This window comes from Heterocephalus glaber, unplaced genomic scaffold (genome assembly GCF_053883595.1).
Source record: "Heterocephalus glaber isolate CG9 unplaced genomic scaffold, H.glaber_assembly_v1.0 deba00000937, whole genome shotgun sequence".
Taxonomy (NCBI): Eukaryota; Metazoa; Chordata; class Mammalia; order Rodentia; family Bathyergidae; genus Heterocephalus; species Heterocephalus glaber.
In genome coordinates, this window is record NW_028258173.1 from 9577953 (window position 1) to 9722131 (window position 144179).

General features: G+C 40.0%; 1 long non-coding RNA gene and 1 pseudogene across 2 annotated transcripts; one reads left to right on the forward strand and one right to left on the reverse strand.

The window, feature by feature from the left end:
- Positions 1-33398: 33398 nt before the first annotated feature.
- Positions 33399-34017, reverse strand: LOC101713187 (serine/arginine-rich splicing factor 12 pseudogene; annotated as a pseudogene).
- Positions 34018-49085: 15068 nt separating this feature from the next.
- LOC147828769 (uncharacterized) lies at positions 49086-115647 on the forward strand. Of its 2 annotated transcripts, none has more exons than XR_015450286.1 (3): positions 49086-49274; positions 55733-60215; positions 113871-115647. It is a non-coding gene; the product is annotated as an uncharacterized LOC147828769 (long non-coding RNA). The 2 variants fall into 2 exon arrangements; XR_015450285.1 differs by lacking the exon at positions 49086-49274 and adding an exon at positions 51973-52623.
- Positions 115648-144179: the final 28532 nt, after the last annotated feature.

The window sequence follows — 144179 nt, forward strand, 5'->3', positions numbered from 1 at the left end:
CTTAATAATTAAGTTCAGTAAAGTACCTGGATACAATGTCAACACACAAAATCAAATGGCTTTCCTCTCCATGAACAACAGACTCACTGAGAGAGAAATAGAGCAAACAATTCCTTTCACAATAACATCCAAAAAACTGAAGGAATCAACCTCAAACTGTTAGGAATCAACCTAACAAAAGAAATCAATGACCTCTTCTCTGAAAACAACAGCACTCTGAAAAGAGAGATTGAAGATGATATCAGAAAATGGAAAGACATCCCTTGCTCCTGGGTAGGAAGGATCAACATAGTGAAAATGGCCATACTTCCAAAACTGCTATATAGATTTAATGCAATCCCAATTGAAATCCCAGCAGCATACTTGAGAAAACAATCCAAAAATTCATTTGGAACAAGAAGAGACCTAGAATAGCAAAAGCAAACCTATGCAACAGAGTCAGGGCATGGAGTATCACAACTCCCAACTTGAAACTATACTGCAAATCTACTGTGACAAAAAACAGCATGGTACTGGCAAAGAAACAGACCAGAGGACCAGTGGAACAGATTAGAAGATGCAGAAACAACGCCAGACACACTCAGCCACCTCATCTTTGACAAAGGAGCCAAACACCCTCACTGGAGGAAAGATAGCCTGTTTAATAAATGGTGCTGGAAAAATTGGGTTTCAACTTGCCAAAGATTAAAACTAGACCTATATGTCTCACTATGCACTAAGCTAAAATTGAAGTGGATTAAAGATCTAAATATTAAAATAGAAATGCTGAACAGGCTGGAACAGAGGTTAGGTAGAACTCTTGAAGACATTGTTGTAGGAAAAGTTTTATGAACAAAACCTCAGTTGCCCATGAACTAGCATAAACAATCAACAAGTGGGATCTCTTCTTATTAAAATGCTTCTGCACAGCAAGAGAAACCATCAACAGTGAGAAGAGACAACCCACCATGTGGGAAAAAATTTTCACCTGCTGTTCCTCTGACAAAGGTCTACTATCGCGAATCCATAAAGAACTTTAAAAAATCAGACCTCCCAAATTTAAAGACCGAATCTGAAAATGGGCATCTGAAATGAACAGACATTTCTCAGACAAAGAAGTAGAAATAGCAAATAAACATAATGAAAAAATGTTCAACATCACTGGTCATTCGAGAGATGCAAATGAAAACAATACTGAAATTCCTCCTCACCCCAGAAAGAATGGCTGCTATCATGAAATCAATCAATAACAAATGCTGGCGGGGCTGTGGGGAAAGAGGAACCCTGCTCCACTGTTGGTGGGAGTCTTGACTGGTGCAACCACTGTGGAACTAGGACTGGAAGTCCCATTTGACCCAGCTATTCCCCCTCTGGGTATCTTTCCCAAAGAATTAAAAGAATCATACCACAGTGATATATGTGCGCCCATGTTCATACCAGCACAGTTTGTAATAGCTAACACTTGGAAGCAGCCCAATTGCCCATCAACTGGAGACTGGATAAAGAAAATGTGTTTTTTAAAAAATAAAATGGAGTACTACTTAGCCATAAAAATGAGAAATCAGAGACATTTATAGCTAAATGGATGCACACTGAGGTGATACTCTTAAGAGAAATAAATAGGACACACATGTGTAAATACTGAATAGTTTCTCTAATGTGAGAAATTAAAAGTGTAAATAAGGACTAAAAGGTATAATAGATAATATGAAATTGGAAGAAAAGGGGCAAAGGGGAAGCAGAAGTGGGAGGGGTAGGGGAAAGGAAAGAAGAGAATGGATTTACTATGAGAAAATGAAAAAATGGAAACAGTCTTTGTAAGTAGGGAGGCATGGAGGGGTTCAAGGGAAGGAAGGGGAAAGAGGAAAAACAAGAACCAAGAGAGATTATGTAAAGGTGCAAATTTCCAATGAAGAATGTCATTATATTTTATACCTAAAATGTACCAATACAATCAATTTTTTTTAAAAAGGACTAGAAGGCTATAACAACAATTTAGTTCAAATTTCTGCTTTGGTTTGATTGCAAGTGAGCTTGTGCTGAATGCAAAACTTTCTCTAATTCAGCCACTAGCTTGTATATGAAAATTAAATATTTGTGGGAAAATGTACCCCTCCATTTGCTTTGTTGAAAATTTGTAGCATAGAAGTGATTCATATTAACTTTTCTTCCTCCCTTCACTTAATCACAGTAAATTGAAGTGATGATCTGTTTTAAGATTAGGACTGAGAAGTGGGTATCCTCGGAAGTAGTAATTTAATTTTCTCACTCCAATTGTGCAGTTTTCAAACTGTTAAGTCAAGTATAGATTTACTATGCCACACAGGCATTCTGATAGGAAATTTTACAATGTAGGATTGTTAGAAGAACTAGAAAGCACAGAATGCATTCATTTGGACAAAGATAAACAGAAAACATACGTTTTTATGAAAGCAGAGATAAATGAGTTGATGGACCCAAGCCTAGACATCCACATGTGCCAGAGTGGAAAATTGTAGACTAAAATGCATCTGATACTGAAGAACATGGCTCTCTCCAAAAGCCTTCTCTTTTTATTTGAATCAAGTATTCTTTTGAACCTCAGCAACCCTTAGGATTTTCAAAAGAAAAAAATAAAATCTTCAAAACAGCATGGCTTTCATCCAACATTTGCAATTTTTCAAACGAACAAATGTAAAACTTTAATCACCTCACACCTAGGGAAGTTTTTGTTTGTTTTAGTTTGTTAGCCATGTCCACAGAAAAATGACTCATAAAAACCAGAATCAGCCTAAACTCCCTTTGGCTCTATTCCTTGATCAAATTAAGAGAGTCATTTTTGCCTTAGGATTGTAGAGTGTCCCCATATAGCCCATAAAATGATACAGTTCTCTTCCTGCAGCTATATGCCCTTATTTCTTTTGAAGCCTACTCAAGGTCTTTTTAAAGTAGATCCATCCATGGACAACTCTTTGAGACACTGGAAAATCTTTTCCTGCATCAAAGTTGTCCTCCAGGGCCTCCTTCTAAAGATACATTGACTGCTTTGGTTTACATATCTCCATTTACCTGAGCCTGTGAGTCTGTTTCATAGACCCAGTATATTGGGTGAAGTGTAGCCTTGAAGTACATTTGCAAGGTATATAGGTGCTAGGAAAATGCCCTTTGAGAGTCTCTGGTGGCTTTTGAAATTATAACCATAGAAACCCAATGTTAGGTATGAGTTCTTTGTCACATAAATGGAAAAACAATCTACAAGTTGAGCATCTCTTATCTGGAATGCTTGGGATAAAAAGCATTTCAGATTTTGGAGTTTTTCATAGTTTGAAATATGTGAATAGACTTACTAGCTGAGTGCCAGTACACACAAAAAGTTTTAGATTTTGGAGCTGTTAGGATTTTGTATTTTCAGATTGGGGTTATTCAACCGCTAAAAGAACTCCTTAGGGAATCAAACCCTAATTCTGTCAAAGTTGCTAATGCTAATGCCACTGCTCTTTTCTCCCCAAGAACAGAATCCTCTAGCTCAAAAAATAAAAGTTAATTTTAACATTTCAGATATGCCTCAAATACCTTGGAAGTATAGCAACAATACAACAGGAAAAAACAAAACAAAAAGCCCAGAGAATCAACAACTGAGAAACACATTCTATGAGAATGTTAAACACCTTGTAATAAAGGAAGGAACAGGCAATTTCCCTTATCTGCTGATGTGCTATAACTTTCTCCCACAAGAAGAGCTCTTTCTAGCTAGTGTCTTATAGTTTAAAAGCACAGGTTTAAAAATCTAAGGAAAAGGTATATGTATCTTTCAAAAATGAATTTTCAAAAATGGAAGGTCTATGTACTTTTCAAAAAAGTGTCTAGAGCTGAAACATCTTCCTAGGTCAGCTGTGTGACCCTGATTTCTCTGCTTCAGTGCTTTCATCTGCAAAATGCGATAGAATACCTATCTTGTGGATGGCGACCAGCTGTCCCAGCTTGTCCAGGACTGCAGTGACTTAGCATTCAAACCTCCATACTCAGGGTAATCCCTCTTTCCTGAGCAAACCAGCAAAGTTAGCATGAGAAAATGTGTGCCATGTTCATGACTTGATTCCTGGCACACATTAAAAGCTCAGTTTATCATAGCCATTTTTAAATGGATTGGAAGTGATCCAACTTGATATCTCTTCTGACTCCCAACACACAATTTGGATTTGCCTTTGAAAAACCAGAGGGAAATACCAGCTACCATGCCTTGCTATCACACTGGGTCACAACCTTCCTGATAATCCTGAGGGACTTGGGGCACTGTGTTAGGGATCCTCTGAGTATATTCTAGAGTAGAAGTTGGAATGGAGATGGGGTGGGAATTGAGCAGACACACTATGGAGGGCCTTTTGTGTTTCTCTTACTCTCTATGCTCTGATGATATAAATTCCATCTCAGCCCCTCTGTTCTTTTTATGAATATTTTCCAGCCTAAGGCTCACAGGTCCCAAATCTTCAAATTTACACCATTCTTTATCACAATGCCCCACAGCTGTGCAATACTTCTCCTGTTACAAAAGATCTTTCAGTACTCTGGCACTTCCACATGCATTAACTTATGAGACCTCATAGCAACTGTGATGTAACATTTGTCATTTTTGCAGTGTATAGATGCAGACACCGGAGACTCAGAATCAGAAGAAAATTGCCTGCAGTTTAAGAGTTAGTTGCCAAGAGTCCTCATGCAAATGAAGGTGGGATGATCTATTTCTGTTTTAGTTTCCTCACCTGTAAAATGGGCTAATAGCCATTGCCCACCCAGGTCCCCAGGAAAAGGAGAGAGTGATCTGATACCTGAAGTGCATTGTTAGGTTTCAAGTGTCTGGCCAATGTGCCCCTCACAGTATGATGTGCTCCCTCTTGCTGTATGGCCTGAAACTACAGACATCTGGAGAGGTAATAGAGCTGCCCTGAGTAAGTAGGTCCCCCCTGTAACAAAGGGCACAAAGCCATATTTCCTTGGAACCATCTCTTTGGGCATGAAATTTAGACCAAAGAATTGTCCCAAACTTCTCAGTTCAGCGATGGCCCTACTTTTCCTCCCTTTTCTGATGAGGTCTTAAGCATAAGCTTGGAAGCTGGGGAAATAGAAGATTAAGTTTATGCAAGGATTGAGTTACCATTATGAAGCCTCCCACTGCAAACTAATTAGAATTCAGCCCTGTTTCTAAGAAGCCAACCAAACAACAATGTCCTTAGAATATGAGATAAAAGGAGCTGAACATTCAAGCTTGGATTTGCTTTGGATTAGAAAGCTCAGCAGAGACAGTGTGTGCCCACTGTGAGAACTGGCCACTTTTCCCTTTTTAGCATGCATCCACACAGCACTCCCTGTGATTAATGAAGGTTCTATATGTACAGTGACACCCCATCAGAGCTCTAGAAGCACTAGAAACTTTGCCAGGTGTGGTTAGTTTCTTTTCAGTTGTGGACAGATGCTCATTGAAAACAGAGCCGGATCTGGTATCCTATGTAGACTCAGCACCTCCACCGCCCCGCCCCAGCAGCGCTTCCTGCCTGCTGACCTGTCTTTTCCCTCATGTAAACTTCACTTGTCAGAGCCCCAGAGTGCTTTGGAAGGCTCCGGTGTGTCAGTATCAGTAAGCTAATAGAAGTCATGTGTTCACAGAATGGGAAAAGCCTGGCCTCTTACTGCCCCGTCACATCTTGCCTTAAATGAGTCTAAAGTAAGGACTACATTTTAGAAGCCTTTTCTTTTTGGATTGGTTCCTGGCCACCCTGCTGATTAACTGTTGATAATGCTATCCCCAGTGACCCCATTTGTACACACCAAGAGCTTATTCTTCAAGGGCAAAGGAAATAGCTGAAATATACTGCATGTGTATAAATTATAAGGCAATTTGATAATGTTCTGATGGTCAACATGGCTGTACTAACCTCTGTGCATTTCGAACATACACCTACTAAGAGTCTTGTGTTAACCGGTTTGTGGAATCCTGGCCCCAAGTTGGAAGGTTGGTATTGATTTTTCCCACTGTATGAAACAAAACCCTTCCTGAAGAGCATTGAAAGATATGCCCGATGGTGAACAGCACTGGGGTGGGAGGGTGATTTTGCTCGGTATATTTTCTTTTTTCTCCATGGCACAATAACTTAGAAAGAAGAATTATGGCTCTAACTTTATAGCCTAGAAAATTAAGCTATAGAATTTGAGTACATTTTCTAAGGACACATTGTTGGTAAATGATGGCAGAAGAATATTAATAAAATATTTAAGTGAATGTAGTCGTCTGCCTTGCTTTCCTTACAGGGTGGAGTTTCTTCACCGAGAAGCGCTAGATTTCCCAATAGGCAGACGAGGTGGATGGTTAATGCATCACGAAATGGCATTAGCATAAAAGGAAGGACAGATTTTTGTTTTAAAGGATTTGGTTATTTCATGGAAATGGCAAATGATCAATGTAGTCATTAAGGAAACACTCAGAAATCTTTTGGACTTCTTTATTGTTTTATTTATTTTTTATTTTTTTATTTTTGGTACCGGGGATGGAACTCGGGACCTTGCGCTTGCGAGGCAGGCGGTGAAACCACTGAGCTAAATCCCGGCCCCCTGTTTTACGCTTTTGTATGTCCAGTAAACAACATCAGAATCTCAGTAGCTGAGAGTATTAATTATTTGCCCTGCGCATTCAGCAGGGATCAGCCAGTGGGAGAAGGTAAGCAGAGCTGTCGGGGTGGGGTGGCTCTGTACCACTCACTTTGCCTTCACAGGGGCAAACAAGATGGTAGACCTTCCACCAGCTGGAATAGCCTTGGCCTCAGTAGAATTGAAGTGGAAGCAGGGATGATCATGTATTGGCTCTTAAAGTCTGCCTGAATGCGTCTGATTTCCTGTATTCTCACATTCTATTGGCTAACGCAAATTTACTGCATCAAAAAGGCTGGCGGGGAGTGGCATTACCACGGTGCTTCAAGGAGAAAGCTGGGAATTCTGGGGAACAGCCTAGCAGTCATCATTTTGTGAATAGGAAAACAGGCTAGGGGCAAAAAGCCAGTAGTTTTTTCAGCGTTCAAGCCCCTCAAATGTCTTAATACTTTCCGGGGGGGGGGGGGGATGAGGAAGGATACGTAACCTCTTCCTAGATTTGCCTAATTGTATGGGCAGTAGGAATCCACACCTTGCTCCTCCTTTTCTGCCTCTTCCCTCAGTTCCAACCAATGAGGATCTCCTCTTTTCTCAGTGCCTGAAACTCATGGGCTTGTCCTACTGATAGACCCAATGCTGCTGTCTTAGTGAGGGATTTAAGTAACCTTGACATCGGTTTTCATTTCAGAGTAGAGCTGAGGGACTCACTGCTCTTGGTAATAAATATGGTTCCAAATAAAGAGCTCAGCCTGTCTCTGAGTGTCCCTTTTTGTCACTCAGCTGCATCCTTTTCCACATTAGCATTTGAATCCAGGAGGACAGGGTGAGGCTGGCTATCTTAGAAGACCAAGAGGTTCCAAAGGCCCCAATTAGGAGGTCAGGTGATACTTCAGAGTCATTTGTGGTTCTCATTCTTTCCCCCTATCCTGGGAACATCACCCTTTTCTTCAAGTCCAACTATAAAAACAAACCCTCTCCCCAAGGAGGATTAGCTATCAGGCTGTCACAGGTACCCACAGAGCAGGCTGGCACCGTTTTGAGGTTCCTCCCTTGCCCCATATCACTGGCTTTTACCAGCCTCATCCTTTTTGGAAATAAAAGGCAGGATATGAAAGGGCAATTTGGATGGTTTTGGTCCTTTGATGAGAGTCACCTGATTGCTCACTTCTGTATAATACTCATCTCAGATTGCTCCCTAAGGGATAATGCTGACATTTCTTCAAAAATTGCAATGCAAGTTGAAATATTATCAAAAGTAAAGTCCCATTTAAATGTTTTAAAAAGCACTTCCTTCTTTCCCTTTTGTAGTTCATTATCATCTTCTAATTTTTTTCTTTCCCTCTCTTTTCCTACTGAAGTTAGAAGTATTTCACCCTGGCTTGCCAAATGATTTTTATCTCAGTAGAAAAAGAACTTGCTATTTCCTGAAAATCTTCCAGTCCCACTCTCCCTGCCTCCTTCTTAAAATACATTCTGTGCTGAGAATCAAAGTCAGGTAACTCGATAAGGAGCTAATGAAAACAAATTAATTCTGTCTGCATTTTAAGAAGCTTCGCCTCAGAGTTATCTCATTTGCTTTTCTGGATGTGGCATTTTCTTGATGTAACACTGTTAGAAAATCTAGGTATTTGGAGGAAAAAAACAAGGGCATACAATGTTCCCACTGGAGTGAGGTGATTATGTGTGTGTGAATTATTCAGGTAATCTTGGGGGGCTGGGTAAGAGAGATTTCATTCCAACACATCTGGCTAATTGCATGTAAATTATCATTCTGACCCTCTGTCATGTGGATAATTTGCATTAAGTGCTGGGACAGGGGATGGGAATTTTAAATAGCATTTGTGTGACAGCTGCAAAAACAGTATTTTAATCATCCCTGGAGCAGGCAGTACTGCAGAAGACAAGAGGAGGTACCTCCCCTTCTTAAGGCTTTGTGTTTTCAGGGGCAGAACCTGCTCACTCCCATTATCTCTCTGGATTTGGAAGATTTCCCAGTTTGAAGGAATATGTATCCTTCAAAGCTGACAGTTCCCTAGATTCTTGTAGCACCATCGAATAATTTTGCTGTAAAAGTCACACCCGAGGTAGTAACAGGAACAAGAGGCTACGTTTTTGTGTCCAGTGGCGTCCGTTGGGTAGCTGTGTGTCTCTGAGATGGAAAGAACTGTCACAGTGCTCCAGAGATAACTTTTGTGTGGTGTATGGTGGGGAGCAAGGGTTGAAGGAGTAGGCCTGCAAATGTCATTGCTGGAAGGTTTATTCTTAGCATCAGCTTCCAAAGAATATCAAATCATGATGCAGACAAGGACTGAGACATTAATAAGAGGGTAGTCTCCCAGGAGCCTCCTATGACTTCCTGCTGCCAAAAGTAACTAAATAACTATAAAGAAACTCTCCTTTTCTAATGTATCACTAGCAGCTCTTCTAACTGATAGAAAATGGGTGACTTGATAGGAACTAGAAGATGGCGACGCAACCAATGCCATTCCACTCATCTCTTGGACTAAGGGCATTTCTCTTTCCTTTACATATACCTCGCTGAAGAAGGCTCTGTATTTTCTTTATCAGCTGTGGGATTCATGTCTCTCTTCACTGCCCTCCAAGGTTCTGTTCATTCCAGTCTGGTGTTCATGAAATTACACCTTCTCTCAAGAAAGGAGAATATCTTCTCTACTTTCCACAGTGGACATAAAAGAGCATTATTTTGTTGATGAACTAAGGTTCAAAGAGGTTAAATGATTTTCTTAGAGGAAAAATTAAAAATACTATGAGAATCAAGGCTGGGTCTTGGGTCTTGCTTGACTCCTAGTATACTTCTAGTGAAGCTAATCATGTTTTAGTGTATGGTCTTTGCATATATGCTGAGGGTGGGTTCTCAACAGGAGGCTAACCTACCAGGACTGTTTTTGTGCACTATTTAGGACTTTTGTAAACATTCACCAGAAATCAACCAAAGCAAATTTCAGCAAAAGGAGGGAATTTGTTGGCAGGGTTCCCAAGACCAGAGACTAGGTGTCTTCAGGAAGCAATGAAATAGCACACTGTTCTGGTAAATGTGCTCCCACTCCACACCCTACTGCTGTCCTCCCTGCCTCATTGCTATTAGTGCACCCCTCCACCCACTCCTGGGGACCTCACTCTGAGATAAGTATACGGTCAGTAGTCAAGATACGATGCTAACTTAGGCTCCAGGTACATGTTAATTTTTATGTTAAATATCCTATTCAAACTTCTATGGTAAAATCGAGAGAAAGTGAGATCTCATTTTATCAATATTCTTTCCAACAAAAGTGAATGTCCTATCAGATTTTCTCCAATATGACATTCTTGGTAAATCTTTCCTTCCTAAAAATTAGCAGATTACAATTACTGACTTCAATTATTTCAATTTATTTGTTGCCATCAGTGTTCGGGAAATGGATCTGTATGTGTGTGTATGTACACGTCTCATTTGTTCTTGAAAGATTTATCTTAAATCTCAGCAAAAGTATGGACAGAAAGTCAAAGTGGGCATTTTGCATCTGATGTATTTTGGCAATGCTTTCCAGATCATTTCTCTTTTTTATAGATCTCACTTAAAAAGTAGAGGGATTTTGTTTCACTTTTTTATAATCTCAGCCAAGACATCATATAAACTATTCTGCCTCCTTTTCAGGCTTCTGTCTGCATGCTGGTTAGATATTCACAAGCCATTCCAGCAGAAATTGAGTCTTCCTCTGGCTCTCGATATTCTGATGAAGTGATTTGGAATCAGAATGGATCTGCAGTCTGATCCTGAGACCTGGCAAACTCCAAGAGTTGGTTGCCTCGTGGTTCTGGGATGTGAGGTGTTTAGCTTTTGGTTGAGAATGACAGAAAGGGGAAACCCAGAAGACTGCAGGGAGGATGCTGGCAATGCTGATGGAGTTCAGATAGGTGGAGAAGAGGAAAGACTGACATCCTCCAAATAAAGTTCCGTTCATGGAACTGGGCATTTGCCTGCCTTGAGTTTCTGGATTCCATTCTCAACATGCATGCTGAGTCACCCCGTTTTCTTCCCAGGGCTTTTCAATTTGCCTTCCAGGGTTGATTTTATCTGCAAAGGCAGATACAGGCTTGTTGGTATCAAGATTCCTCATTGAAAAGTGGCCACGAGATCTTGGGAAAAATGCAGTGAGAATTACTGAAGCATCTATTTGGGTAATAAAAAGTGAACTCCTTGTCCCAAGTATCTGGCTATCTTTGGTGATTTCTTTTTCTTCCTGAATTATCAATGAGTCAGACAACCAGTATTGCCCATTGATGACATGTATAACTTGTACTATAAATGATTCTGATAAATATCTCTCTTCCTTTTACCTATACTATCACAACCTACTTTCTTGTGGTCTATTTGTTAAATGCATCATCTTTGAATTCTAGCCAGTATTTACCATATGTAGGGATTAGAGGTAACGATATGGAAAGATTAGGGTAAAGTGTTAAGGAACTCACATTTCTATTGCTGACTTCCTACTAACCAACTGGGTGACCTTCTTAACAAAGATACCCATCTTCTCTAAATGTTGGAGATGTTCCACGAAAATTGAGCTGACAAAAAGACTATGACGGAGTATATCAATAGGGCATGCTCTGGTTTCTGTTACCTCTGTGTCATCCTGGCACAGTTCTTTCTGATAATATTTTATTTTAAAAGAGTTTATTACGAAGAGGTGAGGGGCTTTAAATTCTCAGAAGGGATTGTCAATATGAGCAGCCTGGGTTGAGATTTAAGGTTGCCTCACCACAGATATTCCCATCGTCATCTGCCCAGATTTTCTGGGTGTCCATGAAGCTTTAGGCTTTTGGACTCATAAAGTCTTTTCCTTAGGAGTCTTCAGTTGTTGCCTGTATTACTTTTCTGATGCTGCTGTAACAAATCACCATAAATCTAGTAGGTTAAAACAATGCAAATTTATTGCCTCATCATTTCTGTAGGCAAAAAGTCCGACATGCATCTCACCAGGTTAAAATCAAGATGAAAGCAGGGCTGTGTGGTCCTCCTAGAGGCTTGGAGGAAGAATCAGTTTTCACATTCATTCAGGCTGTCATCAAATTCAGTTCCTTCCAGCTGTAGGATGGAGACCTTGTTCCATGCTAGCTGTCTGCCAGGTCACCTTTATTTCTTGGCTCAGGGGTCTCTTTCTTCTTCAAAGTTAGCAATTCACATTTTGACTTTGACTTTGGCTTCCTTTTCTTGTTTCTTTTGTTTTCTTTCCTTTTTATTTTCATTACTAAGGGTTGCACCACAGTCTCCCAGATGCTAGGCAAGGAATCGGCCACTGAGCGATATCCCTAGTCCTTTTATTTTTATTTTGAGACAAGGTCTCAGTAAGTTATCCAGGCTGATCTCAAGCTTTCTATCCTCTTGCCTCAGCCTCTTGTGTAGCTGGGATTACAGGCATGTGCTATTGCACCTGGATTACTTCCTCTTCCTCCTCCTTCTCATCCTCTTTTTCCTTCTTTTACTACTGGGGAATTGAACCCAGGGCGTGCACCTTGAGCTACATCTCTAGCCTAGACACATGAGATGAACTCTTGGTGTTCTATGGAAGTAGTTTTATAGACACAGATATATAATATTTACATATAATATATGTTATTTCAAAATATCTTTGAGGAGGGACAACCTATTGTCTTCTTTGGTGACATAACATGTACTATATGTGTATTTCTATTTTTCCATATATATATATATATACACACACACACACACATTTGTTCTACATATATGCCCAAGTCTTTTATATAAAATGATGTAGTATTTCAAATAACCCACACACATTCTTTAGTATTCTTCAAACCACCTCTATAGTAATTCTAATATCTAATCAACCGATACACAATGGAAATAGCTGCTATCCTGTATTGCTTAAGAAATAATTGCAATCAGTAAATCTATACATGTTTAGTACAAACATAATTTTTCCCAATTATTTTTGATCCTTTGTTGAATCCATGCATGTATAACCCATAGTCATGAAGGGCTGACTGTGTAGATATAGGTACAGATAGATACATAGATGTGGCCAAATGTAGATGTTGGTATAATATATGTTATCATTGTATTGACATAAATACACACGATTTTGCATTCTTGAAAAAAATGTTATTAAAAAATTTTAACCTCCCCTGGGTGGATGTGTTCTCATCTAAATATTCATTGCATTTCCCATTTGAAAGTCCTTTCCAGAGCAGTAGGAAATGTATTCCTTTACATGTTCATTTTGTGGTCATCAAGGTTTCCTGTCCATGGTCTTTCTGTGAATTCCCTCTGGGCTTAGTTTGGCCTGTGTTTGCAGGAGTGACTGGGAGGCAGCTTTGCTTTTGATAATGGCATATCATTTCATCAGGCCTGACACTTCATAGAGTCCCACCCACCTTCGGTACTTGGGGCTTTTCAAATCACACATTGGTCTGTGTCAGGCTGACCATTGTCCAGTGTTCAAGCCCTTGACTGGAAGAAATAGGGTAGAAAGAGAAAAGAAATCATATCCTGTCAGTAAGCGCTGAAAATATTTAGTGTGGCAAGCTCTGTGTTTTCTTTCTTATGAAAAGCTGATTAATATTCAGTGGTTGAAGGTTAATACCCCATTCATTTTATTCACTTTATATCCTGGACACAGCAGTGACTGTTCCAATTTCAACTCCTAATTCGGACAAGTCTGGTTCTAATCAGGAGATTAGTAACGTACAGGCTAAGCTGAAACAAGTCACACAATTGCTAAGTTTATCTTCCTACCCTTGCCCAGACACATATGCGTACTTGAAATTGATGCATTAATTCCCAGATGCCATTGCATGTATACCAACCAAACTTCACACTTGTGGATCTACCTAGGAAATTTCACTTGCTGACACAGGTAGGTGAGAAGGACAGGTAGACAAAACTGATAATGAAACCAGAATTGGGGTTTTCATACAATTGAACACATTACTTTTAGAAAGTGAAATTGTAGTATGGTGAGCTCGAGAGGGATGATAATGAACGGTTTTCTGATCTCATAAGTAAAGCTCCAAAACAGGTCACCAAAGTAGGGAGGGATTCACATTTCCTGAAGATCTTTAGAAAACATGTCTCATTTGAATGGAAAGGATTAGAACTGCAGGCTCACTTGCTTAGTTAGCCTGTGATTTAGGGGTATCTGTGTACTGCCACTGTAAGAAAGAAAAAGGGGGCATCTGAACTCAGGGTAGAATAGGAGGTACTGTCTGTCAAGATGTATGTTAGCTTTTTGTTGCTGTGACCAATTACCCGAGAAGAATAATTTAGGGGAGGAGTATTTTATTTTGGCTCATTGTTTCAGATGTTTCAGCCCATGGTAACCTGGCTCCATTGCTTTTAGATTTGTGGTGAGGCAAAACCATTGCCAAAGGCTGTCCCAGAGAAAAGCTGCTCATGTCATGGCACCCAGGAAGCAGAAAGAGGGGGAAAGAGAGCCAGAGAGAAGGAGCCAAGGACCAGATATAATCCCCAAGGTCATGCTCATATCCCCTACAACCGTCTCCTGTCAACTAGGCCCCACATCCAATAGCCCATTCTTTCTATGAACTCATCACTGGCTTAACCATTAATGAGGTTAGTGCCCCCATGATCTGATCACTTCTTAAAAGCCAATCAGTTGGCCTTTCGGGGACATTTTAGATCCAATCCGTAACTAGAATTTTGCATTTCAGATGGTGGCAGGCAACAATTGACCTAAAGAGTTAATCATCACAGTAATTGGCCATCAGGGGGTGAGAATAATTGATGCTTGGTGCTTCATTGTGTTTTTAATTGTATTTATTTCTCCTTAAAATATATATTGTCCTGAGAAAAAATGGAGCAGGTCATGGTAGCACACGACTGTAATCCTAGCACTCTGGGAGGCTGAGACAGAAGGATAGATAGTTTGAGCATGGCCTGGGCAACTTAGCGAGACCCTGTTTCAAAATAAAAAATAAAAAGAGCTGAGGATGTAGCTCAGTGAAAAAGCTCTGGGCTCAATTTCCAGTACCATAAAAAGAAAAAAAATGATAAATTCAGACTAAGAAGAAAGTCTTAGCATTTAATACCATGACTGCTTTATTTGTGGGACTTGATTTTGATTTTATGTGTGTGTGTTTTAGCTAAAGGATGTTTCCAAAAGCCTTAGAGGCATGGAAATGAATGAGATGTGATCCTACCTTGTTGGAAGCTCTAAAATCCATGTATGGCCTATACACCTCTAGGCTCTCTCTCTTTTTTTCTCTTTAACTTCTGTATTATGTCAAAAGGCAAAATATAGGGTCTAGAGCTTAAAAAATGGAAAGGAAAGAAATCCAAAGAATCCACCACAACAAGTAATAAACCCTGTTTTAGAATTGTGTCTCTTCTACTTACTAGCTAAGTAGAACTAGTTTCTCTAAACCTTATACTCGAGGTTGAAGATGAAGTAATGCAATGTATAAAGATGATGATTGACACATCCCAGGCATTCAGTGATGTCAACTTATCAAATCTGTTGTGAATTCCATGTGACTTATATTTGTGAGAATATTTGGAAATCTATACAGTGATAAGCAAATGATATATCACTACTATTTCTTGTCGCAGTTTGTATCTGCCTGGGTCTAAATGCTTCTCAACAGACTTCCAACCTCAGCCAGCTACCTATATTGCTCTCTTTGAATTAGGAGAAATACAATTACCACCTTAACTTTCCCACTAATTCCTTTTTGTGTGGTTTTTTGTTTTGTGGTGCTGGGCATGGAACCCAGAACCCTACACAGGGTAGGCAAGCGCTCTACCATGATGCTACATCCCTAACCCTCTTCTTAAACATCTTCTAGTCTATTGCTAAAGGCCTAGGTCAGCAAAAACCTGAGGAACTGGAGGAATTTCTATCAGCAACAATTGTACTTCTACTAAAATTCTTAACATCCCTGTCAAAGCACACTTGAGACTCTGCAGGCCCAGGTCCCAGATGCATACCCATGAAAGCCACATTTCCTTTGTGGATTCTGTTCACATTCACCTGGGGATTCCTTGGAGTCTCAATTGGGACTTTCCTAACCACTTCATGACCTGTGTCACCCTTTGTCTTTGTTGTTTTAGTTGTGGCAAAATATACGCACCATGAATAGATCATCTTAACAGTCTTTGATTGTGCAGTTCACTCGCATGAAATACATTCAAATTGTTGTCAACTATCACCTCCCTCCATCCCAGAATTCGTTAGCCTGCAAAACTGAAATTCAGTACCTACCAAACAGCAACTCCTCCCATTGGTCCTTCTCCCAACCCTTGGCAACCACCATTCTATCTTCTGTTTCTATGCAGTGTAATCGAAAAATATAGTGGATGTTTTGTCTAACTTTGAAAAACTAGTACAGTAAAAGACACATTGTTACTGTCTTTAGCTGCAGTGTCTTGCCTTGCAGTCCCGATTTGACTCCACAAACATTTACCTCTCACGGTCATTTTGATTTTGGGGAAGAACCAGAAGTTACTTAGTGCCAGGTCCAATGAATAAGGTGGATGAGGATACATTCATATTTTCACAAGCCTGACTTTCTGTTGGAGGGCACTGGGCAGCAGCACTCGCCGAATTTTTTATCACACTTCATTAAGACACTCATGAAAGAGGACTTCCAGAAAGTGACACAAAAAGCAGGGTAAGTGTGTTAGAAGTGAGGGGAGTATTTTGAAAGGTACTAATAGCAACACATTTCTACTATAATAAATTTTTTAAAAACACCATATTTTCTGATCACCCCTTATATCAAGGCTTCTTTCTCTAGGGACCTCATATAAGTGAGGTCACATAATATTTCTTTTGTGACTGGCTCATTTCGGTTAGTACCATGTCCTCAAGTTTCATCCTTGGGGTAGGCATGGTCCGTTTTTGTGTGAGGAAGGAGCAGCAGCTTTGCCTCTCAGAGACATTTGGATGGTGCTGAGAAACCAACCTGTCTGGAGTCTGTGCGAGGTCACTGGATCCTGAGAATAATCCAAGGTGTGCAACATCAGTCTCCCTTGTAACAGGTGACAATAAATTACAGCCAGCAGCTCCAGGCTTCTCAGAACTGTTTGAGTTGAGGACTCCCATCAGAAAAGGATGCATTTTCAGCCCTTAGGAGAAGGCTGATTTTCCCTGGAGGCTCAGCAGCTGCATTGTGATGAGGTTTCTCATTGCTCCCCCCTGCCCCCTCAGGTGCCATCAGGATGGATTCCTTGGCTTGTGGAAATACTATTTTCTCTTCCTGCCTTTGGGTGACTGTACAAACTTAAAAAAAAAAAAAAGGAGCCCCAGCTGCCACATGGTTCCATGAAGCGTGTCTCGCCAAAATGCAAAGTTTCACCACAGCGCACAGGCAGACACTGTTTTTCGAGGGAGGGAACAGAGAGCGGTGCCTTTCAGCACCTTTTCCGGCACTTCTTTAAAAAATGATTTAAATTGGAGGCAATGGCACCAAATGCTGAACATCTGAAACTCAGACAAGACTTAATGAATCCTACACTTGAACAGCATCACTCTTCTTCAGCCACTTCACTCGGCATTCTTGGTGGTTCCCCCCCCCCCCACCAACAAAAACATTTGTTCTGCAGACTATTTGCTTGTTAACAGTGTCCTGGGCAATTCTTCAGATTCACAGCAGGGAACAGCAGCCCCAAGAAGCCTGCTGACCTGAGTCCCTTTCAGTCTCTTCTCTCTCCGGATCTGAATCTCTATGAGGACGGGACAACAGGGCTCCATCGACGCGATATAGAACTATTCAGTCTCTCCTCAACCTAATGTCCTGCAGAATATTTAACCTACACAACCAAATGTTGTTGCCAACCCCAGAACATCTAGCATTGCCATGACTGATTTGAGTCGGCAGAGCAAAAACATGAATGATGGTGCTGGTAGGAAAATACTAGTGTTTGGGAAAATGTAGACAATTCTTAAGTACTGAGTTGGAAGCGACCGTCATCTTTGGTGTCATGCATTACACCTCTCTTGTGAGGGCTGGCAGTGCAGCTTAAAGTTTGTCTGACCGAGGCAGAATGGGCTGGGCCCACCAGCTGCCATGTGGGCTATGCATTAGGATATCACCTACCTTTTGATGGGTCATTTCTGATCAGCATTCTGCTGACACCCGGTGCTATCAGCAGGAAGAGTACTAAGGCCATTCCTTCTGTGGCTGCAACGTATGCAAACAATTTTATCTTCCAGTCCAATCCTTAATGTAAATGTTTAATATAAACCTGATGTTACCATCATGTATGTGAATTTACTGGCAGACAAACCTGGAATTTACATTATGCTGGAAATCAGATGTTCTTTGCAGCAGGGACTGGGAAACCCTTTAAAGATTGGCTAGGTTTTCCTGCTCAGTGGCAGGTGTAGGCCAGAGTGCACATTCTCAGTACATCACAAGGGACTAGCCACCCACAAATCCCATTCAGGTTTGCGAGTTAAAAGGCCCAGGGGCCAGCGGCTGGAATCTAGCTGATGTCCAAAAAGTGCAATGGACAGAGTTCCCAGTTCCTGCTGAGATGAGACAATTCACTATGGACTACTCTGTGATAGACTAGTTCATCTCTGGACCAGCTGCTGGCAAACTAAGATCTTTGGGTCAGTTTAGGCCCCAAACCTGACTGTGTATGGCCATGAGCTAAGAATGGTTTTTATATTTTTAAATGATTGGAGAAAAAAAGTATTTTATAACATGTAAAAGTTACATGGAATTGTTTTATTGGAATATAGCTAGTCTCATTTGCTTCTATGCTGACTATACTGCACTTGCACTGTAGTGGTCCAGTTGAGTAGTTCTGACTTTGACTGTAGGTCCACAAGGACTAAAATTTTCACCCTGTGGCTTTTTACAGAAAAAGTTCCCCAACCTCTGTTCTAGACAGCCCATCTACAATGACACCACTGGTAACAACGATACTGGTAATAGTAGGTAGCAATTATTATTTTTATACTAGATGTGTGCGTAGTTACTAATGCATATGGCTTGTAGCATATTAATTTTTACCTAAAAAACTATATTTGCCAAATGTTTCTGGAATTGTCACTTACTGTTTTTTGCTGTAGGCTTTTCTACATGTTAGTAGTTATCTGGAAGGGTATTGGACAGATTCCTTCAAATTTTTCCACATTCCCAGATGTTTAATGCCTTATACATTAGATAGACATTTCACAAAACTGGTTTATCATCATTATTGCCAAAGGAACTTGAAATATACCCAAGTACAACGAATCAGTCTGAAGATGGAACTCGGAAGTCTTGTGTGTTTGGTTTTTAAGTTCCACCAGTGATGCAAAGAACCAGCATGGTTTGGTAACAACTGGCCAAGGTAATCTACACAAGGGTGTAAAACCTCTATTTTACCCTCGTCAGGGAGACATGGTCTGTATTGTAGATGCTACCTCACATGGAGCTCTTTCAGAGTGGAACTGACTTCTCCACTTTGTTTTAATCTGTAACCTTCCAAGCCCAGAAATTCCCCTCTCCCACCTTGGATCAAGGCAGCAAAATAGGATTTTGCACACAGAAGGTATCAGCACCTGCTTACCTGACCAACTAGCCAGCCTCATACCTGACAACATGTGGTGACGTTCTTGCTCTCCTAACAGAATAACTTTCTTACGAGAATAAAATTGTACCCGTAGAGCACTGAATTCTTAGATGAAAATATTAAAAGCTTGACTGGCCCAGGTTGCAGCAATCCTTTTGTCCCCAGCCATATTTTTACAAAGGAGGCAGAATGACATTAATTGAGACTGAACATTCCTACCTGACCTCAATACAACCTCTGGGGAAGGTGAAGAGAAATTATCAGCAGATTTAATATCTGCACTTTCGTGATGGTATCTGAATTTTTTTCCTCCAAGTTTTTCGGATTAATTTCCCTACTTTATAGGGTGTATGGAAATGTCCCAAGGTCCCTTCAGCCCCCGAGGATGAAATAATTAGCTGCACATGGTATCCAACACTTTTCTCTGCTTCAGCCCCTCATTAGTTTCAAATCTCAGTTTAATTTCCAGGGGAAATAGTTCAGGGTTTCCTGAGACTTTGCAATAGAATCTGACCAACTGCAGGGGGTCTCATACCCAGGCTGCCTTTTCCCTGGTCCTCCTCCGGCTCTCGCCGCCCTCCCCCAGTCAGCTCTCTGCACGATGCAATTCTGCTGCCTCTGCATTTGCAAATGGCACAGATCAGAAGCTGCTTCCTGAGAATTGAATGATTCCATTCGCTGTCTTCCCAATTGCTTCTGGAGCTTGATTTGAAAGTAGTAGTTTTCTGGAAAAGGTTTTCTTAGGTCTATGCATGGCACATGGGTGCGATCCTAGAATCAAGCATGTAGTCTGTTAATTCAAAACATGATGCTAATTTGTGTCATTGATTCCTTTGTTGATAATTATATGTAAATATTGCAATGGGTTTGAAGGTCTTATTTCTGGAAACCTCAAACCCGTGGCTCTCTCTTTTTTTTTTTCATTTCAACTATATTGTGAGTTTGACCAATCTGGAGAGAAATGACTGATTAGATATCCCCAGCATTCTCTGAGGCCCATTTTCAACACCAAACCAAACAAATAATAGGTCTTAAAGAAGATGAAACTGAAGATAACACTCTATTGTGACGCAGTATCAGATTCTAAACGGTACTTTGGTAAATTCAGATACTAATTCTTCTAAGAAATGCAATAGGAAAAAAAAGTGTTTTCTATACATTTAATTACTCTGGGTATAAGCTCTCAAAAATGGTTTCCTTGATGCTTTGTTGTCTTGGATATTAGATCAGTTTGGGTTGATGACCTTGGACAAATGATTTAAGCAGAAATACCCTAACTGGAGAATTCAAATGAGAATACAATTAAAACCTATTGAAAGTGCAAGGTAACCAGGCATGGTGGCACCTACACATGCTTATAGTCCCAGCACTCAGGAGGCTGAGGCAGGAAGATCACTTGAGTCCAGGAGTTCCAGACTAGCCTGTACAATAGAGCACGGGGACCCTGCCCCCAAAGAAAAACAAATAGAAAAATCTGTATAAAAAAATCTGGCAGAAAACATGTATCTCCACTCTTGTACACTCCCAATTTGTTCCATTCTATGTCTTTATTTCAGAAAAACAAATGCTTTTAGTGGGAGGCTTGTCTGTGATTTTATCTTAATTTATGCATTCAATTTCCTGGAATCAGATGTTTTCTGAGGTGATTTCAATGTATTTTTGTACAGTCACCTGAAGAGCTGGATTATCACAACTACGTCCAGATAGGTAGCCTTTATTAGAGGGTGGAGGGCAGAGATCAGATAATCTGAGTTGAGTTCCCCATATATTTTCTAACTTCATTGCTTACTTTAGAAGACTACAAGATTAGAAAGATCTTGATTACAAATCGCCATATTTATATATGAAGCTCAACAAAAGGAATTAGTTCTTGATTATGGATTTGTTTTTGAACTAGAGTTTGGCTTTTTGAAACTGAAAGAGAAGACAGTTGAATCCAGTGCCTCTTCACAGGTCTGCTCAGCTCCTGGCCTACTAAGTTTCAGAGAAATAAAGTAACTTTAGGAATAAGCTCCTGTGCTCCATTCTTGCCTAGTAGTCTATAGGATGTTATGCTAATTAAGGAATGTTAATCTGGTGGATTGTCCCCAAAAGAACAAAACATTTTTGGAGTGATTTTGCCTGTGGATTTCACTTGACCTCGTTAAGTCCATTTTCCCTCTACATACCACTCTCTATTGAAGGTCCTCATCTTTGGTCCTCTGTAATCCTAAATCAGAGTGACCACCTTAGAAATGCCCCGGAAAGAGACTTGTATTAGGATTCTCTTAGGATCAGGAAACAAAATACCCTGGTACACAAGCGCAAGGACCCGAGTTCGATCCCCGGTACCAAAAAAAAACAACAACAACAAAACCCTGGTACAACTGTCTTGATAAGAGAGATTCATCAAGTTGCACTAGGAAAATCCTGAGTTAGGGTAATGCCATTCTGATCAATTCTACTTAGAGGTGATCTTCAAAGAGTCAGGTTCCTTTTGACTAATTTGTTATTGTTAGCATAACAATTCTGTCTTCATCCCATTCTCTTGGTATTGCAAGACAGTTTTACACTTTCAAGGTGATAGACTATGTGACAGAAAGGAGCCTTCATTTCTGGCCATTTTTGGTAGGAAGGAAAACTTTCCTTGAAACTTTCCCCTTCATCACTAAGAAGTGATCACACGTCCTTCCTAAAATTATTCCCTCTTAAGGAGGGAAAGATTACCATGATTGCGTTCAACTGCATATTATTTTTTATTTTTGGGACACATATAGGAAGACATAGCTGAAGAAATCAAGGGCAGGCCAGTCTAGGAGTGCTGGGGAGGAGTGGGCCTTGTGCTAGTAAAGGACATTGCCTGCATACAGAGATCACTGGGCATGGAAAGGAGTGACGGGCCAAATTAGGTAGAAAACACTTCTACTGGAAGATGACAAAGGTTGACCACTTAAAAGCCAGCAAAGTGCCTGTCCTGAAATACTCAGCAGTTTGTACTTAGATAAGTGGATTCCAAACTCCGTATTATTTGATTGCAACCGTGCCTCCTTCTAGGACCATGACACTGGTTCCCTAGGCAGTGCTACAGGAAGTGATATTGAATTGTTGCAGTTTGGTCAAGGCCAAAGTGGTAATGTCCTATCTTTCAGGTTTTTGCTGGAGACCTATTTCCAGTAGAAGCAACTTTAATGATACTGTGTCAGACCTGCAAGAGGATTCAAGTTTGACTTAATGCCAAATCCCCCAAAAGAAAAAAAAATAGAAATGAGGAAATGGAGATATTCAGTTTAGACCTTATGTTGAGTTGTTTTTATTGGATGGAATAATATATGGATTATTTCTTCTTTGTAGAATCAAACATAATTTCACATTTCTTTACAATTAAATTAAAGCTAAAGAATGACAAAGACAGTATCGTTCATATGATGCTTTGAAATATATTGTTTGTGCTCTACTGGAATACAGTATAGAATGCTTTGTGTTGCTTTATGAGATGCCAAGTTTCCAGGGCAAATCCTAAGCAAGGGTTTTAGTTACTGTCTGGTGTTTTACTTTCTTCCCTGCTAGCTGCCACTGTGTAGACATAGATGCAGGCTGGGCTTGAACTTAGAAGATAAAATCACTAAAATAATGAATGGACAAATTTCTCCCATCTATTTATCTGCCAAATATTGATCTTATCTATAATAATTTTATTATACTTGCCTGCTCACTTGTTACTTCCCTTCACTTGTCTGTAACTTTTGGTGAAACTTGTTCCCAGTGGAATCTTCCATGCCTGGTGTAATTATTGAGTATTAAGTGTTTAATAAGTATTTAGTCAGTATTTGTGGCCTTTACGAGCTTTTAGTCCGGGAAGACGATTAAGACATGTAAACAAACGAACAAAAGAATAATATGCTTCCAATAAATCTATTGAATTTTAAAGACAGGGAGAGATCAAAATTATATGCTTGTTCATGTTCATGTTTTGGAAAAAATATCTATCTATCTGATTGCTGGGATAGTACAATTCAGTTTTTTTTAACAAACCATAAATAAATGAAATACTTTTATTAAATAAATGTTTACAGAATATAAATGTGAAATATATTTATTGTTACTGTTCACTCATGCTGTTTTTATTTAAAATGTAAGCTGTATATAGGAGCCCTTTTTTTTTGGTACCGGGGATCGAACTCAGGACCTTGTGCTTGCGAGGCAGGCTGCGGAACCACTGAGCTACATTCCTGGCCTATAGGAGCCTTTTGTGGATGGCAGACAGCTGGCAGAGAGTTGGGCCTTGCTTTTCTGTCCAATTTAACCTTCTAATTTGAGTATTCAGTCCACTTACGCTTAACGTCATTATTTGTTTGCTTATGTAAAAGACAACCATATTACTATTTGTGCCATATGTGTTTTCTTTCTGTGCCTTCTATTTGTGATTAATTGAGCCTTTTACTCATCTATTTTATTTCCTCTATAAGCCTTTTAGCTGAAGCTTTACCTTCTTAACTGTTTCAGTGGGTACTCAGGGATTACAATATCTTTCCTTGACTTCAGTCATGATCTACTTAGAAGCAATATATCCCTTCATTTCTTACACACCACAAAAATATGAACCTTACACATCACAAAACTACATCCTGTCACATATTTTATTTGAACACATATTGTAAACTTCACAGTGGGTATTATTTTCGTTTTAAACAGTTATTTGTCTTTTAATGAAAGCAAAGGAAGAAAAAAATCCTAATAATTTGTTACATATCCACATATTTGCCATTTTTGTGGGTTTCTTTTTTTCTGTAGATATGCATTTCCATGTTTTATCATTTCACTTTACCTTGAAGAAATTTGCTTGATGATATCCTCATTTCACCCTCAGTTTTGAAGAATATTTTCTTTAGGGAAAGACTTATGAAAAGTATTTTTGATCTCTTCTGTCACCTCAATGTCATTCCATTGTCTTCTGGTCTCCACTGTTTTGATGAAATACTAGCGATTTTTTATTCTGTTAGTCATCTCTGTCAGGTGCCATTTTTCTCTGGTTGCTTTCATAATTTTCTGTTTGTCTGGTTTTTCACAGTGTTCCTAGGATCTACTGGGGTGTGATTGTTTTAAGTGTTTAATTTGCTTGCAGTTTGTTCAGCTTCTTCAATATGTAGATTGGTGTTCGTCACCAAATTCAGAAATATTTCTTCAGTTACTTCCCTGTCCCATATACTCTTCTTTTTTGGGGATTTCATTTACATATATATTAGTGTCCTTGAGGTTCTTCCACAAGCCACTGAAATTCTTCTTATTTTTTCAATCTTTTTGTTTTTTTCTGTTGTTACTCAGTTTGGATCTTCATTTATCTTTATTCAACTTCACTTGTTCTTTCTTTCTTTCTTTCTTTCTTTCTTTCTTTCTTTCTCTTCTTTCTTCTTTCTTTTCCTTCCTTTCTTCTTTCCTTTCTTTCCTCCTTCCTTCCCTCTTTGTTCTCTCTCTCTCTGAAAACCAAAGCTAAGGCCTTTGCAGTGAGCTACAGTCTCATCTCTTTCTTTTAAATTTTTTAAATATATATGTTTTGTATTTAGAGACAGGTCTTGCTAAGTTCCCCAGGCTGGGATCAAATTTTGATCTTCCTGTCTCAGTCTCCTAGGATGCTGAGATTATAACTCTCTTCCCTCTCTGAACTTCTTTGTATATTTAATATTTTTAATTATCTGATTGATATTGTGAATAACACATTTTAAGGTGCCCAGAGTATATTGTGTCCCCTTTAAGGATGTTAAATTATGTTCTGTCAGGAAAAGAACATCCTGGAAATTCTTCTTGTGCCTATTGTAGTTTGGGTTGGGGCTTGGTCTGACAGTCTGGGGCATTTCTCATTCTAGCTCAGGGGTTGCAAACTGCTCTTCCAGGGTATGATAGTAAATATTTTAGGTTCATGAATCATACTGCCTCTGTTGCAACTATCAACTCTACCATTGTAACATGAAAGCAGCCAGAAAATGTGTAAGCAGATAGACATTCTTGTGTTCCAATAAAATTTTATTTACAGAAATAGATGGTCAGATTATAGTTCATAGTTGGCTGATCCCTGTGTGAGGTCACAGGTCTTGTTCCTTAGAGTGGTCTCTTTTGTGTTCGGTTGCAGTCTTTCAGGCCTCTGATATTACAGCATCTCTCTATTCTGGATGAGACAGAGATCCAGCACCTCCCAGGACTGTATGACCTCTGAAGTCTCCATTCCATTCTCTGCTGTGATGCGGCCTCTCTCTACAAGGGCTCAGAGGGCTGGATCACACATGCACAGCCCGGAACTCGTCTGATGTCTTAGAGAAGGTCCCACTACACGGAGGACCTCTTATACTACCCTTCATTTCTCTGAATCAGTGTACTTCCTCCTCTCTTAGTGTCATGCTCTGAAATTTCCCTTTGTGTTGCTATTACTGAAATTTAATCTGTGCGCCCTTGGTCCAGTAGGACTGCCATAACCTTTGGGTTCCACTTTCCAGTGCTATAGCCAGGAAAATGTCCCCAGAAAGAGCCCCAAGAACATCAGTTTACCTCACCCATGTCCCTTATCTCAACCCAGAGCTGTCTATAATCCCTGAAAACAGGTGTAATTTATGCTTTGTCCAATCTTATAATCTTTTTCAGAGGAGAGGAACTTTAGCACCAGTGGTACATCGGGCCTTGAAACAGAAGTCTTTTCTGATTGTTTAGCAGTGAAAAGCAGTTGGCTGTGCAGTCTTAGGCAGACCAAGTACATTTCAATGGTATTTTAAATGGTTAAAGGGAGACAGGCGAGGAGCCAGCAGAGCTTGGGTGTGGTCCTTCTATCACATTCTGCAATGATTATTGGGACCCTTTGCAAATCCCCAGCCAAACACAGATGTTCTTATGGGAGTTGTAATCTTTTCAGCATTTGGATGATGGCTCCCAGTCAGAAGCCAATATGTCAACAAGAAATTCCAGAGGATTATACTTGATTAATACTTGCCACAAACCTTATCTGTTCTATATTTAATGGACTCTATCTACTAATTCAGTAGGAATAAAAATTTCAAAGCACATTTTAGGCACTGGTTCCTAGGATGGATGCTAAAAATAGGAAGGTAAAGAAGACACAGCCCCTCCAAAATCTTATAGTTTAAGAAGAAAAACCAGACATGTAAAATAAGTGTTATGATCTCATAAAAAAATTCTACAGTGGAGGTGAGATTTGATGAGGTGCAACTGGATATAGCTAGATAAATTGGAAAAGACTTGTACGAAGCCTTTACCCACTAGTAGCAATTTCTTGCACTGCGGGTCCATGCATGTGTGATGGGCACTTCAGGCAGAGCAGAGCACCAGAGCGGGCACAGCTGGGTGGTGAAAGGAGAACGTGTGCTATGTGCTCCAAGGTGATGGGCAAGGCATGATGGGAAAGAGGCGAGACTGACACATAGGACCTAGCACAAGGAAGACCTTAATGGACACTACAGGAACTTCGTATGTGGATCTTAGTCAGTGAGGAATCACTGAAGTGCTGCTGAGAAGGGTGGTGGTATAACCAGTTTGATTTCAGAAAGATCTCAGAAAGGATCAATGGAGTGGATGGGGGATTTTAATCAAGAGAGGTTAAAAGTGGCGGTGTGCAAAGAGAGAGACTTCCCCTGGAGCAATAGATCTGAGACTGGGAAGAAGAGTGAGATTTAAGAAACATTTCAGGAAGTAATTTTGGGGCCAGGTGTGAATTTTATGAGTAGTTTAAAGGGAAGAGAGTTATCTAGAATGAACACAACTCTTTGGTTTGAGTAATTGAGTGAATGGCAGTGACATTTGCCAAGGAAGGGAAAAGATGAGGACAGTTCTATCAGGGATGGTGACTTATCGATTCCTTTAATCATTCATTCATTTATTCAACAAAAATTTAGTGAATGTCTATGAGGTGCCAAATGTGGCATCAGGGAAGTGCTGACTAAGACAGACAAAGCTGCTTCTTGCAGGGGCAAGTAAAAAATTTGTAAAGTGAAAAAGAATTTTAGATACGGAGGTAACAAAGCAGGTTACAGTAGACAATAGAGAATTGCAGTGAGGTGAAAAGGCACCCTTGAGGACAGCAAAACCCTCGTGAAGAATCTAACATTTGCAGTGAGACATATGTGGTGATCAGAACTTGGTTAGGCAAAGATTATAGAAGCGTTTAGAAAAAGTGAATTGTAAGTGCAAAGTCCCTGTGGTTGCAATGAACTGTGATGTCAAAATAGTGAAAGTCCATGTGCTCCAGGCAGAAGGTGTGAGGAAGGGTAGGAGAAGATGAGCACAGATTTGGCAGGGTACAGTAGGAGGGGCTAAGGGTTTGGAAGTTATTTGAATTGTAGAGTCTTCCTTAATATGTACATCACAGTGCCCTCATTCTTTTAGTTCTGAAGCAGCCCTCATTTTGGCTTTAGAGATAATCAAGTTTGATGTTTGTCAGGCACCTAGGTGGAGATGATTACCAGGTGGTCAGATGTAACTCTGGAATCCTGCAGAGATACAGGACTAAGAAAAATAAGTTTGAGCATTATCAACCAACAGAATAGAGTTGAAAGTTCAAGTTGAGAGTGTGGATACATTTTCCTAGTATAAGTGTGGAGTAGCAGAGTCTCAAATTAGCTGCCTCCTCTGTACAGTCTGAAGACAGGCACATTTTGGTGTTGAAGGTATTGCAAGATGGCATATCATCCTTAGGTGGCATAGAAGCAACCAGGCACCTTTCTTTTTTCTGGTTGCTTTCTACAGTAAAAGGAATTGTCTATCCTTTGCACACAGTTTAGTAGTGAGGAAGAGAAGATCTTGGAGAACACATTTCAGACTGGCCAGGATAAGCAAGATAACCATAACCAGAACAACTAAGTTGTTCATAGATTCCAGAATCTATTGTATTGTGGCTGGGAATTTAGCTCAGTGGTTCCACCCCCTGCCTCCCAGGCACAAGGACCCGAGTTGGATCCCTGTTACTAAAAAACAAACAAACAAACAAAGAAACAAAACTGCAGCTTCAGAATCTATTGCGTTGTTTGGTTTTACTAAAATAATTGGCATTTCCCTTCCTTATCTTATCTTGTCAAATCTAATATCATATGGTGAGCAAAAAAGGTGTCTCATGTGTGCTAACAGCTGCAGGAAAAGATCTTGAGCATTCATTACTGAGAGTTTAGAGTTTGATTCCAAATGTCTTTCTTGTCTTAAGACCTTAGCCCAGTTGATCAACTTCAGGAAAACTTTAAAATTTATCTTCAATATCCCATTTCTCTGGAGTGCTAATGGTTGTTTTGTATTATGGTATGGCTTTCTTTGTATGTATGTGTACAAATTATCGAAATTCTTCCAAATTAGATAATTGAAATTTTTATACCACAAGACAGTTGTAGATTCTTAAAAATGTTCTATTTGTTGCTGCCATCCTCATATATCTTTCTGCTTATATAGTAGGAATTTCCTCTAAGTAAACAACAAAGCCACACTCTGGCTCCACCAACTTGGAAAGACCCAGAAGGCAATCTGGTTTCTCCATCAATGCTCTGATTGATTTCTTTCTGCTACTCATTCCATCTAAAGAACATGCTTCTCATCCATTAAATTGATATAACACACCAACTTAAATCAAGTTTTCCTGTCTTAAAACTGGCTGAGAAGTTGGTGGTGATGCTATTTTGGGTTTCTATGTATTTTTTTGAAGAAAGAATATCAAGTAAAGATAAAGCAAGATGTCAACAAATAATCACTTTCAATAAAGGAGGATATATATGAAACACAACTATTTCAAAGCATGTTATGAACTAGAAGCATGGATTTTTCTCATCTTAAAAAAGTGAGAGAAATAATATAAGCACATTGCCCCTGAGGGTGGCAGATTCTGGCTGATACCAGATAGAGCCTTTCTAGTGGGCCTTGAATTATATGCACAGTGTATTTCTCTAAGAAGCTCGTGCTACATGGCAGCTTAAGGGAGAAGTATGGGGGAAGTGCTGAACTTTCCACTGAGAACTCTCTTATTGATTCTGGCATTTGGGCAAATTCCAGTGGCATCTCAGGTCCCTGTCAGACAACAGCATTCCTGTAGGAACTCTAACTGCCTTTGGCTATGACACACCCTTTGGCAGATGCTCTCAGTGCTTGCCAATTTCAGTTTCAGTGTAGAAATACATGATTTATCATCCCTTGAAAATTGGTGGTGGTGGTGGCTATGGTGGGAGAAACAACTCTTGGCAACCTTAAGATGTGTTTGAAGAGCAAGGAAACTTATTCTAGCTTGATTTCAAAAGGTTTCCTTTCAGAATAATGGCTTTTTTGGGATAAAAGACAGATAGAACTAAATAAAATATTACAGTTTAGTGGGAAGAATGTGCAAATAAATTTTTTTTTGCAAATAATAGAGGCTCAGTGTTAATTATTTATAATATGGGGATTTGGATATGGATGGAATAACAAGCCTCATTGCTTGTTCCTCTTAAGTTTGGAGCTTAGCTTGTAGAGTTTCATGTAGTTGAAAGTTGTCTATGGAGAAGTGCCAACTCTTAGCTGTGAATTGCATAGAGGGGACCCATCTATGCAACTGGTTCAAGAAAGTTCAGGAAAGCAATGGAATTCAAGTTTTTGCTCCATCAGACAACAGAGGCAGCCTATTCCTGAAAGGCTTGGGTCAGTGGGGTCTGGTTACTTGACATTTTTAACTAAGTTCTAGAACTCTGTGTTGTGAATTTACCCTTGATAAACAATACTAACAAGGAAGAATGATGTTCTTTTCATCTTTGAGCCATACGGTTGGAGGGTCACTAACAAATCCCAGCTGACTAATTGCTAGCTTGTTGGCTAGTTTTAGATAATCTTAATATCATTCTGATCTGGGTCTATAGAATTTTAGAACCTAAAACTAAAGTGTAGTCTATCTAATACTATTATAAATTACACAGCTTCTTGGAGGCAGTATAGTTCAGAAAAGAAAATAGAGATTGTGCAGAGGAACAGAAGCAAATACTCTTCATGCCACTCCCCCCCGGACTTCTTTTGTGAGGCTGACTGAGCAGAGTTTATGTCTTTTTAGATGTCTCAACATTAATGTAGCATTAATCCTTCTTCCAGTGGAGGAAGAAAAACAACTAAGAGACACAGAGAGCATCAACAATTCACAAGTATTCAACCTCCCAGCCTAGTGTCCTATTGGAGTGGGCTTGTGAATTATAGGATCTGATGATTGGAGGTGCCTGGTCTGTCTGACAGACTTTTCCAACTTGGTCTAGATTGCTGAGGAAAGTCGCCATGTTTTCTTGACCCTTGCTGGAGGAGATGGAAGTGAATGGACACAAATCTGCAAGAATAAAAGTGCAAATGAAGTGCAGTAGGAGAACAGTGTGTTCATATTATTCTCCAACATCAGTATTTATAGAATCAGAATGATAGCACCACTTGTCCCACTCTTGTGGAGGTATACAATTAATGTTGCTTCTCTTTAAGGTTGAAAAAGACTTGGGTTGGAATCCAATCATTCGATTTTTTACCATAAGGGTAGCCTTTGCACTCCATCTCTATAAATCACTTTGTTCCCAGCTTCCCAGGTAGGGTCTGTCTTGTTTGATCTTTGATGTGAATCTTTCTTGGATGTAGGATCCAGGGAGGATGTTGGAAACCCAGTGTGGATGTAAATTGGAAACTCATCTGTTTTTCTGGAATGCCAGGTAGAAATTTGAGGAATGCTCATCTTGAGGTGTTATCTCCACCAAAGAAGGGTCTTGAGTTCTGAGCTAAACTATTCCTCACTATCTACTCAGGACTGACTGATTCCCTGGGACATTGGTGACTCTAATGAGTGACCATACTTAAGACAAGTTTTAGTAGCACTGTCAAGAAGCCAGTTGTCTGTTTTTCTGCAGTGCTGGGAAGCACCTGCCTCCCAGCTGGAGGCCTTGATAGATTTATGCTGCGCTCTTGTGGTCCTTCTTCACTACACCTGGGCTGTGGTAGTGTCATGCCTGGGCTGGGGGGATACTTGAATATGAGAGATCCAAGGGACTGCCTGGAGAAAAGTGGGTTCATTGAGGGCAGATTGTTCTTGGAAGATAATCTGATGGTCTACTGGGAGGGTAGTAGAGGGCACTAATTCTATCCCCATGAGTCCTGCTGCTGTACGCTCCTCTTGGGAGTTTGGGTCATAGGAGGGTTGGCCAGAAGACAACCCATAGGTGGAGTGATACTCACTTTACCACACCTCTGGTATGCAGAGACACCCGAGGAGAGAGAGAGAGAGAGAGAGAGTGTGTGAATACAGTCAGCAGTGATGACACACCCGACTGAAATCTGCTTCCCTCCCTGCTATGAGAAAATAGGAAGAGCTTCCAGAAACCAACCTTGCCTTCCCAGAGACTGCCACCAGCATCTTGAGATGGAGCAAAGAAGTGTGCCACGTGGGAATGCTGCTCTGGGAGTTGGAAGCGAAGTTGGTCCTTAGATGGTTACTTGCAAATAAAAATTACCAGCTGAAGTAGTTCAGACCTTGTGGATCTTGAAAACATTGGCACTGCTTTCTTGGGCAGTAAAGTGTTGATCGTTTTGATGAGAATCCATTAGTGGCTCAGTAATAGAGATGTGTCCCTAAAGGTTGGCTTCTTTTTCTCTCTCCCCTGCCCCATTCTGTTTTTAGGTGTAGGTTGAAATAATTTGGCAGGGGAACTCTTGTTTTGCTTTCCATCTCCTGGATTCTCAAGGGAGGCTAAGAAGTAGAATTTGTAAGACACTCCTATGAGCTAGACACATTGGTAAGTTCTTTCCAAGCAAGGTACTTTTTTTATTCTTTTGTGGATGGGTGGTGCAATTTTCTCCCTTATGTAGGTGAGGAAGTCAACTTTCAGCGTTTAGAGTTGCTTAGGATCACCCAGCTAATCAGACACTGTATTTCTAAGAACAAACTACGTTACACTGGGGTTATTGAAGCCCACCAATAATCTTGAAATTCTGTGGTTTAAAGCAACAGAATCATATTCACTTTTCATACACTGGGAATGTGGCCTCCTGGGTGCCACAGCAGGGAAGAGAATGCTGGAGTCTCTGCCTTGTAGCTGCATTCTGGAAATGACACCATTGCTTCTGCTCACAGCATATAGATGCAAACCAGTCAACTAACAGCAGGCTGGTGAGCTGCTCCTCCTCCCTCACCTTAATGACTTGACCGACTAATAGAAATGACTCCATCAGAGGCCAGCTCTGAGCTGCTCCCCACTATGGGATATGACCTAGAAGAATGATTTATGCTGAATAACAGGTTCAAAAGGACTGGGTGAAGCTTCACAATTCTTTCTCCCCCATTCAGCTTAAAGCCACAATGCTTCCCCTGGGTCCCAGTGAGGCACAGCTGGCATCCATTCTCCAGGGTCCTTTTGGGTTCCATCTAGCTCCTCTGTATCCCAGACCAACACTCAGTGCCCTGTGGCCCATGTTTAACCTCGGAGATTCATGTGATCAACACCCACACAGCTGGGAATCACTGAGTCACAGGCTGAGTCGCTACTTGCATCTTTTGTGCCTGGAAACGAGATTTGTAGGGCAGAGTGTCTCTGCCTCCTACACTTCTGCCAGGTTCTCATGGCTCTGTGCACTTCTGGTGTCGAGCTGTCTGGAGTATATCTTTCATATCTCAGAGAAGCGCTTAACCAGTGTCACCATCCATAGATGAGAGGGCATGGCAGTCTCCAACCTGGAAATCTCAGCTATGAGTATCTTGCCAGGAATCTCCATTATGTTTTGAGAGAAGGGAGTTGGGGAATATGTTTATTAATGTGCTCACGTATTTCTTACTTTTTCAAATTACCCTTCAGATAAAATACATAGATGAAAATGAGACCGGCAAGGGAAATTCAAATGCAAGAGCTGTTTGTAAATGCTACTAATGGGTAGAACTTTCTGAGAGAGAGAGAGAAAGAGAGAGACAGAGAGCGATCAACATAACATCCAAGAGGAGAAAAGTCTAACACAAAGCAAACAGAATATTATCCTAAAAAATAAAAGAAAGGCGTACCTTTGAAAATTATTTCCAAAGGAAGTATCAAGGCTGAGGATATGGTTCAGAGGTACAGTGCTTGCCTAGCATGTGTGAGATCCTGGGCTCAACCCCTAAGCCTTCCCAATAAAAGAGTATAAAAACACCAAAATCTTCTTTATTCCTCAATCTGCACATTTTATCCTGTTCTTGACTTGTTTTTTGTAAGCCTTGAAATTTTTATTTAACATAATGAGGGATATAATAACATATTAAAGGCTATGTAGTGCTCTTCTGTTGTTCACCAACTGTTTTTATGATGATAACTCCGAGATCTGGAATGTGACCGAAAGAGAATGTTTTGCTGATTGTGCTTTAGTTTCAGAATTGGTATACCCTTTGGGAGATTTATAGGGGGATCTTGCTATGGAGTCAGAATGTCTTCCATATGATCTTGATTTTGTTCCTGAGCTAGTCTGCTTTTGAGGGGAACGTGACTGTGATTTTCCTATTGACTTGGACCTTTTTTTGTAAGGATTTGGACCTTGACCGTCCTCTAGAACCAGAATTCTTTCTTGGAGTTCTTGACTGAAGTGCTGAGGTAGACCGCCTTGGTAGTGATTTGGAACGAGATTTAGACTGGCTATAAGAGAATTGCCTGTGTTGAGACTCTTTAAGGCTATCTGAACCCCTCCTGTTTCTTCCCCACGAAGAACTTCTTCGAGTTCTCCTTTGACTGGGGCCTCTTGATCTCCTGTGATCAGCTGGAGAACAAGGATGCTGTTCTTTTGATTTCATTTGGCCTGGTGCTCAATGTCACTTGATCTTGAACCTTGACCTTTACTCTTTAAGACTTGCAAGATGGACTTTATAAGAGACGCAGAACCAACAAAATCAGACTTGGCTTTGACTCTGGAACTCTGAGTAAACGTAGGAAAGCTGAAGTCTCAAAATTGGCTTTGTCTTTTGCTTGATAAAGACTTCCCCTCTTCTAGGTCTTTATATCTGTGTCCACTCTCCCTCTTTACTCCTTGATGCTTGAACTTTAGGTGCCTTTTGTCTCACCTGCTCAGTTTATGATTGGATTCTAGCTAACAGATTGGTTCAAACTGAGGGGTGCTTGCCAGCTACTGTGGACTGCTTTAGATTTTCTGGTGGCATCTGTGACGTTCCTGACTAACAGGGAGGTGTTGGGGGGCCTCGTGTAGCGAGACATTGCCGCTCCCTACCTACCGTCGGCCCCACTCGGTCTTTCGCTGCCGCCACAGCAACTCGGACGGCGCCTCTCTGTTCTTGACTTTTATTGCTTTCTTTTTTGTTTCATGGAACCCAAGTCAATCCTGGATCCTGAGATTGATGAGAAACAGAATAACTGGAAAGAAAGAGAACTTGTAATATGAGACATCATGTCTATTTTGGAAATGCAAAGAATAGAACTGATGCCGTAGGAAATGGAATTGGTAACATGAAGAAAAATTAAGAAATTCTCAGAGTGCAAAGAGAAATGTTAGAATGAGAAAGACAACAAGGAAAATGATCAATGTGGAGGAGACAGAACAAGACGCAATAAAAGCCCTCTAGATAATTTTAGAAGCATAAAACTCCTTTCATTAATGAGCACTGATGTAGAACTCAAACATGAAAATGCTAGTAAATTATGGTCTTGAAGCAGAAGCCACTAATAAATTTTGACATTCTCAATTCAAATAGGAAATTAAAAATTTTTTTGAGACAATTATGCTATATACCAAACAGTTTTATTAAAAGTGAAGCAAGAGTTACATAGCAATTCCTGGATCTGAAGCAGACAGTATAAAGATGTATATATATATATATATATATATATATATATATATATATATACACACACACACACAGTATAAAATATATACACACATACATATATAATATATTTCCTCAATTTTGTTAAGATTTAACTAATTTTAATAAAAATACTAATGATGCAAGCTAAAGAGGACTTTAAAAAATGAATCTAGTATTTATGAGGAAACAGAAGTGGTGAGAGTAGCCAAGACATTTTTCAGAGTTATAATGATAGAGTTTAATCAAAACAGTATGGTGGTATGGAACAAATGATAGACAGAGAAATGCATGGAGAAGATGTCCCAGCATTATTTCATGATTCCTTCTCTAATTTTGAATGCCAAATTTAATCACAAACTCCCTCTTTTACATACACTAAAGTCTATTTTTGGGATAAGTGGCTAACTATTGAAATACAATTGGCATCTTTTCTCAAAGCATATGCCACAATATAAAGACCAAAAGGACCAAATAGTGCAATGCACAAAAGGAAACCAAACTAAAGTAGAGATGGAGACATCTCTGACCTTAGCTTGGATTCGTTTGCCTGTATATAATGAGATGGGGAAAATTTTATTCACCACAGCCCCATTCCCACTGGTGAATGGAGCTCATTTGTCAGAGAAAGTTCCTGAAAGACACCAAGCAATAAATGTTGTCCTGCTGAAGAGAAAGAAAAGAATTTACTTGCTAGTCTTACAAAGAAGGGGGAAAAAAGATAAAAAGAGAAGCAAAAGGAAGTAGAACAAAGGCATTGGAAGACATCATAAAGTGTGTGGAGGGGAGGGAAAAGAAATGACAAGGAAGCACAAGTTATTCAACTGTCAGCATCTACCAAATTAGACTTTAGAATGGATTTATCTCACCTCTCTGGGAACAGAAGGTGGTCATCAAGTACCCGGCTTGCATGAGTATAAAATTAACTAAGGAAAATGTCAAAGGGGAGAAATATGTGAATTTTCATACATAAGAATTAGAAATATTTTATATTAGGGGTCTTCAAACTACAACTGATGGGCTGAATCTGGGTGTCTTATAGTATGTGGGTTATCTGTTCCCACTCTTGGGCTGCAATGGCAGTGTTGAGTAGTTTCAATGGAGAACATACAATTTACAAAGTCTAAAATATTTAGCAACTGGCTCTTTATCAAATAACATTGCTGCTGGGTGTGGTGGCACATGCCTGTAGTCCCAGTACTCAGGAGGTTGAGGCAGGAGGATCACTGAAGCTTGAGGCCAGCTTGGGCTACATAGTGAGTTCAAGACCAGCCTGGACTACATAGTGAGATGCTGTTTCTAAAATAAAATTTAAAAACACATTGCTAACTTCAACTCTCCATTAAAGAAAAACGTTGTAAGGTCATTCAAAGGCAAATAGTAAACTCAGAAATAAAATGAAATATTTGACACAAATATACCAAAGCAGAGAATAGTATCCTAGTTACATAAAATGTCCTTCCAAATGTATTGAAAAACACTTGTTTGACCATGGGCAGAAGATGTGAATACATAACTCACTGAAGAAAAGCACAGAGGTATCCACATATGAACAAGCAGAAGTTCAGCTGCACTAGTTGGCAATGAAACAACAGCAGAAGACATCACAATGACATAGCAGTGTTTGGTGTCAGGATGTCTTGAGAAAGCTTCATATACTGCTTGTGGGTGTGATGCTCTAAAGCTAGTTGGCAACACCCATTAGAACCTTCCAAAGTAAAAGCATGGTTATACACTTTGATCCAGAAATGCCATTTCTAAGAAGCTGTCTTGAGAAAGTTTTTAGAGATACAAATATGTAAAGGTGAGAATATTTCCTGAAATAATGGTATCCCTGGATCCATCTCTTCCTATGTGAAAAGCCTTGGTTTATCATTTGTAAAATGAGAAGTAAAAATAGTACCTACTTACTTGTAAGGTTGTTATGAATATTCAGTATGATGACAGGCATGACCTTTTGTGAAGGAAACCTGTTCTATAATTCTGTGGGCTGGATAAGAGACTTGTCCCCCAAGAGTTCATATGTTGGCAGCCTGGTTCTCAGTGTTACTATGTCAAGAACTGGTGGGACATTGAAGAGGTGGGGCCTACTGGAGTTGGCTGGGTCCCTGGGGGATGCCCATGGAAGGTGTCAAGGTAATTCTCATGGGACCCCATGTTATTCTTGTTAGAGCACATATAAGAGGGATTCCCATCCCTGGATCCTCCTCTGGCTTATTCCTGTCTTCCAGTGATGTCTCCCTCCCCATGTGCCCCCATTGCTGTGATGGCCTCAAACATGAAGACTTCTTCAGAGCTGAGCTGATGCCCTTGAACCTATAGAACTCCTAGCTTGGTATACCTCTTTTCTTCATAAAGTACCCAGCTTCAGGTATTTCAGTACTTTAACAGAAAATTACTAGTAATTGTATTATGTACCACCATTTAAAAAAAGTAAAATAATAAAGAAATACACAAATTCCAGCATCTCCTTATAAAGCAATATTATCAGTTATTAAATTAATGTATTAAAGAAATATTAATGATGAAGGAAACATCCATAGCATAGATAAATCTGGGTATAAAACTGATATTATTTCAGTGATGAATAGAAAATCTGTAAGTGCATGTATATGCATGTAAAAGGAATGGAAATAAATATATCAATACATTAAGAATAGTTTTGACTGGAAAAAATAAATTTGACTTTACTTCTTGCTGTGTTTTAAAATTATTCCATATACAGAGCTGCCCCCAGTACAGAGGAGGTGAACCTTCTGGGCCGTCATACAACAGTCCCCAGTGCTGAGGAGCAGAGCTGCCTCCAGTGCAGAGAGGTGAACCTTTTGGGCTGCCATACCACTTCGCAAGGCACCGAGGAGCAGAGCTGCCCCAGTGCAGAGGAGGTGAAACTTCCGGGTTGCTGTACTACTACCCCCAGTGCCAAGGAGGTAAGCCGCACAGGCACCAGCAGCACTCATACCCCCTCCCTTTGAAATGAGAAGACATGTAAACAAGTCTCAAAAATAGACTTCCAGATCTCCTAAAGTAACCCCAAAGGGAAATGAGATGGAACACTCTGGTACTCAATCCCCTGGACTCCCTGAACTGGCAATGAAAGATGATCTGGAAAAAATGAAATCAGAAATAATTTCTCAGATAACAGCATAGATCGTTCCCATAGTGAAAGACACAATTAATCAATCTAGAGAGAACACAGATTAAAAAAATAGAGGAGCTGAGGAACATGATGGAATCCCAACATAGGAAACAAATGGAATCCATAAAACAGATGCAAACAGATTTCCAGGAGATTAAAAACTCCATTGAAAGTTTATGCAGCAGAATGAGCCAATGTGAGGACAGAATTTCAGATATAGAAGATAAGATTGCAATTAATGACCAGGAAAAGAAAAATTGCTTTAAAATTGTAAGGGATCATGAGAAATCAATCTAGCAGCTGCTAGACAATGCAAAGAATAACATAACACTGATTGGAGTCAATGAAGAAACAGGAGAGAGTGCAGATGACATTAAAAAAAAGCTGTTCAAAGAAGTGATGGCAGAAAAGTTCCCAAGCAGGGGAAAAGAACTTGACATACAGACAAGTAAAGCATATAGGATTCCAACTAGCCATGATCAAAAAAAAATCTACACATAGGCATATAATAGTTAAGATTCCAGAAACCCAACAGAAGAACAACATTCTAAAAGCAGTTAGAGAATAGGAACAAATCACATACAAAGGAAAGCCCATCAGAATCACAGCTGACTTCTCAATGCAAACCCTTAAGATAAGAAGAGCTTGGAGTGATGTATTTCAACCCCTAAAGGAAAACAGCCTCCAACCCAGATCGATGTACCCTGCAAAACTATCTTTCAAAATTGATGGAGAAATAAGATCCTTTCATGACAAAGAGCACCTTAGGAACTTCATGCATACCAAACCAGCACTGCAAAAAATTTTAGACAATATCCTAGGAAAAGACAACAAGGATCACAACCCCAGGAAGCCCAGCAGAATGGATCCATCAGGGACAACAAGAAATTAAACGCAAAGGGGGAGAATCCAACAGTAAGAAAAAGTCATGACAATGATAAGTCAATATGTATCAGTTATAACCATCAATGTTAATGGTCTCAATTCACCAATCAAAAGAAATAAACTGGCAGAAGGGTCAAGAAGCAAGATCCACCAATAGGCTGCATACAAGAAACCCACAGTTCAAAAAGAAACTCATAGACTGCAAGTTAAAGGGTGGAAAACAATACTCCATGTGACAGGTACCTGAAAAAAAGCAGGAGTAGCTATCCTCTTTGCAGATCAAGGGGATTTCAAACCAACACTGATTAAGAGAGACAAAGAAGGACACTACATTCTTGTAAAGGGAATAATCCAAGAGGAAGAGATGACAATCATAAACATATATGCACCAAACACTAGTGTGCCCAACTATATAAAACAAATACTAACAGACATGAAAAGTCATATATGCACTAATACAATAGTAGTGGGGGACCTCAATACCCCACTGTCACAAATAGATAGATCAGCTAGACAAAAAATAAGCAACAAAATAGTAGAACTCAATCAAACTTTTGAACGAATGAACTTAACAGACATTTACAGAGTGTTCCAACCCACAAAATCAGAATACACATTCTTTTCAGCTGCACATGGGTCATTCTCCAAAATAGAACACATACTCGCTCATAGAACATGTTTAAGTAAGTGAGAAGGAATTGAAGTTATCACCTGTATATTATCAGACCATAGCGCAATGAAATTGGAGATCAATAGCAAAAGAAACCGCAAGAATTTCATAAACACATGGAAATTGAACAACACACTTTTGAATAACCAATGGGTCACAGAGGAAATTAAAGAAAAAATGAGACATTTCCTACAACTAAATGACAATGACAATACAACATATTGGAATCTATGGGGCACAATGAAAGCAGTCTTATGAGGGAAATTCATTGCAGTGAATATTCATATTAGGAAAACAAATCTAGCCCAATTAAACAACCTGATGCTGAATCTCAAGCTTCTAGAAAAAGACTAGGACAAACTCAAAGCTCATACAAGGGAGGAAATTATAAAGATCAGAGCAGAATTCAATGCAATGAAGACTAAGAGAATGATACAAAAAATCAATGAAGCCAAGAGTTGATTCTTTGAAAGAATAAACAAATTGACAACTCCTTAGCAAACCTTATCAGAAAAAGGAAAGAAAAGGCCCAAATCCATGCAATAAGGAATGTAAAGGATGGAATTACAACAGACCTAGCAGAAATCCAGAGGATCATCAATATCTACTTTGAGAACCTACACACTAATAAGATGGAAAACACAGAAGAAATGGACAAATTCCTAGATACATATGAATTACCAAAGTTGAATGAAGAAGACCTAAAAATTCTAAACAACCCAACATCAATCAATGAAATTGAAAATGTAATTAAAAACTTAACCAACTAAGAAAAGCCCAGGTCCTGATGGCTTCACTGCTGAATTCTACAAGACATTTAGAGAGGAACTACTGCCACTACTGTTTAAAGTCTTCAATGAAATTGAAAGGGAAGCAATATTCCTGAATTCATTCCTGGAAGCCAGCATCACCTTGATCCCCAAAGCAGAGAAAGACCCAACTGAAAAAGGAACTACAGGCCAACCTCACTAATGAACTAAAATGCAAAAATCCTTAATAAGATACTGGCAAATAGAATGCAGAAGATCATCAAGAAGATCATACATCCTGATCAAGTGGGATTCATTCCAGGGATGCAGGGATGGTTCAACATATGTAAATCTGTCAATGTAATACACTATATCAATAGATCCAAGGACAAAAACCATATGATCTTCTCAATAGATGCAGAAAAAGCACTTGAGAAAAATCCAACACGCATTTATGATAAAAACACTACAGAAGATTGGAATAGATGATCTCTATCTCAATCTGATCAAAACCATCTATGAAAAGCCAACAGCCAATATCATACTAAATGGTCAAAAATGGAAATCCTTCACACTAAAATCAGGAACAAGACAAGGATGTCCACTATCACCACTCCTCTTCAATATAGTCTTGGAAACATTAGCCACATCAATTTGACAAGAGAGAGAAATAAAAGGAATAAAGATAAGAAATGAAGAAGGCAAATTGTCATTATTTGCAGATGACATGATAGTCTATATAGAAGACCCCAAGAACACCAAAAGTCTTCTAGACTTAATACCCAAATTTGGTAAAGTAGCTGGATACAAGGTCAACACACAAAAATCAATAGCTTTCCTCTACATGAACAACAGACTCACTGAGAGAGAAATAGACCAAACAATTCCTTTCAGAATAACATCCCAAAAACTGAAATACCTAGGAATCAACCTAACAAAAGAAGTCAAAAACCTCTTCTCTGAAAACTATAGCACTCTGAAAAGAGAGATACAAGATGATGTCACTAAATGGAAAAACTTCCCCAGCTCCTGGGTTGTAAGGATCAACATAGTGAAAATGGCCATACTTTCGAAACTGCTATATAGATTTAATGCAATCCCAATTGAAATGCCAGCACCATACTTCATGGACCTTGAGAAAACAATCCAAAAAATTCATTTGGAACAAGAAGAGACCCAGAATAGCAAAAGAAATTCTAGGCAACAGAGACATGGCAGGGAGTATCACACCCCCCAACTTGAAACTATACTACAAAGCTACTGTGATAAAAACAGCATGGTACTGGCAAAGAAACAGACTAGAGGACCAGTGGAACAGATTAGAAGATGAAGCAACAACTCCAGACCCACTCAGCCACCTCATCTTTAACAAAGGAGCCAAACACCCTCACTGGAGGAAAGATAGCCTCTTTAATAAATAGTGCTGGGAAAAACTGGGTTCCAACTTGCCAAAGATTAAAACTAGACCTGTATCTCTCACCATGCACTAAACTTAAATCAAAATGGATTAAACACCTAAATATTAAAACAGAAAAGCTGGACTGGCTGCAACAGAGGTTAGGTAGAACTCTTGAAGACACTGGTGCAGGAAAAGATTTTATGAACAAAACCTCAGTTGCCTATGAACTAGCACAAGCAATGAATAAATGGGATCTCTTCTTATTAAAAAGCTTCTGCACAGCAAGAGAAACCACCAGCAGTGTGAAGAGACAACCCACAATGTGGGAAAACATTTTTACCTGCTTTTGCTCAAAGATGTACTATCTAGAATCTATAAAGAACTTTAAAAAATCAGACCTCCCAAATTTAAAGACCCAATCTGAAAATGGGCATCTGAAATGAACAGACATTTCTCAGACAAAGAAGTAGAAATAGCAAATAGATACATGAGAAAATGTTCAATATCCCTGGTCATTTGAGAGATGCAAATGAAAACAACGCTGAGATTCCACCTCACTCCAGAAACAATGGCTGCTATCATGAAAGCAATCAATAACAAATGCTTGTGGGGCTGTGGGGAAAGAGGAACCCTGCTCCACCGCTGGTGAGAGTATAGACTGGTGCCACCACTGTCTAAATCAGTGTGGAGATACCTCAAAGAACTAGGACTGGAAGTCCCATTTGACCCAGCTATTCCTCTCTGGATATCTTCCCCAAAGCATTAAAAGAATCATACCACAGTGATATATGTGCACCCATGTTCATAGCAGCACAATTTGTAATAGCTAAAACTTGGAAGCAAACCAATTACCCATCAACTGGAGACTGGGTAAAGAAAATGTGTGTTTTTTAAAAATAAAATGGAGTACTACTCATCCATAAAAAATGAGAAATTAGAGACATTTATAGCTAAATGGATGCACATTAAGGCAATACTCTTAAGTGAAATAAATAGAACACACATGTGTAAATACCGAATAGTTTCTCTAGTGTGAGAAACTGAAAGTGTAAATAAGGACTGAAACGTATAATAGATAATGTGAAAGAGGAAGCAAAGTGGCAAAGGGGAAAGGGAAGTGGGAGGGGTAGGGGAAAGGAAAGAAGGGAATGGAATTAATATGAGAAAATTAAAAAATGGAAACAAATTCTTTATAAAAAGGGAGGGATGGAGGGGTTGAAGGGAGGGCAGGGGAATGGGTAAAAAATAAGAACCAAGACAGATTATGTAAAGGTGCAAATTTCCAATGATGAATGTAGCTGTATTGCATACCTAAAATATTCAATAAAATTAATATAAAAAATAAAATTATTCTATGTATTATTTTTCGTAATCAACCAAAAAACTAAACATTTTTATACCAGTTTAATGGGTAGGAGATAACTACCAAATGACACATATTGAGGCAAGAAAAAGATTCAAGCATATTTTGACTGTCTTAAGGAGGAGCTCATTGGTGGGAGAAGCAAGCTTAGTTTCATAGAGGAAATTCATCCCTTGTTTTATTTCAGATCAGTCTCGGAGGTGTAAACTCTGCATGAGGAATATAAAGGATGGAGTGGGGTTTGGAAGGTTCAAGTTCATCATAATTCTCATGATAGAAATTCCTCATGCTTTATGTCGGAAACCAGACATTCTCAGACTTTCCCCTCTTTTTGTCTCCATCACGGTCTCATCATTCTTCCAGGGTTCCAAAAGTAAACTTACCTGCTTCCTCCTGTGCTCCTTTTCCCCACTCTTTTTCCCAAGCACATTTTGTGCAAGTACATCCTCCTCTCTGGCTCCCCAGCCTTCTCCTCTTCCATCATTAGGGTGTCTCCTCGGATCTCAGCCCCTCTGAACACCCTTGGCAAATTAACTGGGAATGAGGCTGCTCTCTCTGATGTTGCCATCTGTACTCTCTCCTTGAATGACTGCTGTGTGTGGTGATCAAGTATTTTACTTTGCCTGTGCCGAGCTCAGTTTACACCACTGAGGTCATAAAATCCTTCAAATTAAAATGAATCTCCTAAGTATGGCCTGTCAGGTCTTGGTGCTCTGGCCCTTGCTAACCCTTCTGGTTTTCTTCTGGCCTTTAAAACACAACCACCCCTGTGTACTTTCATCCCTTCTACTTGGAGCACTTGTTCCTTTCTCCAGGGGGACTTTCCAAGTTCTCTCTGCACTCACTGTTCTCATCCCCAGAGCATCTATCATGCTATTATTTCCTTTCTTCCCCCATTAGAATGCAAACCCTTTGAGGGAGAGGCTCTGTCTTTTTCCTGTGTCCCAGGATCCAGCTCAGTGTAGCATTTAGATAGTCATCTTTTACTTCCACACAGACAGGGTGACAGTCAGAAAATAAACACATTTAATAACACATCAGTGATGCTTTCCCAGGAACTCCCATGATGCCACCCTTGGCCTTGGATCAAAAGGCTTCACCATAATGAAAATGGAAGAATTGGGAAATAGAAAGCCCAAACAGCTTGAGCAAACCACAGGGATTATTTAATCTTGTCCATGTCACATCACAGGGCAGGAAACTGAGGCTCAGAGCAGGCTCCACAGATAGTCGAGCAGAGATAGCCCCTGAACCAAGCTTAGGACGGTGACCCCAAAAGCTCATGTGGGTTGGGAGCCTACAAGGGTTCTCCCTACCCATGGACAGTTTGGAGAAGATATCAAAAAGGATTCGGTTCCTGTTCTGGGACTACAGGCCCCAACAAAAGTCACCTCTACCCTCCATGACAATGGTTAAGGACAAGTGAACACAAGAGAAGGGGAAGCTTGTTGAGGGCCTGGCCAGGGGGATGGGGTTTCTCCCTCCTGAGCCAACATCCCAGCTTTCAACTGGGAGTGACATGGAATCCTCCCAACCTTGGGTCACAGTTGAGAACCAGCAGCCTAATGTGACTGTCTCTGGGACATGCTTCCCTGAGTAAACCATCATGGTATCCCTCTGACGGGTAAGTGGGGAGAGAAGGAATGTGTCACAGGAACTCTGTGACTGTGAATGGCTCTTGCCAGGCCATGGTGTTGGACTTGAGGATTTGAATGCCTGAACACTCACAACGTTTTAGTAAACACACATCTTCAATAGACAGCCTTCAAAATGCCATCAATGTGACACAGAGGAAACAGTCTCAAGACATTACAAAGAGTTGCATGATGACTGAGCAGAAGGTGGGAATGTATTTGTATCACTGCTGCTGGGGACAGAACAAAAGCAAGTGGGCTCAGGCCGGGGATTTAGCTCAGTGGTTTCGCCGCCTGCTGTGCAAGCACAAAGACCCAAGTTCTATCCCCGGTACCAAAAAAGAAAAGCAAGTGGGCTTGAGAAGGTCAGAAGGAAGGAAGAGCCAAGGGAGACCATAGAAGCTCCTTGATCATCCTGTGTAGATTTAAAAACATGTCAGTTTCTGTCATTTGAGGAATTATTTAAGTATTGTCATTTTTTTTTTTTTTATTTGGTACCAGGGCTCAAACTTGGGACCTTGCCCTTATGGGGCAGGCGCCAAACAACTGAGCTAAATTCCCAGCCCTGTATGGTCATTTTTGAAGCCAGAAGACTAGACCCAGATGAGGCATCGGGACCATTATGGAAATTTTATCTTAACATAATCTAATAAGAAGGAATAAAACAAGGAAATTAATAGTTATTGACTGCATATGATACGATAGCTGTTTTCCAATCATTGCTTTATGTCATCATCTAAACACTCTATGAATTTTCCTTTAGTATCTTCTCTTTTTGAATGAAGAAGTTGGGGCTCAGGGAGACTAAGGGGACCAACAACCAGGGAGACAGAGAGAGAGAGAGAGAGAGAGAGAGAGACTTGGGGCTTTGAACTCTTTTCTTATTTATATAAGAATTATCCCCCTCAAATGCTTACTCAGTGAACTTATGCCATAGGGCATATGTTCTTTTTTAAAGGAAAAAAGTAAACACAAGGGCATCTTCTGGTTTATAGTTTCTCTGCCAAGCACAAGTGCCTTTCCATGGTTCTGACTCATGGGAGCTTCAGTGGTCTTCTGGATGAGGAACCTGCAGTTTTCTGCATCCACATACCTTCTTCTGCTTGACTTTTCCCTGGGAGTTTCACAGATATGGTCATGGTTACCTTGACTTTCAAAATTAATATCACATCAGTACAACATTTTGTTGACAGGTAAGTAAAGAAGACACCTAGGCATAAGGAGTTTTTGCAGGGCCAGAAGAATTTCCAGAATTTTCCTTGTGGAGTCCTGGGCTCTATGGCTTCTTTTACTAGTGGTCAATAGTTAAAGCCAAATTTCACCAATAAATATGAGGCACGAGGTCATTTGTTGCACTGTACAACTGTCATGCTATGTACCCTACAGCTGGACCCTCTAATCTGTCCTTGGCCTCAGTAAGAAGCCACCATTAAAAAGGATGAAGGCAGCCAGTGAAGGGCCAGGTTCACCATTGTTGATATGCCCTTGGGTAGGAAGAACCCATAAATGACCTCGGGGAATTAGCTGGGCTGAGAAATTCTCAAAGCTCTTATAACCATTTCCTTATTTGGGGATTTATGTACACAAAGCAAAAACCCAGAGATCCACTTTGGGGGTTGACCGGTGGGAACTCAACCAGTTACTAAGACTGAAGGTTACCCGTTTGTATTAGTTTTATATGGGTGTTGTAACAGATTATCACGAATTTAATTAATGGTTTAGAAAAACATAATGTCATTGTCTTATAGTTCTGGGAATGAGACGTCTGGCATGGGTCTCTCTAGGCTCAAATGTTAGCAAGTCTAAGTTCCTTTTTAGGTGCTCTGAGGGGAATCTGTTTCCTGGCATTTCCCCACATCCGAGAGGCTGCCTATATTTATGGATTTGTGAACCTGCACCTAGCTGCAAAACCTTCAGCAGTGAGCCTTGTTCCTCTCATGCTGCCATCTTTCTGGCTTTTAACGCAGGCAACATTCAAATGTGGACCATGAAGAATCCACCCACTAAAATTATTTTTGAAAAGGAAGAAAACTAAGCATTCTTTGCTGGAGCCATAGGTACCTGTCTGGTGTAGTTGCTGGAGTCCTTGGAAGGTACTGTAGGTCCTTTTTCTCCTGATAACTTCATTTTTGAACATAAAAAGACAAGTTACTTAAATATAGGTCATAGTTTATTCATCTTTATAATGGGAATTGTTTCCCTGGTCCTGTCTTCCAGGACAATTGAGATTGAAAATGAGATAATAGGAAAGCACTTTAAAAAGATGTTGTTTATTCAAGCAGTTTCTGTGATCTCACTGTGATAGGTAGAAGAGCAGCCCACGCCCACCCACCAGGCAATACCTACAACTCACCCCAATCCCCTTTACCAACACTGTGGGCCATTCTGTTGTTACAGAATGTTTCTTGTGCACATTTGATTTGCATATTTAATACCCAGTAATGCTTCAAGGTAAGGCAGACACCAGTCGCCACTCAGTGACTATTTAGTGAGTGTCCTGTCTGAGTCTTTCTGTGGCTAAAACAGAACATCCTGGCCTGGTGATTTATAAAGAATAGAGGTTCATTTGGTTCATAATTCTAGTGACTGGAAAGTCCAAGAAAGTGAGATGGGCATCTACTGGGCTTCTGATCAGGGCCTCATGCTGCACCAACTCCTGCCAGGGTGCCAAAGGGCAAGTGGGCACATGAAGGGGGCAAACTGGGAGTGGCTGCCTTGCTTTATCACAACCCACGCTCGTGATATCTAGTCCAGCCCCGGGAGGTCAGGAACTCACACACACCCTTTGTCACTGAACCAGGCCAGGTGAGTGGCTTGAATCCCATCCCTCTCAGGGACCTAATCAGCTCTTAAAGCCCTGGTACAGTTTGGAAATGATACATCCCATCTCCCGAGGGCATGCCCTGGGGCTTCATTCCCAATGTTCAGAGCTTTGGGGAAGTGATTGGTTCCTGAGGCCTCTGACTTCATCAGTGAGTTAATCTACTGGTGAGTTCATAATATGATGGCTTTATTGGGAGGGGATGGGAACAGGAGGTGGAAGGGAATGAGTCTTGGCAGTGTGACCATGGAGACTAGATCTGATCCCCAGCCCCTTCCTCTCTGGCTCTCTCTCTCCTCTCTCCTCTCTTCTCCCCCCACCCCTTGCTTCCTTGTGTCTACTACTATGAGACAAAGAGCCTTCCCTTACCATGCCCTTCTGCCATGATGATTCTACCTTCCCATAAGCCTAAAGCACTGGGGCCTGCAGGGCATGGACTGAAATCTCTTCAGCTACAAACCAAAATAAATGTTTCCTTCTTTTTCCCATGTATTTTGTCACAGAGACAAAAGGTTGATTAACACAGACTCTACCTCTTAGCCCTGCCACAAAGGCAGCTTTAAATTTCAACAAGAATTCCAGAGAGAAGGAACCATAGTCAAATCATAACACTTTCTGTTCTACTGGGGAGATTGGTTGAGCATCTTTGGGGCCTTCCCATCGGAGGAAAGAGGACAATGCTGAGGGAACCACATACACGTCCAAACACAGGCCACGGATGTAGTTTCCCATGGTACAGAGGACACACCATGTGCCCATCCTCCTGGTCTCTTGGCAACTTTATTCAAACAGCTCTGGTCTCTGTTGAAGCAACCTGTTATTCCAGGTTCACTTACTGAGTATCTTTCTGCCACGCAGCAGGTCCTATCTAGTACATGGTAGGCCCTGAAAATAACCATCAGCAATATAATGAATGAACTAGTGCAGCAATAATGTGTTGCTAGGTGGCACAAAGAAAAGCCCAGAAACCCTGCAGTGAGCTGAAATTGTGCAGTGGATAAATTTTGCTGGTGATTGATAGCTTGGGGACTGGAGGAACCTCAGCATCATGATGCTGGGGGGGTTTTCTAACCTTGTTTTCCTGGCTCTGCTGCCAGGGCTCATGGGGTACAGTTGGTCCGTCTCCAAGGACAGGAGCCGGGACCTGCATGGTGGCCAGAGCCACACAGCTGCTGAGCCTTTTGGGGGATCCTAAGGTAAGCCCTTGGAGCTGCCTGCCACTGACCCTCTCAGCTCTCCTGTATTCCTGTCTCTGGAGCCAGGCAGCACTGTTCCTGGCCAGGATGAAGGAACCTCCTCTGAGTCTGGATAAGTGAGCAGCAGTTTCTTCACCCTATCCCCCAGGGCTTGGAGAGCGACCTGCTCTGTCCACACACAAAAAAACTACAGGGCTGGTGCCAGCACAACCAAGTAGTTCCATGTGAATAAGCAAAAGCAATTTAAAAAAAAAAGTTTCAAAAACAACCGTCCACTCCAAAACACTCTTTCCTTTGTGGCAATTGGACAGTCCAGGGGCCCAGGGTCTGCCTCGGAGTCCAAGGAGGGAATAGAGGTCAGGGGCTGAAGCTCCGGGCTAAGGACTGGTGGTCTGGAAAAGGCTGCAGACCCCAAGAGGCTCCTGCTCAGTCTCTTTATCCAACACTGAAGGGAAAGGAGGCAGAGCTGGCTGGGGGAGCTGGGAAGCCGAGGAGGCGGGTAAGTGAGGCTCTCCAGGCCGGCAGATAGCAGCAGGGCTAAGCAAGTACTTCCTTTCCAGGCATTGCAAAGAGTCTCCGAGGAGGAAAGGCTCCTGCTAAGCAGCCAGGAAGGCAGGGCTGAAGCTGCTGTTGGCACCCGCAGGCATGGGCTGGGCTGAGGCTGTCTGCTTTCCCATCCTCTGGCTGAGTGGGAATCCCATTGCCTCTGACATCATGGGTGAAAATCAGCCCTGGCTTTCAAAAGTTGGGGCTGCCCCACCCAGCTCAGCCTGGCCAGGTGGACCCTCCCAAAATGGGTTCTCTTTTGTCAGTTGCCTTTTATAGAACTATAAAACTAAAAGTTCAAGTACGAAGTCATCAGAAAAGGCAGGCTGACTTAGCCTCCCCGACTCTTCCTGCTCTCTTGCTTCACAGCATCCTGCATTCCCAGGGCTGCGCACTGCTGGCTTCTAGTTCTCAGTCTCATAAAGATGCTGCAGTCGCCAAAGGCACGGTAACTCCTTCCGAAGGACTCTGGGCCTGAGTTTTGGAATTAGGGGAAGAGAAGGGAGGGGGGAGGGTATGCTATGACTGCTTAGGGGAGAGAAAAGACAGCTGTAATGCAGTGAAAGAGGATGGACCTGGAAAGCATGAAGGGACCATAGTCAGTGCAGCTGAGTGAGACTTTTGTCAGAAAGCTGAGACCTTCGCTCTCCCCAGGCATTGGGATGCTTTGGTAAAAGACCAAAAGAACGTGGTGCTGGAAGATGGGATGAACTTATTCTCAGCAGAGTCTAGAAGGGAGAGAGCATTGGACATATGAGAGCTTGAGAAAAGAGCTGCGTTCCCCACAAGGTAGCTCCAGACCTGGGCTCTAGTAGGCACTAAATTAATAGTGCAATGAAGTGAAGGGAGAACTCAGTTATTTTCATCACCTTAGTAAAGACATGGACTTAGACCCATTAACAAAAATGTTTGTGGTTGGTAGGGGGATGAGACTATTTCTACATTTTAGGAAGTCTCGTGTGTATGGTAAGGAAGTGAAAAGTACAATCAAAGCCTAACAAAATTTACCCAAATGTTCCAAATGGCAGCCAGGTTGGCAGAGCTGCACCTTGAAGCCATCTGTTTTCTGGGTCCACCTTTTAAACACGTGCTCTAGATGCAGCTTAAAGGGCTCGTGTGAAGGGGAAGGAAAGGTGTGTAAGTAAAACATTCTTGGCTCAAATTAGATCAGTTGCCCTGACCTGATGAAGAGCCAGTTTTCTCCCTGATACAATGCATGGGAACTTTCTTCTCTTGGCCTTGAGGAATCAACCTGGATGTTGAACATTAACATTTCTGTGTGTCTCGCGAATTATATCCAGCTGTTACATAACTGGCATCATAAGACTAGAAAAAAACCTCAAAGATAAGACCTAGGTCCAAATCTGCAATTGATGAATGAGGTTGAGCGAGGTTAAATGACCCATGTCTTGTATAAACCTGTATGTATTTAATATTTACCCAAAGATTATTATTACTATTACTTGTGGTGTTGTTGCTGTTGTTTAGGGCCAAGTATCGTTCTGTACCCCGGGGCATCAGAGCTGAACTGATGGCAGGGGGCAGTGTCCTGTGAACCTACACCCAACTGCGGAAACTAACACTAAACAGGCAGACAGATGTGAAAATGATACCTGATGAGACAATGATGAAACACATAGGGAAGGAAGGGGACTCTGGGTAAAATGTCCAGGGAAACCCCCTCCACGCAAGTGGCCTATGAGATGAGCTCTCTGTGATGAGAGAAAGCCAGCCATAAACAGCTCTGAGAGAATACTCTGGGCAGAGAGATGCTATGTGCCAAAGCCCTGGGGCCGGAATAATCTAGGTACAGTGGACATTTGAGTTATGACCAGCCTGACACATGAACAACTTGGGTTACGACTAGAATTTTAATTTTAATTTAGGACCAAAGTCTGGAGTTTATAACCCAAATGCAGGCCGCTTATGCTTCCAGATGGTCTCAGATACATATTTAACCCTTAAAGAGTTCTGGAAGGAACATGATGACATCCTTTCCTGAGTGGGGTTAATTGAGAAATCCTGGGCCAATGTCTCTCTGAGGACACTGAGATCTGCCTGGAAGAAAGTGTGACATAAAATGATACAAGACTTTGAAGGTAACTGACCAACTTGAGTTACAACTAGAGCTCGGGAACGAATTGAGTTCGTAAGTCAAAGATCCATTGTAGTTTTTTTATTTTTTTGAGGCAGAGATAGAGCAATGCATCTGAAGTGTACTGAGCAGAGTGAATGTAGAGAGCAGGGTGAGATCCTGCTATCATCTCTCCCACAGAGGTCTATAAAACAGGACTGCAGAGCCCTGAGCAACTGAAACTAATATGCCCTTTGTGACTTCGCCACTGCCCTGTTGTATTACCACCCTCCTCACGCAACAAAGCTCACAGAAAGAGATTCCAGGAAGCAGATGGGATACCCATCCAAGAAGCCCCTGACCCTCCCCATCACGTACTGTCCTGCGGGCCTAAAAAAATCTGCTGTCCCTGGGAGCTTCTTACAGGTTGAATTGTGTTCCCCTGAAAGCTATGTTAAAGTCCTAACCCTCAGAAGCTCAGAATGTGAACTTAGTTGGACATAGGCTAGGTGTAGATTGCTGTGGGCTCAATGCTTGTGTCCCTTCCAAATTTCTCTGTTGAAAGCTGATTCCCAAAGTGGTAATATCAGGAGGTGGAGCCTTTGAAGAGGTAATTAAGTCATGAATGGGATGAGTGCTTTTATGTTTTCTTAAAAAAGGCCCCAAAAAGCTTGTTTGTGTCTTCTCCTGGGTGGAGGCACAGAAGAGGGTTGTCAAAGGCAGCCGCACCTTGACCTTCAATTCGCTGGCCTCTCAACTATAAGGAATCAATGCGTGTCATTTATAAGCCACCCAGTTTATAGTGTTTTTATTAATGTAGCCCAAGTGGACTCACACTTAGATTTAATCAAGTCCTGATGAGGTCATTGGGGTGGACCCTCGTCTACTACGACCGGTGTCCTTTTAAAAGGAGGCAGTTGGATGCACACAGACACACACAGAGGGAAGACTGTGGAGAGGTGCAGCAGGTCCAGTGGCCTGTGAAGACCAGTGTTGCTGCCACGGCCAGGTCACACGTGGGCAGCAGAAGCCAGAAGAGACAGGAAGTCCCAGTGCCTGCAGCATCAGAGGCGGTGCAGCCCATTGAGACTGGCATTGCAGAGAGCAGGGCCCCAGGACTGGGACAGTACATTCCTGCTGTTCTAAGCCACATGGCTCTGGGTGCCTTGTCAGGACAGCCCTGGGAACCAAGCATGGGCCTGTGTCATCTCCTGGCTCTCTCTATCCTGTAAGCTAAGAAAAGTCCCCCACTCTGCATTCCCTCAAACCCCTTTCACTGTGCTTATCACTCACAGTGTCTCATCATCCCATATCCATCCTCACCCCTTCTTTGAGTGCATATGTGTGTGTGGGTGGGGGGAGGATCCTGGGGATTGAACCTAGGGACTTCACACTGAGCTACATTCTCCGCATATATATATATATATATATATATATATATATATATATATATGTAATGTTTTATTTTCAGATAGGGTTTTTCACTATGTCGCTGAGTTGCCTCAACTGAGCTCCAACTTGCAACCCCCTTGTCTCAGCCTCCCTCGGTGTTGGGATTACAGTACTGTACCACTGGGCCCAGCTCCTCATCCCTTTCTAAGAATGATCCATTCAAATGCCAGCTGCAGCTGCAAATGACACCCCTAAAGGCCCCGGCTCCCCTTTTAGCCATGTTTAGCAGCAGCTCTTCTCTCCTCCTATGGACACAGGGGCCTCGCAGGTGGTTATGTGTCTTGCTTGCTCTGCACTCCATCCTGTGGACCATTCTCTAGCTGAAATCCACTTTCTTCAACCCCAGCTCCCATGATGCCTATAGCACTGGACCATGTGTCATGAACTTCCCCTTCCAAAGTGGTGAGGACTCCTGCCACCTTCTCATCTTTACCTACAGGCTTTGCCCCTGGCTCTCTTGCAACACCCACACTGTGCCTGCCATCATTCTTGGCTGTGTCAGTTATTTCAGAAGTCTTTCCCTGCTCAAGTTTCCAGGGCTCTTGGTCTATTCCTTCCCAGGATCTTGTCCTTTCCACTTCAGCAGCCTTTCCCTTCCAGTCCTACTTAGTGATCACTCTGCCTCCAAATCTCATATTTAAGGATTCTATTTTCACACCATCACTTGCTATCTTCCAGGTAAATCCCTCTACTCCCCTGACTTCAGCAATTCTTTGACCCTACTGAGACCTTTAATTCTTCTGACCCTTCAATTTGGAAATGTTCCCACAGCTCTCTGACCTCTTCATTCTCATCTTCCTATTGTTATAATCACTGTGTAAACTCAGCTTCCACCCCTTCCTCCAGCTTCCTGGAGTGAAAATCTCCCACCTGCTTTAGCTTCCACCTGCTCTGAATCTGCACCAAAATATTGGAATCTGGTTGAAGGAAACACAAAGCAAGGTTGCCCATTCACAAGCTGAGTTTTGACCACCAGCTTCCCAAGGTCTTGCCCTTGGTACTGCCTGGCAATCCTGCTACCTTCTCTGGCCTATTCGAGTCCCACTTTCCAAGGCTACCATGTCATGGCCCCTCTCTCCTGACACCACCCCCTCACGCTCAGCTGGTGACCTCACCATTTATTCATGGAGAAAACAAGCAAGTAGAACTTCCTCATCCACCTACAAATGAGTCACCTGCCATGTCCTTCAGTCCCTACGTATCTTGCTTTCCCTGCAGACGGTGCCCTGCTCCCATGGAAAGCATATTTCATTCAGATCCATTCAGAGTTAAGTACTTATGGAAGTCTCTCCAGCAATGATCTCTCCTGCTAGCAGTTTCATCTTTTCCCTAGTGTCTCACCTATCTTCAAACTCACTGGAATCTCTTCTAGATAATCTCCCCTTTTGTTGTACCCTTTTCTGGCTATTACTTTATTCTCTTTCTGCCATGTAACAAACTCCTTGAAATTGTTACCTCCACCTCTGTTTTCCCTCCTTTGCTCGCTCTTATGAGCTCTTCTTTGCCCTATCCCCCAAAGATTTTATCCCCATTACCCTGCTTTCGCCTCAGCCTGTGGCTGAAATTAAAGACCCATTCTCAGTTCTCATCTGGAATTCATGGCAACTTCCGGAACGACAGCCTTTCTTCACTTGGATCTTTGGACACTTATGTTCTGGTTTCCCTCCTACCTCAATAGATTTTTTTTTCTCAATTTCTTTGGCCTTACTTTCCTCACATCCTGTAAATATTTGTCTGCCCCAGGGCTTAATTCCTGGACTTTTCCGTATCTGCATTCCCCAGCAGAGCTCCTCTCTGAGCATGGCTTTAAACACTATCTATATGCTGCTGACTCACACATTGTAATCTTCAGACCCAAGCTCCCCCTTGAATTCCAGACTTGCACATCTGATTGCCCACCAGACACCTCCACCCTGCATCTCATAAATATGTAAAATGCAACATGTTCAAAATGGAAATATTGACTTTCCTTTCCCTCTCCTCTCCTCTTCCCAAAGCATGCTCCTCCCAAAGCTTTCCTCATCTCACTAGATGGTGTCACTTTTCTCTACTTGTCCAGGTCCCAAGCTTAGGACCACACTTGATCCCTCTCTTTCAGGCCCTTTGCATAGACAAATCCATTATCGGCTCAGTCTTCAGGGCATGTTAATGGAAAAAGCTGATCAGTGAATGAAAAAAAGCAAATGTAAACCTAGAACATACTAAAAAGTAGTGAGCTATAGAGGTGTTATTGTTAATCATGGCCCAAGATGGACTCTGAAAAAGTGACATTAAATCCAAGTTCTTCTTATGGGAAGGCATAGTTCTGGAAGAATGGGGGGGGGGTGTCTTCCAAGCAGGAAGGTCAGGAGGCATCAGGAGTACATCATTTCCCAGGACCAACCAGTCAGGTTAGCATCCCAGAGGCAGATGGAGGCTACCATAACAAAAGACAAAGACTGGATAGCTGATCCAACACAAATTTGATTTCTCACAGTTCTGGACACTGAGAAGTACAAAATCAAGATTCTAGCCAGTTCTGTGGCCAGTTTGCAGATGGCCAACTTCTTGCTACTTCCTCACATGAAAGACGAGGTCTTTCTCCCTCTTCTTATAAGGCCACTAGTCCCATTAGAGCCTGTCCTTCTGGCTTTTTAAACCTTCATTATCTTCCACCGATCCTGTATCCATGTACAGTCGCCTAGGACGTCAGAGCTTCCATATATAAATTTGAAGGGGGCACAATTCAATGCATAACGAGGGATTATGAAGACAGCAGCCTGATTATGAAAGATCTTTTTGGCCTGGAAAAGCCCAAAGTTTCTGTTGGATTCTAATTGTTATGAAAACTAATGGACAGTTTGGAACAGTGCTGTTTTAATCATGATATGCCTTTTAATTGATAGGTAATGCTGACTGCCTGATGGAACATGGCTTGTAAGAGACCAAGAAAGGAAACAATGGATCGATCAGGCCAGGAGCTGGTTGCATTATTCCAGAGCAGGTGCCTGGAAAGTTGGTCTGCGATGGTGGAGATAGTGAGTATTTCAGGCTTTATGAGTCCTACGGTCTCTGTCACAACTGCAGGATTAGCGGTTAAAGGTTTAAACGAGCCATAGACAATATGTAGATTAATGGACATACTCCCATAACTCTTCTAGCAGACACTGGGCTGGGTCTGGCCCATGTTTGCCAACCTTTGTTCTAAGTCAGAAATGGTAATGGCTGACCTACAGTGGAGGATGTAATGAGACTCTGTTGAGGTAATTCTGGACTTGTTGTTAACAAACTACATATGTGATTTAAGACCAGTTTAGCATCAAGGATGCCCTCTTGAGAACTACATTTTAAGCGTTCCATTTTACTACATGGCAGACATTTCTTACTCGTTATTTTTCAGATGATACTAATTATATTTCTATGAGGGTGAATAGGTAAAATAAAGTTGCTATCAATGAAGAAAAAAATAAGTTTTGTACCCACATCATGGGAAATCAGAACTTCACCCAGAGGTCCCCAGTCTTCTGCAGAAATAAATTACTGTTCTTCCAAATCAACCACATCACTCAGTGGCTCTCGCGTGCTAGGGAGCAATGGTGGGAGGGTTTTCTCTCAGGTGGGAGGAATCTCTATCACCAACACTGTTTAGGATTAGCAAAGCAAGATGCCAATGAAAAGCACAGTGACTGTTAATTATTTCCTTATTTGTTTTCAAATTCTTTGCCTTCAGTTCACCTTTTTATTGCCTGTGCCCAGGGCAGAGGCACCACCTGCCCCCCACTTCTTACTCTTTTCTCTCAGCTCAAGGAGACAATGAGAGCTTTGACTAATATCTTTGCTTTTCCAGCTAAATGGTGAGATACAGATACTTACTTGGTCCTAACCTGCCATAAATTTTACGTGTGATAATGAGAAAAAACAAACAAACAAACAAATAAACTTCTATTAGGAAAAAGAAGAAGAACAAGAGGGTGGTAGACAAACACTAGTTATTTGTTAACTGTGTATCTAGAATTTTTCCAAGGGCAGCCACTGATGGCTATGGAGTATTAGATCCTGGCAGTTGGGACTCTTTATGCCCTGCTGCTCTGTGCTGGATGCATGAGAGAGGCCCTGAGAGGGCAGGTTCTGTCCCAGCAGCTTTCCGCTTGCCTGTCCTGTGCCCGGCCAGGTTGCCTGCCCCTCATCGGGAACACACTGTGCCCAGTCGGGCTGCAGAGCGCTCTCCGTATAGTAATAAAGTGCATACTTGTAATGTTGGGCTGAGTGACAAGAACAACACGAAATAACACTCTACCCACCCACTGAGAAAACCGAGTGTGTCACACTCCTCTGTGTCATGGGTTTAAAAATATCTCTGCTGACGGTCCAAGTCTCAGGTGGGGCTCAAGGGGTGTTTAATGCCTAACTATGCCAGGTGGAAAATGTTTTCATCAGAATCCCAAGGACCCCAGTGATGGACGTCTATGGCCTCATGCATGTGTGGTGCATGTGCATGAGTGTGCGTGCATACATGCAGAAACGTGTTCAAAAAATGGAGGTTGATGGGTATTTTTTGCCCCCCCCTTAAATTTTAATTGCATGTTCCTGAAAAAGAGGTGGCACCTCCACCAGCCTCCCCTTCACTGCTGCACATGCAGAGAGAAGACTGAGGCCTTCTCAGCTCTCAGCCTGGTTCTTAGCAGGGCTGGAAACAACCCCATGGGGGCCAGCCCCAAGCTCAGAGGGGCTGTAGAAGAGGAAAGGCCATAGAAATTTTACAAATGTCTGGAGAGAGAGACTGGCTCTTCCTCTCTTAGTTTCCCCCTGCCTCGCTTAAGAAGAGCGCAGCCAATCCTACCTCCCTTGGGAGTTTGTCACTGAGGGGGTGTTTGTGTGTTCAAATAACAGGGAGAGACATTTAACCCCCTTGTGGTTTATTCTTATTTGCCTTGGAATGTCCAGCAATTACTAGCCGGGTAACACTGGCAAGTTGTTTAACCTTTAAGCCTAAGTTTCCTGACTTGTAAAAGGGGATAATAACTGTACCTACTTCTTAAAGTCAAAGGGAAGAGCAAACAAAATGACTGCAGGCCGCCTGTCATGCACCTAGTAAGCCCTCTAGAAGTAGAAGCTGTTTTTGTAATTTCAGAGCTGTCCTGCTTACGAACATAAAGAAATAAATCTTGTACTCGAATATCACAAATGAAAAATGTGCCTGGTCCCCGCTTTCACTCCATCTCTGTCGATTCTGGCTCTCTCAGCTCCACTGAGATTTCCTCATCCATATAAACTGTCTGGACCTTTGCACGTGCTGATTCACCTGCCTGGATGCTCTGCTCCTAGATGCCTACATGACAGCTCCATCATTCTGGTCTGGAATATGCTCCAGTTTAATTTATTGATGAGAGATCTTGTACCCCAAACCATTTAAGATGGCACTTCACTCGCCCAATCACTCTCTATCTCTCATGTGCTTGAGCCTTTTAGCACCATGTGCACGTGATGAAATTACTTATTAATGGATCTATTTTGTAGCTCTCTTACTAGAACTTCAGATCCATAGAAGAAGGGTGTTTTTCCTGTTGCTGTTGTTGATCATGGCATTTCTAACATTTAAGCAGTGCTCAGAGTACACTAAGTGCACACTAAATATCAGTTAAACGAATGAGTAACACACACACACATATATGTATGTACATATATATATATATAATTTTTATTCTATAAATAAGTGTTCAGGAGCTCAAGAATTTGTAATTTTCATTTTACGGATGAACACTGTGAGTTTGGCCTGAGCAGGAAATAATAGCCAAGCCAAAACTCCCACCAGGATCTGTAAGTATCTTTCCAGTTTATCCCAACAATGAAGAATAATAAACGCACTCAGGCAATTGAGAATATTCTGAGCCTTGACTTTACCTTTTTAACTTTGTTTTTTGGTATCAGAGATTGAACTCGGGTCCCTGAGCTTGTGAGGCAGGCGGTGGAACCACTGAGTCAAATCCCTGCTACCTTTTTAACTTTTGCCCTGAGATAATTTCCAACTTAAATCCATGAAATTCACACCTAAATCACTGCACTCTTTCCTATCCTGAAATTTCTCAGTCCACCTAAGATTATACTGGGTTGTTTAGAGAAAACTTTATGATCGGTCTACTGCACGGATCCGTCTTATCCGTATACTTCTCAAGTGTCTCGCGACTTTTATAAAGCTCGTAGTAATTAGCTTGCACCCTCAGATTTCCCCAAGACCACCTTGTCTGAAACAGGAAGAGGCCTCTGATATATAATTTCTAAGTACAATAAGCTTCATGATGGCAGGAAGAGATTTTTCCCATTTAGGTAATATAACATCCTCTATACTGCTTATAAAGGAGTAGATGATGCCTTTCTCAAGTCCTAGAAATGGCAGCAGAGTGATCCTGGCCTTGGGAAAGCTGTTAAGTGAGATTTGAGGGATCAGATAAGTGGACAAAATCATATGACTAAAATTCTGAAGACATAAAAGAGAGATATCATACTACTCTATTTCTGCTCAGTTTGAGGATGGCTAAGTTGGCTGAGTCTGATTCCTACTAACTATTGAAAACTGTAAAGCAAGTTCCAAGGCCATCGCTGGAAAAACCCAACAGGAAATTGGATAAATATTCACACACCCACAAATCATTTCATATTTTCACTGGGTATAGCAGAGTTCAACTTTGGTCTTTATCTGCAACTAAACTAGCTTTGAGTGCACATAATGTGGCTATTCTCTAAAGGTCCTCCGTCAAGGTCAGATACCACCAGAATATTTTACATTTTATTTTATTATTTTTTAGTTTAGAAAGGGTGCTTGTCTCACTCTGCTTGGGACGTAAGTGTTCACAGCACTTTTGGGATATTGGAAGGACAGACATGGCTTTGCGGCTGTTGCATTCCGTTTTGGACACAGTAAGTAATTTTTTCTTTATATCTGAAACAGAAGCCTGTTTGTTTTACATCTGGGCAATAGAACTTGCCATCCTTCAGCACCTTGGCTCTTTATAGTGACCTATGAGCATTTTCCTCTGCCATTTAACTCATGTAGTAGAAAACAAGTCTAAAGTTTCATATCTCTTTGTACCGCTGAGAGGGTTCAAGATGTGTTGAGTTAAAAAGAACAAACAGCAATTGCAGTTCCAAAACCCACTGTCTCATTAGGAAGCTGTGCTCAAGACAAGGTTATTGCGTGTGCTCTTTTCTCCTTCCTCCAGCTCTCAGAGTTGTCCAGCTCATTTACATCAAAGCATCTTTGCTAAGAACTACAGGGTTCTTCGAAGAATGATGGTAGCCCAAGAGGTTGTCTTCTGGTGACGTCAGACATATTGGCAGTAATCACCATGGCACTTCTAACTATAAACCAAAGTCCTAGGAGCTAGCCATGAGGTGAGTAGTCCACATAACCATTCCTGCCCAAGCTGCCCTCTGCTGGAACAGCCCATCACTAATTAAAGACCATCTGTTTAGAGTACACAGGCCATTCTTCCAGAAATGGCCAGATGTCAGCACATTACTCCAGACCATGACCTCTCTTAGGATATTGACAAGGATTACTTAGGATGGGTTGAGGCGGTTACCTTATATGAACTCCTTCCTGGTGCATTTTATGTATAATACATACAACACATGCATAGCATAATGACTTCCCATTATAATTTCACTATTAATTTTGAGTCTTGACAAGTTCCAAACCTACATGTTCTACAGTAAGTTCTGGATCCGGTTCAACAATAATAATTTGTATAAATATTCCAAACTCTCATTTCTCCATTTTTTCCATGGACTTTATCTGAGGATAGATATGAATTCTCTCTTCACATGGAATCACTGGCAGTTTGCTTTTGGCAACTATTTGTGTACTGAACTACCTTCTCTTTTGGTGAAAGAGGGATGACCAGCGAGGGCCTCTTTTAAGACTTAGAAGAGAATTGGGTACCACTATTATTGGTAATGTTCTCTGTTCTAAGTTGCAAGTTAAAATGCTTGACTACCCAAACAAGTGCTGGGAGAATTAGTTTCTTTCCTAAGAGGGAGGAGAATCAAATGAATACAGAACTAAGAATCTTAAAAGCTGAATTCTAGTCTTGCTTCTACTGTCTAGCTCTTTGGGGCAATTTGGCTACTCTTCCTAGGTGTGAGAGTGTTCTTTTCTATACCCCCAAATATAAAGCTTACATATAACAAATGCTTATAATTAACTCTGAAATGAATATAAATTTTTGATGAAAACATCTAAATGAACTGAATAATGTCTATCTGTCATCTATGAAATGTAAAATAAAAACTGGTAAAAAAAAAAAAGTTAGTTCTACACTGACCTAAGGCACTGCTCTTATAGGCATGTGTATGATCTCCAAGTGATGGTATAAAGACAAAGGGCAATTTTAGTTTGATATATTTATCAAAGGGGTGTGTGCCAGTGCAAGATCATCTTTATTTTTTCTGTTTCAGCCAATCCCCATTTCAACTAATGCCCAGTGGTCCACAATTCCATTTTTTATGACATCTCAGGCTCATAACCTAATTCACTACTAGATTTTGGAGACCAGTGCTTCTCAACTCAGGCAGAACTGATACCTAATGGTGGTTTGAAATTGCTATGAGCATTGTTAAGGTTACAGTATGAGGGCCACTGAGTAAGTGCAGTCAGTGGTGCTTTACTGAACATTCATATTTAAACCTGCTAATTACTATCTGAGCCTAAAGGTTAATTCTATCTTACACCTAAGTGTGGCTCTTTATGTATTCTAAAAATATAACTTCCATGTCAACTGAAGAAAGATGATACTTTGCATTACCTGAAAATTCCCAAAGAGATGTTTGCCATTGTAGAAAATTATACCAAGAATAGAAATACCATTGTAATCTGTGCTGAGGCTGTTAAATAGGGCTGTGCAGTGTGCACACCCTGTTGGTGTTAGTCTGCAGTTGCAGCTGGTGGGTACTCACACACATATGCACACACGCACGCGTGTGTGCACACACATTATTTCTGGGTGTGGAGTACTTATATCCTAGAACAGGCAGGGCAGGGCTCACCATGTGGATCCTGTTCTTGGTTGACAGCTTTATTGACCTCTTGAAATTCTTAATATTATTTGAACAAGGAGCCCTCATTTTCACTTTACACTGGGTTCCACACATTATTATGGAGCCATTACTGACAAGCCTTAGCAATCATTTTCTGTAGATGATAGTAAATACTGCAACCTTAACAAGTCAGGAGACTACTTAAAGCAACAGTTTAAAATCCAGGGGTGATGTCGCTGGGGAGAGGTGGAAGCAGGAGGATCAATATGAGTTCAAGATGGTTTAAAATGCAAACATGACCCATATAAAAACAGATGAAGGGCCGTATTGGGTCAATAATTTGATGATCTTTGCAGTAAGATATAAAGTAATCTCTTCTAATTTTTCTTTCTGTCACAGCTCGAACTTTGTTGTGTAGTTTTGTTTATATTCTCTGTGAATTTGAATATAGTGAAATAGCTTTTATAAAATTGAGGTAACCCAATTATATATATATAAATATAATTTATTAATAAATGTTGTTCTAGACAATTCCATTGGAGGTCTCAGCCTCCTGTAATTTGTCTTACACTAATAAGTAATCCATCCTATTCTATTCTTTTTGTTTTTGGTACCAGGAATCAAAACTGGGACCTTGCGCTTGTGAGACAGGCGTGGAACCACTGAGCTAAATCCCTGGTCCTCCTTTTTTTTTTTTTTTTTTTTTAAGTTTATTGGTACAATGTAGGTATAAAATACAGTTATATTCATCACTGGGGTCTTGTACCTTTACATGATGTACCTTGGTTCTTATTTTTTTTCCCCTTTCCCTGAGCTCCCTTCACCCCCTCCACCCTTCCCTATTTGCAAAGACCTTGTTTCCAGTTTTTTCTTTTCTCATATTTTTTCTTTTCCCTTCTTTCCTTTCCCCTACCCCCATTCCTTTAGACCTTTTCTTCCTATTACACAATATCAATTATACATTTTTAAATTACAATATCAAGATTTAGAAGACATTACCACAGATTTTACAGAATTTAAAAGAATATAGAAAGCATATTACAAAAATCTTTTTTGAAATAAATTTGACAGCTTCTAAGAAGTACCTTGGAAGACAAATTAATGAAGCTGACTCTGGAGGTAATACAAAATTTGAATAGCACCTATTAAAGAAAGTATATTCCTAGCTTGAAAACCTACCTATATGACAACAGCAGGCTCATAAACATTTTAACTGATAAATTATATCAAACAATTAAAGCAGGAAAAAGAAGGAACACTTCTCACCTCATTTTAGGAACTCAGCATTGTGCTAATCCTAAAACTAGATAAAGATAATAGAAGAAAAAAGTATGAGCATAGATAGAAATTTGTTTAACAAAACAAACTCTTAGAAGTCAGATCTGGCAGGTTGTAGAAAGTGGTTTTGTTATAGGGATGGCAGTGTTGGTTCAGCTTTGGAAGGAAGATCCACCCCCAAAAGTCATCATTTTAACAGAGGAAAGGAAAAAGCCATATGATCTTGGCAGTAGTTGCAGAAAAAGTATTGGACTAAATTCTACAGCTGTTCGTGGTAAAAGCTATCAGGAGACTAGAAGTAGAACAGAACCTTCTCAACAGATAAGCCATGTACTCCATACTTCCAGCAAAAACACCTTATATGAATGGAAAAGATACAATGCTTTCTAAGTTAGGGAACAAGGGCAGATATGCCTACTCTTCATCTGTCCATTAAACTTTGAAACATAGGCCCAAACCAAAATAGCCTGGCCATAAAAAGACACAATTAGCATACGATTGGCAAGGTAGAAGCAAAATCTTTATATGTAGATGAAATGATCATTCTCAGAGAAAATACTAAGAAATCTCTAGGAGCCCCTAGAACTTGTATTTGAATTTAGCAGGATTAGAAAACACAAGGTATATATAAAAATTCAGGTCTATGTAAACTTGCTATAAATGAAGAATTGGATATTGAAATTTAAAAGTTATGTAGGAGTACAAAGGACCTAGAAAAGTAAAAAGAAAAAAAGCTGTATTGGAAGACATTTATTACCTAATTTTAAGACTTCCTCTAAAGCTATGGTAATCAAGGCAGTGTTGGCATAAGGAAAGACATATAGATCAATGGAATAAAACAGAGAATCTAGAAATAGAACCACACATATATGGTCCACTGAGTTTTGTAAGATTATTTAACATTAACATTTTATAGAACATAAACTCAATTCAAGAGCAGATGGAAAGATAGTGTTTTCAGCAAATGGCACTAGAACACCTGGTATCCATACACAAAAAATTAACCTCAACCCTTTATTTCCATACATAAAAATAACTTGAAAGCATCTATGAACCTAAATACAAAAGACTAAAACTATAAAACTTCAAGAAGAAATTATAAGGGAAAATGTTCATGAATTTAGGGTAGGCAAGAATTTCCTAGGATATAAAAAACATGATGTATAAAAGAAAAAAATTGATAAATGAGTTTCCACCAAAATTTAGAATTTTAAATGACATCATTAAGAAAATGAAAAGTAGTCCTTAAACAGACCATATTTATAATGCATATAACCTATGACCAGAATATATAAAGAACTCTTACAGCTCATTAATAGACAACCCAATTAAAAAGTAGACACAAAAAGATGATAAATAGCCATTACAGCAGAAGGAAAGATATATAACACTAGAATCAGAAAAATACTAATCAGTACAATAACAAGACTGAATTATACACTTATTAGGGAGATGAACTTAAAAGTTTTAAAAGGATAAATGTCAGCTTAGGTGTGAACCAGTTACAACTTTCTAATACTGTTAATGTGAATGTAAAATGATAAAACCATTTTGGAAAACAATATAGAAGTATCTTGTATTACTGTTAAGAACCAACAGTTCTGTTCTGAAGTTTTTACTTAAGAGGAATGATAACACATATTCACAATAGATTTGTACATACAAGTTGACTATCCCTTATCTGAAATTCTTGGGACCAGAAGGTTTCAGATTTGGGTTTGAAATCCATTTGATGTGCAAAGAGGATAGCTACTCCTGCTTTTTTTCAGGTGCCTGTCACATGGAGTATTGTTTTCCACCCTTTAACTTTCACTCTATGAGTTTCTTTTTGAACTGTGGGTTTCTTGTATGCAGCCTATTGGTGGATCTTGCTTCTTGACCCTTCTGCCAGTTTATTTCTTTTGATTGGTGAACTGAGACCATTAACATTGTTGGATATAACTGATACATATTGACTTATCATTGTCATGACTTTTTCTTACTGTTGGATTCTCCCCCTTTGCGTTTAATTTCTTGTTGTCCCTGATGGATCCATTCTGCTGGGCTTCCTGGGGTTGTGATCCTTGTTGTCTTTTCCTAGGATATTGTCTAAAATTTTTTGCAGTGCTGGTTTGGTATGCATGAAGTTCCTAAGGTGCTCTTTGTCATGAAAGGATCTTATTTCTCCATCAATTTTGAAAGATAGTTTTGCAGGGTACATCGATCTGGGTTGGAGGCTGTTTTCCTTTAGGGGTTGAAATACATCACTCCAAGCTCTTCTTATCTTGAGGGTTTGCATTGAGAAGTCAGCTGTGATTCTGATGGGCTTTCCTTTGTATGTGATTTGTTCCTATTCTCTAACTGCTTTTAGAATTTTGTTCTTCTGTTGGGTTTCTGGAATCTTAACTATTATATGCCTATGTGTAGATTTTTTTTTTGATCATGGCTAGTTGGAATCCTATATGCTTTACTTGTCTGTATGTCAAGTTCTTTTCCCCTGCTTGGGAACTTTTCTGCCATCACTTCTTTGAACAGCTTTTTTTTAATGTCATCTGCACTCTCTCCTGTTTCTTCATTGACTCCAATCAGTGTTATGTTATTCTTTGCATTGTCTAGCAGCTGCTAGATTGATTTCTCATGATCCCTTACAATTTTAAAGCAATTTTTCTTTTCCTGGTCATTAATTGCAATCTTATCTTCTATATCTGAAATTCTGTCCTCACATTGGCTCATTCTGCTGCATAAACTTTCAATGGAGTTTTTAATCTCCTGGAAATCTGTTTGCATCTGTTTTATGGATTCCATTTGTTTCCTATGTTGGGATTCCATCATGTTCCTCAGCTCCTCTATTTTTTTAATCTGTGTTCTCTCTAGATTTATTAATTGTGTCTTTCACTATGGGAATGATCTATGCTGTTATCTGAGAAATTATTTCTGATTTCATTTTTTCCAGATCATCTTTCATTGTCAGTTCAGGGAGTCCAGGGGATTGAGTACCAGAGTGTTCCATCTCATTTCCCTTTGAGGTTACTTTAGGTGATCTGGAAGTCTGGTTCTGAGACTTGTTTATGTGTCTTCTCATTTCAATGGGGCGGGGCAGGAGTGCTGCTGCTAGTGCCTGCAAGGCTCACCTCCTCTGTGCTGTTGGCGGGGGGCGGGGTGGTGGTGGTGGAGTGGTACTGCAGTCCAGAAGTCTCCTCCTGGGTGCTGTCATGGCTCACCTCCTCTGTGATGGGGAGGTGGTACAGTAGCCCAGAAGCCTCCTCCTGGCCGCTGGGAGAGGCTCACCTCCTCTGTGTATAAAACAAAACAAACAAACAAAAAAAGTTCTCCCTTAGGATATGTGTCTGCTCTCCTGGTAGGCGATGTGGGCAGCAGTGTGCGGGTCTAAGTCAATTAGTCTCAGCAAGCCAGCTGTAGTCTACTGAGATTCAGACTGATTTCTGGCTGCAAGTTCCAAGCTGAGGTCCCTGACCTCCTGCAGGATTAAACTCTGCAAGGTTCTACTGCAGGTTCTAGCTGTCCTCCTCCCTATGCGAGTTTGGGTTTCTATGGGAGGTGCTGATCCCACCAACTTACCAACCACAATGATCCAGTATGCTTTTATTGAAGAGTTTTTCTTCACTTTCTCAGTGGGCTTCAACTTTCATTGAGGAGCGTCAGAAAGGCTTTCTCTGTTGTTCACTTCTGCTCTTTCTTCTGGGGTTCATAACCATAGCCTTTATGTTCCCCCTGGTGCCTCTCCTGTGCAGATTCAAATGCTGCACACAGCGTCCACGTTACATGATCTCTGGCAGGCCTGCTGGCGTCCATGCCACCCGGCGGTCTGCAGTGGTTCCACAGTATGTATTCTTACCATTCAGTTCACCTTCCTTTCTAAAGGTGAGACAGATATGTACTCTGATTTTGTTCCTATGTCCTCCACACTTCTCTCTAGAGGGTGTTTGGAATAAGCTTAATTCAATCAGAACTAGAGTTGCCAGATAAAATACGGAATGCCCAGTAAAAAATAATTTTTTAAAGTCCAGTTTGTCCTTAAAACTGCATGACCTGATTTAACACATGCCGAAGTAAAGGAAAAAAAAAACACCTTGTTTCATGTTTTTGCCAAGAGGTGGTATTTCTCTCATGCTAGACTAGAGCAAGGTAGCATGAAGCCACTTGTAGCCATCTTATGACATCCAGTCTTAGGCCATAGCAGATATTTGGTATGGAAAATTCTAAGTCTTTATTCCTTTCCTGGAACCTGCTCGTTTTCTCCCTCTCCCCCCGTCCCTTTCTACCTAAAGAGATTAATACATTTCCTTGTGTTTTAAACCAGTTGAATCTGAGTTGACAGTTACTTGTTGACAAATATATCCCAGTGAATTTGCTTCTATTTTGGTTATAGGACAAATAGCTATCCAGTTTCAAACTCTTATTACTAACTTTTAGATCACAATTTTGCTCTCTGGTTTTTTTTTGGTGTTGTTGTTGTTGTTTTGTGCTTGCCAATTCCCCACCTACCTTGTTATTTTGGGATTGGGTCTCCCTGTGTTCCCTCAAATTGGTTTCAAACTTATGGACTCAGGTGATCCTCCTACCTCAGCCTCAGGAGATCACTTGGAAGTCTGTGCCATCATGCCTGGCCCCACCTAACTCTTGTTAGCTGCTCATAAACGGTTGCCACTAGGAGACTGAATGTAGCAGTAGGAAAACCACTACCTGTGGTGGACACACAATTCCGGGTTTAAGTCCCACTGTGAGTGACAGGATATGGATATCTGATTTTTCTGAATATTTGGTCACATATCTCCTCTTGCTTTTTTCTTTAGTCTAGTTATGCCTTATGAGTAAAAATCTGCTCTGCTTCCCTTCTCAATTTCCACTCTCCCCTCTTCAAATGAAAGTACATTTTTTAAAATTGGAAGACCCTTTTTAAATTCTCAAGCTCTATGATTGAGCTGGAGTTGAAAAATTCTGTTCTGTGTAGCCTAATTAGTATATATATAGTATATATGTATATAAATAGTACATACATTAGTGTATTCATTTATATACTAATTAATATATAATTAGTATATAAAAATTCTGTTCTGTGTAGCCTAATTAGTATATACTGTGGCCTTTCAGGCCACAGTGATTAGTTCAAAAGTGAGCATGTGATCAGGTTCATCCAATAAACATGAATTCTGAGATCTTTTGGATTAACTCTTAGGAAGAAGTTTTTCCTGTGTGTATTTTTGAATTACTATATTTGGAGTTTTCAAGGACAGAGAGGGAGGCCAGTACAAAAGAATATAGAAGGAGCTGATGGGAAGGTAGAAAGATCTTTCTGACTCTCCTTGGGTTCTTTCTGCCTCTATCTGAACTTAGTTCTGTTATTGGAATTTTCAGTCATGTGAACTAATAAGATCTTATATTTAATAAATGTGATAATTAGACAGGTTTAATTATAGGTGACAGAAAGCCAACTAACATTTTGCCTCTGTAGCTATATTTATTTATGGTTGAAAGGATGGCCTTTCAAGGGAGAGAATGATTATGAGGGCCGGGGATTTAGCTCAGTGGTTCCGCTGCCTGCCTCACAAGCGCAAGGATCCGAGTTTGATCCCCGGTATCAAAAAAGAAAAAATGATTATGAGTTCTATGAGTGCTTACTATGTTAGGCTATTTACACACTTGGTTTTGCTCAATTTCTTCCCAAATATTGTGCACTTAACAGAGGAAAGATTTCAAGCTCAGAGCGTTGTACTATTGGAGGGTCATACAACTGGTAAGATGCAGAATCAGGCTCAAACTCAGGAATTGCTTATCTGCCAGTCCTCACTACCACAGCTTCTGGTTTAAGGGTGTATAGTATAATTTTTCCCATTTAATATTAGATAACCTGGTCATCTGTCTCTACAGTCAGTCTAAATTCTTAGATAATTCAATAACTTCCTATCCTTGATTATCCAGATAAACCACCAAGACTCAACAATTTCTTTAGGCATGAGGGACTTCATGATTCTAATGTTCCAAACAGTGATAAAGGGAAATCACATTCTATCTTAGGCCAAAGAAATGCTTATGTCATATAAAGGTGAGTTTCTCATAATCTCACCCATATGACTGTGAAGTAGTCTCAAAGAGAAAAGAGATATATTTAAAAAGAAATCACTCTCATCTGGCCTAGATATTTCTTTCTGGCTTTGTGTGACTAGACAATTTCTGAGAGATACTCTGAGAAGTAGTCTGTGAACGTGATTCTCCATTCCCACTGGTGAGCAAGTAGAGAAGGAGAGGGGATAGGATCCATAATTTTGCAGATGGTTTCTCTGTGTGAACATTGACAAACTGTTCCAGGGATGACACTGCTGAACTTCTACTTTATTATGTTTCTGGTTTGTTTGGGGGCCCAACATTACAAATCAAATGTCCAAACCAACATTTATTGAGTGTTCACCATGTACCAGCCTGTCTTACGTCATTTTCGCCAGAGTATTAAATAGCAGCTCAGTTCTAAGCAATTTTAGAAAATAAAAATCTCTTTCTAGGGGCCACTTTGTGTTAGTAAGGATAGACTAGGTAATGTGGAGTAACAGGCACTGCCAACATTTCAGTGGTTTGGCCCAGGAAATATCTGTTTTTTGTAGTTCTAAAGTTCACTCTATTGGACAGGGCAAGTGTCTTCCTTTGGGAGCTCAGCATTGTAGATGGCTTCAGAGTTGGGACATCTCCATGCCACCTCATACTTTGTTCTCCCTAATACCTTGGCAGAGGAAGAGAGCAAAATCTGCTTATATCTCATTGGCCAGAATAAATCATGCAGTCCTTTCAAAGAGAGAGCAGGGAGGTGTCATCCTTCATATACCCTCAAATTATCAAAATTACTGGTGAAGAATATTAATGTCTGCCAAATGCAAACCCCAAAAGAATTGAAAGATAAGTAATTTATTCTCTTGACTGTGGAGAAGCAGTGTCTACTCAATCCCATAAACTCTCAAGGGTTAACACATAGGAAACTTGAAAACCTCCCTTAGAAGATATTTAAAAGAGTTTTAAATTTTATTGCACAAAACTTAAATATTTACATGCACATGCACAGTAAAATGAACCATTTTAAAGCAAACAGTTTGGTGGAATTTATTATATTCATAATGGTGTGTACCTCTATATAGAGCATGCGTTCTGCTATCACTCCAAAGTAAGGCATATTAAGCAATTATTCTCCATTTCCCATTCCCTTCACCTCCTAGTGATCATAAATCTATGTTCTGCCTATATGAATTTCTTTTTTCTGGTTATTTCATTGTCTTTTCTGGATTTTCTTTTCTTTTCTGGATTTTACCCTCATCTTACACTATGTGACCTTTTGTGTTTAGCTTTTTTCATTATAGCCTGTTTTACTGTATTATATATTGATGCTTCTTTTCTCTTTGTTGTTGAATAGTGTTGTATGCATACACCACACCTTGTTAATCCATTCATCCACTGATGTACATCAAGTCTACTGTGAATAGTGCTGCTAGGATTATGTGAGTACATGCACACATTTGAGTTCCTGTTTTCAGTACATTTGGGGTATATACTTAGGTGTAGAATTTCGGAGTCACATGCTAGTTATATACTTAACATACAGGTGTGCTCCACAGCAGCCGAACTCGGGCACTCTCATACTAATATACTAATCCCTTCATATCCCTACCAACACTTTTTTTGTCTTTAACTATAGCCATTTTAGCAGGTGAGGTATTGAATCTTTTCACAGTTTTATTTGCATTTATTTGCATTAATGGCAAATATATGGCACATATTTTCATGCACTGACCATTTTTGCACATCTTCTTTGGAAAAATTATTCAAGTCCTTTACCCATTTTATTGGATTGTCTTTTCGTTGTTGAGTTATTAAAGTTATTTGTACATTATAGATACTTGACCCTTTTCAGATATATAACTTGCAAATATTTTCTCCTATTTTATAGGTTTTATCTTCATTCTCTTGATAATATCCCTTGATGCACCAAAGTTTTTAATTTTGAGGAAGTCTGGTTTATTCTTTCTTTTGTTGCTTGAGTTTTGTTGTCGTATCTAAAAGTCAATTGTCAAATATAAGGTCAAGATGATTTAACTGTGTGGTTTTAGCTCTTATATTTAGGACACTAATCCATCATGAGTTAAAGTGTGTAGATTGTATGAGGTAAGGGTTTATTCCTTTCCATGTGATTATCCAGTTGTACTAGGACTACTTAATGAAGAAAATATTCTTCCCTCATTCGCTGGACTTGGCACTCTGGTCAATGGTATTGGGAAAGACATCATGAAGTGGATAGTATACAGTAATAAGTTTTATAGACTAAAGTATCTTGCATAATATTAATGCAAACTTTTTTAATGTTATTTTTTATTTTTATTTTTTTTGGTACTGGGGATCGAACTCTTAATGGTATTTTTCTAAATGTGAACACAGCTCATGATAACTCTGAACTTAGATCCTGTTGAAATGGTCGTGATACTAAATATGCCAATTGTTTAACCCAGATTACAATTACTTTACTCCCTCCCAAAAAGGAGTTAAAAATTTCCAAGTTTTTTCATAATTTGAATATTTCAAAATAAAATGCTTCAGGGTAAAAACAAAAACTAAAAACTTAATACTACATTTGTCTTGATAATTGTGAGATGGGGATGAAGAGAGAAAACTTCTATTTGTAGCTTGGATGTGGGTGATTTGCAGGTGACTCTGAGATGGTTTGTGGAGGAGGGCTCTAGACGACACTGCTATAATTTGAATGTTTCCTCCTAAACTCATGGTGAAGTTTAATTGCCAGTGCAGCAGTGTTAAGAAGTGAGATGATCAGCTGTGGAGATGCTGTCCTCATGAATGGATAAAGACCGTGATCACAGAGTGGGGATGTGGCTCCCTATTTCCCTGTCTTGCACATGTTCATCTTCCTTTCTATCATGTTATGACACCACACAAAGACTGTTGACAGTCGCTGGTGCCATGTTCTTAGACTTCTCAGCTTCCTGAACCATGAGCCAACAAACTTATTTTCTCAACTGCTTAGTCTGTGATATTTTGTCATTGCAGCAGAAAATGGACCAAAAGAGACACCATCTGTGAAGAAGTGAGAAAAGCTGAATTGGGCAAAGGGAGAGATTGAATTGCAATGTAGTTACCATAGAGACCCAGCGGATCCTATGGGGCTCTCTGGAGCTGGGATGTTTCTTCAGAAATGTCTCACATTGAGGTGTGGAGACTGGATCTTTACATACCACACATACTAGTCTTTGGATGTAGCTACTCTTAGGAAGGGGTTATAAAATGTTGGGTAAGTGATTCCTTTAGGCTAAGAGTAATTTCTGGAAGGAAAGCTCCTGGCTGTGAGCTTTCAACTGGAAACATTTCCTACACTTGGAGAAATAATTATCTTGGCCTTGAAGGGAGAATCTGGCCCATATATTGTAGCATCCATTATAGTAAATAAGGCCAGTATTATAATTGTGACCATTTTCAGATGAGGAGATTGAGACTCAATAATGTTATTGTCCGCCAGAAATCTCATGGCTATGAATTGCAGGCTTAGTACCCTTGCCCAGGTACTAAGTGGGGTTGTTTTAAAGTAACATATCATCCCTCAAAATATGCATTACCATTCATCTCAACAGATCCTTAAAGCCACTTGAACTTCAGTCAGTTATATTTCACAGCTCTCATATGGGAATCCCCCCTTTCCTTCCAAAATATAAAATTCAGTTCTCAACTTGCCTGTGTCAGGAAATTCTTCTGAACCTCCAACCCAAAACACAAGGCAATTTTCTTTCTCACACAAATGCATGTACTTAATGTAAATTTCAATGAGGCATTATAGGATGGAAAGTAAGTAATGTTGGAGTTACTCTTAAATGAATGAAGTAAAGTAGCAGGGAATGGTGCTTATGGGTGAATACTTGCAGTTGGGGACAAGCATCTGATCCTTGAAGAAATGAAGAAAATTCCTTATCTATTTCTGATATGATTGTAATAACAATTTCATAAGGTCTTTGTGATCTTGGAAGTCAGTGATACATATGTCTTAGTCCTGAGCACATACTGCATGTAATTTAGTACTTGGTTAGCTCTCCTTTATTTGTACATTGGGTGCATGTGTGTGTGTGTGTGTGTGTGTGTGTGTGTGTGTGTGTGTGTGAACCTAAAGTGGTTGAAATATGTCACTACAGTTTTATCAACTGGTGCTTTCCAATGGAGCATCTTGTAATGGTGGAACTAGCCATTCTGTGTGCTCACCACTATGGTAGACACTGGCCACATACTGCACACTTAACATCTGGCTGGTGCAACCAAAGAATTGAAATTTTAAATTTAACTTCATTGTAATCAATTTAACTATAGTTTAAATAGCCGCATGCATTGGTAGCCATCACAACAGGCTGCTCAGTTATAGGATACAAAGATGGAAGATACTTTAGCTGTTATCTAATCTATGGTGATCATGGACAAGGGAGAATATACATATCTCAGAGAGATGTGAAATAAAATGCTCCGAGTTTCACAACTCCTAAGGGGGCAGAGCCAGCATTTTGATCAAGCTCCAGAATTCTAAATTCAAACCATCTTATTGGCACATGGCGTAACAAAGTTAATGACTTAAAGACATGGGCGGGTGAACAGCAGATGCAAGGCTTGCCCTTCCAGGCTCCAAATGCTACAATTATTATCGGTACCATAATCACATTAACTCCCAATTTCTGAGCAGAGAACAGTCAGTTTGTTTTCTTGCCCTCCGTGTTACAAACCCTCCCTGCTGGGACCTTAATGGATTTGCTGACATGCATGTTACTGTGTCTTTGGAGGATTTATCACTCTTTCATTGGAACACACTTGTCTTACCATGGGCTATGATATGCTGGTCATTCTTGCTCATCTGGTCTGATTAGCACAAGGCCATCCATATATTGGACGATTGTATTGCTCTGTAAAATTTAGGTGGTCTAGATCTCTTCAGACTATGCTATCACAGAGAGTGAGACAGTTAATGTAGCTCTGGGATAAAACTATAAAGGTATTTTATTTCAAGACAAGACAGCTGTTTCTAAGATGCTTTTCTAATAGGGTGGGGACAGAGACATTCCTTGGAACAATGACCATATGCCATCTGCAGGGACCGCGTTAATCTCCTCTAGTAAACTGCCTCATGTCACAGTGGCTGCAAATCCGGCCATTGCTGGTGGACTTGGCAGTAGATTGCTGTTGACCTTCAGGATCTGTGTTTTGAGGAAGACACACTGGTAAGTGAAAAGAGGTTTGATAGAGACCACCCTTTAAAGTAACACTTAGCAGGCATTTTCTATAAAATGGGAGTAGTGAATAATTTAGCTCTTGTGAGCCAAGAGACAAAACTAAGGTTATATACAGATACCTATTTAACCATCTAAAAGGCAATCATTTCAAATGTAAAACCATTCCTATTTTTTAGGCCACTCAAGGGTAACAGACTACAGTGGTGTATATTTTGCTGATCTCTGATTTAATCATTAAATATTTTTAAGGTGGGTGCTAACTTCTACTGTCCTTTTCAAAATGAAATTTCATTTTTATTTACTATCTTATGGGGGGAATAGGGCCAGGGATTTAGCTCAGTGGTTCCACCACCTGCTTCGCAAGTGCAAGGACCCAAGTTCAATCCCTGGTACCCAAAAAAAAAAAAAAAAAAAAAGAAAAGAAGAAAAAGAAATGCCGATGTCTTATGGGGGGAATTTTCTGAGGTTTCCACTTATTATTTCCACTTCCATATTTCTTAGGTTATAGGCCACAAACCCATCATGAGAATTTGGGCCAATTATCAGACCATCAATTCCATTTATGCATTCAAGGGCTGGGGAAATGACCACCCAGTAATGCTGAAGACATTATGGATTCTCTGTTAGCTGAATTTGAGCTATGACCCCTTTGATTACCTGGTTCCTATATGCTCCATTCTAACAATGAGGCCATGATTAAGTGTTAGGTATGTTAGTTACCTTTGTCACTGAGTCCCTATGTTCAACAAACTTCAACATGTTTGGGCATTTTCTTTTCTCCTGTGTATACTAGTAGTATTCATAGTTATGGGAGAATCAATTGCAATAGATTGCACTGAGGAAAGAGTAAGGAAATCATTATCATATACACTTGTAGTGGTGGTCCAGCATCTTTCTTCCTAGGAATCTTTCCTCCTCCTCAATCCAGGCTCAATCTGGTTAAAGGATTTCAGAGTGTCTAAAAACTTCGCTAGGGATTATGAGAGTGTTAGACCAAAGGGAAAAATTTGAGAGAGTGTTAGTGTTATGGGTGCACTCTTGTGAATTCACTGTTTTCCAACAGTGGCCTTCCAACATGACCTCACCTAGTCATTCAGCTGATTTATTTGATTGTAAAGCTTCAGTGCTCTTTGCTGGCTTCTCCTTCTCTTGCCATATTCTTCTAACAATGGCTGTTATGGATTAGATCTAAAATATCCTCCAAAAGTCCGGTATGTTTGGAAGGTGATTGGACTACGGGAATGCTGTACTCATTGGTGTGTAAATCCTGTATCCAGTTGCTGAATGTGCCATGAGGAGGTGGGGCTTGTTGAAGTTGGGTCACTGGGGATGTGATGTGAAAGAGTGCATTATTCTTATCCCCAGCTCCTCCCTTCTCTCTCTGCTTTCTGGCTGCCGTGGGATGAGCAGCTATACCCTGTCAGGCTCTTCCACCATACTGTTTTTGCCTTTGAGTCAGCTTTCCACGGACTGATTAAAAGAGCTCAGGGGAACTGGGGGATCCAGATTTGTGAGCATCATTGGCTCAGATGTCTCCATCTTATAAGTTAAGGCCCCATTTTTCCAACCAGGGTCCTGACCTTGGCATAGCCACTCTGACTTGGTTAGGAGTTAAATTTCTTTGGCCTAGTCCCCTGCTTTCACTGCCTCCTGGAGGTCATCAGAGTCACTTTCTATTCTCATAAGGAAGTCTTCCCATTTTTTTCCCACTTACCATTTAGTTTCTCATTCATTACCCACAGTTTTTGTTTTTGCTAGATGGTCAATCAAGCTTAGTAATCGCTACTCAGTGTCCTTATCATTCCCCTTTCTCCTGAATTTCTAAAACCTAATAAGTTGCTCCAGCTAGTGGATTCCCTCCCAAACATACACCACCCAGTCTACCAGTGGTGAAAGTTCACCAATTACACTGCTCCATGTCACCAGTGAAGGGGCCTTCAATGTCAGCTGGGTGACAGTGGCATCAAGTTTCCAGATTTCCTCTGATTGGTTTGAGTGTTTCCCCCAAAGCTTTGTGTGCTTAAAGCTGGTCCTTGGTATGGCAGTGTTAAGGTGGTGAAACATTTAAAAGGTGAGTCCTAGTGGGAGCTAATTAGGGGAGCACCCCCTTGGGAGGGGTTAATCTGGTCTGACAGAGCAAGTTAGCTCTCCCAAGAGTGGGTTCTTACAAAGCAAGGCCACTACATGTTCTTGGTGTTTTCTGCTTCTCCACCATATGGTGATGCCCTCTGCCATGATGTTCTCACCAGAGGCAAGCAGAGCCAGTGCTGTGTTCATAAATCTCCAAAACTGTGAGTTATAAACCCTCTTTTCTTTTAAAAGTACTCAGCCTCAGATATTTTGTTATAGCAATGGAAAATGGACTAATGTACCATCTTAGCATCTGCTTTCTCAGTCTGTTCTTGGCACTATGTATCACAAGCTGAGTTCCTTGGGAAGAAGATGCTAAGGCAGGTCGGTTATCATGGAAGGTTCTTGAGATCAACATTTCTTGACAGAGAAGGCTTAAGAATAAACAAACGGAAAAGCAGAATCAACACCACAGGATGCTGTGAAGCAAGAATCACCTTCAGAATTGTCCAGAGTTTCGGCAAGGAGGTCAGGCCTTTGTATCTCCTGTTGACCAATCACAAGCATGAGCTGCCTTGGAAGGAGCCACTGCCTTGGGTGAAGTAGCTATTGGCCATGGAGGCATTTCTTTCTTTCTTTCTTTCTTTCTTTCTTTCTTTCTTTCTTTCTTTCTTTCTTTCTTTCTTTCTTCTTTCCTTCCTTCCTTCCTTCCTTCCTTCCTTCCTTCCTTCCTTTCTTTCTTTCTTTCTTTCTTTCTTTCTTTCTTTCTTTCTTTCTTTCTTTCTTTCTTTCTTTCTTTCTTTCTTTCATGGTCTTACTAAGTTTCCTAGGCTGGGCTCCTACTTGCAATCCTCCTGCTTCAGCCTCCTAGAATGCTGGCATTTCAAGCACATGCCACAGTGCCTGGCTTGGAGGTAAATCTTAAAGGAGGCTGACAGCTGAGGTCTGTCTCAGTACAACCAGCAGCTGGAGAGATCAGTGCTCCATTCATAAAGAGAGGACAGGGATGCCACTTTCCATTGTCCATTTCCTGGGAATTACTGGCACATTTCATTCTTTAAAGAACATCTAAATTTGAAGCCTTGGTGAGCCTATAATGTCACCTCTCACAATCCCAATCAATAGTGAACATTGTCTTGAGGGAAAAGCAGCACTTTGAGCAAAAACACAGTTGATGGAAAAAACTTTTGCAAACTAAACAAAGGGTGGAGAGTGTGGGGAGGAGGCAGGGTGTGTGTGTGTGCATGTGTGAGTGTGAGTGTGTGTGTGTGTGTAGTGTAGCTCAGCAAACCACTATAAAGAAATCATTTTTACAGCAGCCCCAGGAAACTTATTGAGACCTCATAAAATAAAGAGAACCAAGGAAACAACACCCTATGCTAAGTGTCTCTTTCACTGTTTTACAGACTGGAGTAAGATTTTATGAGCTATTTGACTTTCTTTTTGGATACCTCTTTAGAAGTTCCTCATTCTTCAGCCAGCTATTTTAGCTTTGCCCAGGGAGTGTGAAGATTCCAAAATAGGATAATAATCATTTAAGCTTTCTGGAATGTTCTCCAGATGTTGACCACAGCAGGCACTTAACTCACAGGGGATACATGGATTTGCCAGTATGAGATGTCAACATCTTTTACTGGGTCCCCTTAGTTGGTTAAACAAAGTCCACTGGCTACTGGAATATGACCTGGAAGGATTCTCTCAATTTCTTCAATGGGACCCAACACCAAAAAGCTTTATTTAGGAACAAGTCAGATAATATTTGTAAAGTTCCCTAGATGCTGAGCTGGTTTCATGCTGGGAAATGAAGTTGTGAGTTCTAATAATTTAAAATCCTCCCTCTTTTCAAGTGATTTGACTATCTAACTTGGCTCATTCTAATTGTTAAGTCAAGGAGAAAAGGAGCCAATTTTGCATCCCATGAGTAGTTCTTTGGTCAGCTCTGAGGCTGAGAGGAGCACACATCACTAGCTTTTAAAAATAGAGACTCATTCTGATCTTCAATGGAGTTCTCTAGACATTTAAAGGTTTCCTCAGCAAATGAGTCACCAGTACTTTATTTTTCTTGAATACTGGGGATTTAACTCAGGGCCTTTCCACTAGGTTACATCCCCCAATTCTTCATTTTTTAATTTTGATACAGGGTCTTGTTAAGTCACTATGTTGCCCACACTGAGCTCAAACTTGCCATCCTCTTGCTTCAGCCTTCCAGAAGGCTGGAATTGTGGGCATGATCCAGCATTTGCAGCTTCCAGTCCTTCTGATGATAGTTTTTGCTGCAGAAGACACCACGCAGATACACCTCAAAGTGAAAATGGGTCTTAAACCAAATTCAAGGCCTTCAAATTAAGGCAGTTCCCGCATTGTGGCAGAATTTCTGTTCGAGGTCACAGTTAAAGGAATCGACATAGCTTTCACACTCTGTTCACCAAGACAACACATGATCTCCTAAATCACAGAGATGTGGATGCCCTCAATCCTCTGTTCACCAGGAGATCCTCAGTGTGTTCCTGGGTCCAGGAATAGAGTATTTCTGTGACACTGGAGAAACAGAACTTGACATTAGCAAGAATGGCCAGGAAAATTTCAGCATCACTCAAAACCTCCATTATCACCTGTCACAGGGCGCATGGGAAGACTCTTAGTTCCCCTCATTTGGCTTTCCTAAGCCTCATTTTTGTACATTACTTTCTCTACTATCAATATCATGAGATCTTGGTGAAAATCAAGTGATCTGTAAGATATTAGACAGCATGCCAATCTAAGCTCTCATTTTTATTACCATTGCAATCATTTTATCTGATCCTAGCTTTTGAATTGCAAACTGTCCATTTATATGAGAGGGCAAGGCATTTTTATTAAAAATGTCTATGAAATCTTTAACAAGGCTCAGTATAATTTTATTAAACTCGCCATAGCTTTATATTCACAAAGCAGAATGTCTGTCATGCGTCCAGTTCTATACCTGTTCTGCTCTACCTCCTACATGACCGCACACTGCTCAGGTCTGAAGCTACAAGGAGATTATATTTGTGTAGTTTTCTCTGTAAAGATATTCACAGACTGATTTTTTTTGGAAGAACATGTTTGTTTTTAAAAAGACATTTGTTTGTTGAATATTTTTAATATTTGTTCTAAAAATTATGCGTGTATATTTGGTTAAAATTGTTAATGGGGAAAAAGCCATTCTAAATAGACAAGTTTGTTAAAGTAAAAGCACTAGGAAGTCACTTGCCATAGTGATAAAGTCATGGAAGACCTTGGGTATTATTTAACTTATTTTTATTTTCCTTGAGAGGTAAAGCAACTGAAACCTCTTAACATTGTGCAATAGTTTACTAGCAAAACTTAGTCTATCAGAGACTTTGCCTTATTTTCTGCTGCATTCCTAATCCTTAAAAATGTAGCTGGCGGTCCTTCCTCGGCTCCTGCCCCAGGACATTGGCACAGTTTGAAGGTAGTTTTGGTTGTTATGGGAAATGGAGGATAACAGTGTTTTTGACATCTAGAGCCCAGGGATGCCTTTAAACATCTTGGGGGGCATAAGGTCTCCCCAAGTCAAGAAATGTGTGGCCCCAGAAATCAATAGTACAAAGATCAAGAAACACTGCTATGCTTGGTGAATACTTCAACCTGGACCCAAATGCTAACTCCTGGGGACTAAGGGACCAGTACATGAATTCTCAAGAGGGAGGGAGGTGACATCACCAGTAATGAGGTAAATTTGATTCTTTGTGGACAAAGGCGAAAATAATTTTTTGTGTGTGTGTGAAGCACAGATATACAAAGAGGATATAAATAGATTCAGCCAAACCTCAGATTGCAATTTGTTCTGTGAGTGCTCTGCAAGACAAGCAAACATTTCTAATAAATTTTAACTTGATAAACAAGCAAAATCTTGCAAAACAAATAGTATGTGAAGCCGAATGTCATATAATCACAATTGACCCAATGGTTCCCCCTTCCCCCCTCTTTCCGATTGTAGGTGATCATCTCTACAGCGAGAGGTTATGGTTACTATCTCCTCTGCAAAGGAAGAGAGAAAGGTGGAGGAATCCCTCACTTCAAATGAGATTAGAGAGATGTGTAAAATGTGGGAAACAGTGCAAAATTTTGTACAAAACACCACCTGAATATGGCTGTAGCAGTGCGTGATGAGTTTGTTTAAGGAAAATGCAATGTCGCATTTCTGAGAAATCCTCACAAGGAGGCAAAAGCAAGTGTCATTGGACAGGTTCCTTGTTAAAGCTGCACAAAAAGAAATAGATTCCCATGAGTCAATAGATAGCAGTGATTCCATCAGTGATAGTGAAAGTTGTCCCACACAATAACCCTCCTCTCTCTTGTCTCCCTCAACAAGGTTTTCAAAGGTAAGCAGGTTAATTTGTTTATTTTTCTTTATGTTTTGTGTTTTTTTTACTATTTTGCATTATATTACGGTATTGTAATCATTTTATATTAATATTTGTGGATTGTGAAACTAATCATCTGAGTTTCCATTATTTCTTATGGGGAAACTTGCTTTGATACACAAGTGCTTTGGATGACAAGCATGTTTCCAGAATGAATTATGCTCTCAAACCAAGGTTTTCCTGTATATCCATTTTAACCACTTTATAGATAGATAGATGATAGTATAGTGTCATAGTACATCCATAGGAAATACTAAAGGGTGAGATTGTAAGGGTGAGTGCTGTTCATCTCCCACCCTCTGTATGGCTCCCTGACATGAACAAGTTGCACGTCCAATGTTCCTGGATGTGCTGTCATCAGAGCGTTGCTGTCTGTATGGCCATTCATTTGTATTCATAGGATACCACGAACATCAAAATCAATGAATGTTCAAGTCCCTTATATAAAATGTCTCAGTATTTGCATACAACCTACACATACCATCTGGTAGACTTTAACTATCTCTATTTTACGTAGAGTATGTAATGTCATACCAGTGTTATGTAAATAGTTTACATTGTTCTCTTTAGGGAATGATGACAAGAGAAGAAGGCTGCTCATGTTTCACATGGGTGTAGTATTTTTCAGAATATGTTCCATCTACAGTTGATTTAATCCTCAGATAGGAAACCTTGGAAACCTAGGACCAACTGAATTTTCCTCTGCCTACCGCTTTGCATTCTGGGAACTGCCTTGGGTCATTCTCTGAGGCCTGGCTTTCTATGTTTTGAGAATTTAAGACAAAAACATACAGAAAGTTGAGGGTGGGAGTGAGAAATGGCTTAAAGGGGGAGTGTTATGCCCACTTCCAAAATCAGGACCTATCAGGAAGGAGGAGGCTGGGAGGGTCTGGCTGGAGTGAGGTTGTTTCCTGCCCAACAGTTGGGTGGGTCAGTGGGCACCTTTGTCATGGGAGATGAGTCATAGGAATGCTTTTGATTGTTTCATTTTTCTTGACTCCTCTATGAGGTCTTATGGTTTCTGTGACTTTGTGACTATTTTAATAGATAGTGATGACGGCCTAGTGTTAAATGCTACTTGGGTGTTTGTATTTTATTAAATTTTTAAATTCAGATTTAATAAGTATACTTTGATTACTTTTAGATTTTTGGGTGAATCTAGATCCTCTTTCATTTGAAATAATTAGTATAGTTTTATGGCTATTAGAACAAAGTTTTTGGTGTCCAGTAAGCAAGTCTGGGCTTCTCCAAATAACTGCAAGTAAGTAGCTTGACATAAGTCTTTTAAATCTACACACATATCCCAAGTGAGTAGCATGAGTAAGATTTATCTGTGGCCATTACTGGAAATATGTTTGAGTCCAGATACGATTCCAGAAATGAATGTAGAGTAAGGTCATCCAGGGATTAAAGGGTAGAAAGGAAATATTGCAGGGACAGTCTTTTCTTCTGACATTCCTTCTCCCAACAAGTAACCCAGGATAAGTGTACATAGTAAAGTGCCTATTAAATCACAAAACCTACAGAAATAGGGTAGTAAAAAATAATGAAATGCAATATTCAGAATACATGGAAAAGCAATGATTTACTTTAATCCTAGGGACTAGGAATAATACACCTGCCTTGGAACAGGAGATGGCATAATGTTGGCATAACACTGGAGGTATAATAATTTTTGACCACATTTTATAGACCCTTTCCTGTAATTAATGCTAAATAAAGTCAACATCTTCTCCACCTGCTGCTGTATTTAGGGTTTTCATCGAGTATATCTTGCTCTCCATCATTACCCAGGGCCATCACAATTCTGGTTGAACTTGATGTTTTTCATTTTTTTTCCCTTGATAATCCCCAGGACTATCACATGCATGGTTTGTGGTATATATGGTTTTCCATTCTTTTCTTGAAAGAGTTGCATTAATTGAATTCAGTGCCACTAGTCCTGTTCTGTATTTGTAAGGTCACACCTGCATAATTAGGGCATCTGTGCATTTTTTCCTGTAAGGATTGAATGCAAGTTTTCTCTCATTCTATTTTTAATGGAAATAAATTAACTGACTGGGGGTAGTGGGGATATCAAGATATGGGTCAAAGAGTACAATGTTTGTTAGACCAGATGAATGAATTCTGGAGATCCATTGTACCGAGGGTGATTAATAGCTAATATTATTGTATTGTATATTAGAATATTGTTAACTGCATAGATCTTAAATGTTCTCACAACAAAATTGATATGTAAAGTGACAGTTATGTCAATTAGCTTGATTAATTGTTTCACAGTGTAATATATGTCAAAACATCTCATTGTACACTGTAAATATATATAATTTTTATTTGTCAATTATACCTTTAATAAATTTGGGGAAAAAGTTTTTTCTTAAATAACAACTTTAGCTATTCTTGCACAAACTGCTATCCTTTAACTCTGTCTCTCTCTTAACTTTCTAAGAGGCCTCTTTAGAAATATGCAGAATTGATGTTCTGACTTTTCTGTGTGATGTTCTGTATGTCTCTAGAGTTTAAGATTTTCTGACTATCCTCATGTAAACTGTGGTCATTTTGTCACATTGATATCTTGTCTGACTTGACAGTTCTTGAAGGCTCTGGTCCAAGACCTCATGATAAAATGAACTATGAGTATTCAATTTTGGAAAAGAAATATCAATTACGCTTCATTTAGTCTTCCTATCTCCTGAGCTGTATTGAGATATATATAAGCAGAGAGGTAAAAAATTTATTTTGCAAGATAAGGTCTATACAACTAAGAACCACCCAGTATTATACTAAGGTATATGTGTGTGTGTGTGTGTGTGTGTGTGTGCATACACACACATGTATTTGCTTTGGAAGGAGGGAGCCGAAAGTATTAGCTATGAAAATCATTAGCAATTCCTAGTCCATCCAAATTAGTCTAAACATCTTTCAAAATCTCACTTAGATTCTTGCGTTATTTCAGCCAGCACCAAGGTGATTAATTCACTTGGGGCTGTGTATTTAATTGTAGTAACAGTATAGAAAGCCAAGACACTGCCTAATCTCCTATTCTTGAGTTTTTAAATCCCAAATGGTGAATGGCCAGCAAGGCTGCTACTTTTATAGCTTCATGAATTAGTTCAGCTGAAAAATATTATGCCCGTTACATTTGGGAGCCACTGGGGAAGGGGGATGTGGTACCACTGAGGGCAGAGGGGGATTGTTAGCTAGCACTAATCAGTTCTTGGCCTCTAGCAATTCTCTGTGGAAGAATAAAGGGAAGAGATAATTATTCTCCTTAATCACTGCATCAATGACCGCATTTAGAGCCTTCTCCTTGAAAGGCTGCCCAGATTTCCCATAGAATGCTGTCAACCTTCCACGGATCTGATTTTCAAGTGAATGAGTACTCTGAAAATGCTGCTAGCAGAGTCTTTCTTGTGTGCCTGGGATTCTTAGAGAAAAGGAAGCTCCCGTGGCTTCAGATGAGTAACCTTTCTCATATCTGTCACCAGGCTGTTAATGAGAACGGGTTTGTGTGGTTTACAATTTAGTGTCATGGCAGGAATCACCAAGGAAGAAGCACTAAAGCCAGTTCCCTTGATCGTCCTCCACTCTGCCCTCTCTCCAGCCTTCTGCCATTTGCTGCTATGTCCTTCCCATCTGAAGTTAGTGGATCTGCAACTTTAGGGATGGGAGGGTAAGAGGACAAAGGGGAAAATGAAGGCGGCACACATGCTGCAGTGGGTACCATTTTCCTAAAAGGAATTCTGAATTTTGCAGGCATATAAAAATATATGCAAAGGAAAAAGTGTAACTCTGCTCCTTTCTTTTTGACCTATGGATTCTAGAAGGTCAGTATCTTTGTGTGGTGTGGAAATAGAGCTGAGTTTGGATGCAACTCTTGCTTTGGAGTCTTCAGGAGATCTTGAGACAGCTGCTAGCCTCCCCACAATTCCTGTTTCCTGAGATGCTGGCCTGAATCTTTTAAAATGTTCTCCCTTTCCCCTACTACCCAGAGATAATAGGAAAAAGGTTTAGTGACTCTTGCTATGAATATGGAGTGCGGGCAGCCACGGAGATGTGGAGAACTGCTAAGAGCTGGACCCTAGTTCTCCAGCTGCCTACCTGGGTGAGTTATTTGACCACTCTGTGCCTGTTTCTGCCTGCTTCACAGTTCAGTGTGAAGTTAAGTGAATTAGTCTATAAGTAAAATTCTGAGGATGTTACCTGCTTTATCACAAAGCAAGGTCTGAATAAGCATTTAGTGTTACCACTCTGATCCCTATAACATTAATAAATATACGTATGTCTGTCTCTCCTTATGTAGCCAATTCCCTCTTCCTACTGATTGGCAGAATTCTTATAGATGTAGTGCACAGTACTTCTTTGACTAGATTTGGTGTATCTACCCTGTTCCTACCTTAAGGTCCCACCAGTATTTGTCATTTTGTTAGTATTGTTTTCCTTATTTCTATGCATTTTTTGTATTATATGCAATTTTCTAAACTGTCATAAATCATTTGGAAATAAGGAAGTTTATAAATTCATAAACAATCAAACTTTTTATTTTCAGAGATCTCTCAATAGGCATGCTTTTCCTCTCTCACCACATGGTAGCAATTCTAAAGCAAGAAACCGTATCTTAGCTTTCTTACGGCCCCACCCCAGGTCTTTGAAGTTTTTCATGTAGGTTGTAAGGTTCAGTAATGCTTGCTAGATATTTCCAAGCACTTTCCAGGCTTGTGAATTTCCATCCCTCATGTATTCTGGAACTGGAGGTAACAATGATTATCCAAAGTTCAACATAGGGATAGAGAGAAAATATTGCGATTCACACTTCATCTTGCTTCATTAGAGCTGATTGCAAAGACCATGATATCCTCTAGGCCCAGTTCTTTTAAGACTTGGGTTTTCTCATTGCCTCTATGGTAGATTTCCTGTCAAGTAACACATATGGAGCATGAGTTCCACAGTTATCTAAAGAGATCTTCTAGTTCATTTTACTCAACTATTTTTTTTTTACAGAAGAGAAAAAAATGAGGCTTTAAAAATTTGTTGTTCATTTGGAGCGATGTTGCCCTAGAGCTGAGCTGGAGCTGAGTTCTCCTAACTTTCAGTCTACTGTTTTTGCCAGGAGAATGTTGACTTGCAAATATTTGGTTCGGATCCCGGAATAGCATTTCCAGCATGTTCCTATGGATTACTTAATTAAATTTCTTACTTAGGTTAAAATAACTTTTGAGAGAGAAGGGGGCCATGGTATTTCTTATTTTCAGAAAATATTTCTTTCCAATGTCCTCTACCTATATAGCAAAGCTGCCAAAATTACCTATATAGAATATTCCTTGCAGATCCATTTATAAAAGTGAAGACAAGCTAAATGTCCATCAAGAAGGGCCTACTAATAAATAAATCATGATACATCTTGAAAGCAATGGAATATTTTGCTGTCATTAAAAAGGAAGACACAAATCTTTGTTCATTAATGCTAAGACAATGGTTAACATTTACTGAACACACTATGTTTTGATACCAAGAGCCTTACATACAGTGTTCTATTTAAACTTCAGAGCCATCCCAAAGATTGGTTGTATTTTTACTGGAGTTTAGAGTATTGAGATGTTTTCTCAGTTAACTCCGATGTTTTCTTTCCAAATTTCATGTGTTTTATCCTTAGGCTATCCCAGTTTACATGGAAATAAGTCTATGGCATATCATTGTGAAAATCAAAACAAAGCCAGAAGCATAACTATTTTAATATATTCTTGTGCTTTGTTATGTGTGGTGTTAATGCCTGCATGTGCCACTGTTTGAACACTTAAACAGTTTTTGGAAGTATGTACACTAAAATCATCAGCTTATTACTTGGCCAATGAACTTAAGGGTGACTTTAGTTTTTTTATATTTACTCCATCAGTAGAGTAGTTTTATGGTTATATCTACATACAAACATGTGCGTGCATAAGTTTTAAAGTTAAAATATTGAACTTAAATAACATAATGTTGAAGCAGCAACAAAGCTGCCAGTTAGAAAGGCAAAACCCATCGAATGAATTATTACCAAGGCTGTTCCCTAAAAGGCACTGTAAAGCCGTGATTTTCTGTATTCTGCTTATATATTTCTTTCTCCTGTTCAAAGTAGCTCTGAGGGTAAACACCGGCCTGTTCCCCTTCCAGGCCTCACTCAGCCCTTCGAACACAGTGTGGAGGTAGATGAGCAGGGGCTGCTGTACCCCATCACAAACCCCCACTCCCTAGGTTCTCTTTATGACCCTGGTTCAACCTGCATTGATTTTCCACAGGGAAGCTGAGGTGGAAATTACTGTTTTGGAAAGCGATTTTCAAAGTCGATTTCATTCAAACTCGGCAAATAATTAACTTTTCATCTTCTCCTAAAATTGAGACTGTGGCTGGTTCAAAGTCCAGGACCCTGGACCTTAATTGAATTAACTCGGTTTTCCATCCTTGTGAAGGATCATTCCAAACCATAACATTTAGCCAGGGCTGCCCTTCCTGGCGAGAACATAGACATCCATTGAAGGAGGATCGCAGAGTCAGGGCTGTGGCACGCAAATTGGTCCTGAGTGGAAAATGGGACACTCTCCGAAGGGGACAAAACGCTTTCTGTTTCCCATACTTGCAAGTTCACTGCAAAAGCATCTCCTCACAGGTTGGTCTCAGCCAAAGCAAAGAGAACAGCTGGCCCGCTCACCTGAGCGGCCCCTGTACAGCCGGGCTCCTTCTGCCTGCGTGTCCCTGCATGTATTACCCTCCCTGCTTGGAACCGAAATTCCTTCCTCTGGTCTCCATGCCACTGCCTGGCCATTCCCTCCCTCAGGCCTTACTGGCTACTGCTCAGCCTCCACCCTCTCCTCAGCTCTTGCTCATTGATTTCAACCTCACTCGTGTCCCTGCTACATAGGCATCTGTGTCCTTCACCTTATAAAATAAACATACTTCAGCAACTTCCCATAAACAGTTGCATGCACATAGTAAGACCCTGTGACCAGTGATTGAAGTCATTCCATGAAACTGGAATGAGTTGATTTAGGACATTCTTCTGCTACTTGACAGTATGTCAAACAACTGTCCATGCAGGGGAGATAAAATAATAATAGTAAGTAGAAGACAAGGCACAAAGGCCTCCCAATTAAACCATGAGCCCCCTGAGGGCAGGGAGCTGTCTCCTTTGCCTTGTGTTCTCCAACTGCCTTTGTACATTGCTATGTATGACTCAAAGGCTCAATAAATACTTGGCTGATGACTCCTTGTGGGAAAAGCAAGAATAGAGCATCTCCCATCCCGAAACCTGGCACAATCGTGATACCAAAATATGTTTCTAAGTAATGTAAATTCTTGAAAGCTAAATTACAAAGCAGTAGGGACGTTTTACTTTTCTTTTGAAATATTTCTGGTCTGGTATGGAGAGATTTTTGCATTTGAGGTAATCTCTTAAAGACCACTAAAATCCACCCGACCACAGAACATTTAGGCATGCTGAACCTTGGAATTAGTGATCCGCTGAAGGAAATGTAAAATTAAATTCTAATATTGAAGCTGACACTTCCGCTTCATCTCTGGGGCTGCACTGGGAAAAGTCTCAGTGTGTGGGATAAGAAATATAATTTGTGATTCAAGGTCAGCAGCGGAGGAAACCCCCTGGGTTTATTTTATTTGGATTATGCTTCCATAATGTTGCTGATCCGAGTTTTTTTACTGGCTTATGCTGTCTATCTTTGAGAATTCTGTTTGGAAAGACACTGTTTTGATATGTAAACTCTTCGGTGGTGATTCTCCATTTTACAAATATAATTAGAAGGTGATGCTTATGAACTTAGGGTAATGCGATGAAGTTCCGGATCCAAGTGGAACGGTCTCTTTGGTGAGCAGGATGGCTTAGCATCCAGAAACCCAGACAGCCTCTGGGAATCAGACTCCTTTTCCTGCTCTCTCCCAGTAGTCTTATCCCAGCTCTGACCCTTTCTACTTCTGTATAAATCTCTCACTATCATTCCAAGTTAAACATCTTCATTTCCAACTCGAGTTTTATGGACTGCATTTTATCAACCTTCATTCCCCCCCTACCAGGCCCTTAATTTTTTTCCAACAATTTGGTCAACTGGTTTTAAGGAAAAGCACATGAAAACAGTTAAGAATATGTTGAAGATGGTAACCAGATAATGGACAGAGAAAACAAATCTTGAAAGGAGGTAGCACCTCAGCCTGAACATCAGACAGCTGAGGGTGGGTGGCTGACATTCTAAGCGGGGAGCTGTTCATTGTTTTTGTGAAGAAAAAATAGAATTGAGATTAGCTGTGCTTTTCCTTCAAAAAAAAAAAAAAAAGATCAAGATAAGGCCACTTGTTTTCGGCCATATCTGAACCTTGGTAAGAATGGTAAATAATTTTAAAAGCTAGCAGGAGAATTGACTCTCTGCTACTCACCTGCCTCCTACCTGGCCTGGCCCAGCCAGACATCTCTGCTTACCAAAGAGGGTGTGAGCCCTGGATTTGTACAGCAGGTGAAGAGCAGAGTCTGCATCCTGCACCAAGACAGCTAAGAGGAGGACCTAAGGAACATACTACTACTACTACTACTACTACTACTACTACTCCTGCACCAGATCCTTTTTATGTATTGAGATCTTTCACAGCATTATTTAATTAAATCCAGATAATGACCTCATGCAATTGGTTCTATTCATACCTTATGTTTGTAGATAAAAAGTTTAAGTCAGAGTCTTGATGCCCCCAAAGTCAAGCTGACTCTAGAGCGAATGTGGATGTTATCTAGAATGAAACTTAGGAAGTCCACAGCAACATAGATTCTCAGTGTTACTTCAGCTTCTGCTCATGCTTTTTTTATTATTATTATTCTTTTGCATAATTTTCCACCTGAGCCTTTTCTTCAAGAGTCATTTCTCTGGAAAATGTTGAGAGGGAATAGAGCAAGGATAGAAAGGCAGATGCCTGGTGCTGGCCATCTGCGTTCTCCTCCTAGGTTCCTCATCTAAGGAGAGCCAACTTTGGATTTTCACCTTCTACCCTTCCTCCATACCCAGAAGAGGTGCTGCCATCGGAAACATTTCCCCCATCCTCTTAGCTTATGTTTGATTCCTCCAGCTGAGCTGGGCATTGTTCAAGCTGGGAGAGAGTGTTTTCTTAGTCAAGACAATGGAGTGTACCAGGACAGACACCCAGTATGCCGGGCTTCCCAGCCATGTGGCCCTGTGAGAGGGGACCCTGGGTTTGGAGCTGCAGAGGCTTGGGCTGCAGTCTTCGTTTCCATAGTTTCCTAGTGACTTGTCTCCTGTGAGCCTCCATTTATGAATGAGTCCATTAGGTATGAGTAATAAGAACCATGTCAAAGGATTCTGAGGAGGGCTACATGAGTTTTCTTATTTGAAACACAACGATGACAGTTCCTGGCATATCATAAGCACACAAATGTTCCGTGTCATTACTGTTATGACTGCAGATGTTAGTAATATTATTTTCAGGGAAGATTAAGAGTACGGTGTGGGATCATGGACTGCTGTGGAGGTTCTCTTACCAAGGTGACCAACCTGGAGCATCAGTCTGACCAGGAATAGGAATGATCCACCATCACAGCAAATGCATCATTTCCCATCCAAGAGACAGCTCTGTGTAACCTGCCTGGTTCTGTGTAGACTCCAACTCCAGCCTTTTTATGACAAATGCATTTTTTAGGTCGATGGTAAATGACCAAATCCTTTACCGGTGCACTGACTCCAACTCAATCAAATAACTGCTGTTCTGCCCTTGTTAATCCTCGGCATGTACCCAATTTTAATGTTTCCTTGGACTTTTATTTTCTGGAGATTGATTATTTTCAGCAAATGGATAGGGTGTCTGTGGCAAGGCATGGTTCACGGTACCCACAGCTCATATTTCATTAGATAAATATACCACATTCTGTAATCTAGGATTCTGGTGGGCACCCAACCCTGGAGGAGCTTTGGGGATAGAAGTCAATCAACTCCAAGGGACAGAGAGTTATAGACATTGGATTTAGTGTTGTGAATAAGCACATTGGTGTGAGACATCTTTGTTTATTTATTCAGATAGTAGGCATGTGGAGTCAAGCTCTCTGCGTAGTTAATGTATCTACCCTAAGATATCATTGAATCTTACGGGAATAATCTTTATGGAGAATAAAGTATGATTTCCAGTTTTTAAATCATCGAGATGGGCAGAGGAAAATATGACTTGTAAGTACAAATATTTTTAAGTGGAAACTTTTCTTTTTTGTTTTGTTTCGTTTCCAGTATTTTAATATAATCTGAGATTTCAAGAAATAGGTTCTATCATTTTTACATTTACTTTAGTAGAAGTTACATTTGGTTTTAATTCTGACATCTTATTTCGTTATAGTTTCTGTTTTTGTATCAGCTTTTCAAAAAGTATTTTATGTTCATTTTCTGGTTGGGAATTTTTCTTCTCATCCCAGTAGCTACTTTACTTAATTTCTGATAGTCATATTACTATTTAGATAATATGAAGACTACTAACACTTATATTCTGTTCTGAGGTAAAATACTAACAAAAATTTCCAGAGAAGAACCCACTCATGGAAGGAAGCTACTTAAGGTGTAGACACAAAAGCTAAGTTGTGCAAATCCAGGTCCTAGCTGATCCTTAAAAAATGCACTTTTCTCAAAGTCAACCAATCCAATTTTTATTGCATATGGGACGCCCTATGAACAGGTCCTATTTTGAGTTCCTTATGTTATGATTTTAATTAAAAACCCCAAATTAGTAAAAGCAGGGGCGGATACTTTTGTCTTCAAAGATATTATTTATTATACCTTGCATTATCCTTGCAATCTCTCTAGATGTGCATAAATAACAGTATATCCTAGAAACACTATCTGAAAAACCTTGTAGATAAACTGAACCATTAAAACTTTACTTTTCACAGTAATTTTACAATAAAAATGTAAAGTCTATACCAGATGTGGAAATTTTTCTTTAAATTGGCACACTGTTTTATGACTATTGTTTTATTATTTATTTATTTTGCTTAAATTCTTTTATTGGTACATTTTAGGTATACAATACGTTTACATTTATCATTGGGTCCTTGTACCTGTGCATGATGTATCTTGGTTCTTATTTTTTCTGCATTCCCAGTCTTTCCTTCACCCCCTCCACCCTTCCTATTTAAAAGACTTTAAAAAAATATTCTAATTTTGATGTTATTCAGGCAGTATAGGGTTGCTTATAAAAGGAAACTATTTTGTCTAGATGTCACTTGTGGCAATTAGGACTTGGGTAATGAAGGATCTGAAACATTTCGCCTGAGTCTGTTGTCCTTCTTCTCTGTTATGTGGGAAGATAAAGAATGGTGATATAGACAGGTGAGTATGTGTGCGTAAGTACACACGTGTGGGCACTGAGGCTTTGGGTGGCTGTAAGTAGAGAGGAAGTCTTCAGGTATGTCACCAAATTAAAATGAATGCATGGATTCATGTGTAACAGAAATAAATGCTAGTAAACAATATTGTCCCTACCAAAAGATTTCAAACACATCCATGAATAAAGCCTCAAGTAATAGAAATATAGGCAAAGGGAACGAACTATTCTCAAAAATAAAACTACAATTGGCCAACAGAAATATGAAAATGCTCTTTCTTAATGGAGGTTAAAGAAATGAAAATTAACATAGTATTGTTTTTATCTATAATGAGTGAGTTTTAAATGATTTTTTGATACTGACTTTAATTTCAGGCCAGCTGTCATGAGGTGACCAGCTGTCTATTCTTAACCGTAGTATTTATTTTGAAGTTATGGCCTTTGGATACATTTTATTATCTGTTGGCTCTCTCCCCAAATTGTTTATACTTGTTTTTCAGAAATGATGGGTCTTTTTTGCATATTTTCCCCAGAAAAACTTTAGAATAACTCTTTCAAGTTTTAAAAGTACATTTTTGTTGTTTTGAGTAGTAAACATTAATCATGTAGATTAATTATAGATTGATTTGGGAAGAAATAACGTATTTACAATATTGTATTTCTTCCTTTTTTTTTTTCTTGGTACTGGGAATTGAACTTGGGACCTTGTGCTTGCCAGGCAGGTGTGCGGCCACTGAGCTATTTCCCTGGCCCTACAATATTGTATTTCTTTTTCTTTCTTTCTTTCATTTTTTTTCATTAAGTTTATTGGTACATTTTAGGTATACAATACAGTTACATTCATCATTGGGATCTTATACCTTTACATGATGTATCTTGGTTCTTATTTTTTCCCCATTCCTCTGCCCTCCCTTCACTCCCTCCACCCTTCCCTATTTACAAAGACTACAATATTGTATTTCATCTTCAAAGTTATGGTGCTTTTTGCATGTTCTTAGTCTTCCAAATTCTCATGCACCCGGAACAAGAAGCATGTTAGGGACAGGGGTGCTGTAGAAGGAACTCTTGTGGAGTGACTAACACATTTTTGTCAATGAATGGCAGTTGAATCAATCAATCAATCCATGAATGAGGGTATGATATAAGCAGCAGTGAAGCATGAATGTGTCTCTACTATGTTGTAATCTATTTCTGCTTGATCCTGGCTCTGTTGTCTTTCAGGGATTCAGGCACACTGTTTTCCTCTGTTCCTACACATGCCAAGCTGTCTTACTGTCCCAGGCCTGAACACCTGTTATTTCCTTTGGTGGAATCACTTCCCTTTTCTCCCTCCATCTGCAGCAAACTTCATTTGTCTGTTTCTCATATGACTACCAGTCCATAGCTTCAAGTCTCTTCCTCTAGGAAACCTTTACAGATTCCACCCTTAAAACTGAATTTGACATCTGTATTAGTCAGTTTTCTGTCACTGTGACAAAATATCTGACATAAATCCACTTTCAGGAAATAAGATTTATTTTGGCTCACAGTTTCAGAGGCTTCAGTCCATGGTTCACTGGCTCCATTGCTTTTAAACCTGTGGCAGAGGAGAAACATCATGGCTGAAGGACATAGCAGAAGAAAGCTGCTCACACTATGGCAGCCAGGAAGCAGAGAGGGAAGGAACCAGAGCAGGAGTGGAAGGGGCCAGGGACCAGGGAAGCTCCCAAGGTCATGCTCTCATTTCTTTCTTCAAATAGGCTCCCCCTCCTATGTCCATCACCTCCCTATAATCCCATCAAATTATGATCTTTTCAGTAGATTAATCCACTGATGGAGATAGAGCCCTTTTGATTCAATCACTTCTCACAAGTCCATCAGCAGCCAAGCCTTTAATACAATGAGCCCTCTGGGGGCACTAATCATACCTAAACCATAACAGCATCACATATCGTCGTTGGTATTTTTCCTAAGACCCAGAAGGTTCTCCTTACCTCTTTTTTAGGACATGACTGAGTATCACAGTAATAGAAGACACTTGGAAGCCAGCTGGCTGCATGAGCAATGAGTGGCATCGGGAAAGGTCTACGGGACAATGGGGACAAATGCCTTGGCCTTTTCCCACAGAGGGATATGACAAGGTGATAACATTTTCTTCCAAAGAGCGCTATTGTGAAAATAAACTACATTAATATGCACAAATCATTTAGGACAATACCTGGCAGATAGCAGCATGGAAATGCTTGCTGTTATTAGCGACTCTTACATAAACTCTTCTTGTACAAACCAGTGTGTTATAAGCTACTTATTTAATCCATTTTATTCATGACTTTATCCCTAATGCTTAGAGCATGGTAGGTATATACGTACTCAATACATACTTGTTAACCAATGAGGATATACTAACTCTACATAGGTCCTGCTCCCTTTATGACAATATTCTATTCACTTAATGGATCATTTTTAAAAATTGGACTGTGTTGGTACAGGCTATATTATGTTCTTGGTAACTTGTCTATTCTCTACATAGAATTTTTGGGTTGGTGATTATCTTGTCTTTCTTTCTTGGTGGTTTTCTGAAATGCAGCTTTTCAAATTCAAAACTGTCTAATGGGCTGTCGAGGAAGTAGTGAGACCTTTTTCTGATAAGGAGTTGGACTGAATGACCAGTTTCAAGTCTGGATTCGTGATTCTACATACTGGGTTCTCAGAGCACTTAATAAAGGCAGTTTAATAAGACATTTAGTCTAACCTGGTTTCTACTTACAGCTTATGTTAGGTTAAATGCATTTTGTGTATTTTTAAAATGACTCTTACAATGGCAAACCAACCCTTCCCATTTTCCTAGTGAATAGGGGGCATTCTGTAATTTCAGGTACTGGAAATGGATTTAAACCTTCCTTACATTTGTTTGATGCTATACTACATATTTTACCAGTCATTTAACTTGATCAGTTTTTAATAATACAAATAAATTGTATAAAGTAACATTGCAATTTAAATAAGGCCACATAATATTTTACAAACTTCAAATTTGGAAAAAAGAAAGTACATTTTCTCCTCTTACCCACAGACATAAAAATACTTTGAGAAGGATTTAAGACAAGGAATCAAAAAGCCTGATTTCTAGTCTTGGTTCTTGTACAGATAAGATGGGTTAAAGTCTCTAATACCATTTTTCCTGCATGGAAGTTCAAAGTGCAAAGTGGTAATATTTGAATTCAGCAGGCATCAGGAGCTGGACCCTCTTGCATAATGTCCCTTATGAGTACATCAGTGATGTACCAAGGGGCTACTAAAGTAGTAAGCAGCCTATCATAGAGACCCAAAGACCCTGCAAGGGACATTCCCACTTAGATTAGCTGTGCAGTGGAGTTCACAGTCTGGGTGAAAACAGGATGTAGACTCCTGAGAATTGTAATAAAGACCAAAAGCTTTTGCCTCCAGCTTAGAGGCTTTTGGATGACATTTTGTCTCTGTCACCTGATGTCACTTCACCACCAGGACTTGAGCAAGGAGAACTCATCCCATCTAAGGGTAGAAATTCCCTCTCGGCTACTTCACTGCTTAATTATAGGTGCCTCATTTTGACTTCCAATTTTGCAAGGTTCTGTCTGCTCTTTGTTGTTGATTTTTTTTCTAAAAAGAATCTTGCATCCTGTCTACCTGAAAGGGAAAAAACATTTCCTCAAAACAAAACAAAAATTAAAATCCAAAAAGTTAATTAACTTCTATTCCCCTCATCACTCAGATTGTATTTTTGGTTAATAAGTTTTTTTGTATCATTTAGGTACACACAATGATCACATTCATCATATGGAATTTGTACCTGTACATGACATATCTTGATTCTTATTTTTTCCCATTCGCTTCCCCTCCCTTCAACCCATTTTCCCCTCCTTATTTACAAAAACTTTGTTTCCATTTTTTCCTTCTTTTTATGTTTTTTTTTCCCCTTTTCCCTTCCTTCCTCCTCCCAGTGCCCTTCCCATTTGAATATTTTCTTCCTATTTCACATTATCTATTGTACATTCTGGTTCTTATTTACACTTTCAGTTTCTCATACCAGAAAAACAGTGTAATATTTATACATATGTGTCTGATTTATTTCACTTAAGAGTATGTATGGTCTCAAGGTGCATCCATTTACCTGGAAATGTCTCTAGTTTATCCTTATGGCTGAGTAGTACTCCATCATATTAAAAAGCCACATCTTCTTTATCCATTCATTGGTTGACTGGCATTTGGGCTGTTACCAAGATTTATTTCTTAAAACTGTGCTGCTATAAACACAAATGTGCGTATATAGCTATGGTACGATGGTTTTAATTCTTTTGGGAAGACACCAAGAAGGAGGATAGCTGGGTCAAATGGAAACTCTAGTCCGTTTGACCTCTAGTCCAAAAAAACCTCTAGTTTTTTGAGGAATCTCCACAGTGATTTATTTCCACAGTGGTTGCACCTGTCTGCACTCCCACCAACAATGGAAAAGGATTCCATTTTCCCCACAGCCTTCCCAGTATTTGTTACTGGTTGATTTCATGATAACAGCCATTCTTTCTGGAGTGAGTGGAATCTCAGCTTGTTTTAATTTGCATCTCTCTAATGACCAGTGATGTTGAACATTTTTGCATATATTTTTTTGCCGTTTGTATTTCTTCATCTGAGAAATGTTTATTCATCTCAGACACCCATTTTTAGATTGGGTCTTTAAATTTGAGGGGTTTGATTTTTTTCAGTTCTTTATGTATTCTAGATATTAGTCTTTTGTCTGATGAACAGATGGTAAAAATTTTTTCCACTCTCTTGGTTGTCTCTTCACTCTGTAGGTGATTTCTTTTGTGGTCCAAAAGCTTTTTAATAAGATGAGATTCCAGTTGTTGATTCATTGCAATGTTTCCCATGCTATCAGGGTTTTGTTCATATAGTTTTTGTCTACACCTATGTCCTCAAGAATTCCACTTATTATCTCTTTCAGCAGATTTAGTGTTTCTGTTCTAATAGTTAGATCTTTGATCCATTTTGATTTTAGTTTAGTGCATGGTGAGAGACATGGGTCTAGCTTTATCCCTTGGCATGTAGACAGCCAGTTTTTCCAGCGCCATTAATTAAAAAGGCTATCTTTCTTCTAGTTAAGGTGTTTGGCCCCTTTGTCAAAAATAATGTGGCTGAGTGTATTTGGAGTTGTTTCTACGTCTTCTAATCTGTTCCATTAATCATCTTTTTGGCTACTTCTTTGAGATTTTGAGTAGGCATGGGGAAATCAGACTTTGAAATAAGATATTCAGATCTTCATACTGATACTTTCATTCTCTCTACCTTATCCAAATGAAGGCTTCTCACTTTGTGATCTCATAACACTCAGCACTTTCCTTTTATAGGATATGACACAATTTGGATGCTTATTTGCTGATTGGAGCTCTTACCTTTTAGACACAAAAGCTATAAAACCAATGAGCATGTCTGTTTGTTCATCAACTTTTTCTTCCAGAAGCCAACATAATTCTTAGAACAAAAGCCACCTGAGAAATATGCACGTCAGCCACCCTTTTTCCTGTTTTCTGTCAGCACAGAACAGTATTAGATTAGGTGAGGCTGGTGTGGAATTCTAGGGATGTGGTTGACTTTGGCAGTCACTGAGAAAGTTCTGATCAAATGAAGACTCCACACTTCTCTCATCAACTTACTGATACCAACTTAATGCTGATTCTTTTTAATTTCTGTTTTGTAATTTCTCTGCTACTTTGAATATTGATGAAGAAAATTTTTGTAACTCTTACACAAATTCATTGAAATAAAAGAATGCACACTGTTTCTTATATAAGAGAAACCACATGATACTTAAGCTTGTGTGTTGATTTATTTCATTTAAAGTTATGGTCTCAAAGTGCATCCATTTTCCTACAAGTTTATCTTTTTTTTTTTTATAACAGAAGAGAAGTAGAGGAAGGAGAAGGCAGGGGAGGGATAAGGATGAAAAAAAAGGGGATTTGGGATATGTTATGTACATGTACCAATTCCACACAAGGAATATAAATATTATGTACGACAAACATGTACCCTCCTCAATAAAGAGAAAGTGATCCAGAGATGGGTGGAGAGGGGAGGAAAGGAAAGGAAAGGGAATGAAAAAGGAAACTAAGATGTGTTATGAACATGTACCAACTCCCCACAAGGAATGTACTAATAAACAAAAATAAGAAACGATGTACAAGGCCTGACATATACATCCTCTTGACATATAGTAAGCCTCAGTGTGCTATTGTCAAGACATTTTTGAGCCTCTCCTAAGGAAATGGAAAGGACTTGGAATTCAGTTTGAATCAAGAGAGGAGAGCACAGGGTGACAACATAAAGCTTGGGTTTGAGCTGGAATATGAACCATTCATTTCAGAAATGGCTTAAAGGTGGATCTAAGTCATGCATGTGTACTGAGCTTGGTGAAAGGATTGCATTGGTAATTTCTTGGTGATAATCGGTGGAAATGCATCACCTCTTTCTGGTATCACAATACAATTGTTTTCTTTTCTCAACTTCATCCTCCTACTTTTCTTCTTTCTCCTGCTTCTTCCTCCTCCTCAATTTTCTCCTTCTTTTCCATTCTTCCTTGCCGACTAGTTCTCATTTTCCTTCTGTGTAGGACAGAGAGCAGACAATATCTAAAAATTGTCTGAAATATTCCACAACTTAGATACTTGGCCAAACCAATTTTGGTCATTTTTTATCAGAATGGAGGAGAGTCAGTTTACAAAAGCAGAAGTCATTAATAGGGAAAATCTATATGGAGTCTTTTCCATTCTTTTGTCAAAGAACCAGAAACAGGCAGTTATAGTTTTCTTCCTTTTAAGATTATTTTTATTTAAGTGACTGCAACCACCATGTTAAACTAATTATATCATTTCCTAATTTATTTGGAATGTGTATTTGTGGAACTATACATGTATATATCTCTGTCTATACTTTTAAGGGAAATGAAGTCAATAGTCACCACTTTTTAAAAAGTCAAATAGCTCCAAATGCAGCAGACCTTTTCCAAAGACATAAGAAATTGAGAAGGGTGGGCTTCGCATACTCTGAGGATCTGATTTTCTAGCTCGCCTAACTTCACTCACTTTAACTCCATCTTGGGGCTTGGATCAGACCTGATAAGGTGACTGAGAAATTGGTTCTGATTTCAATTTAAGACTTGCAGTCCTACTTTGTTTATTTAGAATTTTTTGTTGTCATTAAATATTACAGTCTTTACTAAAGCCAGTTTCCAAGACGGGATTTTTATTTTCCATCTGGTTTATTGCCTTTCTTTTTCTATCATGTGCAGCTTGATACAGAGCCCTCCTGAAATACACTATCGATCCCACTGGAAAATACAAAGATAAATGAGGAACAGGGTTACCATGAGTCAGTCCAACACGGGCTGAACTATTGTGTCCAATTGACCCAGTTTGAAGCATTCTATTAGCATTCTTTTCTAAGATCAAGACATTGAACAGACTGATGGGTACAGTTGCTTTATAGTGAGGTTCTTTTGGAATTTCAGAAACAAGGGCTTATATTTTGGGTAGGAACCAAGGTAGACCTACTTGTGTTGAATTCAGTCTTATATAAGGTTTTCTGTTTTTAAAAGAATTTAACCTATCATGGGTCCTTCTTTGCTCTCTACATTTGAAATGGTAAGCGATCAAGAAACAGTTTCATCCAAATTCCAAGTCTTTGTTCTCTCGTGGGAAACTTACCACTTTCTAAGGGAACAGCAATACTCATTTAACCTGAAGAGCCTAGAGTCTCTCTGTCCCTCCCCCACCCTCTCCATCTTCCTATCTTTCTTCTCTCTTCCTCTTGGTCTCTACCACAGTAAGGAAGAAGGATAAAAATGTTCTTTAGCTGGAACACACTGAAACAGAGTAAAGTTGAACAAACACAAATCTTCCACAATGAAATGTAAATTTGTCTAAGCCGTGATGCCAAATATTTTTTTTTTCTTCCCCTCCCAATGGTAGCAATAAGAGAGAAGCATATTGGCTCCGTGGTCAGGAGGGAACCTCGCCCAACTCGTGGTCTTAATGAAATGGAGCCTTAGAAAACAACAGCATGGCCTGGCAGAGGTTCAGCATCTTGATCAGCACTAGGCTTCAGCTCAGTGCCCACCCTCTGCCTCTCATGTCTGTTTCTTTCCTCTTTCCTATTCCATGCTCTGTCCTGCTCCTCCATCAGTGTTTCTTTTCTGGGTGAATATTTCTTAATAAGGTATTCATTTGGACTTGAGAACACATAGAATCAAAGCATAGAGAATAGTTCTCTCTGGCCGAATCCCCTTTGATAATGTTACCAATGAGTTTCCTTACCTTGAAAGAGTAGGCAGGGCATGGAGATCTTGTATCCTCATTATGCAAGCCTGATCTGAGTGTTCTCCCTCACCTTCACCCAGGTGACAAGCTGAGAGTCTGGCTGAGTCCATCGAAGTTTTGCATCCTGATGAGATGCAGTGGCTCCATAGACCTGGCTGACTCCACACCTGAGCCAAGTGTTGGGTTTCCTTGTATTCACTAGGCATGGCCATGAGAAGACCAGGGGCAGGGTGGTGGTGGAGAAATAGAGCAGGCAGTTCCAGGAGTAGGTTAGAATGTCAAGAGTGATGGAGGTTTGAGTTCTTTTCTGGAAAAAATAGCGTTTTAGAACTGGTCCCAACTGGTTTTGCTACGAAATCAAAGAAAGAGGCAGGCAAACTGAAGATTGCATGGAGTGTAATTTACTGGGTACTTATAGACAGAAGCAGGGTCCTAGGTGGTAGCAAGACGAGTGAATCTCCATAATTTGGTTCAAATGGAGGAGGCTTGTATAAAGGTCAGGACAAATGTGACTTCTCCTAAACTGGGATGCACCTGGTTTATCTGAATCTAGTATCAAGAATGATAGGCACGTTCCAGACACTGATGGGAAGAGGTGGCAAATCTCCACACAGCACTCATGGTTTTGTCCGTTTATAGAATCCTGAGAAACTATGTAAGGAGAGCAGATAGACAAGGGCCACTCCAGGGCAACCACAGTACTTATAACCTAAGATGACTGTTGCCATGTCAAGCAGGATCTGTGTGGAGGCCTCCAGTATTTTGACTGAGGAACCTAGGACATGAATACACAAAAGCTGTTCCACTGGCTCTTCATGTTTCTAAAGTGTTAGATTTCTCTTTAATGGTTCTTAAGCCCCAAGACACCAAAATCTAGCAGATCGCTGTGGGTAGATGTGAGTAGAAGATGGAAAAGAAACCAAGACAGATCGCTATAAATTGAACTTAAAGCCTTTTGATATGAAGTTCCAAGAATCATAAGAATTATCCTGCCTACTGAAAATTTTACTCAAATAATTATAGGACAATTATTTAGTTTCCTTTAAATGTAGTTATGACAAAAATATTGAATATATTTTGAACACCTTTCTTTAGAAATGTCTCTTAATGTTAAGCCATTGCCCTTTCTTCTTTCTAACTGAAGGATCTCATGCTTTAATACATTAGTTTTCCCTTCTAATTGGCTGATTATAGCTTGTGAAGTGGCTTTCCAAATGCTAATTCATTCTTACCCCATTCCTTCCAGCCATCAGTCAAGCTGAATTAGATTTTTGGTGGGTTGATAATTTCCAGTTCTGGTTCTGTGAATCCAGTCTTCTCAACTTGTCATCACCTAAAATATTAGTTTTAAATTGGATAATAAAGATGCAGTACATCTCTATCAAATGCAGAGAAAATACCATGACATCTAATATTTTTATACTTCTCTACATTAAATGACTTTAAGGAATTTTCCAAAAATATTCTTCTTCCCCAGAACACAGATGCTCTGAGTCACTTGAGATCATCCGAGTCATCTTTAATAAAGTGAATTTTGTTCTGCTTTGTGGATATCTGTTTACCTCTTGGATGAGAGTCTCCAGTCTGTGAGAAATTTGTACTATGATCCCCATTCTCCTCACCCTGCCAGGAAAAATTTTAAAAAAAAAAGTCTTCCTATACTGTACGAGTTATTCCTACTTTTCTGCCCTGCTCCTTTTTTTGTGGGAGGAGGGGTGTAAGGAGAATTTTCTTATGTTCTTTAATTTAGGGCATAACTTCCACTGGAAGTTTCTCTTAATTGCTGCTACCATTTTGCAAAGTCCTTGCAATGTTGGTTACGAGTCACAGGAGGGCATTGTCCTGGAGAAGAGTCTGACCAGCTACATTCAAGAGCAGTATTGGCCAGTAGAGGAAGAAGGTTGCGGTACGGACCATCAGGAAGAATTCACTTACTTTCGGAAGCAAAAGCTACAAAGTTGGCACAGTTGGATACATGGTGTCCTTCTCTTTGAGTTGCTCTGTAGCTGGGCAGTCACGAGACACTTTGGCGTCAGGCTGCTTGGCTTCAAGTCCCAGGACTAGTCAACAGTTGTGCGATTTTGAACAAATTACCTAATTTCTCTATTTTACTTGTCTTATTCATGAAAGAGGGTCAAACTCCTGCTTCATAGTGTTTTGTGGAAATTAAATGTTAATATAAATATATATTTATTTATATTTAATATATATGTAAAATAGAAGTAAATGTATACTATGAGCCTTTAGTAACTGTTAGCTACTCATGACCGAATAGAAATTTTTGACTCCCCTGCTGGGAGAGTACTTTACACCAGTTCAGTCATGACCCTCCCAAGTGTAGAAATTAACTCGAATTAAATATTCTGATCTGAACACATGTAACTGAATGGTCACATTGACATTAGTCCCTCGATTAACTTCCAATTTAATGTTTTATGTAAAGTATGGGCCCTAAAAGGAATTGAAGAGTTGGGTTATATAAGTAATTCATCTGTCTATTCACCCAGTGAACATTAGATGACCTACTCTGTTATGCTTTAGATCTAAAATGTCCCCTAAAAGTCTCCTGTTCAGAGGTGGAGCTTTGAAAGGTGATTGGATCATAGGGATGCTATGCTTACCAATACCGTAGATTCATCCACTGATGAGTTCAGCAGTGGATGTGTTGTTAGTGGGTAGGTGCTTGTCAGAAGAGATGGGTTATTGGGGGCATGACCTAGAAAGGGATATTCTTTGTCCCTGGATCCTCCTTTCTGTCCCTGCTTCCTGGTCTGAAAACCAGGAGCCAAAATAAATATCTCCTCCTTTAAACTGAAGGAATTGGATATTTTGTCTGAGCAACGGGAAAGTTAATGCATGCTCTGTTCCCAACTCTGAACAGGGGAATAAAGATGAAGCACTAATAGGGTTTTTATGAAGAAATCAAGACATGAATATTTATAAGTGATGAGTGGCAATGAGAGTTGCCAAACAAAATTCAGGAAACTTAAATTTGGATATCAGATAAACAATAAATAATTTTTAGTATAAGCATGTCCCAAATATTGCATATACATTGGATAATGTGATTAACTCTACTATCTCTAATGTCACCATGGGCACTGGTAGGACCAGGAATGTCAGATGGATTTCCTTAATTGGAATCTTAGATAAACTCTGTTACTCATGACAGGAGATGATGGATAAGTCAAGAACACCTTGAAGAAGTTCTCCAATTCTAGATCAAAACTCTGCCTGTATGTGACAGTTATATTTGGCTGTCTACACAGTCTGTATTGTTCCCTTCATAGTCACAAAAGCTCGAACCAGTAGCATTTCCAATGAAAAGCAAACGTCCTCCTGAATATAAACTACTTCTAAGTGCTCCATAAATCCCCTATGAAAATTCCTAGGCAATCTATGTGGTCTACATGGACTGGAGCAAGAGCATTTATAAAATGCCTTTAGATCCACCCCTCATAAGTTTACATGCACAGACATACACACACATATAATGCATACACGTATACATATACATAAAGTTATATGACATGGAATTCCTCCCTTGAAGAAACAATGGCTGCTTGTTCACTTCCCAGCAGTGTGTGATTAACTGGAACATGGTCGCTGCCGTGAAGGTCTTGTACCTGAGTGTGCGTGCTCTTTCGGGATCTAACTGAATCCTCCCAGACTGGGTGGTTTCCTGTCTGGGCTGAACTCACAAAACAAGGGAGCTGTTGGAGCTGAAAATAGCACTTGGCCTGATGGCTCGGACATTGACTGAACCTGGAAAAGTTCTGAATTTGGAGGGGCAGAGAACACCCCAACATCAACAAAACATTTAATGGGATGGCTAATGATGTCACAAACCTAGGGAGTGGACATTAGAATTTCTCTGTTCCACTCTTTCTCATATTTAACAGAGATTCTGTGATTTAGCTTCTTGCTTTATCTTGTGATTCTTCTGTCTTCTATGCACAACCCTTTTGCCACCCACTTCGAGCAACCTTAGTACTGTGAAAGTACTATAAGAAAAAAATTATCCAAATCGACAATTCCAGGAAATACATCACCTGATGTACAGTTGAAGTTCAATAAATGTGTTTTGAATGAATTGGAAACTAAAGAATCTGAGTCTAATACAGTGCTGTGTTGGTCAATGTTGTATATTACAAGAGTGAGAAAAATATCATTATATGTCTTCAAACCAAGTGGGAACAGTCTCACCTATCCTATGCTTCCAAAAATGCACGAGCTTTTGGCAACATAAGGCAAATCCATTTTATTCTGCTGTTTTTCCACATGGCTTAAACGAAGGGAAGGTGTTCCCCCCCCAAAATTCGTAAGTGCCCTTTATCCGCTATAAAAGTTCTTGGGAAATTCCCATGTTCCAGTACTCTCCTCCAAATGTTACATACTAAGAAATAAGTAGGTTTACCAAGGCTTTGCTGCATGGCAAAAAAAAAAAAAAAAAAAAGGCTTATGCATGTGTTGTGGCTCCTAATTAATTGTCACTTGTAAAATAATTTGTGGTCTGGACAAGAGACTCCATAATATATTTTTTCCCTTCAACAAAATTTTCCACTGAGTAATGACTAACCTTTCTATTTCAGCGGAGCCACCAGTAACTGACGAAATGAGAGGGAAGGCAAAGCTCCCAGCCTAGATTTGGCTACCATAGTCTGAGCTGATTCCATTTCCTTTTTAGAAACATCAGGCGACATACTTTTCGGTGTGTCTGTTGAAAAACTGGGTCATCATTTCTTCTTTCATCACTTCTGGGTTATTTTTTCTTGGTTGCAACTGAAACTTTGATACTATATTATAGTAAAGGTAATCAAATAGTTAAGAAACAGAGAGAAGAACTGTAGCCTATTTTTAAATGGTTAAGCAAATGATAAGTTGTCATTTGGAATCATTTATGTAATAGGGAGAATGATTACTGACTACCAATAGGTCTTTAAGTCTGCACACATTTGTAGTAATTTAGCAATAGCATGGGGGGGTTGCTGCTTGTATTTATTCATATGAAAACTATTCATATTTGAATGGGCTCAAAAATCAGCTGAATTTTAAAACTCTTGGCATGTAATAAAGACAGACAGTAATACATGTTGATGAAGATATAAAGAAGTTTGAAGCCTCCAGCATCATTGAAAGGAATGCAAAATAGTCCATCCTGTTTGGGAAATAATTTGCAGGTTTTTTTAAACTAAGCATAAATTTATCATATGATCCAATATTTTCATTTCTGGCAGTTTACCCAAGAGAAATAAAAACATATCTACACATAACTTGTATGTGAATACTCATAATATTATTACTCAAAATAATCAAAGATAAGAACAACCAAAATCTCCATCAATTTGTGAATGGATAAACAAAATGTGAATTATCTCATATAGAGAAAACTATCTAGCACTAAAAAAAGAACAAAGTTCTGACATATGCCACAACATAGATGAACCAAGCAATATTATGCTAAATGGAAGAAAACATGTGCAAAAAAGTTATAGAATTGTAAATATTGTAACATTGCATTCATGTGAAATTCCAGGAAAAGGTCAATGCATGAAGATGGAAAGTAGATTGTTAGCTGCCTTATGCTGTGCATGATTGTTACTGTAACTTCTATGACCCTGGGATTAATCCTCTGCTGGAATTTCCCAGCCAACAGGGTTTGATTCTTAGATCTCTAACTTAATGAGATTTTTTGGGGTTTCTGAGTTTTTGAAAGCTTTAGTGGGGCAGCTCTTAAAAAACCAATTTACTTTGCATACCTAGGGCTTGATGAGATTTGTCACAAAGATGGATACATTAGTATCCACACTTCTATAACAATTCCCCAAACAGCCATCCTTATGAGCTGACCAGATTTTAGGCTTTTCCTGATGGACAGGGTGATATATTCTGTTTTGAGCCAGGGTATGCTCAACCTGTGAGGAATGGTGACTGGGAGGTTTTTCTAGAAGCTGTTAGGCAATGCCTACATCAGCAATGGCTGGCATTTGTTGTGCAGGTATTTTAGGAGGTACTTTGTTCCTTTAGAACAAATTTAAATGTTTAAAACGGGGCTCGTTTGTCAAGAATGCTGCAAAAAGTGCCTCCTTTAGGAATGTGGGGAAGAGTAGTCTATTTCCCTCTTTATATCACTTTTACAGTGAGCATGGTTTCAACAGTGTGTTCATGGATATTGTATTTCCTGTTACTCCTTGTAAGATAACTGGGAGGACATAGGGTGACCTAAGCAGAGATGGTTGCTTTACTGGCATGGCATTGCTATCACATTGTCTCATGGGTGTCATCACCACTGGACCTTTAGATGAATATTCTGAGTGTCAGTACTTCAGCAGGGAGGAGACAGTGACGGGATCAGAGAACCTCGTTCAGTTGTAGTTCCTCACAGAAATAGTGCATCCTAGTCCTTTTTCCTAATCAGTATACAGTACTACGTATGCTGGTTTTTCTCTGTCTAATCCTGGTACCCCCTGGAATAGTCCATGGGAATTCCACGAACCAAAAGAAGGTTTTAAAATACAATTAAAATTGATGGAGAAGTTTGAGTATCCCAAAGGCCACAATTCATCTTTTTCCCAAGCAGATGGTTATTGTATCATTTGTCCTTTCTTCTCATAGATATGGATATGGAAACTGAAAAGTAGAGTGTGTGTCAGTCACCCCTTCACACACGCACACGTCATAGAAACAGGATAACTTAAGCTTCCTGACCTGTACTTGTCTTCCTTTTCCTGAAAACTCAATCTCCTGTTCTTAAAAGCAACTGCATGAATTATTTTTGTTTAATTGTGGAGCACTGAATATTCTTGTTTCTTTGAGATAACAGCTTCATGATGTTGTTTTGTTTTGTTTTTTTTGGTACCAGGAATCAAATTCAGCATGATATTGTTTCTTAAGCATAACATCTAAATGATCTCTCTTTTTCTTTTTTCTTTTTTTCAAACAGTAAAACACTTCAGTCACCCCAGTTTTACTGATGGGCTGTGTGTTTGTTTTGGTAACAGAAAAATCAAGGACCATAATCTTACTTATTCATCATCATCATCATCATCATCGTATCATCATTATTTATTTTGTGATACTAGGGATTGAACCAAAGTGTTTGCACAGAGTTACATTCCCAGTTCTTTTTAAATTTTTATTTTGAGACAGAATCTTGCTAACTCTTTCAGTTGTTCATTCTGGGCTCATACTTGCAATTTTCTTGCCTCAGCTTCTCAAAGTTCTGGGGTTACAGACATGCACCACCATGCCTAGTTCTTCTAACCAAAGAATGTAATGATGACCAAAGCTCTCTACATGTAAGATTTTTAATTTGTGCTGTAAACTTCAGCTGTCTTTCAGGCTCACAGCATCCACATTGCAAATCTCCTAACACCCATTTCCAGAGCTTTTTGCAGTGAGTGCTTTCTCAAGTTGGAAGCCATGCTAACTGTTGGCATTTCACATTTTAACTGAAATACACACAATTCTAGTGGTTTGGAAAGAGCTTTAGAAATCCTACAGTTGAAGTGCTGGTTGTCAAGGATACCATGTGCTTCCAAGTCAACAAATCCTGAAAACAAAATAGACAAATTCTTATTCTTCCTAGAATAATTAGTTATAACATTGTCATCGTTCAGGTAGAGATTTTCCCTACTTTTTAATAATACTCCATTTACTAAAACACAGGCCTGTTTACAAAAGATTTGTCCTTATTGAATGTTACAAAGGCTTAGTTGTTGCCAGTGATAATAACGGCTTAATCTCATTTGCAAAATGCAATTGAAGAATCGAATATTTCCTTCATGGGGAAAGTTTAGGGAGGCAAACCTGGGAGAAAGGAAAGTAGGTTGGAGACTAAGTTAAGGATTCACTGCAGCCCTGGTCAGGTCACTCTGACAGGTGGTGCAGAGAAGAGGGAATGAGAAGTCCAGACAGCAGGCCTTGCGGATCTGGTTTCTGTAATCTGTGTGGGGCAGTGGAAGCTCACTCAATGTTTTCCAGAGAGTGACGTCTGACAGTAGCTGGGTCGCCTTGGAGAGGCCAAGTGTCTGCTCTAAGAGGCTCATGGGGCTCCTTGAGAAAGCATGAGGATAGTCACTCATTATGCGCTGAATTGCTGAATTCATGTATTAAAATCCTAACCCCTACTCCCTCAGGAGGTGACCTTATTTATAGATAGCATCCTTAAAGGGACAATTAATTTTTTGTTTTTGGTACCGAGGATTGAATTTGGGTCCTTGTGCTTGTGAAGCAGGTGACAGAACCACTGAGCTAATCCCCGGCCCTAGGGACAATTAATTTTAAGGGCGGTTATTAGTGTGGGCCCTAATCCAGCATTGCTGGTGTCCTTGTAAGAAAAGTTTAGAACATGGACATTTAGAGAGGGAAGATCATGAATTACACAGGGAGAAAACAGCCACCTGCAAGCCATGAGGACCTCCAGAAACACCAGCCCTGCCAAGTCCATTATGACCTCAGACTTCCAGCCTTTGCGGTTGGGGGAAAATAAATTTCTGTTGTTTAGGCCAGGTAGGCTTTGCCAAGGCATAATCAGCAGACTAACACAGTCCCCAGTAGCTATAGAATACTATGAATGTAAGAGCCATCCCAGAGGCATAAATCATGCAGTGAGTTAAGAGGAGGGAAAGGTTATGTCCTTGTTTGAAAATCAGGAGGGGCTTCACAGTGAAAAAAGACATTTGTATCTGGAGGATTCAAAATGAGGACATTTAGGAACAGTTTCTATAATTTTGCAGGGTTTCTGGACCAACTGAGAAGCATCGAGATTATCTTGAATATGTGTTTATTAAAGGGGGATACTAAAAAGGGAGAAAAAGAAGATGGTACTGAAAAAGGAGATTAAATCGTGAACGACCCTGGATTCTAGGCGAAGGAACACAGAGCTGATGTAGAAAGTGAAGTGGATATTCTCAAGTTTATTTTGAGTTTTAGTTTTTGTTTTTTTGTGGTGCTGGGGATTGGATTTAGCACCTCGCTCAGGGATTGGATTTAGCGAGTGCTCTACCGTGGAACTGCATCTCCAACCTAAATTAAAGAATCCATTTAAAAGAGCCACTGTTTGAGACACTAGTCTCAGGCTTTTGTCGTTTTGCTGAATATTAAACCCCAGGTCTCATGAATGTTAGACAAATGATCCACTATTGTATATTTAATTCATTGCTTAATTTAATGAGTAGTTGTTTTATGTCTACTTTCTGCCAGACACTTTCCCAAATAAGCCTGGAATATTTTAATAAGCACAACAGACAGACACCTCTACTCTTGTGTACAAAGACAAGCAATGGAGCCTACATATAATATGTAATATGCATATCATGTCAGTTTAATATATTACTTCCATCATGGTTACACTAAGCGTAATAGTCTTTATAGCATATTAAAAGAAAGAAATTCTATGGAAAAAAGTATAGAGGATCAGAACTGCTGGGAGTGAAGGACTGGAATGTAACTGAAGTAGAAAAGTCAGAGCAGAAGGAGAGGTTGAGATTAGAAAATGGCATTTGAAAAAATCTTGAAGGAAGATGTGGGAAAGGAAACCAGCCATGGTATTGTTTTTGTTTTTGTTTTTTTGGTACGGGGGATTGAACTTGGGTCCTTGCACTTGTAAGGCAGGCAGTGGAACCACTAAGCTAAATCCTGGGCCCCAGCCATGGTATTGTAGGGCAGAATATTCCAGGCAGAGGGAACAGTGAGTGTTCTGTATCAAGAGTTGGAGGGAAACTGGAAGAAACACACAACAGCTATCCATCGACAAAACCAATGGTGTTGACACTAATCTGAATGACAACCGTGATCATATTAATGCCTCAATTGTATTCACTTTAACTTCTGAATGCTTTTAAATTGGTGATCTCAACATCTTGCTCTTCAAACAACCCTGTGAAGTTGGGAGGAGCAGAGGGAATTATTCCTATTTTATAGATGGTGAAAGGGAGTCTCCGGACTTTATGTGATTTGCCCAAGGTCACACTGCAGGGTCCTGGAGTCAATGCATTCAATATCAAACAACACCTCTCTGTTGCTCTCTGGGCTTGTTCAGCAGGGGGAATAATAAAGTTCTTAGACAAGCAGTGGGAGGACTCATAAAAATATAACCCTGTGACATCAGGACTTCAGGAAACGCCACCCCCACCCCATTCCATATCCCCCGCATGGGTTTCGTGAAGCTGCTGACTCTTCTCTGAGGAATTTCAGGTTCACTGCTGGTGTGCCGCATGAGAACAGCCATTCCTCACACAGAACATTGCAGTTTCCTAGTGTTGATGGGCGGTGGAAGGCATAGATGTGATTCAGTGGTCTTTGAACCTTGGTGTTTTCTTCAGTGTGGATCAAAATTGATTCATATGCCAAAGATGGTGAATCCTGTCTTTCAGTAAGAATAGGAATATGCTCTTAGCTATTAACCCTTCTGAGGTACCTAAGGAGAACACAGGGAATCGATGAAAATGTGTGGTGACCATCTGAAGACACTGGAAAACACAGAGTGACATGGGCAGACACATGTTGCCTTGGGGTAATGCTCTTAGTGGTCATGTGCTCAGTGTCTCTCCTTAGAAAGCACAAACCACCTTCAAAAGGGGAATTCCTCCAAGACTGGCCAGGGATGTTCTGTCTGAACTGGCCTTTCAGAGAAAGAGCAGGGAGTTGTTTTTTCAACTAAAAAAAGATAATAGGTACATTAATTAGTTCACATGAATTTCAAAATGAATTGCTAAAGATACATTTTGTTCTCCTGAGATTCATCCCAAAAGCCCAGTGTATTGCTCTTTTCTCATCATTTAATTATTGCTTATAAGGATTCTTCGATTCAAAGGAAATAATTCCATTTGATTGTTTTCTTTGACTCCTTTAGCCAAGTTGGCTAATGACAGATCCAGAAACATGCATTATATATTATTATAACTTGGTGAGAAGGGACCTGTCATTGGATCTTTAAATAGTCAACAGTCACTGGACTGGGGTGCACTGCCAAGCGCCTACAGTGGCTACTTTCTTGGGAAAGATGTGTAAAAGGACAAATAGCAAATGCCTCTAACCTCCTTTTTGATCTCCTTTACAAAGACAGGCTCAAATTCCTTAGTTCCGCTGTAATCATCTGCCTCATGACAAATCCTCAGATTCCCCAAATAACTGTGTCAAATCAGATTAAAATTTTTATTCCACACTGGAAGCTGGAGTCAGAATGCCTCTGGGGAAGTCAGCATCCCTTCTCCACCTACTCTGAACACAGCTCCAATGGCATTAATTCAAAGGTTAGTGGCTGGATTGGAGAAAAGATGGAAAGTGATTGTTGCAAATGTGTCACCTGCCAATAAGGTCCCTGGGTTCTGCGGTTGGTAATGGATGCTGGTCGAGAACAGTGGATGCATACTTGGGTGAAACACACCACAGGTACTACCTCGTCTGTGGCTGTAATTTGGATTGACCTGGAAGAGTGGGCTCCTCAGGCAGTTTCCTTCTGTATCAAGTCCTTCTGGAAGACAGCATAGATGGATTGGCATGGTCCAGGGCCACACGGCTTCATATCAAGGCTACATGGTCATGGTTGAGCTCCCGCTTGTAGAACGTTGGTGCATTGTCTACAATTTTCTCTCTTCCTACTCACTCTCACTCAGCCTCCAGGTTCTCAGGGCTGCTTGTCCCACTGCCTACTCTCCTCCTGACCTGCTCTCAGGATGTCTGGGACAGTGGCCCAAGGACAGGGTGTGGGATGCTCATAAGAAGTGACATCAGGTGGTTGAAAGGGGTCATGGACTTGACAGGAAGAGATGTGTGGGATAAAAAAAATCTGTTCTATGCTCATCAGAACTCCTCAGGCTCTTGGAAAGCATCCGAGTATCTGTCAAACTGAAGACTTCATGATGGATCTGGTGGTGCTTTTGGGGCCTCTGAAGTATGGAAGCCAGGACTGCTGATTTAGTACAGAAAGATAAAAAATATCCAGTTAATTTAGAATTTCAGATAAGCCACTTTAAAAAATAAATATGTCCTATGCAATGTTTGGGTCCTATTTATACTTTTAAAATTCACTGTTTATTTGAAATTCAATTTTAACTGGGTATCCTGGGTTTTATCTCATGACCCTAATCCAAACCCTATACCAAAAAAGGAAAACCAAAACAAAACAAAGCCTTGTTTGAGATCTTTAACAGATAGGCATAAAGAAAAGGAAAAAAAAGAATATATGTGATTAATTTCAGACTGACTCTGAATGTTCATGGGTTCTTTAAGATGTTTCCAGTATGGCATCATGGTCCACATTTCTGTAGCATCTTTTGTTTATTTTTATTACAATATTTGCCATATTGAAATACCTTACAATGATTTATCATAATTGTAAAGTGGTGCATTTCCCCCATTTTACTGCAAAGTGCTGAAGACAGAGATCCTAAAGAAGTTATCTCTGTACCCTTGGAGTGCTCACCTGATAGCTAGATGTGGAGTTCAAGGAGCCAATCGCAAACTCTGCTTTTGATTGAGTGTGTGTGTGTGTGTGTGTGTGTGTGTGTGGTAATAGGGATCGAATCCTGGTCCTCAAGCACGCTGAGCACACACTCTACCACTGAGCTACACCCCCAGGCCAGCCCCAGGCTCTGTTTTGCCTGTGCCTATGCCCATAATTGCTTCAATGCTAGGATGGTGGAAGTTCTGAAGGGACTAGCTGTAGGCTCCATACTCCACACATCTTGATCTTCATCCATGCTTGTGTGTGGATGCACACATGGAAACTATCTTACTCTGAACAAACAAGCAGATAAGAAAATCTCCAGCTGTAATGTTTCCCTCTTTGGGGATTAGAGAGCTATGTAAGAATGAGCCTGAAAGCCTGGATTCTGCCCTGCCGCCCCCTCCCACCCACCTGGAGCCCTGTACCCATCCAAGTCTGTGCATTGGCTACTGTGCATTGGCTGTGAATCAAAAGCCTTAGATGCCTTGCACTGCTTTACCTGCTGCCCTTCAGGCTGCTCTCTGCTATTTCACCTCGTGCAAAACAAAGGAAAGAGAAAATGCTCAGCGAACTATTTTGTTTAACACTGATTATGTTTTCCTTTTCTGCAACCCTAGTAAAAGGTAGAAATCATTATTTAGAAAAGTATACATATGTTTAAATTGTTCTCATTTAAATTCAAGGAAACACTTCATATCCAATGTACAATTCTTCTCCCTTTGCCACTTCATCTCTCTACAGTGGGTCTTTGGGCCATGTGTTAGGGCTAATGAGGATGTAGGCTTGGTTATGTCCTTGTCTGGGCCATTTGGATTTCATAGGGAAATGTTTTCCATTTCGTTTTTTATTTTCATTCGTTATTTTTGCTTGCTTTTTTTCAGTCATTTTCATCTGGAGCCGTGGAGTGGAATCTGAATCTCGATAAATTCTCTTGGAAATGCAGCAGAAGGAGCATGTGCCTGACTCAGTTTATTGGCTTTGCAAGCAAGCAAGCAAGTGGTACTGGGAGAAAAGTTGGACTTGTCTTGCTGTTGGGGGTGGAAGGACCAGGCACAGGGTAACACATGGCACACTTGGAGCCGATTGGCTTGGCACCATGAACTCACCCAAGGCGGGCTGTGAGACGCAGTGTCCTCAGGCTCACCTCCACTGCGGCCCCTGGGATTGTCCTAAGCCCGGGCCCCAGTTAAGTCCTCTTGTTGTGTCTTGCCCTTCATTATCATTGAATTCTTAAATGGGATAACCTGACGCTTTCACATTTTCCAGATGCTTGGTGTATCGTGGAGTATACATGCCATCCATTCACTCACACGGTGATTGATTACAATAACTATGTATTTCGCATGTCTCCTCTTCCCAGAGGAAGAAAGGGACACAGTCCACCCTGTCAGGAACCTCGCGTTCCAGGAGGAAGAGACAAATAACAAGTGCAGTACACGAGCCCCGCAAGTTTGCTCATCTGGTAACCAGAGCTGCACACGGAGGAAGGACAGGGTGCCGCTAGAAAGGGCACCATGACGGGTCCACACACGGGTCCTGCTGCAAGACTGCCCAGCTTTCCATCCTGCCTCAGCCTCCCCCTGCCTGGAAACCTTAGGAGCATTGCTTCACCTGCCAGTGGCTCTGTTACTACATCTCTGAGGTGGGGCTGATGAGGCCACTGCCTCACTGGTCTCTTGTGAGGCTTGAGAGAGTAAATAAATACACATCAAAAACTTACAACACTCCTGGCTCTGTAAATGTTGGCTGTTGCTGTCTGCCCTGTGCCTTCCCCTTTTTCCCATTATGGCTGTGCAATCCCTGGGCCCACTTCCTATATAATCTTGTGTTACCAAGCAATGATTTCTTCTTTCCTGAAGGGACATTCATTTTAGATGCCCAGTGAGGAAGACGTTATTTCTAAAATATCATTCCAGGCCAACAGTAAGGGAAGACAGTGTTAGGCTTTGAAAATTCTCTTTCAAAAGTGATTTGGGAAGGGGAAATGTGTACCATTTTGTTTGGTAATTATTTTGACCCATATGATGTTTTTGTCACCATTCTGTTTTTAAGAGATGAACTTTTTGGGTTCCACACAGAAGTGAGATCAGACAGTATTTTTTTTCTGTGCCTCATTGATTTCACAGTGCATAATGTCCTCTAGTTCCACCTTGTTGTTACAAATGACAGAATTTTCTCCTTCTTGAAGGCTGCATAGTATTCTGCTATGTATATCTACTGCACTGTAAAATTCATTCATTAGCTGATGGAGAGGCTGGAGGGGGAAGGAGTGATAGGGAAATGAAGGATGCTGATCAAAGGTACAAAGTTTTAGTTAGATTGAAGGAATCCATTTTAGTGACCTATTGGACTGCATGAAGAGCAGTTATTAATAATGTATTGTACATTTGAAATTTGCTAAAATAGATGTTTAATGTTCTCATCATGAAAAAGATAAGTTGGTGAGGTGATGAATATAATTATATTGAAAGGAGCTTTCTACAGTGTATACAGAGATCAAAATATCACATTGGGTGCCATAAGTATAAACTATTATTATCGATTAAAAATAAATTTTAAAATATGGTGTTACGAAGGTAAACCTTATAAATTGTTGATATGTATTGTCGACTTATAAATTCAGCAATTTTGTATCATTAAACTTATTAAACAAGCAGATATGATGTTGATATTTTTCTTACCCAAACTCACATTTCACAGCTTCAACCTCATTTACTTACTTGCTTTTACACTTGATCTTAGCCAAAAGGCCGAGAAGCGATAACTTCCTCACTTTTAAAATAAGTAAGTACCCACTGACCCTTCTTGGTGCTCTATACCATGACTCACAGGTGAAGTTAGGCTCAGCTGTTTCTATGAAATCATTAAAAAAATTGTCTAAGTCCACATGATGCATTTTTTCCTAATAAGTTCTTTTGGTCTTTAGCTAGAGCTTGACTTTTATCAGGATCCATTAATTTATTTCCAAGTACAGGTGAAATTTTGAGAAATGAAATACTATAAGGAATGGTGTAGGTTGAGTGTCCTTAATCCAAAAGTTGGACATCTAAAATGCTTCAAAACTTCAAATCTTTCCAAAGGCGAAGGGGAGGTAGGAGGAGTAGGGGAAAGGAAAGAAGGGAAAAGAATAAATATGAGAAAAGGAAAAAATGGAAAGAAAGTCTTTGTAAATAGGGAGGGGTGGAGGGGTTGAACGGAGGGCAGGAGAAGGGGGAAAAAAATAAGAACCAAGATATATCATGTAAAGGTGCAAACTCCCAAAAATGAATGTCAGCATATTGTATACCTCAAATGTACCAATAAAATTAATGAAAACGGAATAATGAATCTATAATAAGCCCGTAATAAATAAATAAATACAAAAAACTTCAAACCTTTCACTCACTAGTATGATGCCACAAGTGGAAAATTCCACACTATGAAACTTTTTCAAGTAAAAAATTATTTAAAATATGACATAAAATTACTTTTTAGTGGCAAGTAGAGGTGTAAATGAAACTTAAAATGAATTATATGTTTAGACTTGTGTCCTTTCGGCAAGATTTCTTATTATATGTATACAAACATTCCAAATTTAAAAAAAAAAATCTGAAAGGCCTCTGGAGTTTCAGAGGGTTCGTCAATTTGTACACTCTTTTCTAGGTCATATTTCTATATTTGTGTCTGTATCTACCTAACTTCTGTTCACAACCTTGTTACCCTAATATTTAATTATTTTATTCTTATAACCTGTTCTTATGTTAGATCTCGAACTATAACGGCAAATGGATTCATTCATTTTTTTCTCCTTTTTGTCAGTGCATGCTTGGAGCACGTAATTGTTTCATTTATCATGGGGAGTTGGCACATGTACATCATACATCTTAATTTTTTGTCCCTTACGCCTCCCATTCCACCCTGCTCTTTCCAATTCTTGGTCCCCTTTCTATTTTCAAAAGCTCTACTTTCATTTATAATCTCTTTACATTCTCTCCATCAAGGAAAGTTACGTTAGTCCATGAAGGGGACCATGCCTGTTTTCTAGATATGTTTACATACACCTCTCTGGTCTGGGTCTTTCTGATTCTCTTTCTCTTTGTCACTGTTTCTCTGGCCTTCCCTGTTCTCTCTGCAATGCCCCCCCTCCCCATTCATGACCAGGAAGCCCAAAAGGTTAGAGACTCATGGATGAGCAGCTGGCACATGAGGGTCTTGGAGACAGAAAGCAGTGCATTTACCATGTGCTTTACATCTCAGGGGTCAAATGGGTTACCTGACAGCCCTAATTAGTGGGTGTGAAACATCTTTGTTACCCCAGGCTACCCAGTTAAAGTTAAGACTTCATTCTTGCTACTGATTGATAGAGAAAAAGAGGGTCCTTAGGTCCTACATAGCTTGGGGACAGGAGAAAGTCCTTTGGGACAAGCCTCTGAAGGTCACACAAATATTTCTGAATCTGGAAACAGAAAGTGTATTTTACCAAAATACAGACAGATCTATGAATAAAGAAAATATAGAGTTATCTTGTGTTTCAACCAGGTCCACACCCTTAAAATGAAACCATTTTTTAAAAATTGGTCTTATTTGAAATTGGGGTAAGATAAAGATGTAGTTTCTTTGGAAGTTTTTGCTGGTTGGATATTTTAGATATTTATTAAGAGAAACTGGGCCAGGGATTTAGCTCAGTGATTTCGCCGCCTGCTGCGCAAGCTCAAAGACCCAAGTTCGATCCCCGGTACCAAAAAAAAAAAAGAAAAAGAAAAGAAAACTGTAAGATTCTTTTTGTTTGTTTGTTTGTTTGTTTGGTACTGGGGATCAAACTCTGGACCTTGTGCTTGAGAGGCAGGTGGTGGCACCACTGAGCTAAATCCCTGGCCCCAAAACTGTAAGATTCTTAAGAAGTTCTATCTTTTTTTTTTTTTTTTTTTTGGTACCAGGGATCGAACTCAGGATCTTGTGCTTATGAGGCAGGCATGGTGACACTGAGCTAAATCCCCGGCAAGAAGTTCCATCTTTATATGTTTTAAATAATTAACCGATTTTGTTTTAGAAATTCACCCAGAAGATATGTACTGGGTTTTGACTCTGGGCAAAGTTCCAAGGCAGGTACTGGAAAAATACTTCCCTTCCAGATGGTGTGGATATTGTCTTTTCTTGTTGCTATTTAGTTTAAATCTGTACAGCTACATCTTATTTTCAACAACAAATGTTTAAATAAAAGTGTTGTATATAAGTTGAGTTTTACAGAGTCCATTTAAAGTGATAATTAATAATAATTTCAGTTTTCTTTATGCTGTGAATTAATGAGTTAAAGAATTCTAGAATGAATGAGTAAAGGGCTCTGTAAAGTAGGGCTTCTCAAGTTGACACGCTGATATTTTGGACTATTGGAATAATTGTTGTGGAGTTTCTTTGTGCACTGTGGCATGCTGCCAAACACCCTTGTCTCTGCCATCAACATGCTACAGCAACCTTGCTCTAGTCATGATGACCAAAAATGTCTCCAGAGGTTACCAGATGTCTCCTGCAAAGCAGATTACCCCAGATGAGAATCAAAACCACTGAATGAAATGCACCAATTTAAAAAGTGAAAGTAGATAGGAGAGATATTCTTTTATAGTCTCAATTGGTAAAATGGCTCTCCACTGGCAAAATAATTCTCCACTGTTTTCAAATTAGTTGACATACATATTTCTTCAGCAACTAAGTTTAATGATGACAAAAGCCAATTTTTATCATGATTAGACAGCATCTCTCTTCAATTTCAAAAATATTTAGCAGTTACTATAGTAAGTCATAACAAGCTAGAATACTTGATTGTCCAATATAAATGAAAAGTCCCTACATATGTCATCAATTTTATCACTCATATAGTTACAGTTCAGCTCTCAGAAATAATGAATTTTTAAATTTGCTAGCCTGCAAATTGCTGAACTTCTTCGAAAGTGGATTTGTGTTGGAATGAGAATTGGTGGGAAAGGTCCTGTGTATAGTTTATTCTCCCCCTCAACCCATCACACACGTTTTCTAGTATTTGTCCTTCCCTATCCAGAATTTCCTGGTCCCTAACTCTACCAAAACAGCATTCTTTCTTAGGACTGGATGGAAATTCACTTGATGAGTCAGAAAACTCATCAAAATATACCACTGACTGCAAAGAATCCAGAAGAAGGTCCTGGCGTAGTTCACCAAAATTCAATCCTTTGTTTCAATTTTAAAATGTCTTTAATTATTGGAAAACAGAATAGTCAGATTTTTCTCCTAAATGAATACACCATTATTTTAAGGCACTTAGTAATGCAAGTTATATGTTTGCCATACCAGTGAAGGTGAACAACACAGTAGGTACCCATCTTGATGGAACTAATGGTGGAAGACCAGTTAATAAACCAACACATTTCAATTGTTTGATATGAGAGGATGTGGGGAGTGTGAAATTTTTTTTAAAAAGCCATTTAATTACATACCCTGATGTCTTCACTCAGCCATTCTCTGAAATATATTTTCGCAATTTCAGCATATACCCCTTTCCTACTCTCAATTAGCTATTGCACTGGGGCTTTGCTTCCAAGCCCCATAAGTAATAGTAACTTAATTTTCCAAGCAATAAATCAAGTAAATGTATGGTCTATAGCACACGTTCCATTTGTTTTTAATCAGGGACAGCCCAGTACTCACAGTCGGAAGCTTTAATTCAGAGGCCTCCTATGCCTGTTTTCGGAGGGATAAAACTTTTGGCTTCCGAGAATTCCCTTTGTGAATGTTTTAAGTATCCTTTTGGCAAAAGTTTGAAAATATAAAACATCTCATACAGAATCTTTTAATTCACTGACTTATGCACACTGCCTTTTACCTCAGCTTTAAGATTGAAAGAAACATTTAACAACATTCTGATATTCATATATTCTCCTGGATTTTTATGTTGTATTAAATTTTTAAAAAGCATAGCTGCCAGGAAAAGGGACACAAGAGAAGGGAGTTAAGAGATGTTTGATTTCTAGAAATAATTTAAATGGAACAGCTCTCACGAGCAGCAGGAGCAGCAGCACTGAGATAATTTACATTAAATATTGTCTTGAGAAAGAAGAAATAACTACTGAAAAGCCCTGAAAGTTTCTAAAGACTCGGTTCTTCACACAGTGTTTTATGATTGAAAATGGATTTTGCAGGTATTTCTGATTCCCTTCTCATTTCACATATGAAGACAGATACCCAAGACACTTTTTTTTTTGGTACCAGGGATCGAACTCAGGACCTTGCACTTTTGAGGCAGGCGGGGTGCCTCTGAGCTAAATCCCCAGCCCACTAGAGACATTTTAAACTTAGGGAATGGCCACAAGGCTGTCAGTGTAGAGCTGGAGTCAGAACTTCATTATTCTATGCCCTTTCACCTCGTATCTAAAATAATACCTAATAAATATGTAGCCATTCAGATGCTTACCCATCTAATACAAAATATCCAGATATTTAGACTTTTGTTAGTTATTTACCAGTATTATTTCATGTAGATATATTGGAGTAAAATTTTAAAGCATCAAGAACCAAGAGAAAAATCCTAAAAGCAATCAGAGTAGGAAAACAGTAAAGATTACCTATGGAAGAAGGAAAATCTTTGACATAAGGATTCTATCAACATTGGACAGTAAGAATACAATGAGTATTTTAAATACTGAAAGAAATTTAAATTTTAAAATACTAATGAAAATTTATTTTGGCCTATTATTCCATGATTAGTGCAATCATTCAAGTATGAATTTGAAGAAAATTCAAGCATGAATTTTCTACATAGGGGTTGTAGGACAGGCAAGCTTTGGTAATCACTGTCAAAGAATTTCAGGGTGAACCATACCAGCAACAAGAAAGAACCGGGTGCCATTTGAGATAGAAGAACGAAAGGTAAGCAATGTTTTTAGGAAAATTTAGTGCCAGGTTTAAATTATAGCTATTGTTGGGAAAAAATATCTGGAACTAAATTTCCTGATATATCACTCCCTTTCTCAGTAGTGGGAGTAGAAAGAGCATGGAGGAGTAAAACAAAAAAAGCCATTTATGGCCTTACAGAGTAGCCACCAAGCAAGGGAATAATGAAGACAGCTAAGGCAGAGATAGGCTGACTGGGGCTGGCATTTTTGATCTCTAGTTTCAAGGCTGATTATTTTCTAATTAGATCTTATTTGGGGGAGACAGGGAGCATTAGTGAGGGCATATCTGCGTAGTAGTTATATTTGCAAACTAATCTATATTGAAGACCTAGCAATTCTTCTACTTTGTATTACCCATAATAAAAACATGAACATATGCACAAGTATGACGAAAGTTCGATTTCATGGTAGCAATTGTTCCTCACAATGAGGAAAACTAGAAAAGAGAAGCCGTCTTCCAGCCAGAGAAAATAACTTAAAGGAAAAACACTCACTGATGTGTGTGTGTGGAGGTGTGCCAGGTCTATGGAATCCAAAATAATAATTAGAAAAGCAAAGAGAAAAACAAAAACATAATACAAGCTTGAGTCAGAAAGGCCTTCAGGGCATAGTTTTCAATTTAAAAACTCCAATGCTATGTATGTACCAAAAGAAAATGTAAAGTACTGGACTCCATGTGTATTTGGATACAAGATTTTACACGAAATGTAACATTTCTACACATGTGAATAGGTGTGGACTAGCTAGTATTACATTAACCCTGTGAAACAGGCTTGCCCTTCGGGTCGCTGAATGAGCCATTCATTCATGTATTTATTTCCTCTGAAATGTATCATATGTTTGTTGAACGTCCTTTCTATACCTGCCTTCTGCTAGGACCTAAAATTGTGATCTGAGCTCTCCCTGAGCTTACTTTATGCTACAGGAGTCAAATTATTTAGTATGAAAGTAGTTTTCAATAGGATATATATTATAAAAGAAGGAAAATAGTTTACAACAGGACATATTATCAAAGAAGATAAAACTAGAGGAGTGGGAGAAGGAATTCTATTTGAAGGGTTCTGTAGGTCTTACAAAGACCTAATGGGTTGGCTTTTGAAGGGGCAACACTTAGTCAATACAGGATGTGGAGGAACATTCTGGAAGCAGTAATAGAGCATCAGTGTGATATTGACATGGATGTCCACAGCCTGGGTGGAAAGATGGAAATATTCCAATATGTGTAAAGAGCATGTGGCTAACACTTTGTATTTTATAGTATAGAGAACAGAGAGTCATCAAAGACAAGAAGTATAATTAGCTGCTTGTTTTCAGAAAGAGAAGTAGATACTTTGGAAGATGGAGATACTTGACGAAACTAGAACATTGGCAAAGATTTCATAAGAACCTAGGTAAAAGACAGGGAGAGGGTCATGAAACCAGAGAAGAGGAAACTGATGTGATACCTACTTTAGAACAATTAACTGAAAAAATACTTCACTGTTACTTGAGGGCAAATTTCAAGTTATTTCTCAATTTCACTTTTTGTTTCTCTTCACTTATTTCCTTTTTCTTTTTATCCCAGTTTCCCTGGAGGTTTCAGCATGGAATGGATGAAGGGAATTGTATCCAGCCCAGAACCCTGGAAGACACGGTTGCGGAACCTGCCCATCCTGGGAAGACGCCAGTTGGAGGAGACCTGAAGGCCCAGTGGTCCCTCACCCCGGCTCTAATGGCCTCCATGAAATACAGTCCCCCACACAGATGCCTTCAGCCACAGGATGGGGACTCCTGTAATTGGTTACATTTGGCACCCGAGGTCTCACCACAAGTTGGCAGCCACTGTGTCACACACAGAGAAAGACGTGTCTGTTGGCATGACCATCTCCCGAGCCATGGGCTGAGAGCACGTGGTGATGGTGACTCACGGCAGGCAGGGGATTATGTGGAACTGCTGGGAGGAAGCCCTGGAAGGGGCTGAGGTTTGGTCTTTGTTTACACCCCTAGCCCTGGCTACTTTGCTCCACCTCAGGAGGGTGAATTATAAGGTGGGAAATTTTGTAAGAGGAGACCTCCTGGGAGCACAGTGTCCTCCCATTCCTCACCTGGATGCAGCCCTTCATCTCTATGCTCGCAATCTTTCTTGCAGAGTCCCAAGTTCAGGTCTGTATTGTACCAGGATGAAAGGGAAATACAGAACTACAGATATTCTTTATTAATGGGAATCAGCTAGACTCCTTATAACCTCTTAAATGTCACAGGAAAATAGCTTCTCAAAGAAAGGTCAGTTTTTGGTTTCTTGTTTTGTGTCCCAATAATCTCACTTCCCTTCAGCTGTCCTCCAAGGCAGGATGGGCAACTCCTGGCTCAGAGGCAGACCCTGGCGCGTGTCCCTGTAGTGTCACTAGGAGGCATGTTTGTCACCCATGTGGGTTTGTGTTAGCATGCTGCCCCCAAACAGTGCTGGTGCCAGAGAGGACCAGGGAGACACCCCCGATGGAGCAAAGGCAACACTTCAGACTCACTTTGAGCATCTCTAATCAAACACATAACACCCTACTGCATAGCTTCATTTCTTTCCTCTCCTTACTAATGCCACTTGCTACCATGCTGTCACTAGACTTACTTAACTTTCCTCTTCTTTTCCCCTTGTCTCTTGTCCCCTTCAGTGTAGACACTGAAAGAGGAAGGATTTAATGGAATGACGCATTGATTTGTTGTTTCTCACTGTGAGGGTTTTCAAAAGAACATGTGAATGAGAGAGAGAGAGAGAGAGAGAGAGAGAGAGAGAGAATGTGTAAGAGAAAGTAAGTGAGCATAAAAGCAGGCAAGCTTGTGAGAGACATGAGGTGGCAAACAAAATATTAGCAAAAACAAAAAAGCAATAGCAAAAGGATCTGATTATGAGCAGTCCTGCTTTCTGTGTAATTTATGTAATTTTAGTGGGGAGATGGCACTTCATGTTATTTCTCTTTATTTACAAACCTGGTGGAGAAGCTTGATATATATAGGCATCTGTTCATGGTGCAAGTAAAGCCATCTTTTTTGCTAGAGAAAATTAGGAGTTTTAGGACAGCTAAGGACAGCCAGATACCTTTGAAGTAGGAGAAGAGGACTGTACTATTTTGCTTAAAAAAAGAATAGCCAGTCACTGGGAGGAGGGAGTAGAGGGAAATAACCAGGCATCTGGATGAGGCTTTGAAGGAAGGAAGTCAAAACCAGAACTGTGGGCTGAGACTCAAGACCAGAGACAGTCAAGGAGAATCATGTTAAGGTAGGTGTAGCCAATGGAATTTTAATGCAGGGATGTGCTCCACTGGTTTGTGTAGTACCTTACAATGGAACTACTTTGCTTCACTGTTTATTTTCAAACTTGTTCACCTGCAAACGTCTATACGTATTGATTATACAGAACTTTCTTAGAATGGAGGTATTCAAGGAGGTTCAAGGCAAGGGGATATATTCATATTGGATCGGAACTAAAGAACACCTACTTGAGACACAGTAGAGAGACACTGTTTTGTAATAAACAGGAACTTGGGGAAAGAATGACTATTAGAAGCTCAAGTTCTTTTGGACAGCACAAGTATTTTGGAAAAGATGTTCTTACCTCTCTCATAAGATGGAAGATCACAGCAATTTATATAGATATTCATGGAAAAGTTGTTCTCCACAACTGAAGGATTTGGGAAATCTGGGAGTCTAAGGCATCTGTCTGTCTCTTTTACCAGGGATCGAACTCGGGATCTTGTGCTTGCCAGTCAGGCTTGGTGCCACTGAGCTATGTCCCAGGCCCTCTGTCCTAAATACACACAAGCACCTCTGCCCTAACAGGCCTACGTGATATTGCTGGAGAGTCTTATTAACTATTGTCAAATGAATTACTTCCTGTTGCTGTTCAATCAGAAATGTCAGTCTATGTGGAGTCACAGATTTGAGAGGGATTTCAGCTGGACTGTAAAGACCAGGAGTAGTGGCTGCAACTCTAGGACTCAGGTTCAAGGATGTACAGTACAGTGGTAACTCGGTTCACGAGCTTAATTCTTTCCACAATTCTGGTGACAAATCGAATTGGACGAGGACTCAACCAAATTCAACAGTTAGGTTCAATGTTGACCTTATGGGGAAATTTGACTGGGTTCATCCAGTTCAGTTTGCAACCAGAATCATGGAAAGAATTAAGTTCGTGAACCAAGGTACGACTTATTCAACTTCCTTGATTGTTTACTCTGTGATGAGTAATTTTCTTTTGATTAGATTTCTAGTGTGCACGCGCGTTTGTGTGTGTGTGTGTTACTGGCAGTTGACCCCAGGGCCTTGCCGCTAAGCCATATTCCCAGCCCTTTTTTATTTATTTTGTGACAGGGTCTTGCCACGTTGCTCATGGTGGGCTTGAACTTGCCTTTCTTGTGCCTCTGCCTCCCAGAGTCCTGGGCTTATGAATGTGCCCCATCAACACTATTTCCAGTTCTTTCTGCTTTGGAGTCCATGTCTTGATGTATGCTTCAAAATCCCCAAAGTAAATTTGATTTATTTGAACCATTTTTGGTGCTTGACAAATAAGAGGTAAGAACTTGAAATATCTAAGTTTTTTTATACCATTTTCTCCGCATAATAAAAAAGAAGTACAGGAGAAGTTGGTAAAGATAAGCCACTCCCAGATCCCTGGGTCCATGCCCAGGTTTCTGCATCTCCCAGGCTTGTGTCTAACAGTGGGTGAAGTTGTGGGCTTGCTGTACTCAGGTGACATGAGGCCTAATGGGTAATCACACGTGCCTTTGTCTTCACACTGTCTCCCTCTTCACCACATTGTTGACAGTCTTCAAAGCTACAGCCTCCAAAATGGAAAAGCAAAAAGAAGACAGCAAAATGTTCCTGTTTATCATGGCCCATTAGGAGATGAGACTGAGTGGAGCTTTCTGTAATGTCCTGAATGGATGAGAAGGCCCCTAAACATATGGAAAATATGGAGAATAGGGTATAAGTAAGAAAAATAAAAAATAAAATAAATTGGGAATGCCAGTTTCTGGTAATGATTTGTTTTCACAGTAACTGAGAACTCTCATAAACCTGCGATTAATCACACGTTTAGGGTGGGCATAAGCTGGGAGAATTAGGGGGCTCGTTGGGACTCAGGTTATTAGTGCAGCTGCTTTTCATTGGTGAGATCTGAGTTCAAATCTCAACCAATGTTACAAAGGAAAATGTCATTTTGAAAGTTAATTAGCTCCATGCAATAAATACTGGCTACTTGATTGATGTACCTAAAAAATCACTACCCTGAAAAAAAATATATGTGGGCATATATATATGGCCCATTAGGAGAGTCAAGCCAGTCAAAAAGTCAGACATTATTTAAACAATTTGCTTTGCTTAATAGTCCAACCACCTGCAAGTAAATAGAATTTATTAAAAGAAGGTGGAGCTTCTAATAGTTGGGCATGCGAAAGAATGTCTGAACATATTAAGAACCCTAGATTTTTAGAACTAAAAAAAAATCTTTAAAAGCCATCAAATTGAATCCTTATTTTTATAGGGGAGGGAATAAAAATTTGGGAGGTTAAGTGACTTAAGTCACACAATTAAGTAGTGGGGCGGCAGGGCTGCATTCCAGGTGCCCTGGAAATTCCATGTGTTTGCTGGATTATTCCTATGCTCTCGCAGCTTGGTTTTCTCCTGCTGCTCTCATGCATGGCTTCTCTCCCCGAAGCTCCCCCCCACGATTGTTTCTTCAATGCATACCGTGCTTCAGAAAGTTCTATCTTCTCTTATTAACAAAAACTCAAACTTAACATGTCAATTTTTTTTTTTTTAAATAAAGATGTTTCCATCGGGAATGACTTTCTACTCTGGCTGGTAGGGCAGCACCAGCAAAACACACAACTACCATCCCCCTCCCGACACGAGATATTATAAAACTGAACTCAAAACTCGAGGGGAGAATTATTGAGCAAGTTGGTGAATTAAACTAAAATTGCAGAAGCGTGCCATACTATATTTAGTAAAAGACTAGTCATCTAGTTATTCCACCAAAGGTAATATTCTGCAATGATTTCATGATTTTTGGTGAGGCCAGTGAAAGAGAAGTCAGTCATGTAGAAATCTTAGCTCTCTTTTAGATTTTGACAGTTCAAGCTACTATGGACTTTGAAAGAATCCCTCTTATATGGCATTTCATTTGGTGGCAGTGTGGCTTCCTTAAAACCACTAAAGTCGAAGTCTTGGAAAGAAAAGAGGAGTTCTCTGTCATCTTAGAGAGTGCATATATCATCATGAATGAGATGTTAGTAGAAATATGAATGTTATTGGCTATTCTCGCGAGATCTCGGAGGGAAATAAGGGACTTTTCATTGGAAACTGGTGGAAAGTTGATCCTTGTTATACAGTGGCAATGAACTGGGCTAAATTGTGTTCTCATGTTTTGTGGAAAATGGATCTTGCAGAAATGAAATTGGTTATTTAGTTGAGGCCATATTTAAGCAAAATGTTGAAGGAGGGACTTGTTTTTTCTTCATCACTTAGAGTAAAATGTGAAATGAGAGATAAATTGAAGGAATCATTAGACATAAAAGAGCTGGAACTTGAAAATTTGGGAAACTATCCATATTTTTTTAAAAAATGAGGGATGTTCATTGCAGATCTGAACCATAGATGTAATTGGCCATTTCAGCAGAGATGAGACTCTATGAAAAGACACACTGTAGTCTGAACTGAAGGGGACAGAAAGTGGGATAGAGTCAAGGGAGGCTCTGCCATATCTAGCATCCTACAGGACAGGCGCATAGAGAAGCCTGGCTTCAAATTGTCCTTTCAGTGGACTGACACTGCAGGCAATTCAGATTGTCAGAGCTGCCACCACCACTACCAAAGGGCTGGGGATGGGATTAAACTTATTCTCCCTCAGTTTTAAAGGGCAGGGCTTCCTTTTTTGGTTCCATCTGGCCCAGTGTCTACTTCACAGAGCTGATGATCCTGCAAAGCTGAAGGGGAGACTGTCTCACAACAATGGCCAAGCATTATAGATTCCATCACCTACGTAGCTCTTACTGTCTTCATTCCTCTCCATTTTTTTTCTACACAGAACCTTGGGCTGCTTCTCAGTGTAATCAGGATGCAATCTTTAATTGTTACAGGTGTGCATTAGCCGTCTTTCCCAACACAGGGACAAAATACCCACAATTTAAAGGAAGAAAGGTTTATTTTGCCTCATGGTTTTAGTCCATGGCTGGCTGCCTCCAAAGTAGAAACAACATGGTGGAAGGACATGGCAGAAGTTTGCTTTGAAAGAAACAAGGTTATGTTTAAAAGAAACTCAGAGAGGATTCCAATGGAAATTCAAAGTCAACTCACAGTACTTGAAATTGTATATTTCCACATTATGAATACTCTCTAATATCAGGCCAATTGTCTACATCAATGGTCTCTAGTACTCAAATTCCTGATCAAGGCACACTTCCGGAGTAATCACTTTCTGCTCGGTTTATTCCCGTAGCATTAAGTGTCTCTTGGTCCCTTCTGCCCAATCTTACACATATCACCAATCTATCCAGTCCTCTCCGTTCTTGGGGCCATTGCGTTAGTTCAGTCCAGCATCATTTTTCCTTTGGATTATTGTAATTGCTTCTATTCAGCCTTAACTGCTTGAGGTCTTGTCCCTTTCTCTGCCCTCCTTGCAATTCATTTTGTACATGGCCTGAATAATCTTTCTTAAATGCATGCCTGAGCATGCCATTCCCTGCTTAAAATCCTTCAATTACACTCAATTGCATTCATAATACAATCCAAGCTCTGTGGCAACAGCCACTTTAAATCCCTTCTGGAAGAAGGTGGGGATGTATGTACAAATGCGGATGTGTGCAACACGAACTGCTTAGCAAGCAGCTCCTCATAAGGAAGACTTGTGCAAGCTGGCCTCTGGCTCTCGGCTATACCCATCACCTCTTCACGTCTCACCCCATGCCCTCCAGGCAACCTGGTCTACCCCATCCCTCTGGATCAGTCACCTACTGCCCCCTCTCCAGATCTGCCTAAGTCCCATTGTCCTAAGCCTCACCTCAGACGCAGCCTTCCTGGGGCCCTCTTCTAGATTCCATGCCACTCTAAGCCTTTTTCACTATCAAGCACCAATCTGCTTTGTGTTTGTTGGTCATTGTTCTTGTTGGTTTGCTAGTTAATCACCAAACTGTGAATCTATTAGGAACTAGCAAGCACTTCGGCATTGTTAGGCACCCCAACTCAGATGTGCAGTTAGTTGTCTTATTTATTTGTTTTGAGATACTCCATCAGTTTTCCTAATCTGTGGCTTTTCTCCAGTAAATCCTATGTTATTTCTCATAATATCCTGACCTGTCAAATGCAAGGTATCCAGTTCAGGGACATTTTCTCTAAGGCTTGGAGTGGTGGCTATATATATATATATATATATATATATATATATATATATATATATTTTTTTTTTGGTACTGGAGATCAAACTCAGGACCTTGCACTTTCAAGAAGGCTCAGTGCCACTGAGCTAAATCCCCAGCCCAGTGACCCTATATTTGACTGAGGCCATGGCCTGAATCTGTGCATATCACCACTCCTGAAGGACTTTCAGTGATGGTGACTTTTATAAATTTTACTCAGATGTTTGCTGAGATTAGTTTGAGGATGGGTAACTTAGGGCTTTTGCTCCTCTGCAAGTGTTGACCATGAACTTTTCCCTATAGCAGGTAGTTTGTAAAATTGTGAAATAAGTAAAGTAGGACTTGGATGGTGGTCTGTCTGTCTGTCTGTCTGTCTATCTGTCTGTCTATTAACTATCATTGCTGGGGATTGAACCTAGGGCCTTCACATTTAGCTACATTTTTATTTTTTATTTGGAAACGGGGTCTCACTGAGTCTCTAAGTTGCCATGGCTAGACCCAAATTTGTGATCCTCCTGCCTCAGCCTCCCAGAATGCTGGGATTAGAAGCATGCACCATCATGCCCATCTTCCTGTTCATTTCCTTGATATGCTTTCATTCCTCCTAGGATTCCTAGTGCCCTGGACTATCCCAATTCTTTTACTATCAACTAGATTCCTTCCAATTGGTCTGTGAGTGAGGTTTCTATTTTCTCATTTTTATGTAAAAATCATTTGGAACTTTGTTCCCTTGGAAAGATTTAGAATAAAGATAATTCTAGGGCTGGGGATTTAGTTCAGTGGTTCCGGTGCCTGCCTCTCAAGCGCGAGGTCCCAAGTTCAATACCAGGTACAAAAAGAAAGAAAAGTTAATTCTATTTTCTTAGCCAATGTCTAGTAATGATTTAATTATCTGTCCATGTACTTTGGCATATATTTAGATTTCTTTGCTTTAACCCAGAGATATAGGGTTTCAGGCATAGAAAATGACCTTAGGGCTAATTTGCAGGTGTTGAAACTAAGAGAGGTTATGCTTCTCGGCATCCTTATTAAACATATCATCTGGGTTTCCATCTATTTTCTACTTAGGCATTAGTTTATTACCCAGCATTGATTAGTTGCAGAGTAGGAACAGTGCAAACCAGAACGTCTCATAAAGCAAGCTCAGACCTGATCTAAACTGGATGCCACGTGTGATGGATGTGGCTGTGGCCAGCAGATCAGTGTGGGAGAGAGCAGACACACTCACAGAGACGACGGGCCAACGTCTCCCGGTTGATGAAGCATTCTTCACCCAAGACCCGGTTTAGCACTCCTCGGCGATGACTTATGAAGACAGAAAGAGCTGCATACTATCAGGAGATGATGAAAGACCTCTGCAGAGTCTCTGTGTTTTGGCGACCATTTGATGTAGATACTGCTATGGTTTGAACATGTGTCCCCAAAGTTCACGTGCTGGGAACTTGATCCTCACATTCACATCTTAATGGTTTGGAGATGGACCTTTAGGGGCTAATTATGAGTAGATGAAGCCAGGAGGGTGTGGCCCCCAGGATGGCATTAATGGTCTTGTAAGAAAGGAGGAAAGACTTGAGCCGGCACATGCCCTCCATCACGCTGTGGTGCAGTTGGCAAGAAAGACTCACTACATGCCAGCACCATCCTCTCCGGCTGCAGAGCTTGGAGCTAAATAAACCTCTATTTGTCATAAATTGCTCAATCTGTGGGATCGTTGCAGAAGTGGAATAGGAACTAAGACAGACGTTCAGATTCATCCTTAAGGACCATTTTTTTAAAATTTCACTTTTATCTAATGTTTTGTTGTCTGGCCCTCTATTCGTAAGAGTTCTTGACTGGAGTGAGCTGAGATGTGATTTTCCACACTGATATGAGCCCTGGCAGAGCTTCTGCTCTGCTCCTCATCTTCTAGCTGCCAAGACCCCAAGGGCTCAGCTACATCTTATTGTCTCTAGTTCCTGGAACGGTTGAGGGAGAGGCACCATAGACTCTTCTGGCTGGGTTGGATCAGCCAGCCTCATTCCTGGGCCTTTGTTTCAGCTTGAAATCTACCACAAATTAATTGGATTGGTGCAGGTAATTAAGAGAGTCACTTGGACCGTGTGTCCTTCCTCTGAAAAATTTCTTTGTTGCCAGATCTCAGCTTGTTACATTGAAATGCCAATGATTCATAACTTTTAGAAGAAATTTTCCTTTGAATTGAATTAAAGAAAATGTGTAGACTGATTAGCACATATACAGTAGCCACATACACAACTCCTGATGGTAGCACAGCGTGTAGCATAAGGACTCAAGGCACTGGATGCCACACTTCCTGTAGATGGCTACTGTCATCATAGCAATGGTTCTCGGTCTCTACTCTCAAATGGTTTTACAGAAGAGAAAAACTATTCTGGGATATCCATCTAAAATACTCATGCAATTTTGTCCTAATTGTTAAAATTGCTTTGTGTAGGAGGATACATATAATCCTTTTTATTTTATCATGGCCAGAAGTGGAACTCAAATATGTAAAGCTTTGGTCAAATTAAAATTACATACAATGCCAATTATAATAATCCCGTCATCGTTAATACACTCCAGACTTCTCTCATGTGCACTGGAAACTTCCATGGTACTCATGGATAATAATTATCTTGAATCTCTCTTGATAATGTTAGGCAGATTACGTTTTCTCTTTCTTAGGCATAGGTTGTTACTTTCGAAAGAATTATCATTTTACTTTAAGTTGCTCAAAAAATGTTGAGAGGGTGAAGGAGGCGGGGTCACTTCTCAAATGTCTACTTGGATGCTTTTCATGTAAGACATTTGATAGGGTTTGAATGTGCACCTTCCAAGGTGCAGGAGTGGCCAATGTGGTAATATTAATACGTGAGGCCTTATGAGGAGATTAGGCTGTGAAGTCTCCTTCTCTCTGAATGAGATTAAGGTCCTTATAAAAGAAGCTTGAGACTTCTTGCCTTTCTACTTTCCACCATGTGAGAATACAGCATTCCTCCTTTCTACAGGATGCAGACCTGTCCAGGTAACTGAACTTGGTGGTACCTTCATTTCAGATTTGCTAGACTTGACAGCCACGACTCAATTACATTCCTTATAAATTACCCACTCTCCAGAATTCTGTGTCTGCCACACAGAAATATATAGTAAGACAGAACTTGGGACCAGAGAAGTAGGATGCTAGGACTATAACAAACATGTAAAAATGTGGAATTTGGGCTGGGGATTTAGCTCAGTGGTTCTGGCGTCTGCCTCGGATGCCCAAGGTCCTAAGTTCGATCCACGGTACCAAAATAAATAAATAAATAAAAATAAAAAATAAAAATAAAAATGTGGAAGTGCATTTGGAGATGGGTAATGCATAGAGGTTGGCACAATTGGAATTGAATGCTACAGAAATTTTACACTTCTGTGAACAGGATGTTAAGAGCAATTCAGTGAGGTGTCCGAAGAAGAGGAGAGCTGCAGGGAAAGCTTAGTTCTCTTTTTTTTTTTTTTTTTTTTTTTTTTTGGTATCCAGGATTGAACTCAGGACCTTGTGCTTGAGAGGCAGGCAGCCAAACCACTGAGCTAAATCTCTAGCCCATCATTCTTTTTGAAAAGTATGGAAATGAATGTGAATAGAATATAGGTAGAATTGTAGACATAGAAGGCTGTTTTATGCAGTCTTCCATGGAAATGGGGAGCAAGATACTGGAAACCAGAGAAAAGGCCATTCTTGTTATAAAATGACAAGGAACTTGGCTGAGTTATGTCCATGCCCTGGGACCTTGTGGAAAGCAGAACTTCACACCACTTAACTAGGATATTTTGTAGAAGTATCTCTAAGAAGAAGGTGTTCAGGGTACTGCCTGGGCTCCTTTTAATCAGTTAATAGGAAAATGCAAGAAGAGAAAAATGTTTTAAAGGCTAAGTTTAGAATTAAAAGGGAAGTGGGATGTATGAGTTTGGAAAATTCTTGGCCTGGTTATATAATGAATAGAAAGTATATTTAAGAGAGGAAAACTAAGGATATGGTCAAGTGAACATTAGATAAGATTACTAGGAATAGAAAGAAGCCAGGGATAATTATCTGTACATGGGAGAGTCACCCAGAAAGCATTTTCCAGGTCTTTGAGACTGACATGTCCATCATAGGCACAGACTGCCAAGGCTCTGAGTGTAGAGGGTTTTGAATCAGGTGTCCAAGGTGCCCATGGGACATAGGGGTTTTCTGTCCAGGGCTGCTTCAAGTCTCTGCACCCCACATTCTGGTGCAGCACGTTTTAGCCACCACACCTGTGGCTCAGGTGGCCCAGATTCAAGTCAGATCACTGCTCTGGAGGCAGCAGCTATGAGTCTTGGCAGAATTTTCATGGTACTCTTTCTATAGGCATGCAGAGTGCAGGAGCTATGGAGACATAACTACCTCCACTGAGAGTTCAAGGATGCCTCAGAAAGCCCTGGGACATAGGTAGAGATTTGTTTTGGAGGCATGGCTAACACAGAGGGCCTTCATCAGGGAGTGGGCATGGAAGAGTTGAGCCCACCGTGAAGAAGAATGGCCTCTGTAGGCCATTTTACTGAAAATGATTCATAGATTCAATGCACTGTCTCTCAATATATCAATGACAGCCTCCACAGAACTAGAAAGAATCCTGAAATTCATATGGAAACACAAAAGTCCCAAAGTGGACAAAGCAATCCTGGCAAAAAGACAAATGCCAGAAGCATGACAGTATACAAATTCAAGATATACTACAAAACAACAGTAAAAACAACACATGGTATTAGGATGAAAACAACTGACATAAAAACATACACAGACTAATAGAAGACACAGGAACAAAGCCACAGAGCTACAGCCATCTGATTCTTGACAGGGGGACCAAAAACATACATTGGTAAAAAGACCACCTCTTTAACAAGTGGTTCTGGGAAACTGGATATCTACATATATGTGTAAGTTAAAACTAAATCTCTATTTCTTATCCTGCACAAAAATCAATTCAAAATGAATTGAAGAATATCTTAAACCTCGAAGCTGCTAGAAGAAAACATTTAGGAAAAAATGCAAGATGTAGGCATAAGAAAAGACTTCCTAAATAGGACTCCTGTAGTTCAGGAAATAATAGAAAGAATTGATAAATGCAATGGTTTCTATATTAAAAATGTATACAGCAAAGGAAACAATTGACAAAGCAAAGAAAGAGCCTATGGAAAAGGAGAAAAACCTTTGCTAGCTACTCTTCTGAAAAATTAATATCTAGACCATATAAAGAACTCAAGACCCTTAATACCAAGAGAATCAATAATCCAATCAATGATAAAATCTTTCAGACAGCATTAATTAATATATTCTTAAACACTTCAATAAAGGCAAGAGAGTGATAGGTATTTTATTTTATGTTATTTTTTCCTGCTCTGTCTTGTTGTCAAAACCTGCTGGCTGTTTATGCTGTTGATATGTCTCAAATAACTTTTCAGTGAATACAGCTGGCTCCTCAAGTACCTTCTATTTCAGCACTGCATTTCACACAAGCATGCAAGGTACATAACTTGGCACATGGAGGTCAGGCCTACAGTCCTCAGGTCAGTCTGCCACACTGAAGCTGGGGTGCTTTGCCGGTCTGGGTCTCTCAGCTCCAGCCCTGGAGTAAGGAAGTGGACTGCATTCTAAAGCTGAGGGCCAGCAGTTGGAGACATATCCATGGCAGAAGATCAGCTGCTTTAGCAGCTAATTAGTAAGAGGGGTTATGCATGTCATTTGCAAAGTTCCTAAGTGAGCAATGCTTAGTGAGAAGCTGAATAACATCCTTACGCTATCTGTCACATCGTTTATGTTCCCTTCTCTTCGCTTGGCCTCAGCACACTGCATAAATCTCCAGCTGCAGAAACCAAACTCCCATATAAAATTGAAGGATTTATTTTGAGGTATTGAAAGGTTTATGGCTGAAAAAGTTAAAATTTGCCGAATCGGCATTTGGAGGACTCTCTTATGCCTCACCCTTCTTGGCTCTCCAGTCCTGTTCTCTGAATTCCTGCCTCCACGGGGAGACTAGGAAGCCAGGGGAAAACAGCGACACCACTGAGATTGTCCGGATTTTACCTACTCTTGGTCTTTTGTGGCTTCATATTTCAACCTGGATAGCCTTGGAAAGCTGTTGTTAGAATGCAGAGGCCCACACACAAGAAATATGAAACAATCATTCAATTTTGCTCTGGTGCCTGATTGCATCTTGATCTTTAGGAAACTTCTGTCAGTCTTCAGGACGTATTTTAGGGGACTGTGGTAAGTTTTCAATGCCTATGTCTCTGCATCTTTACAGCTTTGGTTGGAATTCAATTATTAAATTATTCTTGAATAAAATAAAATTCTGACTTATCACTCCTATATTTGATTCAGTGTTCAACATTTCCTCCTCTAAATCCTATAGAATCTCCCTAGTGACTTCCTAGAGTTTCAACTTGTGATTTGGTTCATTTATTAAGCTAAGTGCTATAGCTCTCTTGGCCTTAGCATATTTGCAGATGGATGAGGTGTCCAAGTTTGAAAAACACTGACCATATGTATATGCAAAGTGCCATTCACACAGAGGTGGGAAGGCAATATGACATGCTGGAAGACCAGTAGGCAGAAACCAGAAATCTTCAGATCTGAGGCTGGTTCACTGACATGATCTATCCCCATGGGGTAGCGGGTGGGGATTGGGAGCCATGATTTCATCAGTAATGGGTAAAGCATTAAGCTTGTGAATTGATAATGACACAGGCCTTATCTACCTTCCACAGTTTCTGTGGGAAATCAGAGATTCAACACATACAGCTCTGAAAGCTATAAGGAGCTCCAAATGCATCATGACTCATAGGAATGCCAATTCTGTCGGTTGCCTACTGCTGCTCTGCTAGTCCTTTGTCTCTTCCTCTGAACCATTAACTACACCCTCTCGTTTTTTGTCTAGCCTTCCTGAATCCATGAGATAGAAGCACATATCCTTATTAAGAGGCTAATAATGTTCATTTGGCCAGTACTATCTTTTTTATATGCTTCGGCTACAATTATAGCACTTCTTCAGAGCCCATATTCACAGAAATAATTCCAGAGGTGTGTTTGTGTTGGATCAACTCTGACCCCAAAGTACAGCAGTAGCTGGTCCTGACAAATGGAAAAGGCCTTTAACCTGCAAAGGAAAAGTCTAAAATTGGCCCCTGCTTGCCCCCTACTCCGGTGGGTGGTCTCTTCTGGGAATGGGTCCACTTTTTTTTTTAGTTGAAATACAATTATTTGGGATCCTCTACAGAGTAAGCAACAGCTGAGCTGTGGAGTTGCTAAGGAATGGGGAGATCACTCCTACTGGTTTGTAGCCTGGCATGCCTAAACTCTGCAAGGTCTGGATGCTTTCTGAACCTTCCCTTATCCTGTGAGAAAAGAAATCCTTTTTACCTCGCTCTGCCCAATGCCAGTTCCAACAGCTGTAACTATTTCATTTTTAATTTTCTCCTTGCAGCTTTGTCCTTTGTCTCTGCTTAATCCATTAAGACAATGGTTAAATGTTCCCTGCTCATATATTTATAAAGTCGAGGAGGGGGGCTTTGAAAAATGGTATCTAAATTGTAGCCAAATGTACTCAGAACTCTCCTAGGTTAAATTGCAAATAATTTTCTTTCAAACATCACAAACACTCTTTCTAACTTAACTCAACAAATTGGACGGAGGAGTTCCATTGCGTTCAGAAACACGATTCATTCTCGTTTTTTTTCCTCTTTCTGTTCTTTTATCCACAAGCCCTCTCCCCCTGTCACTTTCCTCCCAGAAATGTTCTTCAGGGTGATTTTTAGTCACATTGCATTGTCTGCAGGTTTCCTTGCCGAAGCTTCCATGAATAATCTGCCTGTCTGTGGAGAGAACCATCTCAGGATCAGCACTATTCTCACTGTGCTGGGAGGTGGAGGAGGGAGGGGGACCGGAGGGAAGGCTGCTTTAAATCAATCAGTTGACACTAATCTAATGTCTCATTAGCTCTGGGTGGGTGTGTGCTTTGATTATAGGAAGTGCCTCAGGCAATGGCTGGCATTTGAAGAGCTGCTCTGCTCCTATCAATCATCCTTTGACAAGATCTCGAAGGAAAAAAAAAATCTAAAGGGGATATGTTTTCCCATATCATCTGCTGATTATCTGTTGCCATGGTCCAGTCTCGATGCTTTGAAACTCATTTTGCTCTGAGCCATGAATGCTTGACCACTGAGGGAGGTGAACTTGCTAAAGTCAGCTAAAACTGTCACTTGTATCAAGTAATTACTTCCTGTGTCCCAAAATATGAAATCATGTCTAATAACAGTTATGTGTTTCATTGATTTGAAATCTAAGATAAATGCAGAAGCTCTACTTTTCTATATGAAGCTGAAGCCTCAAAGGAAACAATTCAATATTATGGAATTGTTCCTGGTTACAGTTTATGGTAAATGATAGATGATTGAAGCAAAGAGGTAAAATCTTTAAATAAAAGAAGTAATTGCTCTTATTGAAAGTGGCATGTATGTAATTATTTTCTGATCGTGTAATTTTTTTCTTTCCTTACTTAAATTCACTTCTTTCAGGGGACAGATGGTTTAGAAATTTTCCTAGATATGCCTTTGCAAATTCAAATGCTGCTGCTACTGTTACTATTTCTAGTAGAAAGTGAAGAGGTTAGTTTCACTTGATTGCTTTTATAAGGCCTGGTTTTCCATAGTTGTGACCCAAAGTTAAAGAATGAGGACTGGATCAGAATTACTAAAGCAGTCTGGGTGTTTACCAGCTTTTACAACAAAGAAAAACAAAATTAACAGAGAGGTTAATTTTCTTCTCGTGACTATTGATCTTAGATTTAAGAGGTTTTTTTTTTTTGTTTTTTTTTTTTGTTTTTTTTTGGTACCTGGGATCGAACTTGGGTCCTTGCACTTACAGGGCAGGGGGTGGAAACACTGAGCTAAATCCCTGGCCCTAGAAGAGGGTATTTTAAAATATTGTTTTTATTTCAGACCTATTTGACTTGCTTTTCTGCATGCTTTTATTTTTCTAATGAATCTAAGCTGTTTAATCTGTTGGACACAGGGCAGTGGAATGACGGTGTAAGATGGTACTTAAAGAGATTTTTGTGCAAAATCTGGTATGGAATACAATCTGTGGCTATGCAGGGAGCTCTGAGATTTAAATCCTGGACATTCTAGTTACCAGCTGTGTGACCTTGAGCGAGGTACTTAACCTTGGTGCACCTCACTTGGAAAACAGAAATCATGATAGTGGAACTTTGCAGAGTGATTATGAAAATCAGATAATAGGATGCATGGGAAGTGTTTAGCCTGTGGTAAACACTCAATAAAATGTTCACTGTTATTATTGGTGTTAATAAGTATTCCCCCAATGGTCCTGGCTGAGTTTAGACATGGACAAAAGGTGAGTCTATTATTGGAGGCAGAGACTGGAGCAGGAAGCACTCTTAAAAATAATTATTCAATCCCTTAGGATGGATACTTGTACCACTGCCTGAAATGTAAGTAATGTGGGCTCACTAGATCATTGCATGAGCTGATACAAAATGAAGTACTTGGGCTGGGGATTTAGCTCAGTGGATGTGCCGCCTCCCTGGCAAGTGCAAGGACCCCAGTTCAATCCCTGGTACCAAAAAAAAAAAAAAAAAAAAAAGAAGTACTTGATATTCTTGATTCACCTGAGTTAAGGTATTTCTTTGGAATTTTTCAAAGACTAAACTTTCTTATTTTATATGAAAAAGATTGTAGTTTGACAACTTTGCAAGGAAATTCACATTGGAATTGTCATTGATGCATTCTGTCCTTGGTAATATCAAGAAAATACCCTTCTTCCTCCCCTACTCCTTCTTTCTGTCATTAATTTGAGACAAAATAAAAGAAACAATGATATCTGTATTCAAAAAGGTACTAGTGGGCTGGGGATTTAGCTCAGTGGTTTCAGTGCCTGCTGCGCAAACGCAAGGACCCAAGTTCGATCCCCGGTACCTAAAAAAAAAGGCACTAGTTCTCTCTCACCATCTACAATTTAAGCTTCCATGTTTTGTCAAAAATTTGAAATAAACATGAATAGCAAAGATTAGTTATGCAATGCTGTTTTATATCATTTCACTCTTATCCACGTGATGCATTTTAGAAAGTTTAAAACTTCTGCATTTTTATACAAACTATTCTTATAAACTTCATTTTTTCAATACTGAGAAAATAAGAATATCACAGGAGTAATCAATTCTGGTATCTTTCCTCAAAGTACCTTGTTGGGAAGGAACTTCTCAGCGGTTGAATAAAGTTGCATTAAGTTGTTATAAGCATGAACTTTATGTGTTGCTAGGTTCCTTGCAGAAAGTTTGTGGAAGTTTCTTTACTCTGAGAAAATTTTGAAAAGAACAAATTAAGGTAGTAAAAATAAAATGTAATTTGGGAGACATGCTATTTTATTACTTTCAGCTTGGAATAAGTTAGAAGAGCAGATCCTTCCCCGTTACCTATTTTAAGTAATAGACAAATAATAATGACATATTATATTAGCATGTTATATAGTGACTATTTTAAGATTTGGAATCCATTTTTATATATTTAATTGGCTTAGTACCTTTCTTTGTGATTTTTGGATATAATGAAAATGAAACCGTAAGATGCGTAGTTACACAGACTTCAGGCCAGTGTGTGTCACAGACATATCGCAAGCTGACTTACCTCTCTTGGGAGACTGCTGCTCTACTTTCAGCATTGTCTTGCCAAGTAAACAAAATCTCCCAAACTGGTCATAAATAGCAAAAAGGAAAATAGCAACCCTTTCCTTCCAAAAGCGCATGTCACCTTTTGTTTTGATAAACTTTGATATAAAACTCTCAGCTGAAATTTGGACCCTAATACAAGAAGCAGTTTAGAGGAGGTTGTTTCCCTCTCTTCAGGTGCTCCAGATACACTGAGTGCAATAACAAGTTCTCTGCTACTGTGGGAACATGTTTTAGAGCTTCGGTGGGAGGGATTTCATCTATTGCAGAAAACCCTTTCTAACCATGAGGGTTATGTGTCATGGGAAAGCAGCATTACAGCAGGGACTATCAAACTTCCTGCTATGGGAATTTTATAATAAGAGCCAGGCTGGTGTCATTTCACACAGGACCTGCCCTGAGGTAGGGGGATGGATAAAATGACCTTTCCTGCCTCCTCCAAGGGCTATAACTGGTCCTTAATGAAAACCTGGTACCAAGGACTAGTGTGGTATGGAACAATGCATTTAAGGCCAAAGTTTAATTTCATAACAGAAATCGGATACTATAGATAGAGGGATTACACTCTTCTGAGGTGGATAAAATGACTTGGTCATTGGAGCTCATCCCAAGGGATGCTTTAAGGAATATTCTCTGGGAACGGCATCTTGTGCTTGGCTAAGGCATTTCTTGATGATTTAATGGATCCTTTCTATTTCCTGGTCTTATGATGTATGATTACCCCCCAGTGAATGGCTACAGCCTAACATTTTAGTATCCACTTGGTGACAGACACCATCCAAGAGTTTGGCCTTCAAACTTAAGATTTGGTCTTATTTCATTGTTCCACAGTTGCCTGAGATGCTAGCTGCTGAACTTGTCTTCCCCTCTCCTTTGAACTTGAGGGTGCTCTTCACTGTTGTCATTAACCTCTCTTTATAGAGTTACTCAGTTTCACTCTACATTCCAAGGATGCTTGCTGTGAAAGTTTGTTGGAATTGCAGCTTATTCTCTGGGAAGTTTAAAGTCTCTGATGCCTTTGATCTTGAGCTCATTTACCTTCACAATAGCAATAGATAGGGTCTACTTGGGCAATACCAAATATGAGTCGTTTTGTATGGGGTTGTATGTGTGTATGTGTAGCTGGTGAGTAATGCTGAATGGACCATCCAAATAAATGGTTATGTTGTTCCCTTTTACAGATTCTTATACACTGTACCTCTTAAAAGAGGTAGGATTGGGCCAGGGATTTAGCTCAGTGGCTCCGCAGCCGGCCTTGCAAGGCAAGGTCCTGAGTTCGATCCCAGGTACCAAAAAAAAAAAAAAAAAAAAAAAAAAAGAGGTAGGATTGCTACATTACTATTGAAATAGGCCACTGGGCAGGATTTGCAAGGGAAAGCTGTCTGAGGAAGCTCTCTGGCCCCTTCTGCTTTTGTCCCTGTGCATGTTGAATGCTGGCTACTTTGACTTCCTTTCTGCTGCTACTGAAACGGAATAAGGGGTCGCACAATGGGAATAGCAAGAAGGGAGGGCCACATGGCTCTGGCGACAGGTGCCGGCAACATGGCCGCCACTTTCCCACACGTATCAAGCAGTCCCAAGTGGCCTTGTGTTCTCTGACAACGGAATAGCCCAGCAGATCAGGTGTCTCTGCCCGTTAGAAGCTGGAAGAGAAAGAGCAGTAGCAATGAGGGGGCAGATGCTCAATGTGAGGCAGGGTGGCGTAGAGTGGGAGGTTTGTCTCTGCGTCTTTGTTATTCTCACTCAAAGCTCGGATGTGAAATCCTATCAGTGTTATTTTGCTTCCAGTCATTGTGCTCCACTGAGATTCCAAGATGCTATCTGGGGACAGAACACAGAGAGACTTTCCATTGTTCTCACCTGCGCTGAGGAGAAGCAGCAAAGTGCCTTTAGGTGGGACAGGATGGTTCCCAGGAGCCAGATCCTGGAGGGAACCGGCCCAGGGGCCTCCCAGCAGAGCCTCTCTGCCTGTCTAGACAACAGCTCCACCCTCTCCCTCATCTATCATTCACATTTAAGGGACTGATAGTGCCTGTCCTGTCCTCAGACCTGACCCGAAATTGTGATATTGACTTGGAGCAATTTGAGATCAGACAACCAAAGGACATGTTTGTGGTTAAGGCATTATTTCCAGGGCCCCCTCAAAGTGTTTCCAGATGAGGTTGATACCATTTTTCCTAAGGAGCACATGCAAGAGACACAATAAATATTATTTTGTTTCCTTTGGTAGATTAAAAAAAAAGATTCTGATTGTGGGAAGCATTTGAAAGGAGACTTTTTCAAAGAGCAAGCAAAGTGTACTGATACTAGACAAGAGGTTGTTTCCTTTTGTTTTGTTTAGAGGCGGAAGGATGCCATGTTTAGGGTCTTTCTTTCAGATTTGAAGGTTGTACAGGAATCTCTAAATGATATATATTTTAGTTAATTTTGATATTTTGCATGATGAGGACAGGGGATGACAATTCTTTTTCCAAGGTTAGTTGTTTGATCCCTACAATATAACCCCTGCTTTAGCAATATGTAACTTTACAAGTGCGTTGCATGTTAAGAGCTTTTGGAATATCTTGGTAACTGGCACACCAAGTAGAGAGTTAATTCCCTCTTTCTATTTGGTGGACTCTTTAGCTTCTAAGACTGGGACCAAATGTCTCCTCTGGTGTCAAGCCTTCCTGCCCCTTCAGGCATAAAGTGAGTACCCTGCTGCTTTCTGTGCGCTAATGTAGAGCTTTAATGCCTGATAATTATTTGTGAATATGGCTGTCTCCTCTCTGGGTGATGAGCCTGTCTGGAGTAGAGGATTTTTCTTCTTTTTTAACTCTCTCACTGTCTTAATGTCTCTCACTGGTGCTCCATAAATACTGATTGATGATTCCGGGGATGAATGGCTCTTTCAGAAGTTAGGGTGAGTCTGGCTGAAAGATGGGATTCTCAGTTCCCTTTAATGATTTGCCACGGGTTAGCATAGGAGCCCAGATTAGGGAGGCAGCTCTCAAATATTCCTTTCTTACTAATAAGTGTTTTAGCTGATAAATAAGTTTAATGGCAGATTTATGGCCAGAGTACTTTATATATGTTTGGTTGCATGTGACTAATGATGATGAAGATGATAAAATATCAATATTAGTAGCCAGCACTCACTGAGTGTTAACATACCCTGAATACTGGTAAGCGATTTTATGTGTATAGTATAATTTCCTGCTTACAAAAATGCTATGAGGTATATACTGTACTACTTTCCTCACGTTAAGGGTAAAGAACTTGACATAGAGTGGTAAAGTGATTTACTCAGGATCACACTATTTTTTACTAAGTACTGATGTTGGGATTTGAACTCAGGGAGCTTGGTTCCAGAGAGTTTATTCTGGTATGTTAGTGTAAAATAAGGGCCCAGAGAAACAGTCAGGGATGCTCTCACTCTCTGAGCAAGGGAAGGATTCAGCCTTTGTTTTTCTTACCTACTAGAACTGCAGACACTGAGTACTTTCTATTTCTATATTGTCTGTAAATGCTCTTCAGTCTTCCAGAGGCCCGGAACATATTGAATGTATAACATTGGCTAGTTTGGGTCTCTGTCTGAAAGAAGCCAGTCAGCTGGGATTCTGGTTATGTTTCTAGATTCAGAAGAAACTTGTGGGATTAAGTGGTTTTCTGGAAAATGTTGGCCAAAAACCACACTCACCCCAAATTGCAATATGAAAGGAACACATGGGTTTTCTTTGTGTTTTGAATAATTCCAATGGTAGCCTCAAGCTTCTATTTCTCTGTATTTGTGTGGAGTCAACCAAAATAGCTTTATAAAAACAACAAAAAGTATGAAAAAATATATGCACCTTGTCTTTGGTCTGCCAGTTGGAAACAGTCTTAGAACATATGAACAACAACAAAAAATAGTGGTTTTGGTGTTGACTGGCTTTAAAAATGTTAAAGACAGAGCTTATTCCAAGGTGTCTCTGTTTTATATTGTTACTTTCAGTTTTTGTATTTGCAGATTTTAAGCACTGTATTTTTATACTTCTCGAATGGAAAATACTCATTTATTTTTCCAAAGATATTTTTAATTGTATCTGATATTCAAATGTGCCAAGTTCTTTTTTTTTGGTACCGGGGATCAAACTCGGGTCCTTGTGCTTGCACAGCAGGCAGCAAAACCACTGAGCCAA